Raw genomic sequence first — 113279 nt, 5'->3', positions numbered from 1 at the left:
AAGGACTCAAGCATAGTCTTCTCAGCATAAGTCAGCTTTGTGACAAAGGATACAAAGTGAATTTTGAGTCAAGTGGCTGCACAATCTCAAGTAATTCATCTAGTAAGGCACTGTTTACTGGTAAGAGAGTGAATAACATTTACTTGTTGAATATCATGGAAACTAACTCTTCAAATGAGTGTTTGCTGTCCAGAAGTGGTGAGTCTTGGTTGTGGCACAGGAGGTTAGCTCACATATACACAAATCACTTGAATAAATTGAAATCTAAACATTTAGTTTCTGGTTTACCTAACATTAAATTTCAGGATAACAGGCTTTGTGATGCTTGTGTGAAAGGTAAACAAATCAAATCCTCTTTCAAGTTAAAGGATATTGTCTCTACAAAAAATCCATTGGATGTGTTGCATATGGACTTATTTGGTCCATCTAGAGTTGCTAGCTTGGCTGGAAATTTGTATGCCTTAGTTGTTGTGGATGATTACTCAAGATTTACATGGACTCTATTTCTTGCACATAAACATGATGCTTATTCTGCCTTTAAGAAATTAGCAAAAATTCTGCAAAATGAAAATGGTTGCTGCATAAAATCTATTCGAAGTGATCATGGGGGAGAGTTTCAAAATGCTAAGTTTGAGAGGTTCTGTGAGAAGCATGGGATAGCTCATACCTTTTCAGCCCCTAGGACACCCCAACAAAATGGTGTAGTTGAAAGGAAAAATAGATCACTAAAGGAACTTGCTAGAACTATGTTAAATGAATCTAAGCTTCCTAAGTATTTTTGGGCTGATGCTGTTTATACTGCAGGTTATGTCTTAAATAGGACCTTAATAAGACCAATTCTTAAGAAAACCCCATATGAATTGTATAAGGGCAGAAAACCTAGTGTGAGTCACCTTAGAGTATTTGGGTGTAAATGTTTTGTATTGAATAATGGTAAAGAAAATCTTGGTAAGTTTGATGCTAAATCTGATGAAGGTGTGCACATTGGTTATGCTTTGAATGGTCATGCATATAGAGTCTTCAATAAAAGGCTGCTTATAATAGAAGAATCAATGCATGTTGTTTTTGATGAAACTGATCATAGTATATCTAAAGCTGCTGATGAACCTGACAGTAACGAATTTAAATCTGTTTTAAATCAAAATGAATCGATTCATTTTGATACTGCTGATACACATACTGTACAAGAATCTACTGCAGCTGCAGGTTTGCCAAAAGAGTGGAAAACCCCAAGAGACTTAACCCTTGATAATGTCATTGGGAACATTGAGAAAGGAGTGTCAACTAGAAAATCCTTGAACAATTTCTGTGAAGCAATGACTTTTGTATCTCAAGTTGAACCCAAGAATTTGAAGGAAGCTCTCAAGGACAGTAACTGGATTTTAGCTATGCAAGAGGAACTGAATCAGTTTGCTCTTAATGAGGTCTGGACTCTTGTTCCTAGAATACCTGAGATGAATGTAATTGGAACAAAATGGGTATTTAGAAAAAAAATGGATGAGCATGGAGTGATCACCAGAAACAAGGCTAGGCTTGTAGCTAAAGGGTACAATCAAGAAGAAGGGATAGACTATGATGAGACATATGCACCAGTGGCTCGGTTAGAAGCTGTTAGACTGCTGCTTGCCTTTTCCTGCATCAAAGGGTTCAAGCTATTTCAAATGGATGTGAAGAGTGCCTTTCTAAATGGCTATATAAATGAAGAGGTATTTGTCTCACAACCACCAGGTTTTGAAGACCATCAACATCCAGAATATGTGTTCAAACTCCAAAAGGCTCTCTATGGACTCAAGCAAGCTCCTAGGCAATGGTATGAGAGGCTAAGTGACTTTCTCACCTCACAAGGCTATGACAGAGGCACATCAGATAAGACCTTGTTCATAAAGAAGAAAGTAGATGACTCAATTCTAGTCCAAGTATATGTGGATGACATCATTTTTGGATCAAACAATGGAGAATTGTGTGAAGCCTTCGTGAAGGTCATGAAGAGTGAGTTTGAAATGTCAATGATGGGTGAGTTGAACTATTTTCTAGGTTTGCAGGTCAAACAACTCAAGGATGGCATTTTCCTAAGTCAAGCCAAGTATTGCAAGGATCTGCTGAAGAAATTTGAAATGGACAAGTGTAAATCAATCAGCACACCCTTCTCAACAAGCTGTCATTTGGATCATGATGAAGCTGGAATTTCTGCTGATGAAACCAAATACAGAGGACTTATAGGATCACTGCTGTATCTTACTGCTAGCAGGCCAGATATAATGTTTGCAGTGTGCATGTGTGCAAGGTTTCAATCTGCTCCTAAAGAATCACACTACAATGCTGTCAAAAGGATTTTGAAGTATTTGCAAGGAACTAAAGAAGTTGGCTTGTGGTATCCAGGTAACATTTCATTAAGCTTAACTGGATATTCTGATTCAGATTTTGCAGGTTGCAAAATTGACAGGAAGAGCACAAGTGGAACCTGTCATTTGCTTGGATCAAGCTTGATCTCATGGCAATGCAAAAAGCAGGCTTGTGTAGCTCTTTCCACTGCTGAAGCAGAATACATTGCAGCAGGGAGTTGCTGTGCTCAAACTATATGGCTAAGACAACAATTGAATGATTTTGGTATCTTACTTAACCATATACCTCTGCTGTGTGATAATACAAGTGCAATCAACTTAACCAAAAATCCTGTCATGCATTCAAGAACCAAACACATTGAAATAAGGCATCATTTTCTAAGGGAACACATATCTAATGGAACATGTGATATTAAGTTCATTGGTACTGATTTACAACTTGCTGATTTGTTCATAAAACCATTAGCCAAAGATAGGTTTAATTTTCTGCTTAATGAATTGGGTATTATAAATGTCAATTGTACCTAGCAGTGAAAAATTAAATCTGTTTATTCGCAATTAAATGTATTTATTTTCTGCACTGATACGCATTGATGACTAGGAAAGAGAAATTCTGATCTTTGACTGCTTGACTGACTTAGTGGGCATTAACCTCTGTACCTTTGACGGTTTTGGTCATGGTTATGTAACCGATTTGATGGTTTGGGTGCTCAATAAGAATTTGAGTGTATGCATCGTGACCCTAAAGATTTGGTGCATATTTTCAAAGATTCTCTGCACAAATTCAGAAGCATAAAATCTTCATGCATATCCACTCATAACTGCCATATCAATCCATTTATTCTGCTATAAATCTGTGTGAATACTTGCTACCCACATTGGTCATTCTCTTTCTATTCTCACCATTTGAAATCAAGAAAAGAATTCAGGTTACCATGGCTTCGTCTTCAAGACAAAAACAGAAAGGCAAGGGAAAGCAAACCACTTCTCAAGGTGTGTTAGAAGGATGGTTCGCTGGAAATGAAGAAGGCATCAATGCCTACATTCATGAAACAAGCAGGAAGCAGATCAACATACCCAAGGTGCTGGATTTCAACTGGCTGAAATCTGAAAAACTGGTAGAAACAAGGACTGTGTTGAAGCACCAGAAACTGAAAAAGATGCTGGAATTAACAGGTAATGTTTATCCTGACTTGGTTAAGGTGTTTTATACTAACCTCACATTGGATGGGAAGAATATTGTCTCCTATGTGAAAGGGACAAAGATGAAGATCACAAGTGAGGTGTGGAATTCTGTGGCTGGAATAAAATATGCTGGACTGAAAGTAGGGAAAGGAAATACCAGTGGAATTTCAGAATTCAACAAGCTGCAATATTACAAAAGTTGCATGAGGAATCCTACAGAAAGCATAAACAGGTTCCATGCAGGGCATTTGAACCTCACTCCACGTCTAGTTGCATACATCATAGCTTGGCAACTGATTCCAAGAGGAACAAACCATGCTGTCCTACATGAAGAGGATCTCATTCTCCTATATTGCATCATGAACCAGATTAAGGTAAACTGGGTGTTCATTGTCAATGAACACATGCTCAAGTCAAAAAGGTTGGCTGATTACAGATTTCCCTATGCTATTCTTGTTTCCAAATTAATTGATTACTTTGGTATTGATGTTACAAATGAGAGAAATGACCCTATCAAAGCTGTAAGTGAGATTGATACTTCAACTCTCACCAAAATGGGTTTTCACAAAATTGAAAACAAGTGGGTGGTTCTCAAGGAGAAGGACACTCAAGCAGAACATGAGGATGAGGATGAAGCTATTCCTGTGGATGATGACTCACCTGCTGCCCAATCTGAACATGAGGAAGTTGCTGCAAATGCCATAGTTGCCTATCAAAGTCCAGAATACCGTGGAGAACCAATTTCTATGTTTGAGAGGCAAGTGTTGTACCGTCTTGATGTCATGTCTGCAGAACAAAGGGCACACTTTGAGACTACTCATGCAAGGTTCCAACACCTTGATCATCAGATTGAAGGAGTTCAGGCACAACTTGCAGAGCTTTACTACAAGGATCAGTAGTTTTTCTGCTTTTAATGCTTTCTTTATCAGTTTTCAAGTTTATGTAATGTTGAACAATTTGGTTTTCTGGTTCTGAACTATTATGGTTATAATTTCTGCTTTATACCCCTGTATTCCCTATGCTTATATGTTGTTTGATGAATCCAAAGGGGGAGAAAAATAGCTCACCATGCTAGGTGATGCTAGCTGAAACAGGGAGTTGACTCTGCACCTTTAAACAAATTCTGCATGTTATGCAATATTGCTGTTTTCTGGTTTAAAGTCTGGTGCAGTGCAGGTACTTAAAGCAACAATGCTATGAGGTTAGCTATGGGGATTTGTCTCCATCAAACAGGGGGAGATTGTTGAAGATGGTTGCTGCCCCTTCAAGATTGTGTTTGATGAAGACTTGTATGTAGTGTTTGATGAAGACATTTATGTACTTTCCATGTATTTGCGCTTTGCTTTAAGTATGTCTTAGTTAGTGCTTAGAGGTTGTCTAAGAGTAGCTTTTTGCTGAGTAACTCACCTCATAACCACTGGCCATGTGTTAAGAACAAACATAAGTTTTCTAAAACTGTTTTTCACATGTTTTACACAAAAACACGTTTTACTGCATAAAAATAAATCTGTTCTTTTCTAAATAAACAGATTCATTTTTTTCTCACTGATGCCTTGGCTAAGTCTTGTAAAAATTAGATTTTGTGCATCAGGTATTTTGACTAAGTCTTCTTCTTTTCAAAACGACTGAGTTTTAAATTGTTAAACTTTCTCTGTTTTCGTTTTGAAAAATAAATCTGTTCATCTGTTAATGAATAGATTCTTTTTTTGCCTCTGGTGCCATATCATACTTAAACGTTTTTTCAGTTTTATCTCAGCACCAGAATGGTTGACTAAGTCTCCTCACTTAACAGATTCTCTAACTGCTTTTGAAAATAAATCAGTTCATTTTATTTTCAATCTGTTCATTTTATAACAGCTTTAACTGTTTTTCAAAATTCTGTTATAAGCTGGCTTTCTATAAAATGCAAACTTGTTTTCTGAGTTTAACAACGATTCAAACAGTTCATACATTTGCAAAAAACAAGTTTTGACAGCAGAGAGTTAAGTGTTTTCAAGGATTAGCATTTGTTCTTCAAAGATTTCAAAAATCACAAAGTGCTTGTTCTTGGTTTGGTTCCAAAAGCTTGGTGTGAGGTGCAACTACTGTTCTAGCAATCTTGCCTACTGGTTTAAGGCAGATCTGTGTACCCTCAATCAGGTGTAGTCGTTTCACATCTCGTTCTTGTAATAGTTTGGTTGAACCCTCTTCTTGATAGGTGTTCTTGAAGAGTGGGTGTGTGTGTATGCTGAAATAGGTTTTTTCAGCAAGAGTACCTAAGTTCTTGTAGGTTTCAAGAACAGTGGGAATTGTACTTGGTTGTACAGGTTGTTAGTGAATTCCACCTGTTGTTGGTGAAGACTGGATGTAGCTCAGGTTGAGTGAACCAGTATAATTGTTTGTGTTCATTCTCTCTCTCTCTCTGCAATTTCGTTTCTGCATAATTGATAAAACAGCAAAGAAATAAATCTGTTCAATTGAAAATAAATCTGTTCTTTCTGGGCACTGTGCATACTGTTCTTGATTTCTGGAAAAGGTGTTTGAATCTGATAAGGACATATATAATCTGCTAAAACCATTGGAACAGATTGACTGTGATAGGATGCTCAAGAAACTGTAAATGCTATTAATTGAACCTTAAACAAACTGCTTAAAGTTGAAGCTTGTTGTTCTGTGATTCATTGTTCTTAATTTCTGGAAAATTTCTTGACATCAAGAAGAACACTCATAGTCTGTTAAAAGCCACTGGAACAGCTTGTTTGCAAAGGTCACTCAATTAACTAGCATGCTATCAATTGAACTTTAATCACTTGCTTGAAATTGAAGCTTGCTGTTTTTGTGTTTCACTGTTTTTCAAATCTGATATCTGTGTGTGTGCTGCTGGAAATTCTCACTGCATAGTCTTGTGATTAACCTTGCTGTATTAAAAGCGTTTCAAACAGAAAAACAGTGCTGAAATAAATCTGTTCATTTTCACATAAATCGATTCATTTTCTGTAAAACTGGGTTAAACACTGTTTTTGCGAGAAAGTTTTAAAAGGTCAATTCACCCCCCCTCTTGAACTTTGGCACTATTAAACCCAACAATGGTGACTGCGCTCAAGCCTGGTCCTTTCTCGGACAGCCTATGCAAGAAGCCGACAACGAATCTAGATGAGTTGCGGAAAAGAGGTGCCAAGTTCATGTTGTTGGAAGAATTGAAAGAGCTTTGTGGTAAAGCTTAGGCACCTCAAGAGGCTGAGAGGAAGGTTGACAAGAGCAGACCCATGCCTACCATTATTCCTGCACATGACAAAAAGATTAAGTCAACGTCAGAATAGAAATATGCCAAGATGAGTATAATAACATATCGTCAACATCAACGATTTTTTGAGGGGACAAGTAGGCATGGACGAGAGGCCAGGTTGAGATCTTGCGAGGAAGTATGTCCAAAACTGACAACACTTCTAGGTCGTCCTCGATCAACAGGGACCTCGATCACATATGAAAATGTGTCAGATCCTTTGTCCAATAAAAAGGAAACCTGGGAGTCTCGCCATCGTAAAAAAATTGTCGACCTTCCTCCTCAATCATGACTTTGAAGAAACTTCCCTTGAAGTTCTTATAAGATGTGGTGAAAGGAGCAAGGAGACTATTTTTCGACTGACCGACTAAAGATACCCAACTTATTCGGTCTTCCAACCTCGCACCAAAAAAATGCAAAAAAGACCTAGGGGTGGTCTTAAGACTTAACACATCACAGAGCAACCAAAAAGCCTGGAGTGCAACCTAGTTATTCGGATGCAACTAAGTAGGAGTCACGTTTAAGATGCACAACAACTTCATGGTAAACTCATCAAAAGGAAAGTGGACATGAATGTCCGAGATCAAACAAGAATAAAAATAGAAAAAATCTTTGGATTCTCTCCCCCTACCCAGACAAACGGTTTCATGCTTCCTACACCTACGTAAGGATAATGCACCATCTGAAAAACCCTCTAAAACGATATCTACACTATCGGCAAAAGCTTGGAGCATGGATGGTTGTCAATACTTGGAGAAGACCTCTCGAACCTTATTATCTACCCACTCCAAAAGGTATAAATACCAACCAGAAATCACCACGCCTGGAGATCGTAAAGACCAGAAGACGAAGACAGAAGGAGTCACTATAAGAGGAACCCGACTTTGTAAGAACATTTATAAATCTTAATTCAATTTGTTATGCTTTCTTTAGACTTAGTGTTGATTTTGGCTTAATCTCAAGTCCCACATTGGTGAGAATTATTTGAGGAGGGAGTTTTAGGGTTATAAATTAATCTCTTCTCCTTCATTGTTAATATCCCAATTTGTAATATCTTCTTCCACATTAGTAAAAGCGGGCGGTTTCAGCTGTGCTCGGAGGTTAGGCTAAATTGGCCGAACTCCGTTAACAAGTTTCGAGTGTTTTTTTTTCTCTTTATTTCTTTTATTATTCCGTTCTATTTATTAGTATTATGTTGTTTTCTCTTTTGTTATAGTATTCAATATTATTTGTCGGATAACGTGTTCTGTTTTAGTGAGAAAATTACCCCATTTTCCCAACACTTAGTTATAAGTAATAGAAGTATAAGATTTTTTGAACTTGGATTTATTTAGGTTAAAAATTTCACAAGTATTCTTAAGAGAAAAAAGGTTTAAATAATTCCTTTTATGAGATCAATTTTGTTTGTGTATAAATTAAAAAATATAATTTTTAAGAAATTAATAAAAAATTATAGAAATTAACTTAGGTATAACTTACTGTTAATTCACAAAGAAGTTTATTTTTTTATAAGTAATTATAGAGAAATTTTATTATTATAAGAATTTATAAAGATATTCATCTAAATGAAAATCAAGTTATTTCATCATTCTTAATAATACCATTCCAAAAATATTTTAAATTAATTGAAATTTATTTTCAATGAGTTCTTTTTTTATATATTAAACTTAAGGAAATGTATTTTCCAAAAATAAAACGATTAATATAATTAAATGATATTGACTATTGTTCTTAACTAGGACAAAAATTGACTTTACTTAAGTCTAGATTAAAAAAAAAAGCAAAAACAAGATTTTATTTTTGTAAGTATGCGCTAGAGACCCAAATGATGTTATACACACATGTATTAAGTATATAAATATATATATATATATATATATATATATATATTGAATTGGGCATTATAGTGGAACTCCAATTGTAAGTTATAAGTAAAAGCATCATTTGCTTTAAACAATGCAGCAAGTTAATGAGGAAAAAGCTGTTGCTGAATGGTCATACTGGGCTTAGGTTTTGGGCTAAGAAGAGGCAACTTCTTCCTTCACTATATCAATTTTAACCTACACCCTATTATCTTTTGAAATTTTTAAAATTATCTTTATTTTAAATTTGAAAATTCAGAATTTAATAATTATAATTTAAAGTCAAAAAATACATTCTGAAAAAAAAAATCCAAAACACAAAATTGAAAATGCATTTTGGATAAAAATTTATGGAATTCAAAAATGTATTCCAAAAATCCAAATTTGGAATATTTCCAAATAAAAAGTTCTGGAAATAATTTTTTATCCAAATCCTGTTATTTTTATCTTTTGGTAAGAGTATTTTCATCATTTTAATAACAAATTAGGTGTAAGTTGAAATTAATATGGTACAAGAGAATTTGTCCTAATGTATTCTGTGCAGTTCGAGGTATCGGGCTTATGGCCCATTCAGAGTTGTGCAAAAACCCAAATTCAATTAAAGTTTTTAAGACATCAAATATTTTTTATTTTATTGTCTTAAAAATAAATTTCTATGAATTTTTAAAAATTAAAAAGATATTTTTACTTTTATTGATTAACACTGTTAAACTAATTTAGGGACATGCATAGGTTATTCAATGCATTTGTTACATTTTTTCTTAAATGGTTTATGAAAAATGACCCTAATCCTTCAACGTTATTAATTCTCAACCATTTCTTCTCTTATTCAGCACCATGAAATCTCATTCTCAGTCAATTCACATTAGCAAAACCCTTTTTCTCAGTCAATTAAGGCGAATAGTTCAGAGAAAAGAAAAATAGCTTAGTAAATAACTTAATTAAAAAAATAGACGTGAGATATGTAGTTAAATTGGCTTAAAAACGAACAAAAATAGTTTCCCGAGACGTGAGTAATCACTGTCCGTAAGGACTTATCCGCGATGTATTGCGCAAGTCCCCCAGGATACAACAGGAACTTCCCGGTAATTTCTGAGGATCAGAACTAGCAAGTTTCTCTTTAAAAGAGTAATACCAAATAGAACCCAAAAATATTATAATATTAAAATAAAGAGGAGAGAGAAAGTGAAAAGTGGAAATTGGGGAAAGAAGAAGATGGTGAGCGGAGGAAGAAGATGAAGTAGTGAGAGTTGCGTTTTCTGAAGAGGGGAAAGCGGTATTTATAGATGGAGAACCCCCAAGGGTGCCGCCTCTTCAAACCCTAGTGGGTTCAAGGTTGTCGCCGCAGAAGAGGGAAGACCAGCGTGAAGGAAGGAGTCAACCTCCCATTCCTCTCGTAACGATCTACAACGTTCGAAAATCCAGCAGTGCGGAGGCGCCCAACTTCCGATTCGTGCGGCCACGATCCAAGGTTGAAAGGGCAACGTTTGATTTTCAACTTGGAAACTGTCTCCACTTCACCCATGCTTCCGATATTTCCTCCAACGGCACTATGAAGGAGTTAGGGTTTTTCTGCGCATCCTCTATTTCTGTTTCTGCACTTTATTTGCAATACTCTATTATTTTGCAATACTCTGTTTTTACAACAATCCCCCACATATTGCAAAAGATAAAACATAGAGATAAGAAGAAGAAAGAAAAAATTGGGTTCATCTAAGATGTAATGCATCAGATCTGGTATAGCAAGCTATATGAACCAGTCTTAGATTAATGAACGTAACACATAGTGTAGTTGGTATAGCAAGCTATATGAACCAAGACACTTAGTATGTGTTAGAGGTTTATCAATCACAATACACCCCCACATTACTTGCTGTTATCGCTGTGTTGCGCTACTAGGCCATGCGCGTGCCCGGTATTCATGAGTGCTATAGAGATCTTGCCAAGATCTCATGCAAGCGGCCCCACTTGACACTCATATAGGTGATTTCATCAAGTGTATGCTGCAAATTATACACCACCCATAAGGGATATGAAAATCATTAGAACTTTGTAAATCGTTAAAACTTTTTTACCTCTGAATTTTAACCACAAAGTTTATCCTCTCGATAATGCAGTATCTAGCACTTCACACACACCATAGGAATGGACAAAATTGATTTAAAATCAATTTTAGTGCTAGCAGAACTAACAAGTGACTTTTTTTTACCCATATGAACCTTATTCATGGGATCTCCAATCACAAAGGTTGGGTTTCCATCACTTGTTTGTTTGCGAGTGGCTTAAGTCCCATTCCCCTCGATGTTTCTAAAATCATTTTTCTCCCTAGGGGTTTTGTCAGAGGATCTACCAGATTCCGTTCTGACTTGACATAGTCAATAGAAATCGTTCCACTCTTTAACAGCTGTTTCACCAAATTGTGTCTCAATTGTATATGTCTATTCTTTCCATTATAGCTTTTATTTTTAGCTATAGCTATTGCCGATTGGCAATCACAATGCATTGATACAGATGGGGTTGGTTTCATTCTTAAAGGAATGTTTGCTAAGAAGTTTTTCAACCACTCAGCTTCACTACCAGCCATTTCTAGAGCAACAAACTCAGATTCCATTGTTGATCTTGCAATAATAGTTTGTCTGGCTGATCTCCATGTAACTGCACCACCCCCAAGTGTAAATACATAACCACTAGTGGATTTTGTCTCATCTGAATCAGAGATCCAGTTAGCATCACTGTACCCTTCTAGCACAGCGGGAAATCCACTATATTCAATGGCATAATCCATTGTACCTCTCAAGTATTTCATGAGTCTCGCAAGTGCTTCCGAATGATCCTGACTAGGACATTGAGTGTATCTACTCAATCTACCTACTGCATAAGCAATATCTGGTCTAGAAAAGCTCATTAAATGCAATAAGCTCCCAATTATCTGGGATACTGAGTTTGAGAAATAGATTCTCCTCTGTTCTTCTTTAATTTAGAATTAGCATCATAAGGGGTACTCACTGACTTAAAGTCATAGTAACCAAACTTCTTTAGAAGTTTCTCAGTGTATTTTTCTTGGGATAGTAATATACTATCTCCCTTCCTTATGATTTTAACTCCTAGAATCACACTTGCTTCACCCATGTCTTTCATCTCAAACTTAGATCCAAGAAACAATTTTGTTTGAAAAACTATATCATTGCATGTACCAAAAATTAGCATGTCATCCACATACAAACATATAATGACATATTCACCATTTTCAGATCTAGAATATACACATTTATCAGCATCATTGGTAGAAAAACCTTCACAAAGTAAAACATTATCAAGTTTTTCATGCCATTGTTTTGGTGCTTGTTTCAAACCATACAAAGATTTTAAAAGTTTGCATACCTTTTCCTTTTGACCTGGGACTACACAACCTTCAGGTTGAGTCATATAAATTTCCTCTTCTAATTCACCATTCAGAAAAGCTGTTTTAACATCCATTTGGTGAATTACTAACTTATGGATAGATGCTAAGGCTAGCAATACACGAATAGAGGAAATCCTAGTAACAGGTGCAAAAGTATCAAAGTAATCTATGTTATGTTTTTGAGTAAACCCTTTAGCAACTAATCTTGCCTTATATTTCTCTATGGATCCATCAGGATGGTACTTCTTCTTAAAGATCCATTTACAACCAATGGGTTTTGCTCCTTTAGGCAGATCTACTAAGGTCCACGTATTATTTTTCTTAATTGATTCAAGCTCAGTTTTAATGGCCTTATCCCAATGTTTAGCATCAGGAGCACTAGTAGCTTCTACAAAACTTATTGGATCATTCTCAACTAGATAAGTATAAAAGTCATCTCCAAAAGATGTTTCCTTTCTCTGTCTTTTACTTCTCCTAACATCCTCACTCAAGGTATCATTAGCACTATCTATAGGTTGTTCAGATGTACCACTACTCTTTAGAGGAAAGATGTGTTCAAAGAACTCAGCGTTTTTTGTCTCTACTATAGTGTTGCGTTCAATTATATCACTATTAAGAACTAGAAACCTATAGGAAGCACTATGTTCTGCATATCCTAAGAACATACAATCAGATGTTTTAGAGCCTATTTTCCTTTTCTTAGGATCAGGTAACATCACTTTAGCCAAACTCCCCCACACTCTTAGGTATTTCAAATTAGGTTGATAACCTTTCCACAACTCATAGGGTGTTTTTCCAGTTTTCCTATGTGGTATCCTATTTTGTAAAAAACACGCAGTAAGCAGAGATTCACCCCATAAATTATCAGGAGCATTAGAACTAATAAGCATGGCATTCATCATTTCTTTAAGAGTCTTATTTTTCCTTTCAGCTACTCCATTAGACTCAGGTGAATATGGTGGGGTTACTTCATGAATAATACCTTCTTTTACACAATAGTCATTAAATAAAACATATTCACCACCTCTATCTGATCTAATTCTCTTAATTTTCTTATTAAGTTGATTTTCTACTTCCGCTTTATAAGTTAAAAACATATCAAAGGCTTCATCCTTATGTTTAATTAAATACACTTTGGTGTATCTAGAAAAATCATCTATAAAGGTTACAAAATAATTTTTACCACCTCTAGACATGGTTTGTTTTAAATCAGCAAGGTCGGTATGAATTAAACCAAGAATTTCAGTTTGACGTTCTACAGAGTGACATGTTTTCTTCGTTATTTTAGATTCTACGCATACATCACATTTACTACTTTGTTTGTCATGCATGTTGATTAATCCTAGTCGTTGCAATTTTATAACATACGACGAATTCACATGTCCTAATCTAGCATGCCATATATCATACGAGTCAACTATATAAGCAGAAGATTTAGATTCATTCATAATTTCAGAAATGTTTAATACAAAAAGGCCTTGATCACAATATCCCTTTCCCACAAAAACATTGTTTTTTGTCATAACAATCTTGTCAGATTCAAATGACACTTTAACCCCAACTTTGCTTAGTAATGCCACAGAGACCAAATTAACTCTAATTGATGGCACATGTAGCACATCATTCAAAGCTAGAGTTTTACCAGATGTGAGCTTCAGAAGAACTTTTCCTTTTCCTAGGACAGGAGTTGTCCTGGAGTCACCGAGATATACTTGTTCTTCTCCATCCCCCACACTTGTGTAGGAGGTGAACACATTTCTGTTTGCACAGATGTGTCTGGTAGCCCCAGAGTCTACCACCCATTTGCTCACATTTGTCACAAGGTTTACTTGTGAAACGACTGCCACAATAGTATCTTCCCCATCGGCTAGATTTGCCTTAGGAGGATAGTCGTTTTTAGCCCTATGTCTGCACTGAGGTGCATGATGGCCTGGCTTTCCACAGACAAAGCAATTTCCTTTTTTCTTGAAAGTGGGGTTAGTTCCACTGGGACGAGAGAATTTGTTATTAGGTTTCTTTTTGTGATCAAATTTTTTCTCGTACCTTTTTGGAGCTGGTTTGTCTTCTATCACGTTTGCTTTGGCAGACAAAGCTTTGGCCTTTGCAGCAGCGCACTCCTTCCTGTTTGTGTCTTCAATGATGATGTGGGTGATCAAATCTGATAGAGACATCTGTTTCTGTCTGTGCTTCAGTTGTTGTTTGTAATCCGTCCAAGACTGCGGAAGCTTTTCGATCAAGAGTTCGGACACAAATTCATCTGGCAATTTTATGCTTTCAGTTTTGATATCTTCAATCAGCTTGTGATATTCGTTTATTTGGATTTTGATGTCTTTGCCTTCGATCATCTCCCAACGGTAGTATTTTGCAATTACGAACTTTTGTCTGACGATGTCTTCGGCAGTATATTTGAGGATAAGAGAATCCCAAATATCTTTCGCATTCTTATAAGAAGCATAAACATCGAACAGATCGTTAGATAACACATTGAGTAAAGTGTGACGGCATACCTTATTCGCATGGATCCAGTCGTCAACTTGTTTCGCAGCCGTGGTTGAGTCGGGTTTGGCAGTTGTAAGTGCATGAGCAACTCCGTACATGTCCAATAGGGTGGACACGCGTTCTTGCCAACGTCGGAAGTTCTGACCGGTGAAGACTTCAATTTTGGAGACGTCCAGAAATGGTTTCGCAAAAATGGTTTGTGTTGCGGAAACAACATTTGATGTTTCTGGAGCAGTGTTGTCGTTGTTGTTCGGATTTTCAGCCATAAGTCCTTACGATTGTAGTTAAATTGGCTTAAAAACGAACAAAAATAGTTTCCCGAGACGTGAGTAATCACTGTCCGTAAGGACTTATCCGCGATGTATTGCGCAAGTCCTCCAGGATACAACAGGAACTTCCCGGTAATTTCCGAGGATCAGAACTAGCAAGTTTCTCTTTAAAAGAGTAATACCAAATAGAACCCAAAAATATTATAATATTAAAATAAAGAGGAGAGAGAAAGTGAAAAGTGGAAATTGGGGAAAGAAGAAGATGGTGAGCGGAGGAAGAAGATGAAGTAGTGAGAGTTGCGTTTTCTGAAGAGGGGAAAGCGGTATTTATAGATGGAGAACCCCCAAGGGTGCCGCCTCTTCAAACCCTAGTGGGTTCAAGGTTGTCGCCGCAGAAGAGGGAAGACCAGCGTGAAGGAAGGAGTCAACCTCCCACTCCTCTCGTAACGATCTACAACGTTCGAAAATCCAGCAGTGCGGAGGCGCCCAACTTCCGATTCGTGCGGCCACGATCCAAGGTTGAAAGGGCAACGTTTGATTTTCAACTTGGAAACTGTCTCCACTTCACCCATGCTTCCGATATTTCCTCCAACGGCACTATGAAGGAGTTAGGGTTTTTCTGCGCATCCTCTATTTCTGTTTCTGCACTTTATTTGCAATACTCTGTTATTTTGCAATACTCTGTTTTTACAACAATAATACCAAATATGTAATTATTTGATTGAATACAACTATGTAAAAATATAATCGAATGATAATTTAAAATTATGTCAAACTATTTTTCATAAACAAGTTTATAGGGAAACAAACAGAAATACTATTTCAAAAATATGTAGAAAAAATGATGCGATAAGAATATAATTGACAAGATGAAAAAAATTAATTTTGAAATTCAAAATTGAAATGTGTAATCGGAAAAGATTCTACCAACCATTAAAAAAAGTGTTTGATAGTAAAACTTTTGAGAAAAAATAGTACGTCTTGACAACACGTGAGAACAAAATTTAAACACAATGGAAACTCTCTAGAGGGCTTGACCTAATTTACATTAATATTGGATATTTTATGGTCAATTTGGATCTTGAAAAAAATATAGAAAAGACTATTAATGGTAGTTCTTTGGTGATATGTTAACATTCTTTAATCATTCAACAATTAATTATCTTTAGATTTTTCAGTTATTGATAGTGAAATTGTCTAAACATTTGTATGAATACAACTTTTAAATTTGGGTAAGGTTTGCCATCACGAAAGTATACTTGATATTGTTTTTGGTGAGTTGCTTAAAGTTGATGCAAAAACTATTGATATTATGAGAGAAAAATTTGTTAGAGTATGCACTAAAATTGACTTGATTGTTTTGGTAGTTTGAAAGTTTTCTTTGAATGCCAGATAAATTTTGTCTTATGCACAACTTGTGATTGTTATAGGCATGTAAAAAAAAATAAAAAATCCTACCAACACCACCTAATGCTAAGGTTACACAAAAACCTCCTTAACACAATGAGACTCTGCTAGAGATTGATAAACTGGGTTCGTGAAATCAAATAGATAAAACAAAATTAAATATTATCATGGAAGAGTTTTTAGTAACATAATTATAAGATCCAATTATAGAGATTTTGCCTCAGAAATTGGTTGGTTGTGCAAAAGAAATATCTCAAGAATAAAAAGATAAGTTCTATACCTTAAAGCCTTAAAAATAATGAAATCTAGGAATTTTGGAAAAAAAAATGATACTTTTAAGAAAAAGTAGTCAAAGGAAAATTTTGTCATGTACACAAATGAGAATTTTTTTTACCAAGTCTACTTTACTTTAGTTTGAGAATTATGTAAATGAACAAATGAAAAAAAAATTACAGTATTTCTAAGTCAAGTGGTAAATAATGTATGCGAAATTCATTAATTTATTTATTTTTAATTAAAGTTATTAATTGGATTAAAATTGAAGTTGTTAATTCGGTTGACAAGTTAAGTTTAATTTTTTTAAAATAATTAATATTTTTTAAAATTTAAAATATATAATAATAATTTAAAAATTATTTAAAATTACATTAAGTGAATAAGAGTATTGTGAAATTTTGTATTTTATAGATATATAATATTAAAAAAGTTAAAACTAAATTTGTTTTAAAAAAATAAAGTTACCTAAAATTAAGTTGAATTAAAAATAAGTTGAGTAATAAATGTAAAATATTTAGTGTTGAATTAAAAATAAGTTGAGTAATAAATGTAAAATATTTAGTATTTTTTAAATATTGTTAAAATTAAAAATATTTTTGTTGTTTTACATAAATACATGTATTATTACTTTTTACATATTATATAATTTATACTTTCATATATTATATAATATAAAAATTTATACATAAATTATATCATATATTTTTATAAGTGTATTTTTAACTTTAACAATATTTTAAAATTAGTATTTTTCTAATTTATCACACAAATATTTTTTAATTCAATTTATTTAAAATTATTCTAAAAAAATAATTTTAATTCTTCAAATTTATATATCATTTTCTTAAATAAAACAAAATTAAATTTTGGTATTATTTATAAAATAATTTTTTTAACTACTTCTTCTACTTATTGTAAAAAAATCACCTTAAATAAAACAAAATTAAATTCTGATATTATTTATAAAATAATTTTTTTCTTCTTCTTCTTCTTTACACTAATTAATTAAAAAATTGGTATATAGTTTTTTTTAAAATATTATAAAATTGGTATATAGTTTTTTTAAAATATTATAAAATTAATAATTTTATCATGCATGTTGAAATAGTAAATAAATATTTAGTCTATTCTAATTAAATTGAACGACGTTTGATTCAATTTTAACATGCAACAAATTAAGAATACACGAATCGAATAAAAAAATTCTCATCAATTTTAGTTTATTTTCCTCACCAACTTTGGTCAAATAATTCATTTTTATTTTGTTTGGGCTTTCATTTTTTTTTAATTTTTTTTATCATTTTGTTTGGGCTTTCATAGGGAAAATCTTCATGCACCTCCATAATTTTATCCTATTCTTCATCTTTTTCATTTTGATTGAGCACTCATCTTCCCTTTTTTCAGCTACAACAAAACAACTCCCACTTCCAACTTCCGTTCCTATAACAGTTATTTATCTTTAACATCACTTATATAGTAGCTCCTACCTCTAATGTCACCGTCATAGCACCTCCCATCTCTAGTGACATCGTCACAACCACCTCTCATCTTCATCGTCTAAACATTTTTCTAGCAAACGTTTAAGCATTGTCCAACCTCTCACCTTCCAAAATACAAACTTATGGATTTAGTGTATTTTGAATTGTACAATTCATAATGAAAAATTTGTATTCTGAATTATACAATCCATAATGTAAAATTTTGTATTTTAAATTATAAAAATCATAATACAAAATTTGTATTCCGAATTGTAAAATTCAAAATAAACAATTTTAATATTTTTTAAAATATAGGAGTGCCGGAATAAACTATGAAGGTGCAAAAAGAATTTATCCTCGTAACAATGAGCATTGGAGTGCGTTCGCTCCACGTTGGGCTTGGCCTAGCAAGTAGTACTAATGATGGTTTGGCAATTGCTTCCTGTATGCATCCGATTCCAGCGAAAAAGTGAGGTGCATACAAAATTACCTTCCAAACTCCCTTTTCTGGAATATGTGTTCTGGATTTTTGTCCAAAACGAATTTTTTGTATTACAGATTTTCTTATCCAGAATGGACTTTTCTGGATTTTCATTTTCAGAACACAATAATCTCTCTTTTGATTTTTTTTTTTCAGAATGTATTATTTTCAATTTTGGATTTTTTTTTAGAATAGAATTTTGATTTTTGTTTCTGAATTTTTATTTCCGAAACTCAATAACCTCTTCTGGATTTTTATTTCCAGAACAAAAGGCATTTTTGAAAATTAAAAAAATATGTTGGGTGCAGGTTAAAAATGATTGGGTGTAGAAAGCATTTGTTGGGTTTATTATTTTGCATGTACGGGAGTTAGGCTTCAGAATAAGAAAAAAAATTAAAAAAACTTTATGTTAAATATTACCATTTTACATATCAAGTTCGAAATCAGTGAATGTCTCCTTCAGTTCAAATTATCATACGAAATCCATCGCCGATTCAACTTAATAATCTAATTCAATTTCATCATTGAGTTAATTCTATGCTTATCATCTATAATTAGAAAGTTTCAAGCTAAAAACCAAGTTTAAGCTTACCAAGTAAATATCTAAATTCAAAACCCTCAATCTAATCTATCACTAAGTCAAAACTTACCCGTAAACCACAATTATTTGCAACTCATAAATCAAACAATTTAACAAATATATATCTATCAAAATTCAGACAAATTTAAATTTATCCTTCCACCTTTTTATTCTATTTCTACGACTTGCACTCACCTACTTATATACAAGTAAATATTTTAATCTTTAGTTAATGTGAGATATTAAATAATTTTTTTAAATTATTCTCATACTATATTATAAAGTGGACTTTAAGCTTAACTCAACCTCATAAACCGGCTCATGAAGTAAGGTTTGCATTCAGTTTATACAATGAAATGTTTTAATCTCTAGTCGATGTAGGATCTCTAACACTAAAAATAAATTTTTTTTCATAATATATAAATAATGTATAAATAAATACAAACTTAGTTGATTTAATATAATTTAAAAAATTCATTTCTTACTAATTTTGTAAGTCAGATTTCTGTATTTATTAGGAAAATTAAATTGTCCAAATATAGCAGTACGATAAAAAGATGCATATATTTTAGATTTAGTTTACAGTGGGAGAAGGGTCCATTTAGGTGTAAAATTCAGATATGTCTCATGTGAAGTACCTAACAAATATGAAGAGGATATGTCTGAGTAAATTTGATATATTAATTGAGCACATCACATGTTTTATTGGTTTCAAAAGATTTTTTCACATGCACCACTACCACAATCCTACACGCGTTGCTTCCAGAATCACTTTTGTGACCCAACACCTGATTCAAACTCCAATGTCTCTATATTTCTATATAAAAACTAGCCACTTCCTCAGAATTTGTTTTATTCAATAAAGTTCTAATACTAGTGAAATTTTGTTATAAATTATAAATATTCACCAATTTCATTTTTTTTCCTGTTGATATAGTATCCACAAATTTAATCCCTGTTAAGATAATGTTAAGTACGTTAGTCATATGATGATCTTATATAATAAAATGTAAATGATGCATATGTAATTTTTGTAAGAATATAGCACCTACAAGTTGGAGAATTTAATTTATACTAATACTAATCATTATACTAGGTCGGAATTTACTCTAATATTAATAATTTATACCTATATATAAGGATTTCTTTCTTAAATGCACTTAATTTTTTTTCCTATTTTATTCTTATATCAATATTTAATTTTATTATTGTATTATGGTCATTGTGTCATTTCTTATTCCCCTTTTAACTGCTTTTAATTTTTTTTTCCATTTTATTCTTATTTAATAATTTATTGTATTAATTTATTTTGGTTATTTGGACATTTTATAATTTCAAATTTTAATAAAATAATTTTAAAATTTATTTTATTTGTTATTATTTAACTGAAGAGTGGAAAGAGTGATTAGTAACTTTTCTTTTTTAAAGATCTTATTCTCTATTAAATAAAAAATTAAAGATATTTGTAATATTTTGTGGACCACGGGAGGGTGGAGATTGGTTACGTTACTTTTTTTTTATTTAAACTGATATTCTCTTTTATTAAAATTGTAGAATTTTAAAATTGATTTAAGAAACGGATTTTATGATTTTCCACTACCGATAATTCACCTATCCTACTTCTCACTTCCTCTCTCATATATAGGTACCTACTCCCCACTTTCTCTCACCACTACACATAACACATTTTTTTTACCATACTTCTCCCTTTCTTTTCTCTTCTCATTTTAATCTTATTAAGAGAAATTGTTTTTGAAGAATAAAAAAATATTAAAGAAAGAGAAATAAAAAATGCGGATACACACTACTCTTTAATTGTATACTCTTTAACTTCTCATTTTAATTTTATTAAGAGAAATTATTTTTAAAAAATAAAAAAAATACTAAAGAAACAAAAATAAAAAATGCGGATACACATGCACATGAGTGTCTGTGTTCCCGCTAGTTATAATAATGGGTATTGGTTACTCATGAGAATTTTAAAAAAAAATAATTTTGTTTAGTGTTTTCTCAATAAATTTGTTAACACAAAATATAAAATGATTATTTAAATATAATTAGTACTAATAACTTATTATTCTTACTTTTTATTTAATGTATTTAAAAAAATACACTTCTACCCTTTTTTTACCTAAAAAGATATTTGTGTTCTTCTGATCGTATCAAATGTGAGTGGAATAAAATGAGTATATTTGATTGGTTTCATTATTCAAAATAAAACTAAATGTCATTTTCATTTTTAAATTAAAAAAATAATAAAAGGAAGCTTATGTGACACTTTATTTTATTTAAATAATTTAGATAATAAAGATAATATATTTTTGCTTTATTCTACTTATGGAGCAAATAATAGTCTACAAGAATACGCCTTTTGTGCCTGACACACTGATCGTTGGGCACAGATTCCAATTTCGTTTACCTTATCTACTTTATTCTTCTGCTTCCAAACACTCAAACATAATTGACGTACATATTGAAAAATTATTAAATAAAAATAATTTTAAAAAATAAGTCAATTATTATATTAATTAAATTAAATAATATTTAAAAAATAAAAATTATTAATATCTAAATTAATTTATATTATGTATTTTAAAATTAGTATTTAATTATTTATATAGATTTTAAATATTAATTATTTAAATTTTAAAATTAGTATTTAAAATGTTAATAACTAACTAAATACCAATTTAAAAATTATTTATTAATAATAAATACTAATTTAAATATTAATGGTTTTTTAATATTTAAAATAATATTTAATTTAATTAATATAATAATTAATATTATTTTAAAAGAATAAATTAATGATTAGAGTTTAATAGAAGAAAATTAATAAAACTATAATCATAATTGTATTTAACAGAAAAATAATTATGAAATGACATGTGATTTGGTACAGTTAATAAAATTTAATTACGTGGAGATGAAGTAGAAATGAAAAAAGAACACGTATTTTTGTTTAGTTTGATTGTGACTACACTGCACATATATAGTTATAATTTATCGTTAAAATATTTGGAAATATTAGTCACAGTGCTCCTATCTGACTCGTGATCAGTACAGAAATAATTTGGATGTTAATTCTTTCACCGATTTAGCAAAACAAACTTGTAATTGGAATTTGGATGTGATTTGAGGAATCACCAAAGGTTTCTCACTTCTTCTTTACTACGATGGAACTTCTAAATTTCAGTCATTTTTATTTATAGATAAAAATATACTTAGTTTTTACCCTCCTCTTTCACGAAAGTTCTAAAATAAAATAAAAATATGGTATATAACACACACGTCATGAAAATTAATTAGGTCGTTTAATTTAGTTTTTTTTTTAATGCATACATTAAATAATAACTTGACTTAATTAATAATGTTCAAATGGGTTTGGAATATAAAAAAAAATTAAACTATTCATCTACCTCCTCCTCGATTGATTGGTTTGAACTCCTATTTCAAGCTTCTTACTCTTCATTTCTCAGTCTCCACAAAGTTCAAACTCGGATGGTGTCTTCAGAAGACACTCCGACACTCAAGTCAGATTTAGAATTCGTCACTCGATATTTTGAATACTGTATAATGACGTACCTGGTTCTTGGATTTTATTCCCATTTATATGATTGTGATGGGCCTTTCTTATTGGGCCAAGTTAGAGACCTGAGTCATGTTTAGAAGTGTATTACCTACCTCTTGATTGGTGATTAGCCTCGCTAATTCTACTTAAGCGTAATTGGCTTTGTGGTGTTGGTCCACACAATGATTGGCTACCGAGCCTTGACTCGGTCGTGCGGGCCCTACCGGTACACTTGCCCCCAGGCTCGATGATGGTTAATCTAAAGAGTCTTTGTCCGAGACCGATGTGACGATTAGGCTTCCCAAGGTTGGACATGACGTTGGTGGCGTCGGTCAAGTAACGTGACTGTGAGTAAAAGTGAAGAGAGAAGAAAAGAATATTACGAGAGAAAGTGGGAGGAGAGATAAACTGAGTATATTTCTCTATGAAAAACTAATATCACAGATACAGTGCCATGCAGAGTTATGTATACAAGGGTAATTGAGTGACTGAATTAACAAAAGTTGTTATAGTGACTAAGTAACATTCCCCCGTAAATTAATGGTGGGATTAGAGACAACCGTTAGTTTAGCCGTAAATTTGTGAAAAGAAGACCTAGTGAGGGGGCTTGGTGAGAATGTCAACAAGTTGTTGATGGCCTTGAACATGGGAGAGCTGAAGTTGGTGTTGTTGAAAGGAGTCACACACAAAATTTAGATCAAGATCAAAGTGTTTGGTATTGGAGTGCATAATGGGGTTAACAGCAAGAAGAACAACTCCTTAAGTTGCCACTATAAATATTTGGTGTTGGGAAAGAGATGCTCAGTTCTTGAAGGAGGTTGGAAACCCATTTGATCTCTGCAAGGGCAGTGTCAATGCTTTGATATTCAGTTTCAGTTGTACTGTAGGAGACTGTCTTTTGTTTGTTGGAAGACCATTCTACGAGATTGGATTCCAAGAACACAGTATAGCTGAAAATAGACTTACGGTTATCTGGATCAGAACCCCAGTCAGCATCGGCAAAGACGATGATTGAGAGATGAGTTGAAGGTTGTAGAAGAAGACCATGTGACTGAGTTCCAGCTAAGTATAACAGTATGCGTTTTACGGCTTTCCAATGGTGGAGTTGAAGATTATGAAGATATTGGCAGACTTTGTTAACATTGTAGGATAATTCGGGTTTGGTGATTAAGACGTATTGCGGTGAACCAACGATGGACTTGTAAAGAGAGAGATCATAAACTGTTGTAGTGCCATCACGAGTGAGACACATGGAAGATATCATGGGCGTAGGCTGGGGTTTGGATGAGAGCATTCCTGATTTGTGAAGTAAGTTAGTGATGTACTTTGTTTGAGATAAATGGAGAGAGCCATGAGTTGTCCAGGAAATCTCAATGCCGAGAAAGTAGTGAAGTCGACCAAGATCTTTGAGTCCAAAGTGTTGTTGTAGGGAAAATATGAGGGATTGTATAGCAGCAAGAGAACTACCAATGATGAGGATGTCATCGACATAAATTAAGATGAATAAAGTAACATTTTTATGGCAGTTTTGATAAATAAAGAAGAGTTTGATTTAGTTGCAGAGAAACCAAAGAGAGTTTGACTTAGCTTATGGAACCACGAACGTGGTACTTGTTTAAGTCCATATATTGCTTTGTGAAGTTTGCAAACTAGAGTGGGATAATTGTTGAAACCTGGAGGTTGAAGCATATAAAAGGATTCTTGGAGATCACCATAGAGAAACACATTGTTGTTGTCTATTTGGTGGATGGGCCATTGTTTGGAGAGAGTTATGGTTAAGACGATGTGGATGGTTGTCAGCTTGACTACTGGACTGAACGTTTCAAAGTAATCTATTCCTGCATGTTGATGAAAGCCTTTAGCAACGAGGTGAGCTTTGTGACGTTGAAAGGAACCATCTACATTGTATTTATTTTTGAAAACCCATTTACATCCAATTGGTTGAAGGCCTTATGGTGGCTGAGTGAGAGTCGAAGTATGATTAGCGAGAAATGTATCATACTCTTCCTTCATAGCGGAAACCCAGTCGGGAAGTTGTAGAGCTTCTTTGACTGTGGAAGGAACAACCTGGATATCAATAGTAGAAAAAAAAATGTGTGGTTTACGAATACCAGACTTGCCTCTTGTGATCATGGGATGAATATTTTGAGTGATGGTTGGATGCTCAAGTGGTGTGTCAATAGGAGATGGGGAAGAAGTGGGGGAGTGAGATGCAGAATAATGAGAAGGAATAGTGTGTAAAGAATGAGATGATGACGTAGATGAAGGGAGTCCAAAACAGTCAATGAGGGTAGAGTATAAGGGCAATACAAGGGTGTGGGGTTAGTCTTGAAAAATGAAATTCGTTCAAAGTGACATGTCGTGTGATATATTTCTTACATTCTTTGGAAACATATACACACCCTTTGTATTAAGAGCTATAACCAAGAAATAATTAGATAGAAGAGCGAAAGTTTAATTTATTTTTTTGAAAAGGGATGCATTAAATGATAACATGCACAACCAAAAGTCTTACAAAAGGAGTAATCATGTTAAAAAGCAAGTTATGAGGATTATCAATTTTAATAACTAGTGAGGATAAAACATTAATGATGGTCACGACAGTGGTGAAGGCTTATGTATTTAATAACATGAAACTTCTTTTCTTTATTTTATTTTTAAAAATATTTTTTTTTTATAATTTTCTTAAATTTAATATTTTAGTATTTTATTTAAGTTTTACTCTATTCTGTACTCTTTGTTGGCATTTATTGTTGATTGTTACTATTGATTGTTCCTAATTCTTTTCTCATAGTAAAGTTTTCACCGTGAAGTTTGTACGTTAAAAATTCAATACTCTTTTGCTAATATCTTATCTATTTAGTTGTTCGAATTGCTTGAATATTTCTCATCATTGTAAAATCAAAATATATACATGTTTCCTTATACACATTATGACCATTTTTTAACTTTTTCTGAAATATTTTTGTTATATGAAAAAACCTTTTTCATTTTTTTTTAATTTAGACTATATTTAAAAGATCTAGAAGAAAGAATCCACTAACCTAACATAAACAAAAAAGGAATGTTTGGTAATATTGTATCAAAGGTTAGCATATTGGTTAGTTAAGTTATTGAATTAGGACTCTTTAATTTAGAGAAATTGTATTCTAATAATTGAGATCATATTCTAAAACCCGTGAAGTGTACGTCTAGAAACTATTAATGCCGTTCAATGCAAGGGTTTTTAAGTATTTTCGCAAATAAGAGATTTAATTTTTTATTAAAGATGTCGCTAATCTGACAAACCTTTTATGATTTATGTGGATTAAAGGATGTAGTTGATGGAGTAAAAAAAAAATGAAAAGAAGAGTGAAAAGTGAGATAATTTAGATTAAGATTAAAAGATTGAAAAGTATAAGAAAATTCTGTAAGTATATAATAAATTTTTAAAAATATAAAATAATTTAGAAATATAGATTAGAATGAATGTGAATTTTAAATTAAAAAGTTAATAATAAATAATAATTTAATTTTAATTTAATTTATTTTTAATTGAATTATTTATTTTATTATAATATAAAAATACATATTAATAATTAATAAAAAAATTATAAATGTTATATATATAAACAGTATATAATTTATTAACTTTTATAAAAAATAGCATTTATTCAAACTTTTTTCACAAATATCTTAAAAAAGGCAAATAAAATTTTAAGTGATAAAAACATCTCACTTTTAGTGTTTTTTAATAATTTTGCATCATCGCTTTTTTTTTATCTAAATACAAATAAATTATTAACTTTTTCTGTTAGATGGGTGACGTGGGTGTTATTCTACTCAATCATCTTACTTATTTTCATGTAGAATATGAGATTTTGTGATTAATAATATGGTTAATATAAAATGACAAATAATATTTATTATTTTAATTGAAAATATATTGTATTGAATAATTGAGACTATCATTATCACCTATATAATGATGTGACTTTTTTTTTAATTGTTGTAGGTGATGACGTAATGAACATGACCCTAGTAATTCAACATATTTTTAATTAAAATCATAACAATGATTTATTTTTGACAATATCATTTTAAATCAATCATAAAATTTCATATTTCTTAATACTTGATAACAACAAATAAGATAATCATAAAATTTCATATTTTATCCAGTTAAAAAATAAGATAACCATAAAAACTCAATTATTGAAAAATATACACTTAATTTAAAATATTTAAATTTATGAAGAACTTAAATTTTCTCTGTAACTTTATACATTTAATTAATAAAAATGCTTGATCAGAATGATTTTTGAAATAAATAAATAATTTCTTTTATTACTATTATTTAATTATTAACTCTGAGATATTAAGTAAAAAGTATTTAATATTTAATTAAATATTTTAATTTTTTATTGAAAATATATTTCGTTAATAATAAAATATTAACTTCTAATTTTATTTCTTGGCGCAATTTATTTAATTTAATTTAAAAAATTAAAAACTCAATATATTAAATACCGTACTTTCTATTTAGTATCATTTTTTTTATAATTATGTCAGTAAATGTAAATATTTATTGGCCAACAACGATTACCAGTTTGAGTGTTCCACATTTCAAAAGGTATTTGAAATTAAAATATTCAGGGTGCCTTCTATTCTTAGTTTTGTGTTTGAATTTTCAATTATTGAGGAAGCAACTTTAAGTAAGTTAATAATATTATAACATTACACAAAGCATTCACACTAGAAGTATGACACGTGTATAGTACTCTTATTATTATAAATAATGATATTCTAGGTCATGATAATAATAATAATAATCACCGAAACATTGAACTTTTGGTAAAGGGATGTTGAAAACGACTATCTGAATGAAAATATAATTGAATTAAAGTTTATTATTTTAAAAGTTTTAATTCTCAAATACAAAATTTGTGTACACACACCTTGTAACTTTTGAAGAGAGGTACTGCACCCTTTTCGTGAAGGTACTGTGCCAAATTACTTTTGATTGAGCCTGGTGTGGGCCTCGCTGAGTTAATATTGGACGGTGAAGTCCAGGTCTAATAAATTTTCTACCGTTACTCTTATTGGCTCATCGGTGTCACATTTAGATCTATTTTTCATAGCATCTTTACTTCATTATGTCTTAACCTAGTATGTATAAGACACTACCACAAATAATGATAAGATATGAATAGACGCGGATATTAATAAGATATGAAGACAGGGCAATACGGAAACATAATTTTATATATTATATAATTATAAATTATATAAATTGATAATAAAGATTTATGTGTATCAGTATGTTTTAGATTTTTTTAGTAAAAATATATTTTTTATGGTTGATTCAAAATGATTTGTTTATTATTTTTATAATCATAATAAAATTTTATTTATTAAGTTTGAATCTTAAGAAAATTAATGTATTTCTTCTTTTCAAAATTATGTTAGAACCGTGTTATAATTGTCAAAAATTCAACAAATATTTTTTTAATTGGACACCTCATTGATATGTGTCATACTAGTATTGTGTCTGATACGTGTGTCTAACACGAAATTTAAGAGGAGTGTTTGATCTCAACTTGTTAGATTAAAGACAATTTATTAAAAAAGTTAAGTATTATAAATATTAATATCTTTTTTAAGTACAATAAAAAAATACACAAAATTTAATTTCATTAGTTATTTTTAATTATTATATACATTTTTTTTAATTATCTTAATTATATTAATCATTAACGGAGTTAAAACAAAATTAATTTTTTATTTTAAGATTATTTTTTTACTAAAGACGATAAATTGTATTAAATCAACTTTTATCTATTTTTATATTATATATATATAAACTTTTACAATTAAAAAAACTACAATCTAATGTATGGCCATTTTTATGTTAAGTTATTTGAAGTAAGGGTGATAAAATGAGTGCGATCACATAATTTGAGTGCTCTACTATATTAGTCATTCAAAACTATATCAAGACAAATTGACCCACCATAGTTACAACAACTTGATAGTCCAAACTTGTCATGAGTAGTATGGTGAATTAGCTCACTAATCTCTTTTTAAATTTATTACTTTATTTCTAAATAGCGCGCACACACACACAAATCATTCAAATAATAAAATACAAACAATGGTAATATTTTAAATGTTTTTATTTTAATTTAAATTGTGAGTGGAGTCATCAAATCAATATACTTTATCATTTATATTTTTGAAGAATACAAATATATAATAATATTATAGGTTAAATAATAATAAAATATAAATTAACTTTTGATTATTAATTATAATTAAATAATTTAATGTGTAAAAGCAATAATACTCTTAATTTATCTTGTTAGAAGTGTTAATTAACCAAATAAATGTTATATAATTAAAATATAAAATAATATTTTACATAATAATAATAATAAGAATTTGTTATTATTTATTATTATTATTATTATTATTATTATTAACATCCACATTCATATTATAATATTATACTGAGCAACGATATTTAAAATAATATAATACAGCCCAGTCTAGTCAAACTATCCATACAAATAACTTACAAAAGTTTAAAGATTTCCATATTAAAGAATTATACCTGATGAGTTTTATAAGTAACAGATGTCAGAATATAGTAATTTGAAACACTTTTATTTTAGTATTGAATATCATATTTAAAACTCTTTCAGTCTTGAGTAGTCAGATTCATAAAGTAAATCATTATGAAATATAATACAAATGTATATCTTATCAGGTACATTTTACCATTTACAACTAGTTTAAATAAAATATAATATACTATCTAAAAATGGTAATATCACTTAAGTAAGGTCTTCTCATCAAAATGATACTTTTTTAATAAAATATATTTTGCTCTCAGCAATCACCTTAATCAAATGTTTAGTGGTTATTTGAGTAAGACACTCTTCAATTGAGTGAAAGTTGGATGTTTAAGCCAGAAATTTCAAGAATGAAAATTAGCTCTTGAATCTATAAATCACTTAAGAGATGTTCACCTTGCTCAAGGTATGTATGTAAATGAAAACAACCTAGAAATTCCAAATTTTGGAAAAATTAAAGGTTCACATGCTTCATTTTATATCACCTAAACTAAAATATAAGTCTCAATCTAAGCAACCATAAAGTAAAAGATCATACACATGGATATATTCTTAAAATCACATGTACAATTATAAACTAAACTACACTCTATCACCATAATAAGAGTATTTACACAAAATTCCACATACCTCACATTTAAGGTTTTGTTTTGAAAATGTAAGAAAAGAAAGGAAAGAGAATGAAGAATGAGGTTGGTTTGATTAAGTGAATGAGTTTAGGGTTAAATTTAGTTGTATATCAATATATTTAGAAAATAATAATAATAAAAATTAACATAAAAATAAAATTTCAAAAATATAAATTAAATTAAAATCAATTTTAAATTTAAATACAAAATTATTATAAAATTTTAATAAAGAAAAAATTACATTTCATAATAAAAATATATTAAAATAAATCATCAGAATTTAAACAAATAAATAACTTTTATTTTAATTATTCATTTATTTTAATGTAAAATAAATATGATCAAAATACTAAATTTATTTTATTATTTATTTTAATAATTCATTTTGTTATAGTAATAAAATATATTTATAAATAATTAGTTATCATATTTTACATATCCATTAAAAACATATAACAAAATTAATTTAAAATTTAATATTTTTCTCAAAAAATTAATTACTTTATTTATTATTATGATATTATTTATTAGATTCTAATTTTAAAGAAAATATTGTATTATATTTATTTAAATATAATCCATTATATCTAAATACATAATAATTATAATTTGAACAAAATCTATCATGAATTAAGTTTAAAACTTCCTTCATACAATGGAAAGGAAAAGGAAAGTTGAAAGAATAAATTGTCTAATTTTTTTTGGTGTGTTTTAACACTTTGATTTTCGATTTTTTCTTATCTTTTAGTATTGTTCATGATTTGGTGGTTGAAAACAAATAGAACATCAAACTCAAATTTCACTCATCAAATACAAGTTTTTCACTTTAATTATTATGTAATATTTTATATAAAATAAAATAACCAAAATACTTATAAAATTATTAACTCAAAATATAATTATTTTTTTGAAATAGCGCTAACTTATACCAAGATTCTTTGTACTTCAGATAATAGAACGGACCAACAATATTCATAAAAAACATTTTCATCAACTGAAAAACCATCCCTAAGTATTAAATCACCTTAAATCAAGTTCTAAACTTAAAAAATAATTTTTTACTTAGTACAAAACTTTGATGAATTGATGATGCCCCTAAACTATAATGTAGAATAAATTTCACAAGGGAAGGATGGAGAATAAGATCCCAAACTTTGAGATTGGGGAGGAAAAAGAAAGAGTTTCAACTATAAGAATTGAAAATAACGAGAATAAGGAATAAAAAGAAATTTCAAACTATAAGAATGAAAGAGAAGGAAATCGATGTTGAAAAAAATAATTAAAACATAAGAAAAGATGATTGAATTGTATTTTTAAAACTTTTGATAGTTTTATGGTAGTTAGATGAAATGACAAAGATTTTCAAAAACCAAATTCTAACAAGCTTTTTCTGCATGTGTAGTAACATGTAATATAAATAAGATAAAGAAGGAAACAATTATTCAATATATTTGTGTATTGGTTCGTTTGATAACATATGTTACATCTAATTCTCAATCAACTGGTTGAGTTTCACAAAACATATTAAAATTGTAAGATAAATATTGTTTTAGGTCATAGTCTCTCCTTACTAAGACATATGAGTATTGTTTCAAAACTTAGTCACTATTGGCTAAGTTGTCAATTATTCTTTAACACTTAACCACTTCTAATTAAAAATCGAGTATTGTTTAACACACAATCACTTTTGTTTAAGATAACAATTATATAGGACATGATTAAAAAATAGTAAAGTTGCTCAAAAGAAGGGTTGCGCCTTTTTATGTTTACAAGGTTTAAACTCTCTTTAATCGTTTACTAAACAAACAAAACAATGTTATTTACGAAGCTATTTATGATGTATTGTGTTAGTTTAAGACTATGTGTTTATTGTCCCAACAATCATTCATTGATTTTAAAAAAACCACATTCAAAACTTTATAATCACAAAGGCATCACAAAAATAAGTTTAAACATAACAATTAAGATTTAATGACTTTCAAATATATATATATATATATATATATATATATATTACATATGATAAAAGAAGATTAACATATTACTTATAATCAAATTCTACTTAATATTTACAATAAATCATATAAAATAAATGTAACTTTTTGTGCACACTTTACAAAGTATTGTCGAAAAATCATTGTTAACCTCTAACACTTAATACCTTTATCAGAATGATTTGAATTATAAAATTTGAATATATATCTCATCACCTAAGTAACTCTTTCAAACAATTACACCATATATACATCTCAAAGATTTTACAAATACATTAAAATTATTAACTACTTACAATTATACAATTATAACACATCTAACATAAAATTATGCAACAATCACTAAATTATAATAAAATCATATAAAAACAAAAGAGTTTAAGAATATGATTTAAACAAGTTAAAACATGTTTAAAAAACATGAAAATATCGCTTCAACGAAGTATTTCTATCGAACGTATTTTTTTAGTAAAACAAATAATGTATTTAACCTTAACCTAAATTCTAAACTCATCTTGATCGTATTCTATTTTTATAAAAAGATAACATTAATAACGTTGAATGTATTTGAACGTTATTATCATAATTAATATTTAATTTTTGTACCTTTACTAAATTGATTAATATATTTTAGTTTTACCATTAAAATAACCATAATTTTTCATAAGATTACTGAAATAATAGTTAAACTTTTAAAATATAGACTTATATCATAGAATGCCTTTTTTTAGACTAAAAATATGTTAGAACTTTATTAATGCATGTTAAGTCCGTAAATACACATTATTTTATTAAATACAAAGTTATGAATGCAAATAGAAAATTTGATATTTTTTATCACACCAAAACGGAATTATCAAAATATAAAATAGTTATAAAAACAAGACAAATTTTATTAAAAATGAATTAATGATTAAGAAGTGAAATAAAAATATGTGTAAAGAAACGAATATAATTATTAATACATATAGATTATAGATATTTAAAGAAGTTACTCCATTAATTAAAAAACTAACTAAAAATGTTTGTTACACATACATCCATAACATGTGTAGCCATTATAAAAAAAAAAACTATTTAGTATAACTAAAATGAGAGATTTGAAATGTTGAAGATTTGGATTAAATTGGTTGATTGACGTATTGAAATTTATTAAGTAATGGTATGAGAAACAGAGAGCGATGATGAAAGAAAGTAACAGAGTAATGCTCTGACAAATGCCGAGGATTGTTCTCACCGGTCCCATCGCATCCATCCATACATTAGGGGGCGGATGGCAGGACTAGTTAGGACCGAAAGAAAAAAATGAGAAAAGAAAAAAAAAACACATTTAACCGCTTAAAGGAAGCGCTTCCCTGTCTCTCTCACTCTATTTCCAGACCTCTCCCTCCAAAGAATATTCTCTCTTTTTATTTTTCTCTTGGGATTGCTGCTCACCTCACACATCTTCTCCTTCTTCTCATTCGTGAGCACTCAGTATAAAAGCAGCAGCAGCAGCAAGAAGTAGCAGCAGGGAGTGTGAGGATAAATCAGAAATGGCTGGGAACGATTGGTTGAACAGCTACCTTGAGGCGATACTGGACGTAGGGCCTGGCCTCGACGATTCCAAGTCCTCTCTGCTTCTCAGAGAGAGAGGCAGGTTCAGTCCGACTCGCTACTTCGTCGAAGAGGTTATCGGATTCGATGAGACCGATCTCTACCGCTCTTGGGTTCGGGTATTCTCTCGCTCTCTCCACTTCACGCTCTTTCTGATTTTACTCGTTAAATTTCTTTCCGCTGATATCTTCTGATTTTCGTTCGTTTGCTAGGCTTCCTCCACCAGGAGTCCTCAGGAGAGGAACACCAGGTTGGAGAACATGTGCTGGCGGATTTGGAACCTCGCTCGCCAGAAGAAGCAGGTTCGATTATCGATTCTTGATTGTCGATTCTCAATCCCGTCGATTATGAATTATTAATTATGTGTTGTGATTTTCATGCTTCATGATGTGATATTGATAAGTTGTGATGGATTTGAGTAGCTGGAGAGTGAGACGGCGCAGAGATTGAACAAGCGCCGGCTGGAGCGCGAGCGAGGGCGGAGGGAAGCCACCGCGGATATGTCGGAGGACTTGTCGGAAGGAGAGAAGGGAGATCCGGTCAGTGACACGTCAGCTCACGGTGACACCTACAGAGCCAGGATGCCCAGAATCAGTTCCGCCGATGCCATGGAGAGTTGGGCCAACAGTCAGAAAGGGAAGAAGCTCTACATTGTACTCGTTAGGTAGGTATCCCTCACCTCTGCTCTGATGATGATTAGATTGATAGTGAAGTTAGTATGTTTGTTTCTTTATTCTGTTGTGCAGAGTGTAATTTGTGTATTCGCTGATTAGATTAACCTTTGATTTGTTTGATTTTAACAAAAAGGTTTATTTATGCAGCATTCATGGCCTAATACGAGGTGAGAATATGGAGCTAGGACGTGATTCGGATACCGGTGGTCAGGTAGTGTTTTCATTTTTTTTTTAATTTATTCGAAATCCTGATTTAAATTTATATACAAAATAGACTTATTTAAAAAAAAAACTCAATTTATCTTTTGAGAGAAGTTTATTCCAACTTGTTTAGCTTTCTTTTTCTGCTAGTGTTCAGGAAAAAACGTATCCAAAAAGGACTTTTGTCTTACTAAGATTCTCTGTGTTTTTTCCACTGCCAGTATGTGGGAAACTAAAATCTTTCCATCTGTCTTTGTTTCTGCTGCATAGGTTAAGTATGTGGTGGAGCTAGCGAGGGCATTGGGCTCAATGCCAGGAGTTTATCGGGTTGATTTGCTAACTAGACAAGTGTCTGCTCCGGATGTGGACTGGAGTTATGGGGAGCCAACCGAAATGTTGACTCCAAGAGACTCGGATGATTTTGGAGATGACATGGGAGAGAGTAGTGGTTCTTATATTGTTCGTATTCCCTTTGGTCCGAGAGATAAATATATTCCGAAAGAACTTCTCTGGCCACACATTCCTGAATTTGTTGACGGAGCACTTAACCACATTATACAGATGTCCAAATCTCTTGGGGAACAGATTGGCAGCGGGCATGCTATCTGGCCAGTTGCCATCCATGGACATTATGCAGATGCAGGTGACTCTGCTGCTCTTTTATCTGGCGCGCTAAATGTTCCTATGCTTTTTACTGGGCACTCGCTTGGCCGAGATAAGTTGGAACAACTTCTAAAGCAAGGTCGACTATCAAGGGATGAAATAAATGCAACTTACAAGATCATGCGTAGGATAGAGGCTGAGGAATTGGCCCTTGATGGTTCTGAAATAGTCATTACAAGCACTAGACAGGAGATAGAAGAACAATGGCGCTTGTATGATGGTTTTGATCCAGTATTGGAGCGTAAAATACGAGCAAGGATCAGGCGTAATGTGAGCTGCTATGGGAGATCCATGCCTCGCATGGCTGTAAGTACATAATAAAATAAAAATTTCTAGCTATATGTTAATGATCTTTCTTGTGGACCATGATTTTGAGTTATAGATTTCAGGTGGCTAGAGTTAAAATTTCAAGTTTATATACCTTTTCATTGAAATATTGTAAGTTCGTTTTTCTATCTTGGTTGATTTGAGTCTTTTCTTTTAACCTGACTCCTTGAGCAAAATGTCTCACTTCTTGGTTATATTGTATTAGATAAGTCCATATGTGAGCATATTCTCTGTTTTTTTATGTCATTTGATTGCTTATTTTAAATTGGGACGAAACATAAAGTTTTGTTTTCCATCTTTATACTCATGGCTTATTAGTTTGTCTAGGAAAGACGTAACTTGTTTTATATATGGCAACAAACTCGAGCATGGAGTGTCTTGCTTTCTTGTGAATGCATCATTTTAAAAAGACTATAGGCGTAGCTTTTAGTTTGCGTAGTACCTCTTGGTAACAGCAGTTATTGTGGAGTCCTGTTCCAGAAGCAAGATTGCAGTTTTTTAAGGAATATTTCATTGCATGGGTTATGCCATGCAAAATTAAATGTTAGAATCTCATTGTACTTGCAGACAATTCCACCTGGTATGGAGTTCCATCATATTGTTCCACAAGATGGTGATATAGAAGGTGAACCAGAAGGGAATTTGGACCATCCTGCTCCCCAAGATCCACCTATTTGGTCTGAGGTTATAAATATGCTCTCCATTACTTTTAATGTTTCCTAAATAATTATATAGTTTATTGCTTTTGTTTTACAATAATGGATTATGTTAGATACATATTGACAAGCAAGTTCTGCCTTTAATTCTATACAAAAATGGAATTTAATGCCAATTTAAACTTTGTGATTGCTAGATAATGCGCTTCTTTACCAACCCTCGCAAGCCTATGATACTTGCCCTTGCTAGACCGGACCCTAAAAAGAACATCACAACTTTGGTAAAAGCATTTGGAGAATGCCGTCCTCTTCAAGAGCTTGCCAACCTTGTATGAAACTATGAATGACCAGTGTTAACGTTTTTTAGTATCATTTGTTCCTTTTTTTCAGGTCATCTGAATTGTTTTGCTTGACTGATCGATTATTTTTCCTTCCCTCCTTTGGCTTTTCAGACATTAATTATGGGTAACCGAGATGGAATTGATGAGATGTCTAGCACAAATGCTTCTGTTCTTCTCTCTGTACTTAAGCTGATTGACAAGTATGATCTGTATGGGCAAGTGGCATATCCTAAACATCACAAACAATCGGATGTTCCTGACATATATCGTCTAGCAGCAAAGACAAAGGTAACTTCATCTATTTGATTGGAATAAAGTATAATAGATAAAGTGCATATGTGAGTGGGTGAATAGGGTGCATACTACTACATAGAAATAGAACAAGTGCATGATTTGAGGTCCATGTGTTAGAATAGTGAAAATGAAGCAATGAAATAAGCAGACAGGATGCTATCAGCAATGCTCCCAGTTCCTTTTCATTCAAGAATGTAAGCATCTTAGACTTCACAATTTCTCTGATGAAATCTGGTAAAAGAAAAGCAAAAAAAGAAGAAAAGGAATTGATGCATCATTTGATTGTATGATTTGTATCAATGATTTGAAATTGCACCAATTCATGTATATTGCATAATTCAAAAACAAGCTGTGATGTATAATAACATTATACAACCGGTTGGCTTGCCAAATCCTATTAAACCTGCCATTTGAATTGATATGTATGTATATATATATGGTAGTATAACGGTTTGGTGTAAATACACTTATTCAGTTGTGTGATACGTGATCCAATCTATGTATTTCCATCCTTTCTTGACCAATTCTTCCCTCTGCAAACTATGTTGTCATCTTACATTTAATTCAGATTCAGTATCTATGCAGGGTGTTTTCATTAATCCAGCTTTCATTGAGCCATTTGGTCTTACCTTAATTGAGGTGATCTTCTCAATCTTGAATTATTTATTTTTGCTTAATTTCTTTTGGGAGATGTAAACATTAATTTGTGTGTTTGTTGAACAGGCAGCTGCTCATGGTTTACCAACTGTTGCTACTAAAAATGGAGGTCCTGTTGATATTGTTAGGGTATGCTTTATGTTTGGTGGTTGCGTATGGATTTGAAAAGGTTCCCTTGGAAATTTCCATGCCTGATTGATTGCTAATACAGGTACTTGATAATGGTCTGCTCATAGATCCCCATGATGAGCAATCTATTGCAGATGCTCTTTTGAAGCTTGTTAGCAACAAGCAACTTTGGGCAAAATGTCGACAGAATGGGTTGAAAAATATTCATTTATTTTCATGGCCTGAGCACTGTAAAACTTACCTGTCTAAAATAGCCACCTGCAAACCAAGGCATCCACAATGGCAGCGAATTGAGGATGGAGGTGAAAGTTCAGAATCAGAATCACCAGGTGATTCCTTGAGAGATATACAAGACTTATCTCTAAACATGAAGTTTTCATTGGATGGTGAGAAGAGTGGGGGTAGCGGAAATGACAATTCTTTGGATTCTGATGGAAATGGTGCTGATAGAAAGGCAAAACTAGAGAATGCTCTTTTGTCATGGTCAAAGGGAATCTCTAAGGACACGCGCAGAGGTGGGGCTACAGAAAAATCAGATCAAAATCCAAATGCTGGTAAATTTCCCCCATTAAGGAGAAGAAAACATCTATTTGTCATTGCTGTGGATTGTGATACCACTTCAGGTCTTCTTGAAACCATTAAAGTCATCTTTGAGTCTGCTGGAAAGGATAGGGCTGAAGGTTCTATAGGGTTCATATTGTCCACATCATTAACAATATCCGAGATACAGTCATTTCTAATCTCAGGTGGCTTGAGTCCCAGCGACTTTGATGCTTATATTTGCAACAGTGGCAGTGATCTCTATTATCCATCCCTCAATCCTGAAGATCGCCCATTTGTGGTTGACTTGTATTACCACTCACACATTGAATACCGTTGGGGCGGAGAAGGGTTGAGGAAAACTTTATTGCGTTGGGCTGATTCAATCACTGATAAGGGAGGGAATAATGAACAAATTGTGAGTCCCGCTGAACAGCTTTCTACTGACTACTGTTATGCTTTCAAAGTGCGAAAGCCAGGAATGGTAATTTTTCATTCTATTTCTATTCTATGATTATGTATTTAAAACCATTCATTTGTAGCTATTAAGATTCTACGTGGAATTTTCTGTGCAGTTTTTTTCTCCAGATTTACTTTATTTTGCTTATTTTACTTTTGCAGGCTCCCCCTGTGAAAGAGCTTCGTAAGTTATTAAGGATCCAAGCTCTGCGTTGCCATCCGATATATTGTCAAAATGGGACAAGGCTGAACGTAATTCCAGTGCTGGCATCTCGTTCCCAAGCTCTCAGGTATTGTTGAATCATCATTCCAAAAATTCCAGCATGCCTAAAGTTAGTATTCCTGTATACTCGTATACATTGCTGTCTACTTTTCTCTCCTCTCTTAGAAGGGGTAAGCAGTCACTGCGTTTCTTTCTTACAGTACGGTATGAAATTATGCAATGTCTGTGCAAATGTGCTATAGGACAAAAGCAAGTTATCAGCCATACTCCTGTGCATCTACAGGAACTGTTTTTCTTTTCTCTACGTAATTTCCTCTGTTGACATCTGATGAGTATATGTGCTTTTCCTTCAGATACCTGTATGTTCGCTGGGGTTTTGAACTGTCAAAGATTGTAGTGTTCGCTGGAGAATGCGGTGACACGGATTACGAAGGACTTCTGGGAGGCCTACACAAAAGTGTCATACTGAAGGGAGTGGGAAGCAGTGCAATCAGTCAACTCCATAATAACAGAAACTACCCTCTTTCAGATGTCATGCCATTAGACAGCCCCAACATCGTGGAGGCAACTGAAGGTAGCAGCGGTACTGATATTCAAGCTTTGATTGAAAAAGTGGGATATCTCTCTGGATGAAAAAATAATTGATAATCATTTTAGTTTTACGTCTCTTCGTGTGTGTGTGTCTGCTGTGAAACCTACTTCTGAGCGAACAGATAATCTGACATTTATACACAATGTTCATAAAGCTTTTTCCCTATCTCTCTCCTCTGTAACTTCTATATCATTCTCTCCGTCACAATTTCCCCGTGAAACGTATTTCCTCTTACTTTCCACTTATCTCCGTGGTGGTTCTGTATCTGCATATCACATTTTTAAAGAAGGACACTTCTCATTTCTCGTGCCCTGTTTTTTAGGTCCATTTTATACCGCCCTCTTGTTACTCGTGATCACAATCTCGCTGGAGGGCAAAATACCCTCATTCATCCTGTACTCGACACGCACTTCATTTCATTTTCCCTGTTCAGCTATTCTATAGTACGAGCTTACACAAATCTATAAAAAAAAATACAAAGTTCAAAATCTAGAAGATTCAAGAACCAGGAATGTAGGAATTCATGTCAGTAGAGATCGTTGTGTAGACTTCTGTGAACCATGAAGAAACCAGGTGGTTTTCGCTCCAACAAGGTGTTGTGCCTTTACACTTTATTAGTTTTATATACCTTTTTTTTACAATTTATTAGTTTTATATACCGTACTTTATTGGTTTTATATACATTTTTTTTGTAACCTAGTGGAAATTCATGTTTTTATAATCAATCGTATGATTATTTATGCTATAATATGTGCAAACTATTTTCCCTTTTTCCTAATCTTGTCATGGTGATAAAATAAGGAGTAGAACAAAGAATCAAAAGAAATCATATAGTTCTTCTAAAAACTTTGATATTAGTTTTACATACCGCATAAACAAGAAAAAAGAAAAAAAAATTAAGAAAGAAATATATTTTATTAATATGAGAAATATTACACGTAGATTATTAAATATTCTATTTATAAAGCAAATAAAAAACAAAATTGATAGAGTTAACTGAAAAATTCATATGAATTTTTTATCATCTAATACACTTTGTTTTTTTGTACTCAGGCGCAATTTGGTTCCGCAGAGAAGTGGCCCATAATATATTATTTGATGTGAGAAGTGGACTGTTTCTTCCTGCAATTCCATGCCGCCTTCTTTCACCTCCATAAATTTTCAAATTTCTAAAAATCTCACCTCCATAAATTTTCAAATTTCTAAAAATGTGCCTTTATAATATTCCGGATTACATAATAAATATGAAGTCATTTTTCAAATTTGTAATTAGTTATTGGATTACATAATTTGGAAGCCATTTTTCATATACATGATTATTCTCTGGATTACATAATCCGAAAGTCTTATTTAACTTCCGGATTATGTACTCTGGAAGTCTTTTTTCAAATGAGTTTTCGAATTACATAATCAAGAAACTACACTATGGTTTGATACAAGAAGGACAAAAATATATTTTCATGTTGTGTATGGAGGTGGCAGAAGAAGATATAGTGTTGCAGGAAGAAACAGCATGAGAAGTGTTACTCCATATAGTTTTATCCGTTAGGCCCATTCATTCGCAATTCAGTTGTATATTCCTTACTTATTTTAAAGTTTTTGTTTTTATGTTTGATCAAAGTTTTTTATGCTAGAATATCGCGCAGTTTGATCTGGAAAAAAAAAATACCCTTCTTGATTTGTAAAAGCAACTAAATAATATTTCAAAATCATAAATATGAGATGTTTCAGTCATTTAGTCCCCTATTTTTCGTACATAATTAGTTTTTAAAAAAGCTTAAACTAATTTAATTTTGGATTAAATAGTTAATTTAATCTGGCCTTTGAAAATGTTAGTTGAAATTTATTTAATTTGTAATTTGAGATGTATTATTTTGTGCCACTTTTTTTAGAATTAATTTAATGAATTAATTTTTTTATACTCAATCTTGTTTAAAAAATTTGAAAGCTTAAGAGAAACTAATTGAAATCTTATTTGATATAATTAGTCTATTCTTTTCTCTTTCTTATTTGCTACAAAAAAAATTATTAAAATTTAATCATCAAGTATTTTTAATATTTTACACAATATATAAAATGCAATTCATCCAACCTATTGTTTAACGTAATTAATTTCAAATAAGATTTTGATAATTTAATTTCAAACTGAGTGCTGGCAATAATTATACTTATTGACAGTAATATTTGATAAACAATGAATCAATTTCAGAATATTTTCATGATATAATTTAATATTTTAGTAGAATATAAAAATATTAATATCTTTAATTTTAAAATAAACCACAATTTTCAATATTATAATACTCACTAGAATTCAAAATCATTTTAAAAGTAATACAAATTATTTCAACTCATCTTCAACCAAAGTTTTACATTTTTTGTTCAAATGCAAGATCAAAATTGATTTCTTATTCCAAAAATATTCAAAATTAACTTTCAATAGAAGAAGTAAATTGATTATAACATGTATACACAATTACGCAAAAACAAATTTAGGTATATGAGTAATAATAATATTTTTACTAATTTTAGGAGTTATTTTACTCTTCAAATTTAAACTTTATAATGATTTTAAGTGTATAGATATGAGCACAAAACAAATATGTATATACCAGAATAAAAAAGTTAGATTATTACTCATTAATATATTTTGTCAATTTAGATATTTCTCATCAACATTAAAACAAGTTCAAATATATCCACAAGTATAAGTTTATTTCTTATCAATGTTATCATATTAGAAAAAGATGACCTTCTCCCATTCAACAAACAACAACATACCTTAATACTGTTACATTCATAGCACTTAAATAAAGTATTATTTTATTATAATATAATGTTTTATTAAAAAAAAAGAGCTATAGAATATTTATTTTTATTATTTGTAATGTGAAAGAAACTTTATTCTTCGTAATAAATGTAATGTAATGTAATTGATGGTGGGTAAAGAATGGTTGAGAGTGAGGCACCTGTTACCTAATTATTGTGTTAAACTCATTTATCACTCAATTAATGCCACCAACACTTGAGCTTCCACCAACTAACGTCGATCTACTTCTCTTAAAAACCCATTTTAACTATCTCATTCTCCATTCATAATATCTCTAACTTATATTCACTTTCTCTAAACTACTTTACCAATATCAAACTAGGGTTAGGGTGAAGCAAGTGAATTGGTAGAAATTGGGGAAATTAAAAAACCTAATTTAATTTCTTTAATGAATTTCATGTCCCTTTTATTCTTACCCATCAATGGGCTGCTCTAAGTTCAGAAGTCTGTGCCTCCTCCCCTAATTTCTAGGTCAATTACGGTTCAGCTACCAATTTAACAAAACCGACAAATTCAATAATAATAACAAAAATAATAATGATAATAATAATAATAAAAGAAAATAAAAATTTATAAACTGTCCTTATCAGACCATGTGTTTGGATAGTGTCGTCTTCTCACCTCACCGCTGCAACTACCAACCTTGTTTCTCTTACAATTAGGCATGGCAGAAGAGAACAGCCACTGTTATATTTTTATTTTTAAAATAAAAATGTATATCTATTTCTGTTTTTTTTGGTACTAATTTAGATTGTGTCAAATATTAATTAGGTACTTTTTTTTTCAAAAAAACTACATAAAAAATATATGTTATTAAGTAATAATGATATATAATTGAAACTTTACGAGAGCTATGATGTTTATTATTTATAAAATATCAAGAAGGAAAATGTTTTAAGAATTTGATTAATTTTTTGTGGAATATTAAATTATTCGAACAATGAAAAAATAGTGAAGAGTTGTGTGATAAAAGACGAGTTTTTTAAATAAAAATATATTAAAAAACAAAGAGAATAGAAATGACAAAAGTTTAGGTTATTTAATGAATTAAGGGATTGTATGGTTCAACATGCCAAACTTATCTAATATACTAAGAATTTATATTATTGGAGTACTCGAAATTGATAACATCATAAAAAATAAAATAAAAAAATATAAAAAGTATAAGTGATCAAACGTGTGGTTTATGGATGATTTAATTTGATAAAATGAATTTTATTTTTCCGAAAATGCAATTCATTCTTTGAAAGAAATTACACAAAGAAAAAATGCATAGGAGTTGTGATGATGAGTACCGAATGAGTTGAACAATTGAGAAATAATGAAACATTGGATATCAAAATACATGTTTTTCAAATAAACAAAATAAACCGAAGGAAATCCACGTGGATTAGAAAGTAAAACATTTCATAATTTATAAGTGAGTACAAACCTCACCTTGTAAGCTAGTTTTATGAGGTTGAGTTAGATTTAAAATTTACTTCTTAATATGTTATTAAAGTCATTTAGAATCAATCCTTAATATATAATATCACGCATGAGTTTGTAAACCTCATCTTATAAACCAATGTTACGAGATTGAATTAGATTTAAAGTACAAATCTTAATAAAAAATAAAAAATAATAAAAATAAATTATTTAATAAATTAAAAATATTTTAATAATTTAAAACGAAGATGTATATACCAATTAAGATTGAAATAAGTATAATCAGTACACATACACATACCTAAAATCAATAAATGAATTTTTTGTTAAAATCAAAGTTAAAACAACAAATTTATTTATCATCCATAATTAGGCTTCAATGCTAGCATTTTGTAATCAAGAAATTAGGATGTGTATTTCTTTTAAATTATATTTTATTTTCTTTTACTTGTTTCAACTTTTAAAAATATTTCATAACCCAACATGTATTAAAACGTTTTTGTTTAGTTGTAGATAAAGAGGTAGTGTTGGTATTATTATGTAGATGGCATTATCACAAATGAAACTAATAATGACTTGAATAGCCTAATTAGTAGGTAGAGCAATAACCTTTATTCTCCCAATTCGTACTTGTACGGCTTTATTGTTCTACACGAAAAAGAAAAAGGAATTGGAAAAATGATATCACTCTAACATATTAGAGTACGTTACAGCAACATCATGTCATCACTTACTTTTCTCTCTTTCTTCAATGTTTAAGCAATAACTTCATTGCCTTGTTCCTTAATTTGTATGAATTCCTAAAGTAATTTTCGTACTAACATTTAATATTTTAAATTACATATCTTTATATAAAATTAACCAACTAAATTGTTTCTATTCCAGTAATCCACTTTTATTTATATCTAAATTGAATTATATCAATTCTTTAAGAATATAATTTAACCTAACCATAAATTATTCATTAAAATTCTAAACCACAGTTTGTATATTGAAAAATATTTTTTTACTATAAATGTTAGCTATATAAAATAAATATTTACCACATATAATGCACTTACTAATATACTAGTTATAAAAGCTAATTTCAGTTGCTTGTGAAATTAAAATTTCAACACATTTTTTTCAAACATATGACGAGTTCCATGATTTTGACAGAGAAGGATTTATCGAGTAAGATGTACAAATAAAAACGGGTCTAAAATTATGTTTTAAAATGAAAAGTATAACACTTTGGAATAATATTAGCTCAAATTTGAAAATAAATAATGAAAACATATTTTTAAAATTTATAAAGAATGAAAATGAATTTTAGTAAGGATAAAGGGTAAAAAATATACTCTCTTCTCATTTTATTTCTTTTCATACTCTCTTTTGAAATTTTTAATGGTATGAAAACTATTTTTTTTAATAATTTTCAGAATGAATTTTGTTCTTATATATAATATAATGTTACTCTTATCGTTGTGATACTAGTAATTTTTTTTTCAACAAATAATTAATTAATTAAAAACGAGATATTTTAGGGATGTTCCAACCTTTATACAAAAGTCAGAATCTCTCCATCTAACTTAAGTTCAAAAGAACTTTACATAGCAGAGTTTTACATGCTTCAAAAATAACAACCACAACCTAAAACAAAATTATGTACTAGTAATTTTTTGTATTAATTTGCGAAAGTATTTTTCGTGGGAGTATGAGAAAGTTTATTGGTGTTTTCTCTGCGTTTCTTGAAGTTCAGACTACTATGGTTGTGTTGTGTTGCGTTTATTGCTAGAACTAATGCTCATTGGTATAATATGCTTCCATTTAGTTTTTGCTAACCAAAGAAAATTTAACCACTACATCAAACAAATTCTTTAGTATTATTATGATTTTTATTATACTTAATAATAATAATAATAATATTAACAATAATAATAATATTAACAATATTAATAATATAAACAATATTAATAATATAAGCAATATTAATAATATAAACAATATTAACAATATTAATATTAATAATATGAATAATATGAATATAATATTAATAATATGAATATAATATTAATAATATGAATAATAATACTAATAATATTAATAATAATACTAATAATATTAATAATATTATTATTATTAATAATATTAGTTGTTATTTGAGGTGTCAACCTAGCTGAGATGTCAAGTTGCATAGTGATACCTAACATAAAATCTTTTATAAAAAAAACCTATATAAACAATCTTTGCCACCTCTATGCATAACTAACAACTAGCTTAAAGAGAGTAGGTAATTCAGAAGGTATAAAGTCCAATCAGAATAAGAAAAATTAAAGCTAGATATTTTCCTCTTTATCCAAAACCACGCTTGCAATTGTGCTATGTTAAAGATCTCTTCAACATCTATCTTCCCTTCCTTAAACACAACACCGTTCCTATGGCTCCATAAGCTCCATAAAACTACCACCCAAACACCCGTCCAAACTATGTTTCTTTTCAAGTTAAACTGAAAAGGGTAAAACTGTACCAAGTGATTTTTTAGATCGTAATGGTATGCTCTTTGAATTCCCATCCATCTAGATACCATCGATCACACTTGAGAAGTTATCTTACGTTCCACAACCTGATGATGGATCTTTTCTACAACCTGATTACATAATGGACACAATAAAAATGACAAAGACACTCCTATTATTATGAAAAGACTCATTCTTGTTGTATCTTCCCATAATGATTTGCCAAACAATCATTAAAATATTTAGTAGCACTTTGATATCCCATAGAAATAATCCTCAATTATGCTCTTTTCTTAATTTTGAAATCCATGCCAATACAATAGAAAGTGACAATACAACTAGCTAGAAAAACACTATATGCCAAAACTTTATCATATATGCCCCCACAGAAATAATTTTTTCATTTGTTGTTATCTCGAAATTATTCCACATTACCTACCCAAAAATAAAAAAGTTTTTACTATAAAACAAAACATATTGTTTGTATTTTTGATATTGTAAAAGTTTAACATGGTATTATTAGTTTCCTCCATAGAAATTAATAAATTAATTTCTTAATTTATAGTTTTTTACATGATTGACAAGCACCTATATATTGATATATTAAAAGTAAAAAATGTTTTATTATCTACAGTGACTTTGTTTTATTCATTTTTATATTTATCTTGTTAAAATGCTATTAATTTAAAATGTGTTATTATTCAATAAATAATAATATTTCAAAATAAACTCTAAACATATCTATATCCATTCATCCAAAATAAATAAAAGTTAGTATATTATTTTTTCACGAATAAAGCTTTTGAACCTGCACTTGCACTTACTTATATTCACATAAAAAAATTTAAGAAATTAATGCTACTATTATAACAAAATAAATCCATTTAAATTCTTTATAAGAATATATTCATAAAAAAATATCAGACAGGACTGATCCCTACATTACCAATTACTACGGTGTAAGATCTGATCTTAAAATTTTAAAAAATCAAAGTAAAAAATTAAAGAGAAATGGAAAAGTTTTTTTTATTAAAGAAATGCTTTAACTTGCATGCATAAAAAGACAAGGAAATGAATTTTACAACTATTAGTATTAAATATAAAAAATAATTTTAAAAAAATAATCAATTTATGTATATATATATATATATATATATAATTTAAAGGTTGTATTTTCTGTTTTGTTTTTCTCGTCAATTGTAGCTTTTACTTAAAAAAATGAAAACTTTTATTTCATTCGCCTTATTTCCTCGTGTTTTTTTATTTATTTAAAATTATAAATAAATACTTTTTTTTTTACAATTTCCAACTTTATCCTAATTTAATGTTATTCATATAAAAAGTTTCTTAAAAGTGAGATTTTTTTTATGTTTTAGTTATTTACATGACTTATAAGTTGATAATAATAAAAATTTAAAACTAATTATATTTTACTTTCTTTAATGCAAAACTTTAAAGTACATAATCTTTTATACATGATTTTTATTTTTCTTAAAGTATTATATACATTAAAAATAGGGATTAAGTATTATCAACTTACCCTTATACTAATTATACGGATTAAAATTACTAGTTGTAATTGATTTTAGTTTTTAAATTTTTTTAGATCAAAATAGGTTTCACTTATTTTATTTTTCCTATATATAATTAAGATTTAGTTTAACTTATTATTATTACATTGGTGCATAAAAGGTTAAAATGTGACAATAATGAGACTTTAACTCAATTAACTTTAAATATTGCATTGGTGTACGAAAATCTAATCTTTACTCCATCATGACCACTATTATTAATATTATTAATAATAATAAGTATAATAAAAATCATAATAATACTAAAGAATTTGTGTGGGGTAGTGGTTAAATTTTCTTTGGTGATTGAAGGAACCTTATTTTGAATCCTATCCACTGCAAATGTAATGTTGATTTTACATATGGATTTTGATCCGTATGTAATAATCTGTATATAATTCGCGTTTGAAAACGGTGGCTATGGGGATAAAACCACCGTTTTACATGAAAGCATTTCGTGTAAAACGACGACTTTACCCAATATATAGTTATTGTTTTAGACAAATTTAATTTCAAATGTGTCATCGCGTTTTGAAGGACAACGTCTATCCTTAAAAGCCCTATAACTATATTGCCATAAATGAGTATTTTTGCACTAGTGTTATTATTAAATTATAAATATAAGAAAAAAAAGTATTTTACAAATTTCTCGGAAGTTTGAACAATTTTCATACTTTCTTTTGATTATTCAAATAAAAAAAAAACTTATATAGAATATCTGAAATATTCAAATTAGTATGAAAATAATAGTTTAGATGAGTTTATAAAAAAAGATATGATTTGAAATGTGTAAATATCTATTTGTTTTTCTTTTTTCTTTAAGATTTTCCTCTCTTATACCTAAATAATATGTCTAAAACTTAATTAAATAGAAATTAATTTTATACAAAAATAATTAATTATTATATTAACTAAATTAAATATTATTATTAAGATTAAAAGAAATTTTATTATTTACATTAATTTTTATTATTAAAAAAATAATTTTTAAATTAGTATCGAATTAATTATCATAGAAATTATTTACGAAATTAACGTTATCAAAATTTTAGAAATTATTTACGAAATTAACATGTAATTTGTTTACTAAATAAATATTTTCTACAATATATTAGCGTATAATACATAACTATTATTTTATTAATTTGTAAAAACAACTGTTTTTAAAAGAATTTGAATCTTAAACTATAATTTAGAACGAGAATAAAACTTAAAACTAAGAAGCATGTTTTCAAATCAAGTAAGCTAAATATGCATTGATTGTTAACTTGGAAAATAAAATTATTTTATCAAGAAAGAATTGATTTAATTTTAAGTATTTAAGACTACTCAAAATTCAACCGGACCATTTTAAATTGCAAAATTGACCCAAACACAATCACATTTCATTAATAATAAGCATCACAAATTAAGAAATTTGGTTAAGAGACACATCATTACGTAGAAAATATAGTCTTGACTTAAGAATACTCTCCAAGTAAACCTAAGATAACTTTTACAACTAAGATTTAATTCCTTACAATCCACCACATCTTACGTAAATATTAATTTTCTTTATATATATATAAATTAGTTACTAAATATGTAAAAACATCAAAATTTTTTATAAGATATATAAAAAATTTCTAATTCTATCTTAAGTATTCCTTTTCGTAATAGATACTTAAATCACTGAAAGATACAATTAATAGAGAAAAATCAGTCATATTATATGAAATGTGTTACTAAGAAAATTTTAATATTGGTAAAAATGTTTGTAATAAAAAAGGGATTTCGACCATATCGATAGAACTACCAATCATAAGCCTATATTAACATTGGTGGAATGTTAGTCACACACGCATGTATATGAATACATATTTATCATTTTAATTTGGTCCTAGTTTTCACATGTAAAAAAAAAACACTCAATATTTGTGTTTTTATAAAATACTTATTAATAAAAGACGAAAAACTAGAAAGAATAACGTATCGACATTTCTTAATCAGTTCTTAAATAAAATAAATAATATAGTAAACTCTATTATTCTCCTTGTACGGATAATGTGGACATATAAGTTATAAACCGTACTTACAGTTTATTGATTGCTTCTTTTCTTTCTTTCTTTCTGTAGTTCTTTCTTGTTAGAAGAAGTTTCATTTCAAAGTTAAAAGAATTGCTTGGAAATAAATTTATTTAAACATTTAAGAATCAAATAATTTTATTGTTTAACTTAAAAGTATTAACATCTTCACCTTTTTATTTAAAAATATATTTCATATTAAATGAAAAATTAGAGTGAATAAAATAAAAATAAAAATCCATAAAAATAATAGAACATACCGGTTTTCATTGTTTAATATCAACTATCAATTAGTAAATCTACAAGCAAATACTATAAAGAATACAATTAAATTTGTTGGAGATCTCACATCGACTAAAGATTGAAGTATTTCATTCTATATAAGTAGGTGCAAACCTCACCCCATGAACTGGTTTTATGAGATTGAGTTATATTTAAAATTTACTTCGTATATGGTATCAGAATCATTTAAAAGCCTGTCTTAACGAGTGTTTGTTGAGCCTATTGTGCCACTTAATCTCCAACAAAACTATTTAATTAATGATGAATTAAAAATATAAGTAGTTAAAAAACTCTTGAAAGAAAGGTTATTAATAATTTTGCATTAACAATCCTAATTAATTTTCTTAATTTTTTGTGAGAAATTGGTATAGTTAAATTAAAAGAAACGATAGGTGTAGTCCATACTCGAGAAGAAGATGAAAGTTGGTAGATGATTTACAAGTGACCTAAGTTTCCAAATTTAGATATTGACTTGAGAAACGAAATTGATAAACAATAATAAAGGTTATTGTTCCAGCTATATATGATGATGATGAGAATGGAGAATGGAGAATGGAGTGGATTATTTATGATTATGAATATATATGTAATAAGTGTGTGTGCATGGCCTTTTAAGTTTTAACAAACCCCACATAATAGTGCCAAAGCTTACGGAGACTGACTCAGGCTCCTTAAATGCTGCAGTTGGTGCAGTTGTGCAGCCTCCATTACTGCATCAACATTTAGCCACGCAACCACCATTGACATTCTCATCTCATCTCATCTCATCTCATCACCATCACTAACCATTCCATTCCATTCCACACCATATCATACCTCCACCTTCCTTCCAAACCCCAATGAACAGTATTCAGACCAAATGCATGGTCAAGCGCAAATCCAAAGAACCTGATGAAACCTTCTCCTTTACACAGTCCAAAGATACCATGAAGAACAACGCCTGCGACCGTCACAGACCTAAACGCTACCCTCTCCTGTCGTTTTGGGAGCTGCCCGAATACATGAAGGACAACGAATACATTCTGCGTTATTACAGGGCCAATTGGCCCTTCAAACAAGCTCTATTCAGCCTCTTTCGCTGGCACAACGAAACGATAAATGTTTGGACGTAATCAACAAAATCCATTCTTTTTCTCTTTTCTCCTTTTTATTGTGTCTAACTAACCTTCTTGTTTCTGGGTTTCTGCTGTTTCAGCCATTTCATTGGGTTTTTACTCTTTCTTGGGTTGACTCTCGCCAATTGGATGAAGCCTCGTGTGGTGGATCTCTTGCAACTATTCACCAGGTTATTCTGCAACCGTTTTTGTTTTTTTCCCTTGGGTTTTTGTCTGTGTTATTACAGAAACAAACTATGTTGCATATTCATTGTCGGAGATTGAGATTCGCCAATCTCCTTTCCCATGTAACAGAAAACACATGTCAGCATGTTGCCAGCACCTGCTGCTGATTGAAATTTAGAATAACAAAACTAAATCTGGAATCTAGTTGCTTTAATTATCCAAGAGAAATATTACTATTAATATTGGAACAGAGTTTTTGTATCACTTGTCTCACACTCAAACCAGGCACAATGATGGAAATGCTTTCTTGAGCACACGTTTGATTCACAAATACATAATTTAATAATCACAATTTGTTGACATTTAAGACTTTCTTTAGGGAAAGTGTTTAGTAGAATTATTCCTTTGTATTTTGATACAGTAAATAATTTACTTTTTCTAATTTTTATTTGTAAACTCGAACCAGTTCTGTGACGTTAAACACTTTCCTTAAATTTAAACCCAGAAAGTCGTGCAGTTGATGTACCAAAGTTTTTATACAATTTGCTTTTGACAGGTAGTTTAACTAGAACGAGGATACTTAGGAAATTGCCTTTGTCCATCATCCAATTTCTAAGTTAGAATAAACTTTTAACTTTTTTTTGTCGTTTTATATTTGCCATTGTGGTTAGGAATTTATATTAGGTGAACTGCCAACTAAATTCTCATATAATCTTTTGCAGGTCTTTTTCTTCAAGTGCGGAAAAAAATGTCTCTCATAACATCAAAGATTTGTTTCTGGTAAGTGAGCTATGATCACATTAGAAACAGATAAACACACCCTATCACTAGATTTGACGAGCAATCAACATTAACAAAATTGATTTCGAAGGGTTGTGTGTGTGTGTGTAGAGAGAGATACTTTCCTTTCTGAAAAACAAGTTAAGAATAGAATTCACTATAAATTACTGTATGATAAATTCTGGGTCCAAGTTGAACAAAACATGTGAACATTTTCATCCAACATTAAAGTAATCTAAAACTGTTTCTGCTTTTTTTAAGTGAATTCAAACATACTTCAACATGATTCTTGGTAATCCAACATGAAACCAATTATCCATCATACTAAACGACCAAACAATATATGGTATTTAGTTTATATCATGAAGACTGACATTGTACGATGAAACTGCAGGGAACAACGATTCTCTTTGATTTAAATAATCAAATGCCTTTGACAATCGAACTTCAGTCCGCAGAATTGGTTATAGCAAGGTGGCCATTCTTTGTTTTCCTAGGTGGTTCAATGTTCTGCCTCTTGTCTAGCAGCATGTGCCACCTCTTCTGTTGCCACTCCCACAACTTGAACATGTTCCTGTGGCGACTGGACTATGTAGGAATAGTTGTGATGATCATCACCTCCTTTTTCCCTCAAATTTACTACGTTTTCCTTTGTCAGCCTCACTGGCAAATCATGTATCTTGCTGGGATCACAGCCATGGGAGTATTCACCATCGCAACAATGCTCTCCCCAACACTTTCCACTAGCAAATACCGTGCATTTCGTGCCATGTTGTTCTGCTCAATGGGACTTTTCGGCATTGTACCTGCAATCCATGCATGCTTTGTGAACTGGACCAATCCTAGACGCAATATCACCTTAGCATATGAAAGTGCCATGGCATTATCTTACTTGACAGGGACCTTATTCTATGTGACAAGGATACCCGAAAGGTGGAAACCAGGGTGGTTCGACTTGGCAGGTCACAGCCACCAAATTTTTCATGCTCTGGTGGTGGTTGGAGCATTGTCACATTATGCAGCCACTCTTCAAATGCTAGAGTGGCGTGACTCTTTTGGCTGTGACATGTTTCCATGATATATATATCTTAATCTTAATCTTTCATAACAGATATATATGCAGCATTATATGGATTTCCCTGGGGTATTAATTGTATCAGTGGCGCAAGCATTTGTGTAGTTTTAAGGAGCATTGTTTCATTGTTAGGTTCATTTCAAGTGTCTGATTGTCCGAAAGAGGCTGGGATTTAGAAGTGATTCTTCAGAATATAATTATTTTATTCGCATCTTCTTCTAGGGCCATGATTTTATTCCCTTCCCTTTTTTCATTTTTTGTTCAACATCTATAAGATTGTATCTAGAAAATTTATTTAGCGCCCTTATTGTTTAATTGTTTTGTATGTGGCTGTTGAGATTACTATTGCAACTTTTAAATTAGTCAAATTACTGTGCCAAACTTGTGGATACCAATGTTCAAAAGTGCTGTGTTAACAGTGGTTGGCCTAACAGGTGTTGCTCAAAAGTTCAATAAACCAAATATTGTCTATTTTTGTTGAGCGAAAGAAACGTACTAGCTCAAGTTATCAAGGTTGGTTGACTAATTGGAATGACTCGAAAAAACTTTTAAAAAACGACAACAAAAATATAGAAAAATAAAAAATAAGTCTAATAATATGTTTTCATAATAGAATACTGTAATTCTTTGACCTGTTCACTTATTTTCTTTCTTCATAACGGTGTCCTGAATATTGTTCCCCACTTTTATTTGTTGTTTAATGGTATGTCAGAAATCTTTTATTTGAGGCACTGTTCTTGGGATTTTGAGGTCCTTAAATACATAAAATAATATATAAAAAGAAGTAGTCGTTGAATATCCTCTTAAAGGTTGAATGCAGTGGACTTTAATTTCTTCAACTGCAAAGCTTGCGTTTCAATCTAGATCCTCACGTAACAGTAACTGTGATCTCATGGAGATTTGAACTTTTGTACTATTTTCACGCTTTTTAACACCGTTACGTCTTCATCTATTATTTCATTATTATTTTCGATAAAAGAGAACATTCGGCACCTACCTAATTAATACCCACGTATTAATTACCGGACTGGTTAGTGCTATGATTTAACTTCCTTTTTTACCATAATTCGTTTACGAAAATTTTCCATTTTATACATTTTACTGTTTCAACCTTAAGATTAAACATTTACTTTTTTTTTATTAATGACTATTATTTTAGCGGGAAAATTCAGTTATATGAAAATTTACACAAAAATGAATGTTCTACAATAATTAAAAAAATCATCTTATATATGTTAGTCACCTCATCGCATTATTAATAATTCAACAGTGAATTGAAAAATTATAATGGTACAAATTTTCATAAAAAGTATTCATAATTAATATATATATATATATATATATATATATATATATTCAAATTTATTGATAAATTTTAAAAATGTCAACATTATCTAAAGATTTTTTTATATCACAATATTAGTGTGAAATATTAATTGGTTTAAACTTATTTAAGATAATGGATAACACTTGTACGAACCACATATTTAGAGTTAAATTATATTTTATATATTTTTCAAAAAATTTCACAAGTAAAAGAAGGTATCACGTTATTTAGTTTGAATAAAAGAAGAATCAATTTGGATTCAAATGATAAAAAAAGTCATATACAATTTTAGACTTGGTTTCTAAAAACATAAAAACACAATAATTGAGTAAATAAAACAATCACAAACCTAAAAATATATGTTAGAGATTTCAAATCGACTAAAGATAAAAAATTTTATAAATATAAATAGTATAAAATATATTTTATAAGCCGATTTTATAAAGTTGAGTTAGGTTTAAATATGGTATCAGAGTTCTTTAGAAGATATTTTAACAAAAATTTGTTGGATTTATCAGACTATCTACTGTCGGACCATTTATAATAAAACACATAAAATAAATGAAAAATAGAGATAAAAATAATAAACATAAAAGAAATGAAGGAAATAATGCCAAAACTAAATGAGGATTGTATGTTTCAATTATAGAGGTTTGAAAGAGATAATAACAAAGGAGATGATAAATATGGCACCCAAGAGACAAAAATAGTAAACATATCAAATGAAAAATCAAAAACTATGGGAAGATATTAACACACTCAGAGTGCATAATGGGTGGGAAATTTTAAGTACATGGAATAAAAGTACATTTCATTGACAAAGTCAAGCATAAGCAAATGATATATAATATTGGAATGGGAGATAAAAAAGCAGGTATTTACTATGTTAAATGTACTCTTCATGCACATTTATCGTAAAGAAATAATTAGATATAATTGATAGTAATAAGGTATGGTGCAAGTTATGTGATTTTATGTAGTTAAGAATTCAGAAGAAAGGAAAGGAATGCCTCAAGTACAACCAAAAAATAGGAAGGAAATGTTGGAATTTAATTTGTTCATAGAAAATTTAGAACCCATAGACATACATATAGCAGAGAGAAAATACACATGATATAAAATCAATGAGACTACTTTTAAATAGAATTTTAGTGTCTAAAGAGTGGTTAGATATGTTGTCAGAAAAGAAAAGTGTTGGATAAAAGTGTCTTTGACTGAGTACCTAAACCATTTAAATATGGATCTCTGGTATTGTGATTTCTGGGTAGAAGTGAAGAAATTATGGAAGAAATATAATGTAAATGGAAATGAAATTTGGGTTTTAAAAGAAAAACTAAACACTTGGAAATTTTAACACAATTTCATAATTTATTATATATTTGTTATTTTTTGACAATCCATTTAAACATTGGGAGAATAGTTACTAGACTGAATTTTCTATAGATAACTATTATCCTGCTTTAAATGATTCTTCTGATTATATAATGAACTTTTAGTAAGATCTCCATCATAAACTAAAGACAATGATAAGTTCAAACTTCATAATGGTCATTCTGAAAAGGCTTAGATTTTCATCCATTAATTGTCTGTGTTTTCTGAGTTCACTTCTTTTGGCGAGAGTGAAAATTGATTGATGTATCACTTGGAATTACATGCTTCAGCTCAAAATTTTGTCATCTCAGGCATGTAAAATGTCATTTCTTTGCACTGAAATAAATGCCGTAGTGATCAAAGTTTCTGAGTACAAAGCCCTACTTTTAAGGTTTACTCCACATGCTTTCAACCTCAAATGCTAAAAACTTCGTGAAAAGATCTTAGAATAACTTAGGTCTGCTACTTCTTAGACATGTTCACATGATTTGAGATTACTAATTTGAATATTGTAGATTATATAACTATGGTTACACTAGATGAGGCAAATGTTCATGAACTACCATGGTACCCTCTAGATGCTCCCCACCCTCTATGTTATTCCCATTGTTTCTCCCCATTCTTCTCTTCATTTTCATCACTCATCTCAAGGGAAATCATCTTTCCGTCGATTTTCCTTATTTCTCCCTTTCCACCATCAAAGACATCACAACACAAGTACAACCCCATGTTCAGTCTCTAGCCAACTCTGCATATAGAAGCCTTGACCATAGCATTAAGGTGTGCAAAAATTAAGCACAAAGTTTTGGAGTCTAACCTCCTAACGCATATATATAATACATGACACTATTGTCAGTGTCCACTCTTCTAAGGTAAAAAACTGATATATTTTTTTTTGCATGCAGAAAAGGACTAGCTTTGATGTAGTTGAAGAAGGTTTGGCAAAGGCTAGAGCCTCAATCCAGGAAGCAATTCGCTCAGGGAACCACAACAGTTCAGGCAACCAAGAAGACTTTATCCCAAAAGGGTCCATTTATAGAAACCCTTATGCTTTTCACCAGTTAAGTTCAAAAGATTCGGGAATGTCAATTTTACTGTAATCAAGGTTTTAAATTGTGGTCGTGCACACTCCAAAACTTTGATGTTGCAGCTGAAATAGCAATCCTAGACAGTTTTTTAAAACCTTGCTCATAATAGCACACTCGACATGCACACAAAAAATAGTAACATTATTGTTACTAACAAGTGATGTTTTTGAATAAAATGAAAAGCAGGAGCCACAAGGAGATGGTGAAGAGATTCAAAGTGTGGGTGTACGAGGAAGGAGAACAACCATTAGTGCATTATGGGCCAGTGAATGATATATACGCCATTGAGGGTCAGTTCATTGATGAATTGGACAATAGCAAGAGGAGTCCCTTCAAGGCTAGGAACCCTGATGTGGCACACGCCTTTTTCATACCCTTTAGCGTGGTTAATGTGGTTCATTATGTTTATAAACCTTACATGTCCCAAAATGATTATCGCCGTGACCGTTTGCAACGGTTGGTGGAGGATTATATTGGCGTGGTGGCAGAAAAGTATCCTTATTGGAACAGAAGCAATGGTGCAGATCATTTTCTCCTCTCCTGTCACGATTGGGTATGTTCCTGTTATTTCACATATGCCACATGCCTTGTAACTTCATTATTTTGAGGTTAATATAAATTGTTTTTACTCTACTTGATGATTCAGGCACCAGACATATCACATGCCAATCCTAAGCTCTTCAAGAACTTCATCAAAGTTCTATGCAATGCCAACACTTCAGAGGGATTCCAGCCCAAGAGGGACGTGTCTATCCCTGAAGTGTACTTGCCTGTTGGAAAGCTAGGACCACCAAATTTGGGGCAGCACCCCATGAACCGCTCCATATTAGCATTTTTTTCAGGTGGAGCTCATGGTGACATTAGGAAGTTGCTTCTGAAGCACTGGAAGGACAAAGATAGCCAAGTTCAAGTTCATGAGTACCTTCAAAGGGGCCAAAACTACACTGAGCTAATGGGACTAAGCAAGTTCTGCTTGTGCCCCAGTGGGTATGAAGTGGCTAGTCCTAGAGTTGTAGAAGCAATTCATGTAGGATGTGTTCCTGTGATAATTTCCGAGGACTATGCTTTGCCTTTCAGTGATGTGCTTAATTGGAATCAATTTTCTGTACAAATCCCAGTTTATAATATACCAAAGATCAAGACTATATTACAAAATGTATCAGAAGGGAAGTACATGAAATTGCACAGGAATGTGAGAAGAGTTCGGAGACATTTTGTGGTGAATAGACCAGCTAAGCCATTTGATTTGATGCACATGATATTTCACTCAATTTGGCTTAGAAGATTGAACTTCAGGCTCATGGCTTCACAATAAGGGATGTTTCTGCATACAAAGGCCCTTCTTTATTTTCCACTCATAAGCCCGTTTGGATACAACTCGTAAGAGGTTATATAAACTATTTTTGGTTAAGTTGAGTAACTATTTTTGGTTTATCTGAGCAATGCATGTTCTAAGCTAAAGGGAGATGTAGTTGTTCAAGATTTCCCATGTGACTAGGTCCTGTGAACATTATAGATTCAGTTGAAATTAGCATTTTAGATAGACAAATGGTGGTTAAGTTGATAATTGTATGTTAAACCATGGCCCCAAAATTCCAATATGAAGAAATACTAATGCTCTTATCGTACCTCAGTTTTTGATAGTTCAATTGATTTACATTTCTCATTCTTATCCAAATAGCTTGAGGTCCCCATTGGTACAGATTTTACAGAGCAGATGTCAAATATTCTGAGTAGCTCTTCACAACTTTATGAATCTGCCACCACTGCTCTGCTCTGCTTCACCTGTTTTGTATGTTTAAGACTCTCTATTTTTCATTTTATAATATTTAATGAAGTATTAGAAAAACTATCAACAGATATAAGATTTACCTATGCATTAAACAGGTCTTCTTCCAGCTAATGCTTCTTATATCACTAATCGACGACTTTGCCAAAATTTAGTAATTTCGTAAGTCCAAAAAGAAAAGTAAGAACTAGACTTTCCACGTCTTCACCCGAACATCTTTGTAGTGGGGTCATAGCCGATGGCAGCATTTATTGGTTACATTGTTTGCTAGCTATGAAGTTAAAAGTTAGATTAGAGCATTTTAAAATTGTTACTTTAAAAAGAAGTAATTGAGACAAATTGAGTTACTTAGTTAAAATTATCACTTGTATAGAGAAAAATAACTACTACTTTTCAAGCTTTTTTTCCTACATCAGAAAATAAAACCCCCACACGTTTGAAGGGAAAGAAGTGGCTCTTCTTTAGAGGGATGCTGTAATTAAGATACTTTAGAAAAGTCACTATAGAATTCTGTTCTTAAGTGAAAAAGGAGTATGGGTTGCTCTGATATAAGAATAAATTGTTTATTTTGTGGGGTGTTTTTTTTTATCATCAATAATTTGGAGTTGGATCATCAATTGTTAAGGATTAAACTTATACATGGTTGGTGAGAGAGAGCTTTCAGATAGCAGATTTCCAAAGCTCTGAAATAATTGATGAAAGTTTTCAAATCATCACTGTCTTCTTTAGTCTTTCTAGTGTTTTTCCTTAATTTTTTCCTAGTTTGTTTCACTCCCTCGCATGATTCTCAAGTGATTCATGTCCACTCGGAATCTCCTTTCACTCTTTCTAGTATCAGAGGCAATACTTCTCCGCAAGAAATTCACTACAACAATACAGATCTTAGATGGATCAAGGTATTCAACCTTCACAATCTTTTGAAAGGTTGTTCTAATTGTTCTTAGATTAATACCCTTTGTCTTTAATTTTCAGTTTGGCCATGGCATGAAGAAGAATGTGACAAGTTTGGAGAGGCTCGAAGAAGGTTTAGCTCGTTCGCGAGCATTTATCCAGAAAGCAATTCGGTACAAGAACCACACATCCCTCGTGAAAGAGAGTTTTGTCCCAAAAACCGCCATTTACCGGAATCCACACGCTTTCCACCAGTTAAGCATGACCCATTCTGATTCTGTCTTTTTTTTTTCTCTGTTGGGTTTGATTTTGCAAAAGTACTTTTTTTTCGCAAGTCACTGTTTCACTGTTTTTGTCAGCGTAGTTGTTACTGTGAATAAATCTACTAAGAGAACCGTCTTTTTACGCAGATTAGATCCTATCTTTATTCTGTGTTTGTGCAACTCAAAGAATAAAAATATAGCATTTGAGAATAAGAAAACAAATAAATGATGAAAAAAATTAAGTGTTGGTTGGGGAAGATTTATTCTATAAAAAAATCATAAAATATTAAATACTTAAAGAAATTAGTATTTGCTTAAAGAGAAATAAATGAAATGGGTCCATTGGGCTTAAAATCTCATGTACAACATGAGCAGGAGCCACGTGGAGATGATGAAGAGATTGAAGGTTTGGGTGTACAAGGAAGGAGAGCAGCCATTGGTGCATGATGGGCCTGTAAACAACAAATACTCCATTGAAGGCCAATTCATAGATGAAATGGACATAGCTAACAAGAGCCCCTTCAAGGCCCACAATCCAGAACAGGCCCATCTCTTCTTACTTCCCTTCACCGTATCCAAGGTCATTCGCTATGTTTACAAGCCCAGAAGGTCCAGATCCGACTATGATCCTCCACGCTTACAACGTTTGGTGGAGGATTACATCAACGTTGTTGCAAATAGATATCCCTATTGGAACAGAAGCAAAGGTGCTGACCATTTTCTTGTTTCATGCCATGATTGGGTGGGTAAACATACCCTGTTCTTGTTTTTAATAGAATTGTAGTTTTAGGTTAATATCTCAGGTTCATGTTTCATCCAAACTTTTATAATAGACATAGGAAGCTAAAACTCTAATTTTGATTAAAAACAGTAGCCAATTGTTTTTGATGATTCAGGGTCCAAAAGTGTCATATGCAAATCCCCAACTCTTCAAATACTTCATCAGAGTTCTTTGCAATGCCAACACTTCGGAAGGATTTGAACCCAACAGAGATGTCTCCATTCCAGAAGTGTTTTTACCAGTTGGGAAGCTTGGTCCACCTAAGATGGGGCAACACCTTAACAATCGTCCAATATTAGCCTTTTTTGCTGGTGGAGCTCATGGTAAGATTCGAAAAACACTACTGAAGCAATGGAAGGATAAGGATAGAGAAGTTGAAGTTCATGAGTACCTTGGAAAGGGTGAAGACTACACAAAGTTGATGGGTCTAAGCAAGTTTTGCCTCTGCCCCAGTGGGCATGAAGTGGCAAGTCCTAGGGTGGTGGAAGCAATCTATGCAGGGTGTGTCCCTGTAATAATCTCTCACAATTACTCTTTGCCTTTCAGTGATGTGCTTGATTGGAGTGAATTCTCCATACAAATTGCAGTTGAGAGAATAGCAGAAATTAAGATTATTTTACAGAATGTTTCAAAAGATAAGTATAGAAAGTTGTATTACAATGTGAGGAGAGTTGGAAGGCATTTTGTGATAAACAGGCCTGCAAAGCCATTTGATTTGATACATATGATTCTCCACTCACTTTGGCTCAGAAGGCTAAATTTCCAACTACCACCTTCATAATAAGAGGACTCACTTCTATTTCATTTCATGTTCTTATTTTCTTTGTAATTTAATTCCCATAACTACAAACAGTGTCACTTTTCTACTGATGTTATGTGGCTAATAATGTGCTTCTGTGGGACTAAGTACCTTTTATACAAGACATGCCACTCCAAAAAATAATATAACTAGAAACCATAATAGTGGGATCATAATAGTATAACTATAAACCAGTCTCTAAAGTCTAAACAATGCTCTTATTCATCGCCATAATATATTTAAACAATTACTGTAATGAATCTGAGCCATCCATTAATTGAACAATTAATATAATATTTATAAAACTTAATAATAAAATATAAGCTCATCTCAGCCTTGTAAAAAGACTACCACACAAATATAACCTCCCTTTCACCATCACCACGTTGCTCCCACATCAACTTCTTTTCAACTCTACTTCTTCAAACGACAATTACATGGACAATAACACCGTTCAAAGTAATATCATTCAGAAATACAATCTAAATTGAGTTGTCTCATATTCTAATCAAAGAATCTTATGCTATGATTGATTTTTTCCCTAACATAATTGTATTGTTTTGGTTTTGGTTATTGGAAATCTATACTAAATTATAATTTATCTCCCACAATTAAAGATTATATTAATTATAATATATAAATAGGATGAAAATTTAATTTACAAATTAGTTTTTGGAGGTTAAGCACAATACTTATTTAAAGAATATAAGAAATTTTGGTGTACAATGATATTAGTGAACGACATATATGATATCGAAGGACATATATGAACAATAAGGATAAGTGGAACCAGTTCAGTTGGGGGAATGAAGTCCTGTGAAAGCACACATATTCAGTATTTCCAATGTGCTTCGCTATGTTTACAAGTCTATCCTAAAGCATTCTCACTATCAACACTTACGTTTGCAACGCATGGTTGAATTATATTTGTATTATTCAACACAAGTCCCCTAGTGGAATAGAACCAAAGGTGGATACTATTTTGTTTGCATGTTATGATTGAGTGAATCACACTTTAAAGTTTTAATAATAGATAGTGAATAAATCAACGATTTATATAGTTGAGTTTATTTTGACCTTAATTGTAATTTCTATTAATTTTATGATTTTTAATAAGAGTAGACGGTTAGACTAGACAATCTAGTGGTTACGCATAGTATACGGTTTGATAGGACTATCTGATTAGATGATCTGAAGAAAGCGTCTATGACTACAAATGAGTTGAATAACACAAAAGTCCAAGTTGCTTCTCAGAATCAAAACGGAAAATGAAATCTGAGGAGAATAATAAGAGAATAAAATTTAAAATATCTCAGAAACAAAATTAAAAGCAAATCATCTGCGAAGTTGAAAACTAAGAAACTGTGAGCAAATGTAAACCATATTATTTTTTTGATATCCTAAGCAAAAAAACCTGTAAAAAGATACAAGCTTCAAGGAGAAATCATTAAGCTTGAAAGCTTCAATACCATACGAAAACACAACATTATGATTTTCTTAATTTTCTTTTTTGTAATTCTTTCGTTTTTCCTTTAAATTAATTACTAAAATTCTCTGAGTTGATTCTTTTGTGATTTTGCAATGAATTCTAAGGTTTCTCTTCAATCAAATTTTATTATTAAATTTATTTATAATAGTTTGTGTTGGAAGGTCTAATTTTTTTTCTTCAATTTTTTGTGTTGGTTAATGAAAACCATTGATAACATGGTCCCACAAAGTTTGTGGTGCTAGCATATGAGAAGGTTTCCATCCAAGTAGAGATGTGTCCATCCGTGAAGTGTGCTTGCCCGTGGGAAAACTTGGTCCACCTAGCTGGGCCAACACCCAAACAGCCGCACTATATTGGCTTTCTTCGCAGGTGGAGTTCATGGTAAAAGTCGAAAAATACTTTTGAAACATTCTAAGGTCGAACATAATGAAGTTGAACTTCATGGGTATCTTCCAAAGGCTCAAAGCTACACAAAGTTAATGGGACAAAGCAAGTTTTGTTTGTGCCCAAGTGGGCACCAAGTTGGAAGTACTAGAGTGGTGGAAGCAATTGCTCGTCATAACTTATGACAATTATTCTGACATATAGCTATGTACTCCATTAGAGTAAATTCCAGTGGAGATTCGGTGGAGAAAATACCAAAAATTAAAATTATATTACAAAGTATTTCAAGAAATGGGTTTATGGATATGAATTATGTGGGTAATTATGTTTGGAAATGTACTTGGATAACCATTATTTGGAGAATTTGGAATCGTAGAAATAGGATTATTTTTAATAATGGAGTGATATATCATGTTGGAACTTTTTAGTATGGCTCAAGTAAAGGTGTGAGCATGAGTAACTTATAAATTCACAAAGTTAAACTTCTTTTATTCTGATTGGTGTGTTAAAGTATATGAATGTTTAAAATCATTGCATTCCTAATATCATTATAGTGGAAGTTTTGACTCTCTCGCCGGTGGTTTTTTACCTCTATTTAAAGGGGTTTTCCACCTAAAAATTTCTGGTATCATTCTCTTTACTTTGTTACTTTAATTTCTCGTAATCTTTGGTTGAAATTATCACGCTTCCGCACACAATATCCCTACAAATTGGCATTAGAGCTTTTCGATAATTCAACCATGATCTATTGTTCAATAATGTCAAAATTGGATATTGAGAAATTTGATGGTAAAATCAGCTTTGTTATCTGGCGAGTTCAGATGCTAGCTGTTCTCACCCATAATGGTTTAAAGAAAGTTTTGACAGGTAAAATGATGAGACCAACCACTATGACGGAGGAGCAGTGGGATGAGATGGATGAAAATGCATTAGTTATGCTTGTCCCGTGAGGTGTTGCGTGAGGTCATCAACGAGAAAACTACAACATGCATATGGAGTAAATTGGAGTCTCTATACATGACCAAAAGTCTTGCAAACAAACTCCGGTTAAAGGAGCGACTCTTTACACTCCGAATGTCCAAAGGTACTCCCATCCAATCTCACCTTGATGAATTTAATTCCATCATAATTGATTTGGAAAATTTGGATGTTAAAATTGATGATGAGGATAAAGCCGTTCTACTTATTGTTTCTCTACCACCCTTGCATCGACAATTCAAATAAATTATGTTATACGGTAATTATCTTACCTTAAGCTTTGATGATGTCAAGACTAATTTACTAGCCAAAGAAAAATTTGATACTCACTTTCATTCTAAAAGTTCTGGTGAAGGATTAGTACTTAGAGGGAGAAACCAAGAGAAAGGTAGGAACAATAAGTAGTTAAACGACGAGGGTTACCACAACCGTGATCTATGGCTCAAGAACTTCCACAACAGAGACCAAGAAAACTGACTCAAAGATTAATTGCATAATCTGCCAACATTGCTTATGCTTTAACTATTGCACAAGAGATGGGTGAAGAAGGTGAACCCAAGAATTACTCTGAAGCTATCTCTAATGACGACTCAACAAAGCGGATTGCTGTTATGCAATAAGAAGTTGAGAGTCTTCTCAAAAACGAAACATGGGAATTGGTGAAGTTACCAGAAGGAAAACGAGTCATTAGTTGCAAGTGGAACTTTAAGAGAAAAGAAAGGATCCCTGGTGTTGAGAGTACAAGGAAGAAAGCAAGATTTGTTGTAAGAGGTTTTGATCAAGAGAAATGTATTGACTTTAATGAAGTATTTTCTCCTGTTGTTCGTCATACTTCAATACGTATATTACTTGCTTTAGTTGCCTTGTATGATTTGGAGTTGAAACAGTTAGATGTGAAAACTGCTTTTCTTCATGGTAATCTTGAGGAAGAGATTTACATCCAGCAGCCTGAGGGGTTTGTTGTTCCTGGAAAGGAGGACCATGTATGTCGTTTGAAGAAATCTCTCTACGGCTTGAAGCAATCACCAAGACAATGCTATAAGAGGTTTGATTCTTTCATGGTTGGACATGGCTACTCCAGAAGTAGCTATGATAATTGTGTCTATTTTCAAAAGACATCTGATGGGTCATTTATATACTTGTTATTATATGTTGATGACATGTTGATTGCCGCAAGAGATAAATCTTTAGTTAACAAGTTAAAGATCCAGCTTAGCAGTGAATTTGATATGAAGGACTTAGGTCCTGACAAGAAAATTTTGGGAATGGAGATCAACAGAGATCGTCAAGCTGGAAAACTTTTTCTATCACAAAAGAAGTATGTTCTTAAGATGCTTGACAAATTTGGAATGCGAGATTGCAAAGCTGTTAATACTCCAATTGTCGCCCACTTCAAGTTGTCATCATATCAATGTTCAAAATCAGACGAGGACAAAAGACGCATGTCACATGTCCCGTATTCAAATGCAATTGGAAGTCTCATGTATGCTATGGCATGTATTAGGCCTGATTTAGCTTATGCTGTTAGCATTGTCAGCAGGTTCATGCATAATCCAGGCAAGGCACACTGGGAAGCCGTTAAATGGATACTTCGTTATCTGAAAGGTTCTCCAGATCTTGGTTTGGTATTTGATCAACATAGAGCCGATCCCGGAGGAGCAGTTGGCTATGTTGATGCTGACTATGGTGGTGATTTAGATCTGAGAAGGTCACACTAGTGCAGAAACATAAAACAAATGCGGTTGTTTTGAATTTATAAATGCGGTTTTATAACCGCATTTGATCAACACGCACTTGTAAATCAAGAAATATAAATGCGGCTATATAGCCGCATTTATAAATACCATTTACAAGTGCGGTTATTTGCTTTAACCGCACTTGTATATGCGGAATCATTAAAAAAAATTAAAAATTTTAAAACATCGTCAATCTTGTGTGAAGCCAAGATTGATGAAGAGTCACGGGAGCGAACAACGGTGGCGGCAGCAGAAGCGACGACGGACAGGGAAGCAACAACGGAGCAAACCAAAAAATCCACAAGAAACCACGAAGACAATGAAAGAGTGCTTCGAGACCACTAATGCAAGGAAAAAAACATATATAAGAAAAACGAAAAACATTTATGCATATATTTGTGAAGATGAAGAGGAAAAAAGAGAGTTCAAGAAACTTACATTGCACAAATGGAATGCAGATGCAGTAGAAGGAGACGAACTCAGAGTGCAAACGCGAAACGAAGGCAAAGACGAGAAATAAAGTTTGAAATTGTGTGTGGCGCGCTTCAAAATTTAAGGTAAAAAAGGATTTGCGAATGCGGTTAAAGGTAAAACCGCATTCGTAAATCAAAGAATTTTGATTTACAAATGCGGTTATTCAAATAACCGCATTCGTAAATCAAAATAATTTCAAAAATGCCACCGCGTTTTTTTCGAAAGCGGGTAGCGCAAAAGCCGCACTAAATAAAGCGTATCCTTTTCTTCTTTTTGCACTAGTGTCATTTTCAGCTTACATCTTTACCCTATGTGGGTCTACTATCAGCTGGTATTCTTCACTTCAAGTCATTGCGACTTTGTCCACCACTGAAGCAGAATATATCGCTGCTACAGAAGGTATGAAAGAGGCTATATGGCTTCGAGGCTTGGTAAGTGAACTTGGTCTTCAACAAGATGTTCTTGTTATATTTTGTGATAGTCAGAGTGCTGTCTACTTAACCAGGAATAACAAGTATCACTCACGGACCAAGCACATTGAAATTAAGCACCATTTTATCCGAGACATTGTTGATACAGGAGATATAATTGTTGAAAAAATTCATACGGCCGAAAATCCTGCAGACATGTTGACCAAGCCACTTCCACCGGCTAAGTTCGATCATTGCCTGAACTTAGTTGGTATTATCCATACTTAATCAAGGCTTCATGGCGAGAGAGTGTTCCAGTTAAAGGCAAGTCAAGGTGGAGATTTGTGGGTTATGACTCACCTTTAACCGTTTTCTTGTCATAATTGGGAGGTTAATTGCCACAATCAATTGCAATCAATGGGAGGTTAATTGCCACAATCAATTGCAATCAATGGGAGGTTATACCTCTATTTAAATGGGTTTTCCACCTAAAAATTTCTGGTATTATTTTATTTACTTTGTTACTTTAATTTATCATAATCTTTGGTTGAAATTATCACGCTTCCGCGTACAATATCCCTACAACCTCTTTTTGATGGATTCTGATTTGGATGAGATGACATTTTGTTAAGTGTGATTCAATCTCAGATGCTGGGTAGGAACAAAGAACCAATATACATTTGTGGATATGTCATGCTTTATATATCTTTGATATGAGTTATGTTGTTACCTTATTTTTGTTTGTTTGTATTCTGGTATGTTGTGTATGTGCAGATTTTAGATCAGAACTAGACGTTTTGTACGTGAATTAAATTACTCTTAGTACTCCCATTTATATTATTTTTTTATTATTGATTAAAAAGTATTTCAAGAAATAAGTACTTGAGATTACATATAATGTGTTGAGTTGGAAGGCATTCATGTGTTGAGTTGGAAGGCATTTTATGATCAATGGAGGAGCCAATCATTCTAAATGATGCATATGGTTCTTCACTCGATTTGGCTGAGAAGGCAAACATAATAAAATTCATGATTCACTCGATTTGGTTCTTCATGATTAATGTACAATTCATTTTCCACGTTCTTTTTACCCTCTACATCTTCACATTGACTTTGAGCCACTTGATATCTTTATTACTAGCAATTACTTGATCAAAATAGAATTTTGTTACATATTCGTTTTACTAGCACTCACTTTACGTTCAAACATTATATGAATTTAATGATAAATTTTATTAATTTTTATTATGCGTGATTTTTTTAAATCGTGATGTGATAAATTCATAATATAAAAGAATATCTTCTGTAGTCTTCTGTTGTATATAAAGAAGGTTGAATGCATTGATCATATTAAAAATAGTTTAAAAGTATGATTTTTTTAAAACAATTTATTTAACCCTTATACACATGAGTATTTAAAGTTTATATAGAATAACTGGAAAGTTTATTATGTATTCTACTAGCTCATATATTATCTGTAAAATTATATAGGAAATATATAAAAGAAAAAGAATATCCCTTATACTTTATAAAAAACAAGAAAATTCTGAATATTTTACACCAAAATACATAAAAAATAATCTAAGTAAATATATAATCCTAAATTATGTACTCTAAATAAAATTAAACAAAAAAATAAAAAAAAATGTCTAAAGATAAAAAATTTATAAATAATTCAATTTTATAAAAAAAACACTTATAAGGTTTTAATTTATTTATGTTAAAGATAAATGCATGATAAACCAATAAAATAAATCAATAAACTTTGTTAAAATATATTAAATATGTAAAAAAAAACTATGGATCCACTGGTGGGATTAAAGCTGCACTATATATTTTCTTAACAGATAAAAAAAATGTTGTTATTTTCTTAATTCAATTGAAGAGAATGGTGGTCCACCGTGCAATCCACCGTGCAGGATAGTAACTCTGGTTGGTTGTGACGACGGTGACAGTAATTATTGTCAACAGTGTTGAAGAGTAAAGTGAGAAAAACGTGTCTATTAAATGACTGACAAATAACATATTAATTAATGTCTGAAATTATAAATATTTTATTTAAAATTATTATAAATATTTAGATTTATTTAGTATTTATGATTGTAACGAATTGTTTACAAGTTTTTAAAATATTTGTTCCAAACAAGTTTGTAAAATAAAATAAATTAGAAAAAACTCTAATTTAAATCAAATTGGATTAATTTTGATTTGGTTCATTTAAAATTTATTTACGTGAATTTGATAAGTTAATGGATATTTTATTTTTAAAATATAATTATATTTTTAAAAATTTTCAAAGTAATATTATTTTATTGAAATATATAATTTATATATCAAACTACTTAATCTAAAAATAAAATTAGTTTCACTAATTTAATTTACATTTATTTGTATCTTAAGAGTTTTAAAAATTAGAACTGGTTGATATGCTTTTATTTGCAATTTTGTTTCACTTTGATATTTTTCTTCAGTGTGATGTCTTTTCAGCGTTGTCGTGACATTAGCCATTGTCAGTGTTATCATAAAAGCCAAACAGGCAAAGCCCCTCTCTTCGTCTTCATCTGACAAACATAATAATTAATATTTGTCGTTAAATGATTAGTAAATGAAATGTTTTAGGAGTGATTTAAAATTATTTAACCTTGTAATAAAAGATTCCAAAATTTACAACTGTTTTATCTTAATAATTTAAAGTTTATAATTGTTTTATTTTATATAGTTAAAATCTGTAATGTATAACTGTAAAATATGGTCACTAATTTACATTTGTCATACAAAGTCATTTAAATCACCAGGGTTGTTAATGATCTTCAAAAAGTTAATTACAATTCCACAAATAAAGAGGGTTAATTGATGAGATATTACTATACTGGATGCATCTGTTTTTGATTTGTTGAAAAAAGGAGATTTTTTATTTTCGATGAATATTTTGATTGAATTGTTTATCCATAAAAAAACTGTATGAAAACTTTCAAATGTAAAAGATAGAAGTAATAGGTGTTCTATATTATAATATTGATAAAATATTTTTCTTTTTGTGAAATTTGGGATGGTGTGATCATGAGAGGGACCTCTCTTCTTTGTGATTTCTGAAGTTTCACCATCCTTTACCCGAACACGTTCCTTGTAACCTGCAATTCCAATCATCTTTAAACTTTGATATTAATATCGACAAAATGAATCAGAGAGGGTTCAGCCAAAGCTGCCTCAATGTAAACTACTGGTGCTTCATTTAATTTATTTAAAACAAAATACCAATTTGTGTTTTATCAATTATGTGAGAGAGAATATTGAAAATAAATAAACCATTATTTGTAGGGGTCTAAAAATGCTGTCTCTTTATTTGTGTACTTTGTGACCTGCTATGCCCTTAGTTGTCTTTCCCAGACATTTGATTCAGATTCGTTTGCACAAATTGAGTCACTTTTAAATGCTTAGCATATAAAAAAGCTAGCATCACAGCGTTTTGTTGCAGTCAAAGAAGTTTCTAGGAGTATAATACAAACCCCACCATGAATTGCTGCAATTCACTTTTTAATTCACCAAAATGGATACATTTTTAACAAATTATTAAAGTTTTGCATGAGGAAAACATGAAGTTTAACTGTTCCGAAAGACCCACCTCCATGTTTGAGGTGCAATTTGATGTCCATCGCACGGACAAGCTATGTACAATCGTACTTTGGTGATAGGTTATTTATGGTCCCAAAACCAAACACAACAAAAATAAAAATTCACTACATGAGTTAGGATGTGTTTGGGAAAATTGACAGATAATGTGTTTGTAAATTTTTAATATTCATACTTGTTTTTAATATTCGTAGATGGTTCCACCAGTGTGAAAAATGCCTTTGTGATTAAGTTCTTGGATTCCTGATAAAGTCACCGACGTTATGAAGTGAAAATATCCTTCACGTGCCTAAAACAAAGTAAAACTAAAAACAAGTTTCTGACCGTTCAATATTTATTACAGAAGGAGGGTTGCATGTATTTTACTTTTATGTTTATAATAAATGAACAACATTTCAAAAAAAATAAAAATAGTACATAATAAGGCAAAGGGTGTGTGTGAAGTTGCAGAGACAATGAAAGCTTTGAGATGCCCCATTTCTGCATTCTTATTCCCCCTCTTTTGCTTTTGCTTTGTTATGTTCTTCCTCTTCTTTCCCTTCAAGCAACAAAATCATGTCACCTACTTTCTTTTTTCTCCTCCTTTTCTTCCTTCCACTGTCAAAATCCTACACAACCACACAAACATCATCTCTCCTTCTCCTTCTCCTTCTCCCTCTCCCTCTCCCTCTCCTTCTCCCTCACCTTCATCACTTTATCTTCTTTCCAACTTTACTCCTGCAAATGAAACCTACAATAACACCTTTGTGTTAAAAAGCTCTACTAAGGTACACAATCTTAAACTAATAGCATAGAACAGTGGTTTTTTTCTTTGGTTTTATTTTATGTTACTTGTCTACCCTTCAATTAATTTTGAGTTTCGTTTATGATAGAAATTTCCTGACTTGGAGAAAACAGAAAAAGGTTTGGCACAAGCTCGAGCCTCAATTCAGGAATTTATCCGTTCAAGAAACTATACTTCAGACAACAGACAAAATTTTGTTCCCAAAGGCTCCATTTACTGGAATCCACACGCTTTTTATCAGTTAAGCTCTATTTCTCAAGCTCGTCAACTAGTTATGATAAACACCAGCTAAAGAAACTTTTTTTTTTTTTTTAAATTATGTGATATTGAATAAAATTTATTATGAATACTTGTAGTTGGTAAATCAATTTTGATCAATACTAAAAGTGTATTAAAAAATAGATGATTTTTTGTTATATATGTTCTTTGCTGTTATCTGGGTAGTGCACAGGTTTTATGTTCATATCTTGGTTGAAGTTTACAATTTTTTGTTTATATTTGTTTCTCAAATTATACAATTATTGTTGAATTGTTTATGCATGTCAATTTCTTTAACCACTATATTTAGTATTGTTGACTTAATATTAAGAAAACAAAATGTAATTTATATTACAGTATTTTTTTTATAAACATCAGTTTCGATAGAGTTAACACTTATTTGAATACTTTTAATTCTTGAAAAAGAAAGATTATGACATCAAACTGATGCTTATTTAAACTTTGAATTGTTTGAAGATTAAATATATATCTTTTCATTTCATTTCTATTTATAAATTTTATAGTTAGATTCAAGATAGGAAATTAAATATAGTCCCGTATTAAAAATATGTTTAAGTTAGCTTTGCATAAAAAAATAATTTATGAAAAATAATCTAAATTAAATAATAATTATCTTTAAATCATTTCATCATTATAGTGGCATTAACATCCATTTTTTTATCATGTAAATTTTATCACCTATTTATTCTATATTTTCTTGATTTCATAACTGAGGTAGTATAGTAGTTTTCATCATGAATTTAAAGTTTAAATAATAAAAAACAACTGTTCTGTATCTGTTTTTTTAGAATAAAATATTATATAAAAATAATAATTTATTAGCTGTAAAATAAAAGTAGTGGTGTGAAGGTATTTTTGCTCTTCCATAATAGATTTAGAATGTGTTATATAGAATATTCCATCAGGTACTCCCGCAATTTTATATATTAAAAGCCATGCATTTATGACACCATGTGGATCTACATCTACGCTTAGTTTTAGGTAAAAGTCTCGAATGAAAAGTTTTTTGAAGAATGCTAGAAGAAGAAACAGCACGCAGTGTAGTGGGTTTCCCCACAAATTAGTTTCTAAAAGACAGCGTGATTGATGCAGGAGCCACATGGAGATGGTAAAGAGATTCAAAGTGTGGGTGTATGAGGAAGGAGAGCAGCCACTAGTGCACGATGGACCAGTAAATGATATATACGCCATTGAAGGGCAATTTATGGATGAAATAGACAATTATGATAAGTGGAGCAACTTCAGAGCAAAACATCCTGAAGAAGCTCACGTTTTCTACCTTCCTTTCAGTATAGCTAACATTGTTCACTATGTTTACAAGCCTATCAGAAAGCATTCAGACTATGAACCTGTTCGCCTCCAGCGGTTGGTGGAAGATTATATCAGTGTTGTTGCAGAAAAGTATCCTTATTGGAATAGAAGTGAAGGTGCTGACCATTTTTTACTGTCATGTCATGATTGGGTAAGATCTGTGATTTATGGTTTTGTTTATGAAAAATCAGAATCATTATAGAAACACAAGTATAATTATTTGTATTTGATGACTTAGGGTCCGAAAGTGTCATTCGGGAACCCTAAATTGTTCAAGAGTTTCATCAGGGTACTTTGCAATGCCAACACTCCAGAAGGATTCATACCTAACAAAGATGTGTCCATCCCAGAAGTGTACTTGCCAAAAGGAAAGCTAGGTCCACCCAATCTAGGGCAACGCCCAAACGAACGCACCATTTTAGGTTTTTTTGCTGGAAGAGAACATGGTGACATTCGAAAAATCTTGTTGAATTATTGGAAGGGAAAAGATAATGACGTCCAAGTTTATGAATCTCTTCCAAAGGGCAAAGACTACACCAGAATGATGGGACAAAGCAAGTTTTGCTTGTGTCCCAGTGGTTATGAAGTAGCAAGTCCTAGAGTGGTGGAAGCACTTAATGCAGGGTGTGTGCCTGTGTTAATTAGTAGTAATTACTCTCCACCCTTCACTGATGTGTTGAATTGGAGTCAGTTTTCAGTGGAGATTTCTGTGGAGAAAATACCAGAAATCAAGACTATATTACAAAGTGTTTCGAGGAATAGGTATATGAAATTGCACATGAATGTGATGAGAGTTCGAAGGCATTTTATGATTAATCGACCAGCAAAGCCATTCGATTTGATGCATATGATACTTCATTCAATTTGGCTTAGAAGATTAAATCTTAGATTAATTGATTCGGCAAGCTCCTAATTTTGTCTTTCATAGTATACACCAATGTACTTACAAATATATTGATGTTTTATTTTATTATGTTCATTTGAAAACATTAATTTATTTGTCTTTCAAGTTTTCTCCTCTATTGTTTTAGATGTAATATCATGAAAGATTTTTTTTTTAATGAAATAAGATTACATTTTTATTGTAACATCCCTAATTATTATTTTTCATATTTGTTAATATATTATGCATGTAATATCTAATTAACATGTAAACATATATTAGGTTATCATATTTGTATCTCAAAAAGATATCCCTCTTCATAGGGAGTTAATATATACATCAAAAGTAAAAAAAAAAAAACACAAAAGAAACAAAGCATCCAAAGGTAGATCAAGTCGCCAATACTACAGTTGCCCACTGAGGAGCTCTATTACCTGCAATCTCATTTGCTCCCATGTAAAACACGATCATCACAGATAAAGAAACAAACACAAAAAAATAACAGGTAAGCTAGCTATATAAAAATTTATATATAATCTCATGTCAAATTAATCAACATAATTCATCAAGTCTCATACAATTTCTCAAATCATCAAGTGTCTATTAAATTTCATAATTCATCTTTTCACATGTCAGACTTCTACTGACTCATAACACATAGACACTTGACTCTACTTCCGGAAGACTCATGCGTTGACTTAGACTCAGAGATCTGCACCTATCATACTAGGTCACTGTGAAATCCATACAGCTATGCGCATAATTAATCTCAATATCATTTCTCTCCTAGTATGACAAGGTTAATTCATATGTCAGGTCAAGTTAATTATCTTTCAAACAACTTACCCATTCATATGAACCTCCTTCGACTTTCTCACCACCTGAATAACTTCATCTATATGATTCCATTATCTCAGGAGAGTCAGGATATTTCCTTCTAGATGAATCCCTAGTCAATGCACATCCTAAACAATCTTAAACGGTATTTTCTTTCCTGAAAATACTATGTCTCGATTAGAATTCATATTTTGAACCTCATAATATCCACCATCAAACAATCAAATCATACCAATGTTTAGAATACAAAATACACAACAATTCATTGACTAATCATATAAATGTCTAATTAAAGAGATTTTCAATTAACTATACATGAAATAAAAGTTTACATACTTTATAAGAAAAACTATATTGAAATAAATAAATCAATCTTTTAAAAGCAAATAAAAATTAGTTTAATATTTTTATTTTATTTTTTTATTTTATTTTATTTTATTTTATTTACTTTAGCTTGAGCTAGAATTCGCTAGCTTGAGCTAAAATCTACCGGAGAGCACCCAAAATTTTTAGCTTGGGCTAAAATCCTCTAGAGAGCACCCAACATTTTTAGCTTGAGCTAGCACTTGCTAGCTTGAGCGAAATACGCATAAAAATTCTGCATAACTTAATATACCTATTAGATTATAAATCAATATCTCATTCAATTCATAAATTATAAATCTACACATTACATTGATAGTTCTTGTTTAGCATGATACAATCACTCTCATTGAATCATTGAGTTATTATGTCCATTTATACATATATATGATTTCAAATTCCAAAACCATTTAAATCAAACAACCAATTCTCAATCACAACACTTTCAGTTTCAATCAAACTACATTCTACTCAGGACAAGAAATCTTGCAACAAAATCTGGAATTGGTGACCCCGTCACACTCACATTCAAATCTTCTAACCTAGGGTTCTATTGAAGATTTTAAACCAGCTTCCCTTACCTTTACTTGAGCATATGCTCACGAAGAGCTCCAAACCTACCAAAATCTTCTAAAGTAGCTTAACCTGCACCACAGAGTCCTGATAAAAGATCTAACTATATCTCTAAGACTCTGATATGCTAAAGACTAATCGTAAAACTAAAAAAAAACACATGCATACACTTAGGTTGAGATAGACCTACAAGTTCAAAATTTGACTCAGAGAAAGGTAAAAATTGAACTTACTCTATCAGAGATTTTGATCGGGCAATCTTATAGGATTCACTGCCAGGAGTCCAATGGCAGACTCTGATAGCCAAACTGATAAGCAAGGAGATCAGAATCTTAGGGAGAAGGGAGAGAAAAGGAGGGAAAAAAGAAACTAAACTTACTCTATAGAATATTCTGATCGGGCGGTCTTGTAGTCTTTCGCTGTCAGGAGTCCAATGGCAGACTCCGATCGCCAAACTGATAAGCGAGGATATCAAAATCTTATAGAGAAGGGAGAGAAAGGAAAAGGGAAATTGGTAGAGATGGTGGTTTTTTAAAATGAAACTGGAATAACTGAATTTTCTATTTATATGTCATTTTTATTTTAATAATAAAATATTCAGGTATCAATTAAAATATACCACTTCAACTCTAAGGTTATTTTCTAGACCCTTACATTTATTATCTTTGTAAATTTAAACAATGATTACTTTAAAAAAAATTAAAAGTTACTTAACTCGATATATATATATATATATATATATATATATAATATTTTCATTGCTTTTCAAAATAATAGTTCTTTCATATTTTAAGATTGATTTAACCAATGAAAATAAGTTCCGTGTCGTGACTTTGATTGAATGAGCAGAGTTTTGAAACACATCTTTATAATTTTTATTTATTTATAATAAAAAAGGTTTTTAAACATGATTTTTACAAAAATAAATAGTTTAATTAATGTTTGTAAAAACTCATTTTTTTATTATTTTTATTTAAATTGCATTTATAAAAAAAAATTGCTTTATTTTTTATAGAGAAATTGTGTTTATACATATACTTGTATAATAATATAAAAAAAATTGTAAGAAATTAAAAAAAATCATGTTTTAATTTCAATTTAATGCTGTAAGTTAAAATATAATTTAGTAAACAAATTAAAAAAGGCAAAGTCATATTTTAAAATAAAAACACTAGTATTTACTACTTTTTTAATTTTAAAAACCTATCCATTTTTAAGAATTAAAAGAAATCCTGTAATTTTTCCTCCCTACTATGGACATTGTGCTTTACCTATGAGGTTGGAACAATTTTCTTAAATAGTGTGTCCGTGTTGAATACACGTATCGGTGTCGACACTCGTACAATACTTTTAGGATATTTATCGGTGAAGTGTTCAATTCAAAATATATTTGTTGAATTTCTTACAATTCTAGCACGGTTCTACCACAATTTTAAAAAGAATAAATATTTTCTAAAAACTCAAATTTATTCCAAAAAAATATGAAACATACTTGTACCCATAAATATTTATTGACAATTTATATAATTCATAATTATATAATATATAAATTCGTGTTTCCGTGTCCTACATTATATAGATTTACGTATCTCTGTGTCTATGTCGTATCAGTATTCATGATGTTTACCATAAAATTTAACCATGTAAACTAAACTACTGGGTTAAGATCAATGAAAAAGAACAAGAATTGTAGTCATAAAAATATTAAAATTTATAAAATAGGAATGGAAGTGCCAACATGACATAAAAAATAAAATTATCCACACATAAAAAATGACATATAATGGAAATGATATGTAATTTGTATTTATATATATATATATATATATATAACCATATTTTTATCTAACACACTTCATTATTTTTATTAGAGAGGTTAAATAATCAATTATTGTGAAATTTTGACGTGTATCGTTATTGAACTAGCCATAAATATAAAAATATATAGTTACACGAATAAGTTGTTAGCTTAGATTTGAGTGGATGTATTAAAGATCTTACGTCAACTATAAATAAGAATATTTTATAGAATATTACAAATTTTATCTTATAAATTAATTTTATAAGACTGAATTAGACTTAAAATTCACATCTTAATAATATTTATTTCTAAATGTGGTATGTGGGTGGTGCAGAATAGAAAAAACAAATTTTAATCCTGCAGTAACCAAACTTCACGAAGGAATCACTGAATTGATAACAAGTTCATATTATGAAGGACATTCTTTTGGATGATGTATATTTTCCATATCTTGGTCAAAGAACTTTTCTGAATGCAAAGCTAAGTGGACAGTCCCAGGATTATGCAGAACATGGATTCAATGATTTCTGGAGATAGAATTAAGAACTAGACATTTTTTAATGAGTCATAGACTTACAACCACGATTTTGGGACAGAAATTTTTGGCTACACATTACCAATTCTTACCCATGATGTAGCTGTTAACATGTTCAAGACTCAATCCCAGGGTAATCTACTGTTGTAAAGCAGGCACAATTTTTAGACTTTGGTGACAAATTTGGAAGGAGGTGACTCATTAGCCCAAAAGGTAGAAAGGTATAGTAGTTTGTTCATGGGCTAAATTTTGTTCCATTTCAAAATCTATTTGTATAAAGTACTTCCATTTAATGCATTTTTTTTTCTGATAAAAAAAAAAAGTGTAATACATTTTAAAGTGTATTAATTTAAAAATGTTGTTGGTGAGGTCTTACATATAAAGATAAAATCAATTTAACAAATTTGACCAATTTTTTTTAAGATTGAAATATGTTTAAATTTTATTATTTTACTTTAATATAATATCAAAGTCTAATATAATATAGTATAAGAGTTTATCCTATTTGAGATTTGAACTTATCGTGTCATCCATTATTAGATATTTTTTATTCTCATTATTTTTTATGTTCTTAGTATGAGGGAGTGTTAAATAACTCACATCAACTCGAAATAATCTCAAATTACATTATATAAACATAGACAAACCTTACCTTACTGAACTGGTTTTGTGATATTGAGTTAAATTTAAATTTCACTATTTTAATATTATATTAAAATCATTAAAAGTTTATCCTAATAGTTATTTGAACCTATTATGTCACTCCTCTTTATCAATTGATAAAAAAATGTCACTCGTTATTAGGTCTCTCCCGATTCTCACATTAGATGTCCTCAACGTAATAGATGTATTAGAGATCCCACATTAATTAAAAGTATAATCGATTTAGTGTGTTTAATTATCTTTATTAATGAGATTGAATTAGGCTTAAACTTTATTATCTAAATATAGTATTAAAGTTATATATATATATATATATATATATATTAATGGATATATACAAAATTTTACATATTAACGATCATTATTTTTTAGGTAGCGAAAAAATTGTTTTTACTTTTTAGATTATTATTTATCAGTTGATATTCATATGTAATTTCAAATTATCTATCGAAGAAAAAGTTCTATGTTCATTTGTCTTTTTTATTTTACTATTTTTTATTTATTTTCTTGTAAAATTTATTTATTTGTATTTTACAACTTAAAATATTATTTTTTTAATTATACGATTGTTTGTATTTATTTTAAATAATTTTTTAAAATTTCATATTAATTTAAAGGAAAAAATAATAATTATTTATTGATAATAATAAATAACATTTAAATTAATTATGATTTTTCTTTGTCTAATATTTTGATCAAAGAAAATTCTAACACTCATCATTGTGATTCCTAATTCTTCTCCCCCACTAGTGTGCCCCTTCTTCCTACTGTTAACTCTTTCTTGGTGGCACTCTTCTTCAAATGAGTTATTTTTACACTCCATCACTATATTTATATAAACATGAACTTCTACACACACACAAAATTATAATTATTTCTTGCTAGTATTTTTTTTTCCTGCTTCTCCTTTCATTAAAACATAAAATTTATTTGTTGTAGTAATTTCTCTTATAATTTATTAGTAATTTCTTTCTTATATGTTTATTTCTATAGTGGTGTATTTAGAGATTGAATTTGTATAATGATTTGTTATTATATATAATAATAATAATAATTTGCAGGAAAAAAACTATCGAGAGGTGTATGACGATTTTATTTGTACGTATCCAAGCATATTTACTTAATTTTAAGTACCTGTAGCATATAATCTTTACATAAAAATTCATAATTAAGTTGTTTTTATATATATAAAAAAGTCTTTAGTATATGAGAATATTTTAAACCGAATTATCTCTAATATTTTCTTTAGTTGAAAAAGAAGAAATAGACGAGAAATGGATATATAAGTAGATAAGAAAAGATTTTACGAAAAATAAATAAGAAATAAAATAAATTAAAAATTATAATAAAAATTTGATAATAATATATTTATATTATAATATCGATTATGTACATGTTTGATGAGTTTCTTTTTAAGTTTTTTTTTAAAATAATTTTTAAATTAGCTTGTCTGTAAATTAAAATTATCTTATATATAGAATAATTTGTAAAAAGAATCACATTATTTTAAAAAAAAATATTCTTTATATATATAATTTAATTTTCATTTATATATGTAGAAGTTAATTTTATTTATTTTTATTTTGTATAGAAAATAAAAAAACTTATCGGAAAACTCATTTAAATTGTCACATGTATAGTTTAATATTGCTCTTTTTTCTTCTTCCATATCACCATGGAATCAAGTGATTATGTATCCCACATATTTTATAAAAAATAAAAACTTCTTCCATTTATTATATACATATATATCTTTCTTCTTCTACATTTCTAGTCTGCCACGATCAAAATTTGCAAGGCATTATAAAAAGTAATCATGACGAATTGACTCTTACCTTTTCATCCACCATCAAAATTGACTTCTTGAGTGATTACAAGAATTTGAAAAACATTAATTAATACCTTTAATCTTTGTTTGGCACCCACTTTCCTTATTGTCCTCTTCAGTGTAGTCTTCAAAACATTAATAACAAAGTCGCTGTCCTTCTTCAAAAGGGCCAAAGTGGATGCAATCATAAAAGATGGACTGCTAAGAAATGGAGCACCACTTAATTTAACAATGGACATGTTTTCATAATGGAAAATACGTTAGCATCGGGTTACTTTTAGGTTAGGATATTTTTGTTTTCTCCTTTATTCATTTTATTTTTGTTTACTCAATAAAAGTAAGTACAAATTGAAATATAAACTTAACTATATTTAATGTTATTATTTTAAAACTATTTTTGAGTTTAAGTATGAATTCTAACATTCAAAAACCACTACAAAGAAAACCAATAAATACAAACTAATTTTAAAAAAAAAATATTACCATAAATAAATTAAGTACTATTTTAAAAACTAAAAAAAACTGATATCTAACATATTTTTATTATTAATAAATAGTTATAAATTAGTATTTAATTAGATATAACTTTAGAATCTAAAGTAACTAAAATAGTAGTCACTAATTAGACAATAATTTAGAGTTATTATTAATAATAAAAATTATTTTAAATATCAATAATTTTTTATTTTTTATAATAATATATAATTTAGTAAATGCAGCAACTTATTATTTTTTTTCTAGTGAACGTGCATAATATATATTCATAGTACGCTGATAAAAAATATATATTCATAATACAACTATATACTTTCATACCATGATACATAAAATATATTCACATTAAAATTAAAAAAAATATATAACTTATGTATATATTGTTTCTTACTAATAAAAAAAACTATTTTTAAAAGAGTAATATTAATTTTAAATTTAGAGACTAACACTTATCATAATTTGATATATTAACAATTTACCTTATTTTTAACATACTTATTGATGATTCTCACTCTAGGACTTTATTAGCAAGTGTGGGATAATTGTCACAAGTTATGACGAACAATTGCTTCCACACTCTAGGACTTCCAACTTGGTGTGCACTTGGGCACAAACAAAACTTGCTTTGTCTCATTAACTTAGTGTAGTTTTGAGCCTTTGGAAGATACCCATGAAGTTCAACTTCATTATGTTCGAGCTTGGAATGTTTCAAAAGTATTTTTCGACTTTTACCATGAACTCCACCTGCGAAGAAAGCCAATATAGTGCGGCTGTTTGGGTGCTGGCCCAGCTATGTGGACCAAGTTTTCCCGCGGGAAAGCACACTTCACGGATGGACACATTTCTACTTGGATGGAACCCTTCTCATATGCTAGCACCACAAACTTTTGGTCCGTGTTCAACAAGTGAAGCACATGTTATCACTGGTTTCGATTAACCAACACACAATTTGAAAAATTAGTGTACTTTATTATATTTGATAAAAAGATGAAAACTCAACATTTATATTTAGACTTACCCGGTAATAGTTCTTATCTAAGATAAGAGTTATATTAAAATAATTTTAACATAAACTATTTAATTTAACCAATTAAATCATTTTTTTTATCAACAATAAAAAATAAATAAATAGGGACCACTTCAGGAGTGGTCCAACCCTTATACAGAAAAACAAGACATCAAACACCTAAAAACGTGTCTATCATCCCAACACACCGGCACCCAGACCAACTGTAACCAGAATCAATGAAACAGTCTCATACAAGCCAAAAGATTTATAACCCAACTAGAATAAGAGAAATAATCAGAATTAGACTTTGCAACAATTCAAGACCACATCTTTACTTGCATTGAAGCAAACACTTCAGACACATCTTCCACACATCTATTGAAGATGATCGAGTTCCTATGTTTCCAGATTTCGCTCACTATACCAACCCAAATTGCACTCCAGACATCATTAACTGACTCAGAAGCCTGACTCATCCTGAACTGTGAAAATTTTGTCAAAGGGTCATTGTGGATCACGAACAATACACCAAGCCACTCGAAGCACAAACACCAAACACGCCAAACAAACATGCAAACAGAAAACAAGTGACAAGATGACTCTTCCTCCTCCCCCACACAGACAACACAAAGAATTTTCTACCACCACTCCACGCCTTGCCAAATTAACCTTAGAGGCAACCCTATTCTCCAACACCCTCCAAGCAGTGATCAAAGCCGAAAGAAAGACTTTACACCTCCACAACTTACTGTACACCGAAGAAGACTCCCCTCCTTGAACCCTCCTTACGTGAACATAGGCTGAGTTTACAACATAAGTTAGACACCCCAAACCTTCCAAACCCAAATGTCCTCCTCTCCCACAAACGGCTTCACCTCTTGTAAATTCTGAACCAGCTGTTCCAACAAAGCCTTCTCCCAGTCGAAAAAAGATCTTCGCTAGTCCGACTGCCAAACCCAAACATCATTAAGCCAATGTCCAAGCTCAGCCACCTTTGCCTCTTTGGCCAAACTTAGAGAGTATAATCTCGGAAAAACTCCCTTAAAAGCACCACAACTCAACCAACTATCCTCCCATAAAGAGATATCTTTACCGTCACCCACTTTCCACTTAAACCCATCTTCAAAACTTCTTCCCCAACCCTCTGAATCCCAAACCTGCTTCAAATCTTTCCACCAGAGGGAGCCCCTACTAACCTTACCACCCTCTCTTAAACTTCTTCACCCACCGTATTTAGAAACAAGAATCTCTTTCCACAACCCTCATTTATCTGTTCCCAGTCTCCAAATCCACTTTCCTAACAAAGCCAAGTTAAAGATCCTAATATCAACGGTTCCAAGACCACCAACGTCCCGAGGCTCGCACACCTTGTCCCAAGAAGCCCAAGCAATTTTCCTTCCTTCGGAGCCCCATCCCCAAAGAAAATTTCTTTATATTCAAACTAACTTGTCCGCCACCAGAGAGGGCATTTTAAACAATGACATAAAGAAAAGCGGGATAGAGGAGAGAACGAACTTGATCAAACAAATCCTCCCTGCCATTGACAAGCACCTGCCTTTCCACCTAGACAGTTTACTCTGCACTTTCTCTACCACCCCATTCCAACAAGCACCACACTTATGACACCCACCTACCAGTAGTCCCAAGTACACAAAGGGAGTTGTCATCACATCACATTACAGTTAACCAATTAAATCATGATGATAGTATAAATAAGGTTAGATAACCTCAAATCGTCTTTTAATGAATCTAATAGTAAATCTAGTTAATAAATATTTAAAACTTATTTATAAACAAACAGTTAGAAATAATAATAAAGATAAAAAAAATTAAGTTGTTATATAGAAAATTAAGATAGATAATTATAAAATAATAAAGAAATTATGTCAAGTTCATCTAACAATGAATTATTTACTAATTATCTTAAGATTTTTATTTTTTAATTCTTATACAGATGTCAACCTTCTTAATATCCATAATGATTAAAATTTTATTGTCTTATTACAAATATTTAAGAAATATTTAACCTTTTGTGTATGTTTTCGCAATTTTTATGATAAAACCTTTTAAAATTTATACAAAAACGAATATTAAAAAAGAAGAATAAGGGGTTTGTCCGAACATTATAAAGATCAAGTAAAATGACTTAATTTAAAAAAAAAACAGTAATTGCACATAATGCATGTAAGTTTAAAAAAATGTAAGAAAACAAAATGTGAATTATTTGCATGAATATAAAATATAAAATGTAAAATGTAAGTCGCTGAATGATAAATTGTACTAAAATAACTTGCATATAGTATAAAAATAAGTTATCTAAAACGTTAAAATAACTTCTAATGAATAAATGAACAGAAGTGGGAATAAAGAGCAATTGTAAGGTGGTGGGGAATATAATATAAATGAAAGATTAATAACATTGAGAAATTAATGGAGAATATACCTGGAATTCATTAGTCTTAATATGTTACATGTTATCACGTAACATACGCATTTTGTATCTCCTAAATGTTTTTATTTATTTATTCACTACAAGAAAATCATGAAATAAAAACAAATTTTTAGAGATCAAAATAATTAGTTACAATAGGAACTAAAATAGAAATCATTTTAGAAACTAAAAGAAAATTTGGTTTTAAATTAGTTTTTATTATTTTCTATTATTGTTAAATAGTTTTTAAATTGGTATTTAATTAGCAACCAAGGTTTTTGCTACCAAATTTAGAAACTAAATAATTGGTAGTTAAAACCTTAGTTGCTAATTAGATATCAATTTAGAAACTATTTAACAATAATAGAAAATAATTTAGAAACCATTTTCTTTTAGTTTCTAAAATGATCTCTAATTTAGTTACTATTGCAACTAATTATTTTGGTTTCTAAAAATTAGTTTCTATTTCATGATTTTCTTGTAGTGATTGTGATAAAAAAAAAGTTAACTTATATGTGATGCATTATTATTCTTATATTAAATCAATGGTTATAATGTATACATATAAGAATTTGATACTTCTCACTTATCCAATACTTATTATTTTGCTTTTGATGTAGCTTTTGATAAGATGTTTTTTGACATTTTTTTGTGATACCTCAAAGATAGTTTCTTTCATTAATTTTTCATTTTGAAAAATCAATCAACTTAATTATTTTTTCATTTTTATCAATAACAATTATCTGTTTATTTTCCTTTATTACCTGTTACATTAATTTCTTCTCTCTCGATTTCTTCAAGTATATTTAATTTTCTTTTATAATTTTTAACAATATAAAAAAATAACAAAAAAAACATATGCTTATCTATAGCTTTAGAAATTTCAGATATCTTGGGAAATGTGGTCAAAGATAAACATTTATTTTCTTGGAAAATAAAACATTAAACATGAACTATATGGCAATGTTATGATGTTGGACTTGAAATCACAACATTAACATTACATGTGGAAAAAAATGTTTAAGGCCAATCTTATTCTTCAGTAATCAGTAATTGACTAGGAATTGTTCGAATTCATACACAAAAATACTGGCAAAAATATTAAGGTACAAAAAAAATACGTTGAATTTAAATATGGTTCGTTGATTCGATATTTATAAAGCAATGTAAAAAATACATTAGTTTAATATTTATATAATTTAATCTAAAAATATTTGAATCTGCTGATTTTTTTTTAACTCACACATGAGTAAAATTTTAGGGCTAAATTATGTTGAAAAGAAAGTAAAATTAGATAAGTAAAAACAAAACACAGAATTAACATGTATTGGAAGAAGGGCACTAAACGATTATCACACAAGACCCGAATCATGGGTTAGAATAATTAATGGTGACTAATATTATTAAAAAGTTATAAAATCGATACAAAACTATATATTATGGGTGATCCGATAACAGTTTGTGGATGACTTCATAAATTCACCAAATTCGTTAGGATAAACTTTTTATATTATATTAAGAAGTAACTTAACTCAATTTCATAAAATCGATGGAAAGTGAGGTTTGTACATACTTATATACTATGAAATGTTTTAATATCCAATCGATGTATGATCTCCAACCCACACCTTATATTGGAGATATCATATCGACTAGAGATTAAGACATTTTGTAATATATAATTAATGAGTGCAAATCTCACATTATAAACCAATTTTATGAGATTGAGTTAGGTTTAAAATTTATTTCTTAATAAATGTTTTTATTTTCCTTAGTCATCCACTCATATGTTTTTCCACGATCAACAACGTATTTCTTACGACTTTATAATATATCCTAATATTGTATGAAATCATATATATATTATATATATAGTTGTGATTCCCTGACCAAATTTTTTTAAAATATTTAAAAAAATCACATAATATATATCCATCGATTTCATTCAGAAAATGTTTGATGAAACCTTGACCAACTTTTGTGAACCAAACCACAAGTAAGTGTGAGTCGTCTCTAATAGTAGGTCAACTTTTTTCTTCAATACCACGCTCCTCATGCTGTGTCTCTCTTCCCATCTCTATAGTGCAATCACTGATCGATCATACATAGAGAGAAAGAGTGAGACAGAAAAACAAGTGAAGAAGTAACCGTCCATCACCAAACTCAGAAACTGACACAACAACAACCATGCCAACATTTAATTCATGGCTTCTATTCTCAGTAACGTTGTTCACTGTTCTTATTCTCCTCGCCTTCTTTGCACATCAACGAAACGACGTTGCTTTCCTTTTACCCGCCATCAACGTTTTACCATCCGAGGAGCATCTCAAAACTCTCGACGCGTCAAAGGAACAACATCGTACTCTTCCATTCACGCCCACCATTGTCAAAACAAGACCCCTTCACATTAAAGTGTGTTTTTCTTCTTCTTCTTTTTTTCTTTTTTTCTGTTCATGATGGAAAAGTTCTATATTTTATTCACGTGGTCTGAATATTTTTTTTAAAAACTCAGGTGTTTTTTGTTGTTACTGAATTAATTGTGTTTAATATACGTAGAAGAAGAGTAACAGTTTAATGAGAATTGAAGAAGACTTGGCTGAAGCAAGAGCAGCTATACGTAGAGCGATAGAAAGGAGAAACTTCACATCAGAAAAAGAAGAGATTTTTGTTCCCAGAGGAAACGTTTACAGAAACGCTTATGCTTTTCATCAGTAAGTAACTTTTACGGTTTAATTAAATTAACTCGCGTTTTCCATTTGCATAAGTTTTGCTTCTTTTTTTCCACTCTCATGCATGCCTTGCACACATAATTACCTGCCACAAATTCAGGGAGTTGTTCTATATATTATAGGTGTTAAAATTATAATTAAGGACTTTTTGAAGATTAATCATTTTTTTTTTTGCGTTAAAGTAGGGATAAAGCAGAAGCTAGATGGAAGTTATATATATACACGAGATACGGGTTTTCTTTAATGATGTTTTTTTTTTAAATTGATGACAGAATTTTACACAACTTGTCGATAGTTTACTTGGTTGTCAATGCTTTTCATACGGTTATTAAGAATAACTGTTTTCTTTAAGAATAAACAATAGAGCATAAGATAAGCATTATAGCTAATAATCAACTTACCTATAACCAAATGTAAATATTGGTTTAAATATATTACATTCATGTTAATTTAGTGATAGTGCATATTGGCAAAAAAAAAGTTGATATGCATTATTGTAAAAAGTAATGCAATAGTATTTCCTCTAAAGATTTGTAGTTTTTGTTACACCCAATTATCAATATTTATTAATTAGGTCAATTTTGTTATGTTTTTAGGAGTGGAGTTTAAGGCTCTGAGCACTTTTTTTAGTTAATTTTCTTTATTAGAGAAAAAGCTGAAAAATAACAATTTAACTATAAAATAAGCTAATTTAAACACATACAAAAAAAATTAAGATCCAAAAGATATATTTTATTCGATTATTACGGTCACTGGCAGAGCTATTTGCAATCGAAATTTTATCATTTTCCTTGTCTTTTTATGAACTCGTTTTGTCTTTCATGTATCTAACTAAATATATGGTAATTAATCAAAGAAAATATAATAATTAAGACAGGATTTATTAACAATTAAGAGACAGATTTTCCCCTCTGCTAATTATGAGAATTTGATTGAAAACAGGAAATTAACCAAATGTCTTCAGTTTTTCTTCCTTTGGTTTTAGTCTATTTACTCTGATGGAATCGTTTGATTGAGTAATAGTCTACAATTGTAAAACTTCTATAGAAAAAACAAAAATAAAGAATTTCAACTCATAAGAAAATTGACTTAAAAAGATTATCTAATGTCTCTCTAAAATAAAAATGGAACCATTTTTTTCCTTAAATATGAATTTGTATTATTTCCTGTAAAATTGCCCTTTCCAAATACTACATTCATTTTTTTAATAATTGTTTAGAAAGTAAGGTTCAATGCATATTTTCGTATGGGTTGATTCCTTCAGTCATGCAGATTTTCGTATGAGTTGAATCCTTCAGTCATGCAGATTTTCTTGATGACTTACGTCAATTTCATTCAAGTCTTCATAATTTGTAACCCAAAACCTCCCTTTTCGCACGTTGTTTCTCCTTTCAAACTGAACATTACGTGAATTTTAATGTTGCAGTAATTGACGTGTCATAATTAATTCCGTTTGTCCCTTAGCCATGGCCATGACTTTGATAGAACATTTGTGCAGAAGTCACATAGAGATGTTGAAGCGATTCAGAGTGTGGACCTACAGAGAAGGTGAGACACCCCTGGTACATCTAGGGCCCACGAGTTCGATATACGGCATCGAGGGACACGTAATAGCTGAAATAGACAACATAAGAAGCCCGTTCTCGGCCCGCCATCCAGACGAGGCCCACGTGTTCATGCTACCCGTAAGTGTGTCCCAAATCGTAAGGTATCTATACAACCCTCTCACCACCTACTCTCGAGATGAATTGATGCGGGTCACCATTGATTATACCAACATCATAGCCACCAGGTACCCATACTGGAACAGAAGCACTGGTGCAGATCATTTCTTAGCTTCTTGTCATGACTGGGTAACAACTTGCACCACATACTTCAACATATAATTCAACATAAACTGTTACATTGTTAGATGTTACATGTGTTTATGTTTGTTGCAGGCTCCAGATATTTCACGAGAGAAATCTGGGAAAGAGCTTTTCAAGAACATGATAAGAGTGTTGTGTAATGCCAACACTTCTGAAGGATTTAAGCCTGAAAAGGATGTGTCAATGCCTGAAATGAACTTACAAGGTTATAAGTTAAGCTCACCGATTCCTGGTGATGATCCTGATAATCGTTCTATACTTGCTTTCTTCGCTGGAGGGGCTCATGGTAGGATTAGGGAGATACTGCTTGAGCATTGGAAAGACAAAGATGAAGAAGTTCAAGTGCATGAGTATCTTCCTAAAGGCATGGACTATCACGGTCTAATGGGACAGAGCAGGTTTTGCTTGTGCCCTAGTGGATATGAAGTGGCGAGTCCTCGAGTTGTGGAGTCTATCAATGCAGGATGTGTGCCTGTAATTGTTTCAGATTACTATCAACTTCCTTTCAGTGATGTTCTTGATTGGAGTAAATTTTCATTGCACATTCCATCAAAAAGGATAACTGAAATCAAGACAATACTAAAAAGTGTTCCCCGTGCTAAGTACCTCAAATTGCATAAGAGAGTGATGAAAGTTCAAAGACATTTTGTGTTGAATCGACCGGCTAAGTCGTTTGATGTGTTTCATATGATTCTTCATTCAGTTTGGCTCAGACGACTCAACATCAGACTACCTAATTGACACATTTCTCCACTTTTTACAAACTAATAAAATGTGCATTATGTGTAAACCATAGAGTAGATCCATTTTGGAGTAAATTTAACTTCCTTTTTTTATTTCTTTATAGTTTTAAAATTATTACCAAAAAGTAAACAATTTTATCATTTCTTTTCTTGTTTTTACTTGTTATCTTTGTAATCATTGAAATGTCGCATTTCTTATCCTAATATTATTTTGAGTTTCTTTTCTATAAAATAAACTCTTTGTGTAAGAACGAGTTATTAATCTTGCTGGTTAAAATTAAAATTATAAAATCAATATTCACTTAAAATTATCATCTATTGGGTAATTTGATGGGAGAAAACTATACCAACATGGAAGAATTACTTCAACATAAAAACTTAGAAATTATAGGGTTTTGAGATTCTTTTTATTTATATATAAGTCTACAACATTCTCGAATGCTCGAATGGTGATTTAGAACAAGATGTTTACATGAAACAAGTTTAATAAATCCATACATAAATTGAAACACCTAAAAATTGTATTTAAAATTTATGTGGTATCATAGGTCGAGTTTGAGTAGTTTTTAAACTTTTGTGAATAGGAGTAAAATCGATATGGAAACAACCTTAAATAATAATAAATATACACTATATAACAATCCCATTATTTTATCCTCATATCATTATAATAGTTTAAACAACGAAAATTGACCTTAAATAGGGAATTAACATTTAGTATTGAAAAAAACTGAAAATAATGAATATAGAAAGTAGGAAGAACATGTAAAGTATAAAAAGGACACATATGATCCGAAAAAAGCATAATAACTCGATTGGAAAACAACTCTTTATGGTTAAACTAAATGTTCTAGTTGGGAGACATCCTTCTTGGCTAGAACAATTTCATAAATATATATTCAATTGGTTTTGAAGAGAACATCATGAATCAATGTAGAAACCAAAAGGTTAGTGGGAGTAAAATTTGTTTCTTGTTTTAAACATGAATTGTATATTCCTTCGATGAATGATAAAGGTGTATGAGATGGGTGAGACATAGTGAGACATCTCATGTCCTTAGCATTAAGATTTGTAAAGAAAGATATGAAGGTATTTTGGGTTTATTTGAAGAGATTGATATTCAAAATCATTTTTTAAATCAATTATTCTAAGTTTTCTCTAAAATTTTCAATATAGAGCACAACCTAAATCAATTATCAAAGGATATGTATTGATCTTATTCAATTTTTAATATTCTTCATGTACAAATTAATTAAGGGTTTATGGATTAAAAACATGGAAGTAAAATTTGAAAATGAGACACATATTAAACTTGAAAATCAAGAGAAGATAAAATGTAAATTCACATATTCAAGAATTAAATAATTCATATTATTGCAATTATTCAGATTAAAGTTTGAACAATTAATCAATTCAATTAATCCATTAAATCAATTGTACAACTCAAATCAAAATGGCATTCAATCTAATCTGTATCTAATTATCAAATCAAGAATCAATCAATTATTAATTTGATTTCTAAAATAAATAAATAAAAATTACAAATAAAGTACAAATTCAAAATTAGAGAAGAGAGAACAAACTTTGAGTGTTAAACAACAATAGATACAATGCTCAATTTAACTTATTAGATCTTGATTTTATAAATTGATCTTCAATAATCAATTCTTTATAGATGAATAACAGAACGTAAGACATGAGAGGACAAGAGAAAAAGACAAATTCAGAAATTGATAAAAAAAAAGAGAAAAAAATGAGATGAAAAGACATTTTTTTAAAATTGCAAAACTAGATAAATGATTTAAGTTATGTATAAGCTCTAAAATATGAAGTAACCATGTGTCTAAATGTGGATCCTAGTTAGGTTTATAAGTTCAATTATAAAAGTCTAAACTAAAACAAGGAATTGAATCCACGTGATTTTTTTTTATAAAAATTCAATAAATTTGTGCTCAACTTCTAAACTCATAGAAAATAGAAAAATAACTATAAATCCAACAAATCATATGTCCATTTTGAAGTCTTGAAAATGTAGAATTAAATACAACTAAAATAAGCTAAATATAATATTTACAAAAAATTGTTGTGGCCAAAATAATTAGAAAAGGTTATGTTAGCTAAAAATACAAAATTAAGACAAATATGTACATTAAACCTAATGTATTACTAATAAGCCCAATGTATTACTAATAAAAGAAAATGACTTAAAAATTGAAAATAAAACATACGGAAAGTGTTTTTGAATGTACAATAAAAATATAAATGTGTGCACTAAATATGTTTGATCTAAGGCTTATATCAACCAAGTTTTAGAATGATTTAACATGAAAATTGTTCATAAAGTGTGACTTTCATTGTGAGGGGTTGATAAATTTAAATTGAGTCAATGCCTACAAATTTACATTGAGCAAGAACACGTGAAAACATTTCATATGATTCAGTTGTTGAAAGTATTGTGTATGATTTGCTTTGCACTAGACATAACATTACATTTTCAATTGGAGTTTGGAAGATATCAAAATCAAAGTGTTGACCACCAAAAAGTTGCAAAGAAAGTAATGATTCACTTGTGGATTGCACTGTTACCAAGAAATCTTGGTTACATTTTCATGCTAGCTTGTGGAGGTGTATCTTTGTATTAGTAGAAAAGAAACATCGACTGTTATTTACATTATGGAGACACTTAATATATTATGATACATAAGAAATAATATTCGTCATTAAGAGGAGGACTTGATTTATTTGGTTTATTGTTAATAGAGAAATAGACCAAATAGGTGAATGTTGGGATTTTCCCCCAGTTGTTCAGAAATGAATCCAAATAGGTGAATGCTGGGATTCTTTCCCATCTGTTCATAAATGAATAAAAAAATTTAAAAGTATTTCCTTTTTTTCTTAGGAGATAATGTCTTCAATTTTAACTCAAAACAGTTGAGAAATCTTTGTTAATGTGATACATTTGGTTAACTACATTTAACTCATTTTCATATAAGACGTGATTGTGTGAGTATGTTTGAAGTTTACTATTGATAAAACTCTAAATACCATACATGTTCTCTATCTTAGGTAATTAAACCTATTATTTCTTCTAGCATACAAAATCATCCTGTTTTAAAGTGAAAGTTTTAAAATTAGAAGCGAACAAGTATTAAACACAATAATAATAATAAAACAGTTATTTCCTTCCACGATTAGATTATTTAAATATATTTTGTTATATTATTTAACACATTTTATTCATTAAAATTAGAATAAAAAGTATACTTTAACTATGCTTGTTGGTAATGATACATATTGATGAAGATATAATGTTGTAAATAAAGGAGAAAAAGTGTGCAAATAAAAAGAACAAATTAGGGAAGGAAATGAAGTGAAATTGCAACGATTGAACATGAAGAAAAATATTAACAATTAAAACTAGTAACCATTTATTCTCATACTCTATATATGAAACTACACTATAATGAAAAATTCCGCTAAACAACTTTATAATATTAAAAAAATAGTAACATCTCTAAATCTAAAAAACAAAAAAAAGATCTATATTCTTTCCTAAACAATATCCTAAATTTAAAATATAAATAAAGCATCTAAAAATGAAATTATATTAATTTTGAAAGTACACGTATTTAAGCATATCTTATATGAAATCAAAATGAGCCCATGAAAAAATAAAGTGAAAAGAGAATTGGAAAGAGGCGAAGAAAATGTAAAGACCTTGATTGATTGGATCCATTTATGATCCCAAACATACCCTAAACTAAACCCTCCCTCACCCTTTCACCCATTCACCCCTCACTCGTGTAGCTTTTCCAAAACTCAACCAAACAAACTTCTCCACTTCACGCTACTCTGAGGGAAAAAGAAAGTGTTGTTTCAGTTTTCCACAAAACAAAACAAAAACAAAACCGCAGCCTAAACTCAAAACATTTCCCACTCCCTTCTCAATCTGAAGCACAGCTTCAAGCTAAGGTTCCAGAATCCATGGCCGAGGATCGCGCCTCTGAACCGCCATCTATTCCTCCACGCGCCTCCATTCCCTCCGGCGAAAACTCCGTTTGGGCCGATGTGTCCCCTCTCCTCAACGCCGCGTGCCAGGGTCACTTCTCTCACTCAATTTCTCAACATGCTGCTTCGTCCTTTTTTCTTCTTTCCCTAAAACTTCATCGCCTCTTCATAACCACTCTCTCTAAATTAAATTCATCAAATTAAATGCTAGTGTGAAAGTTGTTTGTTCGTTTTTTTGGCTTATATTAACAACACCAATTGCTATAGTATGGTGTGTTTGGCAAAGTGGTTTTTTGAAGTAACTTTCCTTGTTCCTTGGCAGATCTTCAAGAGGGAGAGCTTATTCATGGAGACAACTTCAATCTTTTTGCTGCCATGTCCGCATTGGAGGTTTTCTTGATGTTTGGTTTAAGCTGCATTTCAAAGAAACATAATTATATTTAATTTTCCTATGCATAAGTAGTTTTGATATAGGGTTACGAGATTACCTTGCTTATTTATTGCTGTGTGAGAAATGTCAGGGGGTGTGTTATGCAGAGGGCTTGTAAAAATTGCTTATTTATTGAATTTTTTCAGATAATGGACCCGAAGATGGATTCCGGTATTGCTTGTACATACTATTCTCTCGATGAAGCCATTGAGAATGGCGTCGCTCCTGTTCCTATTAGTGCTGATAAAACTACTGATGTTCAATGCGTGATTGACATCATGGATCATCTACTAGCTTGTGAGGTATTTATACCATTTTGCCAGTTGCCACTGCTTTAGATATGGTTGGTTGTATGGTAGAATCATTTTTTTTTGTAGAATTATTTCTAAGATGTCTGAAAATGTCTGTCTCAAAAGTCAAAATACGTACAGAAACATCAACATATGCATGCTCATTTTTTCGTGGGGTTGACAAAATGTACAATCTTGATGGGAGGCTCTCTAGTCTTTATTTATTTATGCACTGTAATTTATTCTCCAATTTCACTGTGCACTTCCAAATCTTGCTTCTCCCCCTCCCTCCCCTCTACAATTAATCGTACAGCATTGGTCCTATATGCCAAAATTTTAGTAAAATAGAATATTAGAATCTTTATGAACATCTGTAACATTTTTGTGTTCAATAGCTCTGTTTGTTCTACACAATTCTTCAGTATACATTTTCCTACTTTTATGTTAGTTGTCATTTGAAATTGCAGGCAACATGGCACAAGGGTCATTCATTGGCGCAAACTGTCTATTCTTGCCTCTATCTCCTACGACCTGAGAGGACATCGTCGCATGCCCTGTTGCACTCTTATTGTAAAGTCATACGTGCAACTTGCAAAGCAATCCTTTCAGCTGTCTCTGAATCTCGAACACATGAAGTAAAGTATTCCAACAGCACTTATTTTTAACTGTTATATGCCTACATTTTCTTGGTGTTGTTATCTGTCTGAATTCTTAATTTCTTCTGTTGCACAAATAAATAATGGTTTCTTTTTCTTTTGGAAGATTGTGATTATATATTGTCTAGTTTCCACTCATTAAATTACTTTAGGATGAAAAGAATGGGATAGAATTTTAGGATTTACGATTCTCTATGTTCAATATTTATTTATTTGTGTGGATCTCCCTTTATAGATTAAACTTTGCGATGATTATGTGTCACTTGAACACACGTCGTCATAATTGTTTTTTTTTTTCACACCTGCTCTACATATATCCTATATGTACTTTTCACAAGCTTTACATTTCTGTGAATGTACGACCATAAATGATTTGTCCTTCTATTTTTAAGGTCATATTCTTGCAGAGCATTTTTTCTATTAAAATTTAACATATTTATTCATGTCAGGAAGAGGATCTATTTACCATGGCATATGGCCTTCCTTTGAGTGGAGATGGAGATGAAAAGTGTTTATCATTGCTAAATGCTGTCGAAGAAACAATATCTCGCCAATTGCGTTCTTGTAAGGCTTCATCATCAAAAAGAAGAGTATCAGAAGGTAATTGCTTGGTTTTAGATGTCTTGTTACTGGTGTATTCAGAGGTTATGTTTCTAACTTTTTCATTGTAAACCCCTTGCATATCTTATGCTATGGTCCCTCTTATAGTATATTAACATATTTGATTTATAGTATATTAATATATTTGACTTTGCCTATCAAAGAAAAAAAAGAGAAGGTAAGTGCTTGTTGAAACTTAAAAAGTTAACTTTTGTTTTGTTAGTGAGGTCTCATCAAAATTTTCGTTAAGTTTCCAATAGTTTTGCCAAAGGGCTTGAGGGGTGCCACTTAGTAATGATGTTCAAGAGGAAAAAACTGAACCTCAAAATTAATACCCCTCGAAGATTGTTACTATTCTTATGTTTAAAAATGTTGTAAATACTTGTTGGCTTTATGCCATCCTTGAATTCTATGTAGTGTATTGGAGATATGTGTGTCATTTTAATGTTTGATCATTTTTTGATATTTCTCTTTGAAAATTGTTTTGCTGTGTGTACAATGGTGAAATTGGCGAACAAAGATGTATCGAAGTTTGGAGTTCAATGGCATAGGAAATTATGATTTTCATTTATTGTTCATAATGTCCAAAGTTCTAGTACAGTCTCTAAGTTTCATAATGCCAAACTCAATCATGCTGACTTTTCCCCAATATATACTTGTACCTTTTAATTTAGTTGAGCTATTCGGTTGCAGATATTGAGCCACTTCAAAATAATCCTGATCTGGAAGAAGGCTACTGCAAAGCGCTGTTGTGTCGATTACGTTTTCGTAAGGTTTTATCCTATGTTTATTCTCTTCTAAGTTATGCAAATAATGCAAATTACAGTTGTACATAATTTATTAGATATACGTAAGTTGTGTCAATTTGTAAATAAACACACTTTTTTCAATATATTTAATCAATCTACACATGTTGAAGATATGATGATAAGCACTGTAAAATTATCATGCACCCTTTTCTTGAACTTCCCATTATTAGCATAGTTTTAGTATGATAAAAGAAGTTGAGGATGTCCCTACTCCTTATGCCCATATCCTCTATGTTAGGCTACTTTGGGCACCCATATCTAGAACCTTCTGTATTCCATATATATCTTTATTCTGGTCACAATGACTACGTGGAGGTTCAAATGTATGACCTCCAAACTACCCAATCCTTCTTGCAACTACCCTATTCCTAGTGGCTTTCTTTGATGGTACTTTTATTTTTTGTTTATCTGGTATATTTCTGCTTCCATCTTGTGATAATTCAGCTATCATTTCAATTTCAATTCTTTCTTATCAATTAAACACTCTCTTTGACTAATTTTATGACATAATTTTCTTTCAGCATTTTTACCATCTTTTGATGTCTATGAAACGACCCCAAGGACGAGGTTTGGAGTTGGCAAGGAAACACATAGCGTCATGCATTTCAGAGATTGATTACATTAAAAAATGTTCAGATTTTCTTAGAGTTAATGCTCATGGAATGTCTGAGCAAAACTTAGAGAATACAACTGCATCAGGTTGTCAACCAATTGGCTTTGATGCTAGTTTAAACTGTAGATTATCTGCCCCAACACCACCAAGGTCAATCAAAATTCTTTGTTGGGAAAAGGTAAGTGTTTACAGGGCTGCTTTTAATACATGAAACTTACTTCAATTGTTATAATATTTCCAGTTTATCTTTTCCAGGCCCTTGAATATTTCATGAAACTCCTTCAAGACCTAGATGTTATTTGTTCCTACACATTGGCCCCATCGTTGGAAGCTGCTTTACTCTTTGTGGTTAAATTCCAGAAATCTCAACCTGATTTGGTTGCCAGAGCCCATCTTCAGGTGGATATTCAAATGTTCCTTGATTCTCCTTGATTTGATGAGGATTTTCTTGTCTTGTTATAGATACTTCAATGAATCTTCTACATATGTAATCAAATTAAATATTTTTCAATTAGTTTTTCTTTTTCACATGCTTTCTCTTAGGAGACAACCTGGAAGGAGCCATATATATTGTCTTCTATGAACATTAGAACTTTTTCCAAGTACCTTATTGAAAATATAATTTGTTTTCTACCTTCTGTGTCGAGGAATCAGCCTCTTGAAAGGCTGCCTGCTATAGATCATGTTGGTCTGACCTTTCCCTGAACCTTGAATGCAGTGGGAGCTTTGTAGCATTCGGTTTCCCTTTGTTTATATGTGATGGAGTTGGCTGATAAACATGTAGTAATTTTAGGCTGATGATATGACTCTGTTAATGAGTATTATAATACATTATCTTAGTTTTTACTGTGTTGAATGGAATATTGGAGAGTTACATCACTATAAAACTTACATCTATTAGTCAAAATATGTAAGGAACTGTTATCCATGGCAAAGCACAGCACCTGATTTCTTGTAACACTTACACTTTTGAAGAACCTGCTATGGATGGTTGAGACGCACAAAGTAACACTTATTACATCTTCAAGCTTCTTATTGGAATGTTGATGCATGTCTTTGTGCTATTGGTTCATTGTGTCACTCCATCCTTACCTGTAAAGCCATGCTAGATATGCATGGTTGTAGAATTTTAAATACTACTATTGTTGTGTTCTTTGTTCTCCAACCTCAACCATTTAAACTTGTTATCAGCTTCTGCTGGTCCAGGACGGGAAACTCTATGGTCGAGATCCTATTTTTTCTATGATCACTCGAGCTGCTGGATTACCTGAAGTTGCAGAGATGCATGACATTCAGAAAAATGAATTTATGGTGCAACTAGGACAGGTAATGCAATTAAAGCATTGATATGGCATATTATTAATGATCTAACATAACATGACCCCTTTTGCTCTTTTGTATGTGCTGAATTCGTATAGACATGCATACTTTTGATGATGATGATCTTCATCTTTTTACCTGAATTTATAAAGGCTCAGTTGCTGCCTTCTGTTTAATTTTGTTTAGTTTTTTTTATAATAAACCTAGATTTTTTTTACTCGAGGACAGTATTATTCCTGTATAAATTATTTTCCTCCAATGAAATGGTTGCACAGCTCATCATTTGTTGAATTAGACATTGTATAATCGGTATAATTTTATGCATGCAGTTGGTGATAAACTTACTCAAAATTATTTGTACAAATGCTGCATGGCAAAGGCGCAAGCTAGGGAAAATGTTACAAGACTGGCGTGTCACCTATGTACAGGTGTGTCCTTTACTTATTTTTCAAGTATACAACTAACTACCCCTCTCCTTTCTCTTTACTATGCCGTAAAATCTGCTTGAATATGTTTATTATGCCTTTAAATTACAAGAAACTGAAATGAATGGGGTAAAAGAAGGAAAGTACAAGAAGTCACACTCTAAATTTTGCTCCATTCAGTTTCATTTAGCATGCCCTATTTTCTTTAAGAATTTGAGTTAAATTTTACAAAGGTTTTTCTGGATGCTTTGTAATTCTTCTTTGGTACAAGCGATTGACATAAAATTTTGAGATTTTTCTTTAACTGCCATTATCTTACTCTGAGAAACTTTTCTTTTTCGGGGATTGGAATTTTTGAATTTTTTGAGTTACTAGTGTTTGTTTTTCTTATTTGACAACAAAAAATATCCCCATCCTCCTCTAAAAAATGTATAAAATGCAAAAGAATACAATACAAATTTGGTGTAGAGGAGGAAATTAAATGGTCAAGATATCCCAGTAGTTGGTATAAGATTCAACTTGTATGGTTAATGCAATTACTTATATTTTATGACACCCCCATTCTCGGAAAAACACCAAAGTAGAAAATGCAAAAATAATATAATAGAAATTTGGTACACTCAAGTTATCCCTGCATTTGCTGTAGGATTCAACTTCTATGGTTAATGCAATTACTTATATTTTATGACACCCCCATCCTATGAAAAACACCAAAGAAGTAGAAAATGCAAAAATAATACAATAGAAATTTGGTACAGGGGAAGATATTAAATAATGCTCAAGCTATCCCTGTATTTTCTGTAGGATTCAACTTCTGTGGTTAATGTAAATACTTGTATTTTATGACACCCCCATCCTCTAAAAAACTCAAAAGAAGAAGAAAATGAAAAAGAATAAAATTGAAATTTGGTATAGGGAATGAGATTAAATTCTGAGATATTCCAGCATTTGGTGTAGGATTCAGCTTCTATGGTGAATGCAAATATTTAGATTTTATGACTGCCGGAAGTTCATTTAAAGCTAATCTTGATTTAATCTTGCATTACTCTGAAGCTGGAGATGGCTTTTAAAGGAGAGTTTGAAGAAGCCTCAAAAGCTCCAAACAATAAGGTCTGTTGCTTGTTGGTTTACCATTTACTTGCATGGATGTGAATTTTCTCATGGTATTGCAGCACGCATACTTTTAGTGGGCATTTATTGATTTACTTTCTGTTAGCTGTTTTCACTAAACTACAATTCATCTGTTAATATTTAATATTACTCTGTTCTAGCAGAAAGTTTGTTTCAAAATATACCAACACATTCTCGCATGGGTAGAAGAGCAAACTTATTGGATAGCTTTTCGGTTTCTCAATTTGGGATTTGAACTGGAACTCTACTCTGTCCATGATTATTGCATGGTATACTGGTATACTTATGTTGTGTTAATCAAGCTTGCGGAGAAGAAACATCTCCGGATGTCAATGAGCAGTGACTCTGGTATGTGACGGTAATTCATCAAGATTTTTTATCATTAGAAGTGATTTATATTTGGGAAGAGGGAATACACTGCTTTATGTTTGGCAACAGTTTAATGCCTCCTACAGTATTATGATTAAGAGTTTTTGTATTAGTGCATTTGGTTATCAGAAGAAAAAAAAAGCTTATTCTGACTCTGACTTCAATATGTATTTGTGTCCTGTTGACCAGCTAAGAAAAAGACAAAGAAAAAAAGGGATTCTTTTAAGGATGGAGAAATGGATTATCAGATCTCTGCTGCTGTTTTGTTTCTTCAAAGCCAAATATATCTATCTGAAGGGCTAAGCATGGTAATTCTGTATATATTGTCAATGGCAATGTCTTTCATTATTTCATCTAGGAATTGAGATGTGAGACAGAGACATTAGTGGCTTGAAAATTTCTTCCCAGATCTGTAGGACCCAGAACTTAGTAGTCTGTACATGAAAACTGAGAACCCTATTTTCCCAAATGAACATGGCCACATTTTATTACCTGTGTATGATAATTTACTTAGGTAGCGTATTTTGCTTTTCTTATTTGATCCAATTTAGTGGACTTACATTCTGCAGCAATCAAATTATTTTTCTAGATGTTCGCTGCTTTGAGGAATGAGCACAGAATAGTTCCGCTGCTAAGCCCTTTCAATACAGAACACGAGGTAAGGTTTTCTGTTTCCCCATATACAATTTTCAAGTGTATTAAAAACGACTTGTCTTTTGTGACTTTTGCGAAAACTAGCTGTTAGCTGTTAAGTTACTACCTAATAAACTCATAGCTAATAAGCTCCTAGTATATAAGATAATTTATTGGAATGAAAGTGTTTTTAGAACTAACTGAAGTTGATTAAATGTAAAATAAAGGACCAAACTACACTAGTTTTATCATGTAGTTTTATCATATAAATCAAATTTATATAGACAAAAATATATTATTATGTAATCATAAATTTATATTTTAAAAAAATAATTAAATATTATTAAACTTTTTTTAGTGTTTCTATTTATTTTTTAAAAGTTCTATACGCTTTTTTAATTTAAAAAATTTATTTTATTTAAACTAGTTGATCTGATGGGTATTAATCAAATTTAATTTTAATATATTTTCATAAATTTACTATTTTTAATTGTTCAATTTAAATTACTGTGACATTGAATTTCTTTTTTTACAATCTTCATTGTTTGTAATTATAGGTAAAAAAAAATTAAAGATAACAAGAAAATGTATTAAAATAGAAAGGAAGTAATGAAAGAAAATCAAATAAGTTAAAAGCTATTTGAAGTAATTTGTATTATACCTTATAAGCCAGAAATCCCAAAGCTACTTTAAGGTATCAAATATCATTGTTTTGGTTAATCTAGTTTACAAGTTAGCTAGCTTATTTGGCCTTATCAAATATACTTTAAACTTTAGTGTTAATTTTTTTTGCGTTTAAAAATTAAGCGTCAAACTTGTAATGTTTGATTTGTTTTTTCAAAGATATCAAATTAATATAATAAATAAGATAACAACAATGGCTACTATTTCAATTAGTTTATTGTTTTCATCAGATTTTTATTAATTTCAATTTTAACATTTAATCTAGTCTCACTAAATTTCAATGATGAATCTTTTCATTACCAGTGCTGGATTCAGTTTTCAGATGGGTCCTTAATCTTAGTCCTCTTTTTTGTCCTTTAGAACCAGCAAATACTCATCTCCCATACATCCTATACTAAATTATGGTTTCATAATACCTAACATTTCATGGACGTCGTTCAGACAAACAAATACATCTTATGGATAATTAATTATTAAAATTGCATTATTTTTTTTGCCTGAGTACATGCAATCTTTTCATTGTTGATAAGAAAAAAATAGTTGAATACTTGTAATCTTATCTATAATAAGAAAAGATAGTTTTGGATATGCAAGTATATATTTTTCGAAATACAAGGAGAAATACAAGGAGAAACCTTCAATAGATTATTTAAACTGCATTAGAGTCTTTTTCTGTGGTATTCAAGTACATTTTGCGAATCAAACAGATCCAGGGATATTCAGTAAACTGAATCTTTGTTGATGCTTCACAATAGTATGTAGTTCACGCCCGATTTGTGTGGTTAACCCTCAGCAAGTCCATAATGGCACAATTGAAGTGCCGTACTTTATGAATCAAACTTTCCATTTGCAACTTAATTCATGTACAAACTTTTGTCCAGATATTTGTTCAGCAATTCGAGCTTTTACAGAAAGCGTGCGTTCCTGATCACGTCTCATATGCGACATTCAAGGAGTCTACTATGCATGCTAACTTTTCTGTGAGTATTCGTTTGAAAACTATTAGGATTCGATGCTCTTAGATCAGGTTTTTCACTTATTTGTTTCTCCTTCAGACCCTAGCAATGTGTGATTACTTCAAGGAAGCTCAGAGGATAGCAAAAGAGGTGAAAAGTAGTTTTGTCAATGACCCTGACACAATGGCTGAGCTGCGCAAAATAGAGCAAGTAGCAGAACGCAACAGCATTGCCTTGAATGTTTGCAGAGCAGGAGCCCTTGACCCGAAGTTGAAGATTTCTTTTGCATTCTGTCATCATCCTTTCTATGCTACTGCAATTGTGAAGAGATCCTGATAGTTTTTTATTCAACCAATTTTGAAACATGTTATAGATTGTTAGGAGCAAATGAGTTGTGCCATTAGCAGTTGTAACACTAGTATATTTAAACAATTTTGTGGTTCACATATTAGATTGAAATTGTAATTTTTTTTATAAAGAAATAAAAAATATTGCTGTTAGTTTTCTTTATATGGCTGCACTCGAAAAGCAGAAAAGAGAACATATTCTTAAGTGTGTCTTGACACTTGGGGGCAACTTCTTTAAAAGCTGAAATGACAATTCTGCATGCTTTCTATACTCTTTATAATGTGTGATCAACGAATTATGATAAGATTTTTGAGGCTTGGTAGAGTTGAGCCAACTTGAGTCGGTGATGGAGACCATTCTCTTAAGTATATGTTCTTCCTCTACTTGGACTTGAAATAAAAGACCACAGTTTTGCTTAAGAGAACTTATCTATTCTCTGAGTAATTAGTGTTAATATTATGTTTATTTGTTGAATAACTTTCTGTTGATTTTTCAGCTTTTAATAAATTTTAATCAATAAGAATGGGTGTGGATAAGAAGAAATGTTGTGAAAATGTATTCATAACACTGTTTTAAAAAAAATTGTGTATGTAGTATTATTTTTAATTTCATAATATTTTTTAGTTAATGAGAAAATATTTTTTTATTAACTTATTTAATTTTATATATTTTAAATTAGAGCATTTTTAACAGAAATTCTATGTGGGATTCTTCAATATGAAAATCTGTTTTTATGAAATTTTACTACTTAGAGCCATTTGCCATTACAATACAAGAATGATTATTTATGTATATGACTGATTCTAAAAAGTTGTAAGACAACTTTTAAGAGTTATTTTAATTTCTTAAAAGTTGTACACTATTAAATAAAGAAATTATTGGAATTCTTATATCTGGTGATTTTATAAAATCTCAAAAAAATAAAGTTTTAAAAAAACTCCATCATAATTGTACTATACTATTAATTTTTTGTCTTACAAAGGATAGGACAATTCATAAACTAGGACAAATGTAGCATTTACCTTAAAAAAAATGAGGAAGATGATGCAGTAGATAACCATACGTAACCTGAAATTTTGTGAAAAATGACTAAACTTTTAATCGTTCGACCAAACGTAATCCAAATAACATAATAACATGGGAGAATCCGAAGGTTGCAGAAACTTTACCCTAAGTTTCATTCCACCAAATCAAATACACTGTATGGAGCCAACAACTAAATATATACAACTGCAACATACAATAAATATTAACATATTTTATTTGTATTATAATAATAAAATTTCATTTTTAATAAAAAATATTTAATTTTATTATTTTTGTTTGAATTATGTTATTGATTAAAACAACTACATACTTATTTTATGTTTAATAAATATTATAAAATATTATATATACTAGTGGGAATTTATCCGCATTTTTCATTTTTATCATTTATATATATATATATATTTAATATTAAAATTTGAATAAACAATATTATTATTCGCACACTTATGTTAATCATATAAAATTATAATACGTTTTAATAAATATGAATATACATAAGAAGACACATAAATTATCTAAGTGTACCACTGATCTATTGTGTGAAGGAAACATGGTTATATATATGATAAATTTACAAATATCTTTAATTTTAAAAATATAAAAAAAATCAATTTGAAACATAAAAGCAGTTTCTAAAACAAACAGGTAATTGAGTCTAAAACAGCAGCGTGCCTTTGAGTGATCCACATCTAACAACCGTTAAATGACAATAAATGAAATTACAAAATGACAAAATAATTATAATAAATTAATAAAGATAAAATATGAACGAATTTGTGTACACCAAAAATAATTATAATGTTTTTTTTTTCTCTTTTAATCTCACTGTACATCCACGTAACAACAACCATAATTATATTTTTTTTCAAAACAAATTTGTTTATTCCATTAGTTATTATCAAGATCATGTAGTACGAAAGAACTTCTAAAAAAATTTCTTAGACAAACTTACAATTATTTTATGTTTGTTACTTATAATAAAACCACTTTGATTGAATTTTAAATAAGAATAAAATTTTAAAAATGACAATAACACTTTTCTAAAGACATTTGTTTTAATAGTTTAAATTTATTTAAAATTACAAACTTAAGAGAGAAAATAATTAAATAGAATTTGAGTTTCATATTTTTTTTATAATTTTATAATATTTTATTAATTATGGGTAAAAAATATATATATTTGATGAAGTTGTAATAATTAAAATTTATTTAAAACTACAAACTCAATAAAAAAATATGAAATAGAATTTGAGTTTCATTATTTTTTAATATTTTATTAATTATCGGAACTAAACCAATATTTTTCCATTAGGTCTATGCACAACCAATTATATATGACACTCTTAATCATTGCAACACATGTGACGTCGTTAACCAATAAATCAAAAATTCATCATCAATTTTTCAATCAACATTAATCATGAAAAATATTATATACAAAAAAAGAAAATATAATAAAATATGCTTATAATTTATTTTCCTTGGACTTGCAGAGAGACTTGGTCAAATCGTTCATATCCTTTACCATCAGTGTCAGCCACTCCCCCTTCGTATCCTCCATCACCGTCACCCCCTTCATATCCTCCATCATTGCCACCCCCTTATTCTTAACCCTCCCAATTAAATTCTAAAACCAACAATTTATTTTTCTATTCACAAGCAAAATTATCAACCTTTCCCTACACTCTCTAGTGGATGATTTCACACCGCTCTTAACAATGTTCCTTCGCATTGGAACCTAACTCTTGAGAATAATGCATTGGGGTTCAGTGTCTTCTTCTTTCTACATTCTTCTAAATGAAGTTTCTCTCTATCTGAAGATTGTGAGATTGTGAATAAGTAATAATAAGCGAAAAAAAAAATGGAGAGAAGACAAACTCAAAGGAGACGAACTCTTGTTGTTGCTTCTGAAATTTTTTCCTCTCTTCTTCCTCTATTTTGCTCTGAAATTTAACCATCTACAATTAACAAATAAAGAACAAACAAAACATAAGTATAGGATATAAAAAAGTAAAGTTAAGAAAAGAATGACATACCTTCTCTACATAATGCTATCTGGTGCAAACCCACAATTTCTATTTTGAAGGTGGTCTCTTGGATCTGAAATTTATAAAAAGGTAAGATGATTGTACTATCGAAAAGCAAAACTTAAAAGAAAAAAATATAGAGGAATAGTAGAAAGATAAATGGTGATAACAAAATAAAAAAATCATATTGGAAGTAATTTTCCTGTAAAACATGAGAAAATGATAATATATTTTAGTCACTCTCCACATTCAAAATTTAAAATTAATAACTGTTTTTTACAAAATGATAGAATATTAATTTAAAAAAATGCAATTAATTATAAAATAATTAGTTATTTATTAAATATTTAAAAATAATGAAATGATTGAAATGTTTAAAGAAAATAATAAAATAAATATTAATATAAGAATAAAATTATAAATAACGAGAATTGTCATTCATATAAGTATAAATTTATTATAAAATATTATATATATTTATTATAAAATATGAAGTATGAAGAAGGTTTAAATTGGCACGTTGGTTCATTTCAGTGTCAGTTGTAGACGCATGAACAACCCATTTTAGTTGTACATCCACTCACTCCAGTCACGTGTAACAAAAACAGATCTCATAAACAAAAAAAAATTGCCCATTTTATAGGTAAGGTTCTTCTTATAATATGATATATTTGGAAGAGTTTTCCATAAATACTTTTAGAATAATTAAAATTAAAAAAACCATAGAAAAGAACCTCAACAAATTAATTTATACATAAGTTAGTTTTAATTTATGAACAATTAATTTTGTTTCATAATTTAAATTTATAGAAATTTTATTTTCAAGTCCTTTTGCTTTATTTTTTTTAAATTATGAAAAAACTTATCCATTACAGTATTTAGTTTTAAAAGTTTTCAATTGTGATTTTTTTTTCCATAAAACCTAAATAAAATTTTATTAAATATTCTGAAGTAAGTTATTCTCATTAAGCAGATAGAACATTTTGCACTATTTGTTTATGTATTGAATTTTACAGTGTCAAACAATTAAAAATTATCTTATATTTTAAAACATAATTATAATAAAAAATAACACTTTTTTTATGGAAGGAACCACCCCTCATATATCAATTAATATTCAGGAGAGAACACCATAGACATATATAAGTTATCACAGCAAACCAAATACATAAAATTGTAGATCTAATATACTCATAAATCACTTTTTAACACATTATTTTACAAAAAAGTATGATGTTATTTGGGAAAAAGTTCGAAAAAGTTTTCAAGAAGTAATATCATATATATATATATATACTAGTTATATTTTATTCTCAATATCATATTTTATTTTCAGAATTTATTGTAATCATTGACTTTTTAAATTATTCAATTAAAGTTACAATCAATTTTTTTCTCATTGAATAATGTCATTTTTACACATTAAGTATTTTTACCAACACATCCAAAAAGTAAAATGAGGGGTACCTGAAAGCAAAGAAAGAAAGTGGTTCTGAAAATAATACCTGGACTTTCGGACTTTCAAAATTGTCATCTCTGTTTTGTATTAAATTAAATGAAAAAATTAACTTTTTTTTAGTTAGTTTGATGTAGTTTAGCATTATTGTTAGAGTTATTTACAATAATATTATTTGTTGAAAATGAGGATACTTCTTATCAATTTAAAATTAAAAACACAAAATAGAAAATATCATTTTCAGGTTTTAATATAATAACTATTATGTCTTTTTTCATTATTGTGTTATAGGATAAAACTTTACTAGTTTTTAAATGACTAATTTGATAATTTTTAACATATTTGTTCATCAATAAGATTTAAATTCAAGTTTTTGCTTAAATTTGAACTCAGTTCTTTCTATAACAAGGAAGTAAATAATATGCTTTAATTAAATGTCTTTAATTTGAGCTGCTTAATTATCAAAAGTTACCTCATGAGATTTGTTAGTCATGTTAAATTAATAATGAGTGGTGTATGATTTAGCAATATTAATATTAAAACAATAAAAAATGTTGAATACCAGAAATGTATCCCTACTTATTATCTTTTATCTACGTGACTTGAACTATAATTAAAATTTGATTCTCAACCAATCTATCAATTTAATATTCATCATATACTTCAAAATATATCATGTATTAGAGCATGTGTTTCGTTTAAAAATTATATAAAAATAATTAAATTAATTTTTTTGTTATTTGAGAGAAATATTGCTTGAGTGAGAGATTTTTGTTTGAGCAAATTCTTGAGTAAAAATATTGATATTGATTTATTTTTTTACTTGTTGTTATAATACTCCTTAAACATTACTAGAAAATCATTAAATAAAAACTAATTTTAGAGATATCAAATAATAAGATACCAATTTATAAATTATTTATCAATAATAGAAATTAATTTAAAAATCAATAATTTTTTTAGTCTCTAAAACGGTACCTAATTTAGTCACTATAACAACTAATTATTTTTTGTCTTTAACATTGATTTTATTTAATGATTTTCTTGTAGTGTGAGTTTGATTCCCTCTAACAAACAAATTGTTAGTAATAATGAAATTAATAATAAATAACAATGATAATAATAAATAAAAATAATTTTCATTTCCTTAGAAAAATAAATAAAATATAAAATTATGATAAAAAGTATAATTTAAAAAAAAAAACTATTAAGATGTTTTATCTGAGTTCCTTGAAGTTTAGATTGCTCTAGTTGCTGAATTTTATAGGATTATACATGCTATGGAGGAAGCTCAAAAGATGGGGCTTACTAATGTTTGGTTGAAATGTGATTTTGCTTTGGTTTGCGTTGCGTTTACTACTAGGACAAATGTTCCTTGGATGTTTCGGAATCAATGGAATACTTGTCTTAATTACTATGAAAAATTCAGGTTTTTGGGTTACTCATATCTTTCGTGAAGGGAATGCGTGTGCTGATAAGTTGACTCATTTAGGATTTATTCATAGAGAATCATTTCATTGGTATAATAAGTTTCCATCTAGTTTGTTCTTATAATTCTTTATGTATCGATTTTGTTAACATATGAGTTTTGACCTAGTTCTTCCATATTTTTGTATTTTCTTTCTTTTTTAATAATATTTTTTTTCATGTGATGGCAGACGATTGTTGTTACTTGAGGTGTCCGCCTAACTGAGATATTAAGTTGCATATTGATGTGTAACATAAAAAACATTTTTATAAAAAAAACGATTAAGAAGATAAAACATAAGAAATATCCAAAATATAAGAAAAAACTAAAGTCAGAATATATCAATATTTAACATTTATTACTTGACTTATGAAACTTCTTGTTTGAAAGATTTTGAATCACTTATATCCAATGAAGTATAATAACATAATTCAAATATTCTCATTATAAAATATCACTTGAATGGCTAAACAAACACTTAGTGATATAAATTGTAGCAGTGATTGTATTGGAGACATGTGCGATGTTAATTATATTTGTTAGGTATGCCATAAATTGAATTGTTTAAAATAGGAAAGGAATATTAAAGATTAAATATGGCATATGGCATAAGAGAGTGTGATTAGATGCGTGTTATTGTCGATTAAAACAACAGAGTGATTTGGTTGGATGTTCAGAAATGACGTCATGAATTAAGTTAAAAGGAATATCTTAACAAATAAATACAAACACAAAGTAGTGGGGAATATTAATATTCTTTCTTCTATAATTGCCAACTTCAATCAAACAAATCAAAGCATATCATAATGAATACCTAAACATACTTCTACTTATAATTTATCCCATTTTAAAATAATACTTTTATCTTCACTTCGATTTTAATTTCTCACTATATTCCTTTCAACGTTAGATAAATAAATTCGTTTTCTCTTGATATTGTTTAAACTATTCCAATTTTTTTAAAGAAAAATATTTATATTGATTGAATATAAATTTGGGTATAGGTGATATTTATTTTTTAAAATTGGATATATGGAAGGAGATGCACATGATATATTTGTTTTGCTTCTCATCTCATACTTGTTATCTTTAGTTTATTAATTAATTTGAAAAGTTATTTTTATTGTATTTTTTTCAATTCATTTTAAGAATTATTTTTGTAATATCCAAAAATACATTTAACTATTACAATACAGGTTCTACATATTTTTATACAAGCTTATAGTTTTTCAAAAATTTCCTAATACATGATTAGGACATATAGAAATACAAATATTTACAATATAAGGTTAAAAAGAATATCCTAAAGCCCTTTAAAACCTCCAACACTTTTATGATCATCTGCTCGTGTACATAATACAATCATACATTGCAGTTCACAACACAACAAGAAAAACAATAGTAAGCTAGTGAAAATAAAATTTTATAATATACACAATTAAATCAAAAGAGAAAACCAAATTACAAGGATCAATTTCTCAATTATTTGATCTTCTTCAAATCCTAACATAAAACATTCACATGGATCTACACATCCAGGATATTCAACAAACATAATAACATTTGACGCCTTCCAGAAGACCCATATTAAGTAAGTCCTACCAGAGATTAACATCTGATCCAAAGATTACTAGCGAATCCAATATAAAAGATTAGAGTAAGTTCAATACAACCCAAGTCGTGCATCTCATATGTCACGGTGTGCATGAACTCCCCCATCAACTTCTCATCACTTGATATCTTAGTCTATGTGACTTAGATCATTAGTGAAACTCGGAGATCTCTGTTACCACATAGACATCAATATTTAATAAACAACAAACATAAGTTCATACATTATCCCAAATGTATGAATTCAATTCCATACCATTTTCATCATACAATATCATTCAAATGTGATATACAACATTCAAAAGTCTATTTAACATAAAAAAAATACTTAAATACTAAACCATCAAAATCTAATATTTCTACAAGTTTAAATAATATATAAACAAACAACACAATATATAAACACACAACATTCATGTAAGAGAAATTGAATACTGGGACCACATCCAGATCTTCTAGTCTAGGGTGCTATAAAAATTAAATTTAGCTTCCCTTACCTTAATTGTTTGTTTTACAAACAACCTCTAAAATTTTATCCTCTTAGTTTGGATAAGCTTCAATATTTAAGGGCCTAATGCAAGCTATCCAAACAAAATAAAATTCAATATATAGTAGAATAAGTTGAGAGATTACCCTTTTTAACTCCTCAGTTACAACGTGATCCAAATAGATTCTAAAATAGATGAAAATCGGAAGAGGAAATTAAGAGAGAAGGAAGAGGATTAGAGAGAGAAATAAAAGAGAAAGTAATTTTTTTTTATTCATTTCCTTCACACTCTTTTTTTCTAATTTTTATTTTTCTTCTTCACTTTACTTTCTATTCTAACTTTTCTCTAAATTTCTTATATCATTTCTTATCTTTGTTTAATAATAGATCCTATAAACCAAAAGATAACAAAGGATAAAGGATGGAGTAATTCATTTATATTAGAACTCAATTAAAAGTATTTTTTATATAAAAAAATCTTACTACTTATAAATTTTTAGTTTTATTTGTAAATGTTTTGAGATTTTACTTCTTCTATGAGTTGAGAAACAATACTTTCTCAACTATAGTATAATCTTTTAGTTGGAATTTTAGATAATGAAAGTTATTTTTGTTGAACCAAGTGGTGTTCAATGTTTTGAAGAATCCAAATCCTTTGAAGGATGATGAAGCCTTTGCTTTGCTTGATGCTGCTGTGCTGGTTTTAGCCTTGTTCTGGGGTAGTTCTTTGTTGTAATCAACACTTAGATTAAATCTCAAAGCAATTAGCATCTCAATTTTAACAAAGCAAAATGTTTTTAAAACTAAGTTGAAACAACCGATTGTTTTGTCGAAACAATCGATTGTTTACACTTAGATGTTTTGAAAAAGTTTGAAAACTGTTTTTGAATGATGTATTTTGTTAAGTAACAAAACAACCGATTGATTCGAGGAAACAATCAATTTTAAATGCAATTAAGAGTTTGTTAAGATTTGATAACAAACTATATTCTTAGATATATTCTGAAAAACAGTTTTGATATATTAAGAATCTTAAAACAAAGTTTTTCATCTAAGAGTTTTTCAAAGTTTCTGAGATTGCAAAAGAGTTGAGAGATTGATCAAAGTGCTGAATAGGATTCTCTTGTATTGATTTCAGATTTCCATCTGTAACAAGTGTAATCTTTTGTAAACTGTTGAACAATTCGTTTGTGTGTGTTGCTGAGATTGGCTGTGTGTTCTTGAGGTGTTCAAGATTAACAATCTTAGTGTTGGCTAAGGAGAGTGTGTTTCTTGAGGTGTTCAAGGTCATTCTCTTGGTTGTGGTGTAAGTGATCAATGTGTGGTTGCTTAGTGGATATCCTCAGGGTTTCTGAGAAGACTGGATGTAGCTCTAGTTTGGAGTGAACCAGTATAAACAACTTGTACAATCTTTCTATCCCTAACTCTTTAATTTCAGTTTGTTTGTTGTTTGCTGGTATAAACAACTGATTGTTTCGAAGAAACAACCGATTGTTTTTTTTCTGGTATTACAGTTTTGCTTGCTGTTTTGGCTAACTGAATTGCTGAGTTAATTGGTTTTTGAAATAAGTTCATTCTAATTTAAAAAAGTTTGCGAAAACCCCTTTAAACAATTTACCCCCTTCTAGTTTAAAGTCATCTTTTCTAACAATTTTAAATATTAAGTAAAACTAATTATATTTTTTAACTATCTTTGTTTTCAGATTGAATAACACTAATTTGGAAATCTTTGAATTAAAATGGTGCATTAATACGTTTTTGTCAGATTTGAACTTGAATTTTTAAGTATAATATTAATTTTACCATGCGAAGTAGGCTTTATATATGTTATTTAGTGCAATTTATACTGGAATTAATGAATTGGTTAGTTTGGAATTCAAAGCTGAAATTTTTTGTAAAATTGTCGATTATGCATAATCTACTCAATAGATGAAATTTTGGTCAACAAATCTCACCCATCCAGATCTAGAGTTAGATTTATTTTGTTTTGATTAGCTCAATAAATTGGTTCAATGAATGAGATCATGTCCATAACGTCTTAACCAGAGAGTAATAAAATAAATTCTTATTTTGATCAATTCAATAGATCGAAATCTGCTCAACCATTTGATTTTGTTTCAAAATATTATGTTTGGTTTAATTATATGAATTTAAATAATTAAAAAAGCATGTATATCCACCACATATATGAGTATTGAGGTTATTTTTTTAATTTCACTAAATTATGCATGGTGTGTTATAGAATTGGAAAGGTTGAGTCACATATGTGAAACCATATGTTATCCTAGTTTATGATTTGTATTATTAAATTGAAAGGGGACATACCTTATTTTAGTGTGGTAAAAATAATGTAAA

At 30.3% G+C, this 113279-nt stretch overlaps 7 protein-coding genes across 12 annotated transcripts; all 7 read left to right on the top strand.

The window, feature by feature from the left end:
* Nucleotides 1-32957: 32957 nt before the first annotated feature.
* On the top strand, nucleotides 32958-39504 carry SPS1F (sucrose phosphate synthase 1F). Of its 2 annotated transcripts, none has more exons than XM_068608295.2 (13): nucleotides 32958-33567; nucleotides 33661-33750; nucleotides 33871-34112; nucleotides 34270-34333; nucleotides 34594-35292; nucleotides 35881-35997; nucleotides 36167-36298; nucleotides 36422-36598; nucleotides 37190-37243; nucleotides 37328-37390; nucleotides 37473-38414; nucleotides 38552-38679; nucleotides 38966-39504. In XM_068608295.2, exons 1-13 carry the CDS (start codon nucleotides 33388-33390, stop codon nucleotides 39243-39245), a joined length of 3168 nt encoding a protein of 1055 aa, XP_068464396.1. In that variant the 5' UTR covers nucleotides 32958-33387; the 3' UTR covers nucleotides 39246-39504. The 2 variants fall into 2 exon arrangements, 1 of the variants encoding a protein (XP_068464396.1); XR_016519847.1 differs by having other exon boundaries at nucleotides 33033-33567; nucleotides 37179-37243.
* A 10918-nt stretch (nucleotides 39505-50422) lies between these two features.
* HHP1 (heptahelical transmembrane protein1) lies at nucleotides 50423-53326 on the top strand. Its single transcript, XM_068608294.2, has 4 exons — nucleotides 50423-50984; nucleotides 51072-51161; nucleotides 51879-51936; nucleotides 52331-53326. The coding sequence occupies exons 1-4, from the start codon at nucleotides 50716-50718 to the stop codon at nucleotides 53012-53014; spliced, it is 1101 nt and encodes a 366-aa protein (XP_068464395.2). The 5' UTR covers nucleotides 50423-50715; the 3' UTR covers nucleotides 53015-53326.
* Nucleotides 53327-56257: 2931 nt separating this feature from the next.
* LOC137807579 (putative glycosyltransferase At3g42180) lies at nucleotides 56258-58488 on the top strand. The gene is made up of 4 exons (XM_068608293.2): nucleotides 56258-56489; nucleotides 56615-56769; nucleotides 56984-57350; nucleotides 57444-58488. The coding sequence occupies exons 1-4, from the start codon at nucleotides 56274-56276 to the stop codon at nucleotides 58110-58112; spliced, it is 1407 nt and encodes a 468-aa protein (XP_068464394.2). The 5' UTR covers nucleotides 56258-56273; the 3' UTR covers nucleotides 58113-58488.
* A 548-nt stretch (nucleotides 58489-59036) lies between these two features.
* Nucleotides 59037-61325, top strand: LOC137807578 (putative glycosyltransferase At5g20260). Of its 2 annotated transcripts, none has more exons than XM_068608292.1 (4): nucleotides 59037-59482; nucleotides 59559-59731; nucleotides 60116-60482; nucleotides 60637-61325. In XM_068608292.1, exons 1-4 carry the CDS (start codon nucleotides 59282-59284, stop codon nucleotides 61300-61302), a joined length of 1407 nt encoding a protein of 468 aa, XP_068464393.1. In that variant the 5' UTR covers nucleotides 59037-59281; the 3' UTR covers nucleotides 61303-61325. The 2 variants fall into 2 exon arrangements, with proteins under 2 accessions (XP_068464393.1, XP_090157009.1); XM_090300883.1 differs by having other exon boundaries at nucleotides 59079-59482; nucleotides 60116-60447.
* A 9504-nt stretch (nucleotides 61326-70829) lies between these two features.
* LOC137807577 (putative glycosyltransferase At3g42180) lies at nucleotides 70830-73883 on the top strand. The gene is made up of 4 exons (XM_068608291.2): nucleotides 70830-71188; nucleotides 71294-71445; nucleotides 72577-72946; nucleotides 73034-73883. The coding sequence occupies exons 1-4, from the start codon at nucleotides 70877-70879 to the stop codon at nucleotides 73706-73708; spliced, it is 1509 nt and encodes a 502-aa protein (XP_068464392.2). The 5' UTR covers nucleotides 70830-70876; the 3' UTR covers nucleotides 73709-73883.
* A 12288-nt stretch (nucleotides 73884-86171) lies between these two features.
* Nucleotides 86172-89589, top strand: LOC137805919 (putative glycosyltransferase At5g20260). Of its 2 annotated transcripts, none has more exons than XM_068605798.2 (4): nucleotides 86172-86625; nucleotides 86770-86924; nucleotides 88441-88795; nucleotides 88883-89589. In XM_068605798.2, exons 1-4 carry the CDS (start codon nucleotides 86401-86403, stop codon nucleotides 89549-89551), a joined length of 1404 nt encoding a protein of 467 aa, XP_068461899.1. In that variant the 5' UTR covers nucleotides 86172-86400; the 3' UTR covers nucleotides 89552-89589. The 2 variants fall into 2 exon arrangements, with proteins under 2 accessions (XP_068461899.1, XP_090155674.1); XM_090299548.1 differs by having other exon boundaries at nucleotides 86187-86625; nucleotides 88444-88795.
* A 3704-nt stretch (nucleotides 89590-93293) lies between these two features.
* On the top strand, nucleotides 93294-102987 carry MAK10 (MAK10 homolog). Of its 3 annotated transcripts, none has more exons than XM_068608290.2 (16): nucleotides 93294-93652; nucleotides 93884-93951; nucleotides 94138-94293; nucleotides 94749-94916; nucleotides 95387-95537; nucleotides 96231-96310; nucleotides 96868-97137; nucleotides 97215-97358; nucleotides 98151-98285; nucleotides 98609-98707; nucleotides 99758-99814; nucleotides 99979-100183; nucleotides 100394-100512; nucleotides 100794-100862; nucleotides 102403-102501; nucleotides 102577-102987. In XM_068608290.2, exons 1-16 carry the CDS (start codon nucleotides 93538-93540, stop codon nucleotides 102811-102813), a joined length of 2172 nt encoding a protein of 723 aa, XP_068464391.1. In that variant the 5' UTR covers nucleotides 93294-93537; the 3' UTR covers nucleotides 102814-102987. The 3 variants fall into 3 exon arrangements, 2 of the variants coding, with proteins under 2 accessions (XP_068464391.1, XP_090157008.1); XM_090300882.1 differs by having other exon boundaries at nucleotides 93321-93652; nucleotides 96231-96305; XR_016519845.1 differs by having other exon boundaries at nucleotides 93344-93652; nucleotides 99662-99814.
* Nucleotides 102988-113279: the final 10292 nt, after the last annotated feature.

Source organism: Phaseolus vulgaris, chromosome 3, assembly GCF_051622355.1.
Source record: "Phaseolus vulgaris cultivar YP4 chromosome 3, ASM5162235v1, whole genome shotgun sequence".
Taxonomy (NCBI): domain Eukaryota; kingdom Viridiplantae; phylum Streptophyta; class Magnoliopsida; order Fabales; family Fabaceae; genus Phaseolus; species Phaseolus vulgaris.
This window is presented reverse-complemented; position numbering and strand designations above follow the sequence as displayed.

Coding starts and splice junctions, on each gene's coding strand:
- SPS1F (XM_068608295.2), top strand. CDS start 33,388: ATGGCTGGGAACGATTGGTTGAACAGCTACCTTGAGGCGATACTGGAC. Junction 37,244..37,327: donor TTGGTCTTACCTTAATTGAG/GTGATCTTCTCA, acceptor TTTGTTGAACAG/GCAGCTGCTCATGGTTTACC. Junction 38,415..38,551: donor AAGTGCGAAAGCCAGGAATG/GTAATTTTTCAT, acceptor TTACTTTTGCAG/GCTCCCCCTGTGAAAGAGCT.
- HHP1 (XM_068608294.2), top strand. CDS start 50,716: ATGAACAGTATTCAGACCAAATGCATGGTCAAGCGCAAATCCAAAGAA. Junction 50,985..51,071: donor GAAACGATAAATGTTTGGAC/GTAATCAACAAA, acceptor CTGCTGTTTCAG/CCATTTCATTGGGTTTTTAC. Junction 51,937..52,330: donor ACATCAAAGATTTGTTTCTG/GTAAGTGAGCTA, acceptor ATGAAACTGCAG/GGAACAACGATTCTCTTTGA.
- LOC137807579 (XM_068608293.2), top strand. CDS start 56,274: ATGGTACCCTCTAGATGCTCCCCACCCTCTATGTTATTCCCATTGTTT. Junction 56,490..56,614: donor GCCTTGACCATAGCATTAAG/GTGTGCAAAAAT, acceptor TTTTGCATGCAG/AAAAGGACTAGCTTTGATGT. Junction 57,351..57,443: donor TCCTCTCCTGTCACGATTGG/GTATGTTCCTGT, acceptor TTGATGATTCAG/GCACCAGACATATCACATGC.
- LOC137807578 (XM_068608292.1), top strand. CDS start 59,282: ATGAAAGTTTTCAAATCATCACTGTCTTCTTTAGTCTTTCTAGTGTTT. Junction 59,732..60,115: donor AATCCACACGCTTTCCACCA/GTTAAGCATGAC, acceptor CAACATGAGCAG/GAGCCACGTGGAGATGATGA. Junction 60,483..60,636: donor TTGTTTCATGCCATGATTGG/GTGGGTAAACAT, acceptor TTGATGATTCAG/GGTCCAAAAGTGTCATATGC.
- LOC137807577 (XM_068608291.2), top strand. CDS start 70,877: ATGAAAGCTTTGAGATGCCCCATTTCTGCATTCTTATTCCCCCTCTTT. Junction 71,446..72,576: donor AATCCACACGCTTTTTATCA/GTTAAGCTCTAT, acceptor TGATTGATGCAG/GAGCCACATGGAGATGGTAA. Junction 72,947..73,033: donor TACTGTCATGTCATGATTGG/GTAAGATCTGTG, acceptor TTGATGACTTAG/GGTCCGAAAGTGTCATTCGG.
- LOC137805919 (XM_068605798.2), top strand. CDS start 86,401: ATGCCAACATTTAATTCATGGCTTCTATTCTCAGTAACGTTGTTCACT. Junction 86,626..86,769: donor CAAGACCCCTTCACATTAAA/GTGTGTTTTTCT, acceptor TAATATACGTAG/AAGAAGAGTAACAGTTTAAT. Junction 86,925..88,440: donor AACGCTTATGCTTTTCATCA/GTAAGTAACTTT, acceptor ACATTTGTGCAG/AAGTCACATAGAGATGTTGA.
- MAK10 (XM_068608290.2), top strand. CDS start 93,538: ATGGCCGAGGATCGCGCCTCTGAACCGCCATCTATTCCTCCACGCGCC. Junction 93,653..93,883: donor CCTCAACGCCGCGTGCCAGG/GTCACTTCTCTC, acceptor GTTCCTTGGCAG/ATCTTCAAGAGGGAGAGCTT. Junction 95,538..96,230: donor AAAAAGAAGAGTATCAGAAG/GTAATTGCTTGG, acceptor ATTCGGTTGCAG/ATATTGAGCCACTTCAAAAT.